Below are 144,179 nucleotides of genomic sequence, written 5' to 3' on the forward strand. Positions count from 1 at the left end.
TAAAGGAGTTGAAAAGAAATCTTGTGAAATATTTAGGAATTGCAGCCATTTTTCTACAATACCTTCTCATTTCAGGGGCTCAAGGACAAATTTATTTTACCATAAATAAAATGTTTATTTTTGTTCAAATCAAAGTTTATTAGAATAGAAGAAGATAATCAAACAATTGCACAGCGCGCAGGCTGAGGGTATATATCCAAGCTAGCTGCTAAAAACACAACAGTTCTTTGACTACACCTGCGCCACTGGCGACCAAAAATAACAAGTACAATTCGTATGTGTTTGAAATAGGAAGAACAAGTTGAAAAAAAAGAGATAAAGAAGAGGAGGTGGAAGAAGAATTTAGAGACAGTAAAGACAACAGAAACGTGGGAAAGTAAGATGAAAGGGGAAGGGTACAAAGAGTTCCCACCCGAGTGGACGCGCCCTCCTACATCAAAACCACATTTTCAAGGCTAACATTCTAGGTACAGAAATAAGAGAATGGAAAATTACCTACATACCTGCCCCCCCGTGAATCCATAGACCCATATCCGGTGAGTCCCTGAACATGATCCACGGGGCCCACGTAGCATCAACTTTGTCCTTGTTGCCGAGTGTCTGACCTATCAAGGTCTCCATCCTGAAGATCTCGTTGCACTCTGCTATGAATTCATCCCGTGATGGGATTCTAGTTTGCTTCCAATATCTTGGAATTAGGTTTCTGGCAGCTGTTAAAAAATGTCTTAATAAACCTTTCCTAAACCCTGAAGCAGAAACATTCCCGAGGGACAGGAGAGCTAACTCTTTTGTGGGCCGGATCTGACTCAAGGAGAGTTTATTGAGTAACTGGAAAATGCTCTCCCAGAATGATCTCACCGGGGGACATGACCACCAGATATGAGTGAGGGTTCCCCTCTCCTTTTGGCATCTCCAGCACACATCAGAGGCTGATGGAAAGGCAGCATGGATACTCACAGGACACCTATACCACCTAGATAGGATCTTGTAGCACCTCTCCTGTGATATCACATTCAGCGAAGTTTTACCAATAAAGAGAAGGATTTTGGTCCGCTCCTCAGCCGAGAATGACCTCCCCCACTCTCTCTCCCATTTCCCAAAGTACCCAGGCAAGCCGTCCCTCGCACCTCTGCATCTGAGAAACAAGTCATACAAGGTCGAAATGGTATGGCCTGGAGGATCCTTCGCTAGGCAAAGGGCCTCAAAGGGTGTGAGTGCCCTATAGATGTCTACCCTCCTAGCCATAGACACTATAAAACTTTTCAGCTGTTCGAAGAAGAACCACATATCTTGAGATTTGGTGATATCTGAAGAGTAATTATCTAGGGGTGTAATACCTGTGTCTGAGATAAAGTCACGAATAATAGGATGGTCACTCTTCCTTTTATGGAGGAATGTTGATCTATGGAAACCCGCCTGAAAATCTGAATTACTATGGACCGGTGTCAATGGGCCTGGAATGGAGGACAAGTCAAGATATTTATTACCTCGGGACATAAAATTCCGCAATTGCTTTGTGATAAAGGGTACTGTGATAGAGCTGGAGTTGGGTGGTGCTCTGGTCCAAATAACTACCTTCGGATCAACATCAGATTGCGCGCTTTCGGCTTCCACCCATCTTTTCGTTTCACCTGAGTTAAATAGATCCAGAACGCACGTCCCTAAAGAGGCGTAGCTATACAAAAGGAGATTAGGGAGTCCAGTTCCTCCCATATCCCTTGATCTACTCAATATTTTGTGGGAAATACGTGGGCGTTTATGTGCCCAGACAAATTTGGTTATGCTAGATTTCAGACGTGAGAAAAAAGAGGCCGGCAATACTAAGGGGATGGTTTGGAAGTAATAAAGCAGCTTCGGTAACAGGTCCATTTTGATCGCATTTATCCTCCCAAACCATGAAAGCTGGAGTTTGTTCCAGTTATTGAGGTCTAATTCTAACTTCCTGGAAATGTGGCGGTGATTTGATTTAAAGAGGTCAAGGGGATCTGCCGTCAGTTTAATTCCTAGGTATGTCAATGAATCCACCTGCCATTTGAAGGGGAGAGAGGCTTTGAGCTGAGTCACCAGCATTGGAGGAAGAGATATATTCAGTATTTCGGATTTATGAGTATTTATTTTAAAATTACTCAGAGATCCGAACCTCCGCAATTCAGCCATTATGTTGGGTAGACTAATGAGTGGAGAGGTAACGTACAGGAGCAGATCATCTGCGAATAAAGCTAATTTATGGTCCTGTGTGAAATGTAACCCCTTTAATTGATATATTGCTCCTCAATGCCACCGCCAGATGTTCCATGGTCAGAATATATAATAATGGGGAAAGGGGGCACCCTTGTCTTGTTCCATTACATATTGTAAAGGAATCTGAGAGGGAGCCATTTATTTTGATTTGTGCTGTGGGCGAAGAGTAGAGTGCTGTAACTCTGTTCATCATGTGCTCTCCCAACCCTATGTTTTTAAGGACCTGAAACATGAAACCCCAGTGCACCCTGTCAAACGCCTTCTCTGCATCTACCGACAGGATGCACATGGGGATCCTGTGACGTCTTGCGCCGTCAATCAGGGAGATGGTCCTCAGGGTGTTGTCCCTGGCTTCTCTTCTGAGCACGAAACCCACCTGGTCTGGATTTACCAGTCTGGGAAGAAGGTCTCGTAACCTATTTGATATCATTTTAGAATAAAGCTTGATATCTAGATTTATGAGCGAGATCGGTCTATAGTTGCAGCAAAGAGATGCGTCCTTCCCTGGTTTTGGTATAACTGTGATGTGGGCCATCAACGCCTGGGGAGGGAACGCACCCCCTGCAGATATATATCTACAGACCGATAGGAACAGAGGATTTAGAAGTTCTGAAAATTGTTTATAGAAACCCGCTGAGAACCCGTCTGGACCTGGGCTTTTCCCTGACTTCAAATCTGAGACTACCGCATTGACCTCCTCCAGGGAGAAGTCCTCTTCCAGCTCCAGTAAGGTATCATTTGAGATGGAAGGGAGATTATGGGATTTCAGGTAAGCTTTAACATCATCTTGAGTCCCATATGTCGCTATGTGTCCCGATTGTCCCCTAATATCATAAAGCGCCTTGTAGTATGTGCGGAAGCCTGCTAAAATGTCCTGGTTGCTATGCAAATGACCATCACTTCCTGGGTCTTTTATGAAAGGGATGTAAGTATTCATGGAGCGGGGATGGAGGGCCCTTGCAAGAAGCTTCCCACTTCTATTTCCCAGTTGATAAAAGCGGCTTTTGAGACGTTCTCTTAAGCCCCTGGATTTCTGGTCTAATACCTCTAGTAATTTATGTCTGGTTGTAGAGAGTTGTGCTTAGGTTGTAGGAGATGAGTCCCGTTTGTGTTTGCTTTCTAGTGAGGCAATCTGGTTAGATAACTGCGTTATTTCAATGGCTCTTTCTTTTTTCAGGCGGGTACCATGTGAGATCAAAATGCCCCTTAATACACATTTCAGTGATTCCCACTGGATTGCAGGAGAAGTGGTATCACATTCATGATCTCTAATAAAGTTATGAATTGACTGGGTAAGGTCCGCTTTGCATAACTGATCCTGTAATAGGTTTTCATTCAGTCGCCAGGTGAAATTTGATTTGACACGAGGCCCTAACTGAATCGATAAGTAAATGGGAGCGTGGTCTGACCATATTATATTACCTATGGTCGCTTCTACTGTCATGTCTAGGAGGGCATGAGAAATGTGGAAGGAGTCAATTCTGCTATAGACAGAATGGACCGAGGAATAGAAGCTGTAATCTTTGGTGTCCGGATGAAGAATCCTCCATATGTCCACCAATCTCAGACCATGCATGTGCTTTTTGACCCTTTGTATGACTGAGGCCGGATAGGACGACTTACCCGAGGACACATCGAGGGCCGGGTTCATTGGTAGATTAAAATCGCCTCCTAATATCACCGGAGAGGAGTCCGCAAAATCTTCCAGAATTTTCCTCCCGTCTGCACAGAATCTGTCCTGCCCCTGGTTAGGAAAGTACATGTTAGCAATAACAAAGATATTGGTTTTCCAAGAAAGCTTTAAGAAAATATATCTTCCCTTGGGGTCGATACAGGAGTCTAACACCTCTGGTATGAAGGACCTATGAAATGCCACGGAAACCCCCTTAGACTTAGCATCAGGATTCGAGCTATGGTGCCAAATCGGGTAGTAAGCCGAGGAACACTTAGGAATTGCATCTGACCTAAAGTGAGTTTCCTGAAGCATCAAGATGGCCACCCGTTGCTTATGACAGGAATATGCTATCTGTTTTCTTTTTTCAGGGACATTCAAACCTTTAACGTTGAAGGAGCAAAACTTGACACTATCCATAATGCAGGTCAGCTGGAAGCATGATGTGGTATCTGGGGGCTGGTCCAGTCAGGTGAGAGGGACGGATAGAGAAGAAAGAAAGACAGAGAAAAGAAAGAGCAAGGTTTAGGTCAAAGGACCTAAAAGGTGGGTAAGGAACCCTAGTATTAAGTGGTGCAAAATTTCCATGGCAATGGATTGCCATTTGCACTAAGGGGGGTTAGAGGAAGCCAAGAACGGCAGCGAGTCCGTTCCTTACCCCCCGCCTCTAATACAATATGATATATCATTATAAAGCGCACTAACTATATGCTCCCGCTAAAACTTTATCATCTAAAGAAAAGTAAACATCATAACAGGCTATTATTCTAGGCATTGACCCCAATCAGCATTCCCGGTAGGTAAGCAAAGTGTTCAGATCAGGGACAAGATTCTAGTAATTGTAAAAAACAAGAAAATCACATGAGTCTCCCGGGCTTATTTCTCAAAAGGCCCAAATCTTCGCCTCTAGACGGTCCAGCCCCACAGGGTCCAGTCAGTAAAGGCTAGGGGAAGACACTCCAAACCAGGTCCACCAGGTGGAGGGTCCAAGTGGATGTATAACACAAACAGTTTACTGCTTCCTCCTATGAGGTTTAAGTAGTACTTGACCCAATGTCAGAACCTCTGATAACACCTGTGAAATAACACAATGCTAGTCTGGAAAGAAGCAATATTAGGTGACAGGAGAAAGACTTTCAACAAATCACAGTAACTTGCAACGATGCCTTTGATGCAGTTTCATGGTAAGGCCCTCCCCTGTGGCTCCAGGGATAATTGGCTATCATGCCGGAAGGGCCCATGAAGGTTATCCCCAGTAGGAAACAGGGGTGCTACACAGGACCGCTACCCTGTCGGATTGCTCTTGTCAGGACCTCTTTGTCTCCCATGGCGACGGACTGGCTGCCATACTGGGGGTTCCACAGGGAGTTGGGGGCCTGAGGGCCAATCCGGCAGTGCTACCATAGGAAGCTCGAAAGTCCCCAAGAACTTAGCCAGATCTCCGAGTTTGCGAAAGATTGCTGATTTCCCATCCTTATGCGCTGTCAGCTGGAAGGGGAAACCCCATCTATATGGAATGTTTCTGTCCTGGAGGTGTTGGAGCAGGGGTTTTAATGCTCTTCGCAGCTGCAGAGTGCGTCTAGCCAGATCCGGTAATATCTGGACCTGGGACCCCTGGTAGTTGATGGATCCTGCCTGCCGCACCGCGGACATGATGGAGTCCTTTACCTTATAAAAGTGGACTCTACATATTATGTCCCTTGGACGTGAATCTGGAGGGGATTTGGGACCCAGGGCCCTATGTATGCGGTCTAACTCAATCGGCCCAGAGCTTTGTTATCCCAGAATTTGAGCAAAGAGCTTCTGTGCCATGGCCTCCAGTTCAGGCGTGCCAATACTTTCAGGGATGCCACGGATACGGACATTATTTCGCCGATTGCGGTTCTCTAAGTCCTCTTGCCCTGAAGTGAGCTCATCAATCTTTGCTGAGTGGCTAAGTAATATTTTCCTTTGTAGGGACAACTCAGCAGTGATGGCTTCCTGGGACTTCTCCACTTCCTCTACCCTGTATGTGAATTCAGATTTCAGTGCCTGCAGCTCTTTCTTATAAGTATTCTTAAGCCTGCTAGCAAATCTGTCCAAATCTTTTTTTGTAGGCAAAGCCTTAATAGATTTACTTATCTCATGTAGATTAGGCAGATCTCCCTCATTGTCCTCCTCGCTGGAGAAGTCCTGCTGTGATTTCCCCAGCTCCTGCTGTGTCTGTGTTTGACTTTCCCGGGGCTGTGAGTTTTCCATGAGGGAGGCAGACGCCATCATTGATCTAGTGTTCCTGACGGCTGCTGAGGTGCTCTGGCTGAGGAAACGATCCATGCTGCTCACTGTCTCCTTTATCTCACCTCGGTGTCTGGTGACTTTCCTGGATCTGCCCATAAGCAGGGAGATGTTAATGTGCTCTAATAGAGGCTAATGGGGGAAGTTCAGGACAGAGCTCCCAGCAAGTGCAGCTCACTCGGCCATCAGCAAGCCACGCCCCCCATTTATTTTTAATACTTTGTAGAGAATCATTTGAAGGCAATGACGGCCTGAAGTCTGGAAACCATGAACGTTACCAGGCTCTAGGTTTCCACCTTTGTGATGTTTGACTAGGACTTTACTGCAGCTGACTCAGTTGTTGCTTGTTTGTGGGTCTTCTTTTTTTTTCATTAAGTTTTGTCTTAAGTATGTGAAATGCATGCTCAATGGGGTTGAGATCTAGTGATTGACTTGCCTAATGTAGAATATTCCATTTCTTTGCTTTAAGAACTGCTGAGTTGCATTCGTACTAGGTTTTGGGTCATTGTCCATCTGTACTGTGAAGCGCAGTAAAATTAATCTTGCTGCATTTGGTTAAATCTGAGCAGAAACTATAGTCATACACTTCAGAATTCATCCGCCTGCTTCTGTCTTCAGTCACATCATCAAACATTAGTGACCCAGTTCCATTGGAAGCCATGCATGCCCATGCCATCACAATGCTTCCACTATGTTTAACAGTGGATATGGTGTGCTTTGGATTATGAGCCATTCCAAGTCTTCCCCATATATTCTTCTTGCTATAATTCTGGTATTGGTTAACCTTAGTTTCATCTGTTCAAACAATGCTTTTCCAGAACTGAGCTTGCTTCTTTAGATGTGTTTTGTAAAAGCTCAATCAGTCTTATTTATAAGGCTGATTATTGGTTTGCATGTTGTGGTGAACCCTCTGTATTTGCTCCCATGAAGTCTTCTCTTTATGGTAGACTTAAGGCAACGTTACACACTACGACTTATCTGACGATATGTCGGCTGGGTCACGGTTTCCGTGCTGCACTTCCGGCATCGTTAGCGATGTTGTTGCGTGTGACACCTACGTGCGGCTCCGAACAATCGCAAATAGGTTCAAAATCGTTGATTGTTAACATGTCGTTCATTTTCAAAATATTGTTCATTGTTTGGATCGCAGCAGACATATTGGTACGTTTGACACCCTGCAAACGACCACCTTGGTCAATCAATATATCGCTGAACGATTTGGCGTCGCTTGTGAGATCGTTACGTGTGACCGCTAATAAACGACCTATGTGCGATCTTGGCAAATCATATCTACGATCTGGGCGTGTCACGTCGCTCATGAGATCGTTAGATAAATCGCAGCGTGTAAAGCGGCCTTTAGATACTGAAACAACAAAGTGTTGATTTGACCACGTCTAACATTTTTGCTATGTGTCTGATAGATTTCATTTTTTTTTCCCAGCCTATTGGTGGTCTGTTTCTCTTCTATTGAGAGCTTCTTTGACTACATGTTTTGGATCCACTGCAATAGCTTCCAAATACAAATGCTACACCTTGAATCAGCTCTAAACTTTTTACCTGCTTTATGATGGATTAATGAGGGAATAGCCATGCAGCCCATTAAAGAGCTTTTGAGACAGTTGTCCAATTACCTAGGCAGCTACATATTATAGTGCTGTAATTGCTAAACCATTACTCCAATTAGAAAGTGTATACCCTCAAAAGAACCAGGGCGCCGCCCCTGGAGTTCTCAGAGAACTCTAGGTAACAATTCGGATCCAGCCACCCAGGTAATTTAAAACGAATAAAGCAAACGCTTTATACTTACCGGTCTCCGTGCAGCTGTATACTGCTTCCGGGGGTACGCTCACTTTACTTCTGGGATTGCGCATTAGCTTCATGGTTATGCACTGCTTTCCCTGCCCACTGGCAGTCCCGGCATCTCTGATTGGTTGGAGTCAGACAGGACTCCCAGCCTGTGTGACAGCGTGTCTAACTGCAACCAATCAGAGATGCGGGGACTGATGGTGGGCGTGGGAAACAGTGCATATGCATGAAGCTAATGAGTGGCCCCAGAAGAAGAGTGAGTGGACCCGGAAATAGCGTTAGAGCCACATGGCGACCGATAAGTATGAATTGCTTGCTCCTATCCCCCAATCCGTTCTACCACCATTCTTAAGCACCTGATTTGGGTCCCCATAGACTTATATGGGGTCCAGTGTCAGGCGTGATATCCGGGATCAATTCTGGGCCCAAAGCAGGGTTGTTGTTTTTTTGTTTTTTTTAAAGCCCGGTTAGAGTCACCGATCCCAAGCATCTGCGGGTCCACCCATCACTAAATCCTTACTAATCCCGATATACAGTCATGGCCAAAAGTTTTGAGAATGCTACAAATATTAATTTTTACAAAGTCTACTGCTTACGTTTTTCTAATGGCAATTTGCATATACTCCAGAATGTCATAAAGAGTGATCAGCTTAACAGCAATTACTTGCAAAGTCAATATTGGCTAAGAAAATGAACTTCAACCCCCAAAACACATTTCAACATCATTGCATTCCTGCCTTAAAAGGAGCAGCTAACATTGTTTTAGTGATTGTTCCATTAACACAGGTGTGGGTGTTGATGAGGACAGTGCTGGCGATCAATCAGTCATGATTAAGAAAGAATGACACCACTGGACACTTTAAAAGGAGGCTGGTGCTTGGTATCATTGTTTCTCTTCAGTTAACCATGGTTATCTCTAAAGAAACACGTGCAGCCATCATTGCTCTGCACAAAAATGGCCTAACAGGGAAGAGTATCGCAGCTACAGAGATTGCACCTCAGTCAACAATCTATTGCATCATCAAGAACTTCAAGGAGAGAGCTGACATTGTTGCCAAAAAGACTCCTGGGCGCCCAAGAAGGGCCAGCAAATGCCAGGATCGTATCTTAAAACTGTTTCAGCTGCGGGATCAGACTACCAGCAGTGCCGAGCTAGCTCAGCAATGGCAGCAGGCTGGTGTGAGTGCTTCTGCACGCACTGTGAGGCGGAGACTCTTTGAGCAAGGCCTGGTTTCAAGGAGGGCAGCAAAGAAGCCACTTCTCTCCAGAAAAAACATCAGGGACCGACTGATATTCTGCAAAAGGTACAGGAATTGGACTGCTGAGGACTGGGGTAAAGTCATTTTCTCAGATGAATCCCCTTTTCGATTGTTTGGGACATCTGGAAAACAGCTTATTAGGAGAAGAAGAGGTGAGCGCTACCACCAGTCTTGTCTCATGCCAACTGTTAAGCATCCTGAAACGATTCATGTGTGGGGTTGCTTCTCAGCCAAGGGAATCGGCTCACTCACAGTCTTGCCTAAAAACATAGACATGAATAAAGAATGGTACCAGAATGTCCTCCAAGAGCAACTTCTCCCAACTGTCCAAGAGCAGTTTGGCGCCCAACAATGCCTTTTCCAGCATGATGGAGCACCTTGCCATAAAGCAAAGGTGATCACTAAATGGCTCATGGAACAAAACATAGAGATTTTGGGTCCATGGCTTAGAAACTCCCCAGATCTTAATCCCATTGAGAACTTGTGGGCAATCATCAAGAGACGGATGGACAAACAAAAACCAACAAATTCTGGCAAAATGCAAGCATTGCTTATGTAAGAATGAACAGCTATCAGTCAGGATTTGGTCCAGAAGTTGATTGAGAGCATGCCAGGGAGAATTGCAGAGGTCCTGAAGAAGAAGGGTCAACACTGCAAATATTGACTTGCTGCATTAACTCATTCTGTCAATATAACCTTTTGGTACTCATAATATGATTGCAATTATATTTCTGTATGTGATGTAAACATCAGACAAACACAATTAAAAACCAGAGGGCAACAGATCATGTGAAAATATAAATTTGGTGTCATTCTCAAAACTTTTGTCCATGACTGTAGTAACCCTCCCTGAATGCGGAGATAGGCACCCTAAATAAAGGAAAATATAACCCCCAGCTTAATGTGGTCTGTCCCTACTTGACCCTAGTGAGGGCACCCCCACAAAAAAATATCAAAATAAGTAAACTCTTACAGAAAATGTACTCCTAAAATTGTTTCCATAATACTATTCCACTATGTCCCACATAATCCTAAATAGTATATGAGGTATACAGTGCAAATATGGTATCAGCAAGGATAGCCATAAATGACTGAAATGCTTATGTCATGATCCCGGTGGGCTATATACTACACTAAATTTTCTAATAATGCAATGTCCCACAGAAAAATGGTATATACAGTGAACTGTGCCCCTATATATAATGATTGGAATGACTGTAAAGCAGGCTTTACACGCTACATTATATCATACGATATGTCGTCGGGGTCACGTCGTAAGTGACGCACATCCGGCATCATTTGACATATCGTAGTGTGTGACAGCTACGAGCGACTGTGAACGAGCAAAAATACTCACCTTATCGTTGCTCGTTGACACGTCGCTCATTTTCAAAATATCGAACGTCCTTCTGCGTGCCGGTTGTTCATCGTTCCAGAGGCAGCACACATCGCTCCGTGTGACACTCCGGAACGACAAACACAGCTTATCTGCATCCTGCCGGCAATGGGGAAGGAAGAAGGTGGGCGGGATGTTTACGAAGCGAGCGAGGTTGTTTGGAAGGTAAGTACGTGTGACGGGGGGTTACAATATTGTGCGACACAGGCAACAAATTGCCGTGCCGCACAAACGATGGGGGCGGGTGCGATCGCAAATGCGATTGCACGAATAATTGCAGCATGTAAAGCAGGCTTTAGAATATCCCACAGTAAGTAGTATACAAGCACAAGGGTAATAATGTTTTGAACTTTTGACTTTCATGCTCCATATCTCATCATCCCCTACAGCTTTGAGTTTGAGGCTACCTTCATTTTATAGACCATCATCTTGGCTATCTCATACATAAATTTGACTTGCAACTATTTAGCATATGATTAGTTGTACATAAACTTGTCAGTTACTGCATTGTTACTGTTTTGCTCCTAAAAATCTAAATTTTATTTTTTTATTATTTTGTACGTATTTTGTAAATCCAGCTTTGGCTTTCAACACTGCCTGAATCCTTCTGGGCATCTCTCTATCAGATTCAAGTATGTCTGTCTAAAGTGAAATATGATCCCAGGTCGCTTCTACACGTTCCTAATATTGGTACATACTGGTCGACACACTTGGGTATGTATACAGCTTTTTATTCAACTCTAACAAGTGTTTGATTGGCCGTTAATAAGAGCAACAAAAACCCACACTTAGTTAAACATATGAAAGTACCATCTCAAGGATTTTGCAAGAAAAATTCATGTCGACTACCATCATTCGCACCATGTGGAGGTGAGACTACTGCATGGGCAACTCACTAACAATTGTGAGAAGAAAAGGGGGAAAAAAAACCCGATCAAACGCCCAATTATGAATATGCAAAATTTATTGTAATTATAGACACAAATAAGGTTGAGAAAAACACAACAAGCATAGATATTAAAATCAAAACTCCACAGAGACCACAGGCACGTAACACAACAAGCATAGATATTAAAATCAAAACCCCAGAGACCACAGGCACGTCCTATACCTCAATAGAGGATGACATGGATTTTATAACATAAGTGATTCTCAAATTCACCACATGGTCTCACCAATCACTTAATAGGATCGATATACGCCTGACCATTCCATGTATGGAATAGATATTCATATAGTGGACACAGGACAAAAGGAAAGGATAAGGTCCCATATACTGTACATACCACCAAAGATAACTTACATGGAGAGGTTGAATGCTGGATATAAATTGAGGAGGCGGGCACCACTGGTCAACCCGATGGCCATTTCGGTAAAAAAGAGATTACCTTCGTCAGGAGGTAATTTGCCCCCTGACAAAGGTAATCTCTTTTTTACCGAAATGGCTGTCGGGTTGACCAGCGGTGCCTGCCTCCTTAACACTAGAAGTCCCAGGAATTTCGAGTTCCATAGGGTTCCAATGGTAGAAATGTTAAATGACCCCCCTCTGGGACTTCTAGTGTTAATTTATATCCAGCATTCAATATAGATACAGAAGTATCAGCCATTTAACTATTCGTCGTTTATCATTAAGAATATTTATTTCCTTATGTACACTGTGAAAACAACTGTGCTTTCACTTATACTGTCGGAAAGAGTAATCAATCAGTAACCAATCAGGGCTCAGATAAAATTTTTTACTTAGCACTAGTAAAATATAACCTGCACTGTGATAGGTTGTTATAAGCAACAGTGAGCTATGATAGGACACAGGGGAAATGTATCTAATCGTATACAGATTTCTTGCACGGATGATTATAGACCTTTATACAGTGTAATAGGGATAGATAAAAATTACATTGATGCCTGTCCATTAATATTATTAATGAAACAAACAAATCATTGATATAACTGTTTCTTTTTGTCAGCTTTGCCCTACAGCGGATTACAGAGTAGTTGGAGGAGCAGCTAATGTTATCTGTACGTGGGGAGAGCAGGGAGTGTGGAGAAGCAGAATGTTGTGGAATATGTAACACAGTGGTCACATGGCTAGCAGTGAAGACCAGCCCACTTCACACTGAGCACAAAGATTATGAAGGAGCTTGCGCCAGAAAACAATATATGGAGTTAGTGAGGCATGGCTTGGTTATAAGGCTACAGGGAGTTTGAAAATAATCTTTTCTAGGATGACTTCTAACAATATAAGTGTGTAAATCCTTTTAATGAGTTTTTTCAAGTAGGACATTTATCATCTCTGCATGGCATAGGAGTTAAGTCACCAACTTTTTGCCACCTCATTTGAGATTAGCACAATGAGTGAAAACTGTGGAAAAAGAAAGCGCAATAGGGTCTTACCCCAATATATATAGGGTGAAGCAAAGAATAATCCTACTCACCAATTCGGGTTGTGACAGTCACAACACCTATAGCAGCATGTAACACCAAGTCCCGGCAGCGGTCCCCATGAGGCAGATAACAGAGAGTAGTAGAGAATGGGTTTCACAGCCGCGCCAAAAGACTACTGGATTCTTCTCAGATTAATGTTTCTTTTATTTCATAACAGGTCAAGTTTGACTTGACCTGTTATAAAATAAAAGAAACATTAATCTGAGAAGAATCCAGTAGTCTTTTGGCACGGCTGTGAAACCCATTCTCTACTACTCTCTGAGATTAGCACAATGTAGGTATGCAACGGAAATATAACTAACTGAGCTGCTTTCTGCAATAATGATTTTTTTAAAAAAAAAAAAAAAAAAAAGCAGTTTATCTGCTGCAGACCTACCTGCCCTCTGAATGCTGAGCTCTGTATAACCCCGCCCACACCACTGATTGACAGATTTATGTGTACACTGCGCATAAGCAGAAAGCAGCCAGTTAGTGGTGGAGATATTCAGATCTGATGAATATGGAGGACCACAGAGCAGCAGATTTAGTTATCCTCTTGTGATAATCTGCTGATAACAATTTATAGCATATGTGACGCCCCAGGGATGATGATCCTGTTCAGGGCCACAGGGCTTGTTCGTTATGGCAAACAGGTAATGTCAGTTTGTATTTTATGTGTCGTGACGCCACTCACAGCTTGCAATCAGAGATGTAAATGACCGCCGCTGCAAGTTTCATGAGTGTCTGGGGCTAATGGGGTCTGCAGCCAGATTATGTAGCCTCCCGTGAGTGAGGCAGGCACCAGGGGCTCGGGTGAGTAGGATGGCGGGTCCCGGAAGAACACAGGCTGAGTCCAAAAGTCTTTCAACTGGTTTTTACTCCCTCAGATGTTGCGGTGAGCTGACCCGGGCGTTGCTGTGATTAACCAGGTAAGACCAGGGTTCCTACGGGCCACTCTGAGGGTAACCTGTTAGTTCGCCTTCCTAGCACTCTGTGTTCGAATAACCCCCTGACGTGAAGTACCATGGGGGTCTATCCAGGGAGTCGCTACTGCCTTTTCTCCCCTGTGTTCGGCCCATTTGCCGGCAGAGTGGACCAAGTGAGATGGCTCCAGGCTCTGTCCCCTTATGGGTCCCTGCGTAGCTGCTGAGGCTCGGACTCTGTAAGGTTGGTGAGGTACTTGTAGTTCCCCTCACCGGCAGGTTTAGCAGGTAGTTAAACTGGAGTCTGCTCTACGGACCTGTACCCTGTACGTGCCAGGTCACCAGGAGCTCCGTACTCTTACTACCAAGTGACCGTTCTCCCCCGTTAGCGGCTACTACCCCGTGCAGGGTCTGACTAGTGCCCGCGCGCGTATCCGCCTCGCGACCGCTGCTCACCACTACCAGACTGGCTCTCCTCCTCCTTTCCTGACAACCTCTGCACTCTAGCTCCCAGCCCCTCCGCTTCACCCCTTGACAAGATTTGAAGGCCAGACCCCTCCGGAGACTGCCCAAGGGTCCCATCTAATGGTGTGGGAGAACTGGTTGCTATGTGTCTGTGCGTACACACCTCGTTCTGGCCTTTAGGATTACCTGGAAGCACTGTCCCAGCATGGGTGCACTACTTAGTGGTGCCTGACGGGGTCAGGGGCGCCACACATACAGCCCAGTAAGTCACACATCTCTGGAACTAAATATTTGCATTACAGGAGACCTAACAATCACTTGGTCAAAGTCCCAATAGTGTCAGACCCAAATAAGACGTTTGATAAAAATATTTGTTGAGCGGGAGCGCTATTGCTTCATCCATTTGTCTGTAAGGCTGATGGACACAGCTGAGCCCTTTACTCGCCTGTCTCCATGAGGCTCATAGATTTTGAACGGACAAGCACAACATTTCCTCACCAACAGCTCTAGTTGAATGCCTGCCAATTGTGGTATAAGGTGCTCAAAACTCCCCACTCCTAGTATTGTAGGGAACCGTAGTCCTTAGCAATCAGACATTTATCAAATATCTTTTTGGTAGGTGATGAGCATTTACCTTGGTATAGCCCTGTCAATGCCCAATACGCAAGGTATCCAATCCCTTCATCAATACTATGTCAGGAAGGTTTTTAACCTCTGAAGTACTGTATGTCACCCAAGTGCACTGCATGGTGTAGATTTTTTTTTTTAATATGACTTTGCATCACAATGGGTAATCTCTTCACTGTACCCTTCCCTTGCTTTCTGATACAATTGAAATAAGTGATCCCAACACCTACAAGTGTCTATTTAGCCTTTCTTAGTTGAAAAGGGGCCCTGTGAATATAAGGGGAAGCTGATAAGGGCTCAATCACATGACCGTTCCGTTTGTCCTTTTCAGTTCCTGTTGTTTTGCAGACCCACGGACAGGACCACCTTTTCAATCTCTTTTGTGTAGGATCGGATGGTACACGGTAGCACTTCCGTGTGCATCCGACCTACAAAAAAGCACATCGGATGCTGTATGACCGTTCCGTTATTATGGAACATGTGTATTCTGTTCCATAATAACGGACCGTGACTCAATACAAGTCAATGGGCCCGCAAAATCCCCGGAAGCACTTCGGGTGCCCCTGCAGGCTGTGTCAGCATATGCCCGCACTGCAATTCGAGCAGCCACGGGGATGATGAGCGCTGCCGTCAGGAGGTTAATAAAGTTTATTACCTGGAGTGATGACATCCTACACTCCTGACGTCAGCGCTCGTCACTGACCGCCGCGTTCTCACATCTCCTCTCGCGGGCGGGCCCGAGACTGTCACTAGCGGTGATGTCATAGACCACTCACTAGGTGATCTGAGAACGTGGCGGTCATTGAACTCAGTCACCAGTGCTGACATCAGGACTGCAGATGCTTCCATTACCGCAGGTAATCTACCTCACTAACTTCTTCCTTTCAAATAAAAATGTTTGTTGTCTATTTTTTTTTAATTTTTTTTTTAATTATGGACTGGGTTACTGATGTCGGGTATCTGATAGATGCCGTGACATCAGTAACCCCAGGGCTTGATGCTAGGTGACATTACACATCTGGTATCAACCCCATATATTATCCCGTTTGCCACCGCTCCATGGCATCGGGATGAGCTGGGGCAAAGCACCAGGATTAGCACATCTAATGGAAGTGCCACTTCTGGGGCAGCTGGGGCCTGCTATTCTTAGGCTTGGGAGGTCCAAGAACTGCGGACCTCCCTAGTCTAAGAATACCAGACCACAACTGTCTGCTTTACCTTGGCTGGTGATCCAATTTGGGGGGGACCCCACGTTTTTTGTGTTAAATTATTTATTTAATTTAAAATAACAGTGTGGGGTGCCCTCTGTTTTGGATTACCAGCCAAGGTGACGCTTCCATCTGTGGTCTGCAGGCTGCAGCCGTCTGCTTTACCTGAGCTGGCTACAAAAAATAGGGGGGATCCCATGATGGTTTTTTTAAATTATTTATTTTTTGGCTAAATACAAGGCTAAGCACCATTTAGTGCCACATGAAAGGCACTAAAGGGTGCAAGATTACAAAATGCTGGGGAGTGGGACATTATATGTCTTTCTCATCTATTATCTATCTGTCCGTCCATCTATCCCTCCATTCATTCAATCATTCCTCTATTTATCCCTCTATCTATCTCTGTCTATCTATCCCTCTGCTCTATGTATCGATCTAGCTGCTTCCGTGTTTTGCAGTCCGCAAAAAAAGGAAGGCACACGGATAACACGCGGCCCGTATACGGAACGGAACGGATGTCACAAAGATGGCACACGGATCCATCTGTGAAAAAACGGACTGTGTTTTGCGGACCGCAAAAATGGAACAGTCATGTGAATGAGCCCTTAGTCTTTGGCTTTATTCAGAAAGAAATGAGATTGGATGATGAAACTTTACATTTATTCCACATACTCTTTACTGATGTCAACACACTTCTTAAAATTGGCATTCCAAGTACTGTAAGCCTAGCAAAAAGAAGGATTTCGGTTGTGCCTCAAACCAGGCATCCGTAGCCATGGCATGAGAAATGGTGTGAAATTTGGTAACCTAGAGGTGTTTCTTCAGGTTTGGAAACATGTGATAGTCGGAGGGAGCTAGATCTGGTGAATAAGGTGGGTGGTCAACCAGCTGGAACTCCAGCTCTGCCAGTTTTGCAGTGGTCGCTTGTGCAGTGTGAACAGAGGCGTTGTCTTGCAGGAACAAGATTCCTTTGGACAGCTTGCCGTGCCTTTTGGCCTTCAGAGCTGCCTTCAATTGGTCCAAAAGTTTAATGTACAGTCGTATGAAAAAGTTTGGGCACCCCTATTAATGTTAATCTTTTTTTCTTTTTAAAGGGGTTGTCCGACATTAGCTTAACAAAAATGTTTGAGTTTATCTGTGCTGTATTGTCATATAAATCACACCTACATTGTTATTTTTTGTTTTCTAACTTTTGTTCCTCTTGAATTATACCTTTATTCTCTGCAGCTTCTTGTTTACATTCAGCTCTAGCAAACTGACCACTTCCTGTGCAAAACCTCCCAGTCACAGCTGTCACCGCCCAGCCTCAGTGTCCAGCCCCTCCCCAGTGTCCAGCCGCACCCTCTGCCCGCCCCCTGCACACATTCCCTGTCAGTATATTCTTCCCCAGCACCTGACCTGGTATCACTACAGCATTGCAAATAACAGCCCCACATCGGACTCTGCACCGTACACGCACACACATGGCTCTGCACCGTACACGCACACACATGGCTCTGCACCGTACACGCACACAGATGGCTCTGCACCGTAAACGCACACACATGGCTCTGCACCGTAAACGCACACACATGGCTCTGCACCGTACACGCACACACATGGCTCTGCACCGTACACGCACACACATGGCTCTGCACCGTAAACGCACACACATGGCTCTGCACCGTACACGCACACACATGGCTCTGCACCGTACACGCACACACATGGCTCTGCACACGCACACATATGGCTCTGTACCTCACACGCACACATATGGCTCTGCACCGTACACGCACACACATGGCTCTGCACCGTACATGCACACACATGGCTCTGCACCGTAAACGCACACACATGGCTCTGCACCGTACACGCACACACATGGCTCTGCACCGTACACGCACACACATGGCTCTGCACCGTACACGCACACACATGGCTCTGCACACGCACACATATGGCTCTGTACCTCAAGCGCACACATATGGCTCTGCACCGTACACGCACACACATGGCTCTGCACCGTACACGCACACACATGGCTCTGTACCTCACACGCACACATATGGCTCTGCACCGTACACGCACACACATGGCTCTGCACCGTACACGCACACACATGGCTCTGCACCGTACACGCACACACATGGCTCTGCACCGTAAACGCACACACATGGCTCTGCACCGTAAACGCACACACATGGCTCTGCACCGTAAACGCACACACATGGCTCTGCACCGTACACGCACACACATGGCTCTGCACCGTACACGCACACACATGGCTCTGCACCGTACACGCACACACATGGCTCTGCACCGTACACGCACACACATGGCTCTGCACACGCACACATATGGCTCTGTACATCACACGCACACACATGGCTCTGCACCGTACATGCACACACATGGCTCTGCACCGTACACGCACACACATGGCTCTGCACCGTACACGCACACACATGGCTCTGCACCGTAAACGCACACACATGGCTCTGCACCGTACACGCACACACATGACTCTGCACCGCACACGCACACACATGGCTCTGCACCGTACACGCACACACATGGCTCTGCACCGTACACGCACACACATGGCTCTGCACCGTAAACGCACACACATGGCTCTGCACCGTACACGCACACACATGGCTCTGCACCGTAAACGCACACACATGGCTCTGCACACACACACATATGGCTCTGCCAGCCCCCCCATCCCCATCCCCATAGGGAACACATGTGGAGTACATACTCACCTGTCCTCGGTCCCCGCCGCTCCTGCACGTTCGTGCGCTGTCTGTGCTCTGTTCAGCACAGTAGTGATGTCACCGCTGTGCTACAGATTGCACAGACAGCCGGAGGGACAGTGATGAGAAGCAGCGCTGCGCTGCTTCTCATCAGCACTTTCAAATGTACCGGCATCGGTGATCTGTGATGCCGGTACATTTGAATGTGCGATCCTGGGCAGGGGGCCCGGTGCTGGAGCTGACACCACGGCAGCTGCCGCCAGGCCCCGCCCCCAGGTCACGGACCCCCACAGCAGTGCAGGGGGAGGTTACTGGAGGTGCGGGGGAATGTGTGGGAGGGTGCAGGGAAGGGGGCGGTGACTCCTCGCACTGTAGACACCCAGCAGGGAGGTGACATGCTGCTCCACATTTGCATGTCAACATGGCCCTGCCCATGTAGACGTGCAAAGACCGGAAGCAGCAAAATCGCGGCAGGAGCGGTCACATGACCGCTCTGAGCCGGGGGAGAGGGGCTGACAGCAGGGCAGGTAAGTGGTCTCTATCTACTTACCTGCCCCAATGTAGCCCAATAGGGAAATAAAAAAAAAGTCAAAGAAGCCGGATAACCCCTTTAACAATTTGGGTTTTTGCAACAGCTATTTCAGTTTCATATATCTAATAAACTGATGGACTCAGTAATATTTCTGGATTGAAATGAGGTTTATTCTACTAACAGAAAATGTGCAATCCACATTTAAACAAAATTTGACCGTTGCAAAAGTATGGGCACCTCAACATAAAAGTGACATTAATATTTTGTAGATCCTCCTTTTGTAAAAATAACAGTCTCTAGTCGCTTCCTGTAGCTTTTAATGAGTTCCTGGATGAAGGTATATTTGACCATGCCTGTTTACAAAACAATTCCAGTTCAGTTAAGTTTGATGGTCACCGAGCATGGACAGCACGCTTCAAATCATCCCACAGATGTTCAATGATATTCAGGTCTGGGGACTGGGATGGCCATTCCAGAACATTGTAATTGTTCCTCTGCATGAATGCCTGAGTAGATTTGGAGCGGTGTTTTGGATCATTGTCTTGCTGAAATATCCATCCCCTGCGTAACTTCAACTTCGTCATTGATTCTTGCACATTATTGTCAAGAATCTGCTGATACTGAGTTGAATCCATGCGACCCTCAACTTTAACAAGATTCCCGATGCCGGCATTGGCCACACAGCCCCAAAGCATGATGAAACCTCCACCAAATTTTACTGTGGGTAGCAAGTGCTTTTCTTGGAATACCGTGTTTTTTTTGCCTCCATGCATAACGCCTTTTTGTATGACCAAACAACTCAATCTTTGTTTCATCAGTCCACAGGACCTTCTTCCAAAATGTAACCTGCTTGTCCAAATGTGCTTTTGCATACCTCAGGCGACATGGTTTGTGGCGTGCTTGCAGAAACGGTTTCTTTCGCATCACTCTCCCATACAGCTTCTTCTTGTGCAAAGTGCGCTGTATTGTTGACCGATGCACATTGACACCATCTGCAGCAAGATGATGCTGCACGTCTGTGTAGGTGGTCTGTGGATTGTCCTGGACTGTTCTCACCATTCTTCTTCTCTGCCTTTCTGATATTTTTCTTGGCCTGCCACTTCTGGGCTTAACAAGAATTGTACCTGTGTTCTTCCATTTCCTTACTATGTTCCTCACAGTGGAAACTGACAGTTTAAATCTCTGAGACAACTTTTTGTATCCTTTCCCTGAACAACTATGTTGAATAATCTTTGTTTTCAGATCATTTGAGAGTTGTTTTGAGGCATCAATGATGCCACTCTTCATAGGAGATTCAAATAGGTGAACAATTTGCAAGTGGTCACCTTAAATACCTTTTCTCATGATAGGCAGGTGTATCCAATGAAGTTCAAAGCTCAATGAGGTTACAAAACCAATTTAGTGATTTAGTAAGTCAGTAAAAAGTAGTTAGGAGTGTTCAAATCATGAAAAATTGATAAGGGTGCCCATACTTTTGCATCGGTCAAATTTTGTTTAAATGCAGATTGCACATTTTCCTGTTAGTAGAATAAACCTCATTTCAATCCAGAAATATTACTCAGTCCATCAGTTATTAGATATCTGAAACTGAAATAGCTGTTGCAAAAACCCAAATTGTTATAAAGAAAAAAAGGTTAACATTAATAGGGATGCCCAAACTTTTTCATATGACTGTATTACCTTGTATTGATGGTGGAACCCTTTTGAGGGTAGTCCACTAGCAGCATGCCCTCCTTATCCCAGAACACAGATGCCATCACATTAGTGGCTGATTTTTGCACCCTGAACTTCTTTGGACGAGGAGAACCACTGCCTCCACTCTTTTGACTGCTTCTTGTTTTCAGGGTCATACAAAGAAATCCAGGTCTCATCCATAGTGACCAGTCAATCCACGAAGTTCTTATCAGTCCGGAAATGCTGACCAAGGGACCGGGAAGTTTTCACTCGCATGCTTCTCTGGGCACCCACTTTGCAGATAGCTTCCTCATGTCCAAATGTTCATGGATAATGTCACAAACATGTTCACGGGAAATTCCCATGATGTCTGCTATTGCTTTTATCTGAAGTTCGTCAATTCTACAGTATGAGATTGTGCACAGCATCGACGATCTCCAGAACAACAACCACTCTCAGTTGTCCAGGACGTCCCTCATGATTTGTGCTGAAGTGGCCAGTTTTAAAATTTGGCAACCCAGTTCCTAATTGTAGAATATGAAAGACATTGATCCCCCAATGTCTGCGACATATCACCATGAATAGCCTTCGTAGACTTTCCTTGCAGAAACAAGAATTTTATCACTCTTCTGCTCTCAGTTGCTGTGAATATCGCATAAGACTCTGCCATTTTGTTTTCCTGTGTGCGTAGAACACTGTTGCCATTAGCAACAAATAACATTTTGAAAACTTATATTAGACACATAAGGCTTTCATGTGATGTAGAAAAATACATTGGACGAAGCTGTGTATGAAACACGTGTTGGGGCACTGGGCTTTGTGGTTCGCCAGTAGTCACATGTACTTTTGGCACCCTGGGTCAGTGTCCTTTGTTAGCAAATTAGTTGATTTGGATTGAACTTCATGCTACTGGTATTTGTATTGCACTTTAACAACCATTCAGTCCTCATCTATGTTAATTTTTCCAGACACCTAACCCTTCACACGAATGAATTAGAATTGTGATATACAGGAATTTTCTATGGTGCAATCATGTTTATTGCTGCTGCAGTCACACTGCCTTGGCTTTATGGATGGGGGTGTATTTTTAATGTATCTTAGCCATTTTCTGTGTGGGGATTTTTCACAGACAATTTTGTTAAATAAAATGATTTGTATGGTCTTTGATTATGGACTAAGTTATTAATGTCTGGTAATCTAATGTATTTTTCTAAGGTCCTTTTCTGGGGATACCAGCAATAACAATGTGTGTGTATGTGTGTGTGTGTATATATATATATATATATATATATATATATATATATATATATATATATATATATATATATACATATATATATATATACTAGAAGGTGGCCCGATTCTACGCATCGGGTATTCTAGAATTTACGTATTGTGTAGTTCATGTATGATTTTTGTTTATATATATATATATATATATATATATATATATATATATATATATAGAGATGTTGTTGTGTGTAGTTACCAAGTGTTTGTGTAGGCGCTGTACATGTTCTGGGTGTTGTCTGGGTGTGACGGGGGGTGAGAGCGGTGTTCTATGTGTGTTGCGTTGTTTGTGGAGCGCTGTGTGTCTGTAGCGTTGTGTGTGTGTTGCGCGGTTTGTGTGTGTGTGGTGTGTTTTGGGGGGAGGTATGTTTTGTGCAATGTGTGTGTTGTGCGGTATGTGCGTATATTTGTGTGTGCCGCGGTGTTTGTGTGTTGGGTGTTGTGTGTGTGCAGCGTTGTCTGTGTGTGTGGGTGTCTGTGTAGGGCAGTTGTTTGTGGTTCCCAGTGTGTGTGTGTGTGGTGTGTTGTGCAGTGCGCGCGCGCGTGTGTATGTGTGTGTGTGTGTGTGTGTGTGTGTATCAGCCTCTCTTCTCTCAGCCTACCTCTCCCAGCCTCCCTCCTCCCAGCCTCCCTCAGCATCAGCCTCCCTCTCCCAGCCTCCCCAAGCATCAGCCTCCACCAGCATCAGCCTCTCTCCTTCCAGCCTCCCCCAGCATCAGCCTCCGCCAGCATCAGCCTCTCTCCTTCCAGCATCCTCCAACATCAGCCTCCCTCTCCCAGCCTTCCCCAGGATCAGCCTCTCTCCTCCCAGCCTCCGTCCTCCCAGCCTTCCCCAGCATCAGCTTTCCCCTCCCAGCCTCCCCCAGCATCAGCCTCTCTCCTCCCAGCCTCAGCCTCTCTCCTTCCAGCCTCCCCCAGCATCAGCCTCTCTCCTTCCAGCCTCCCTCAGCATCAGCCTCCCCTTCCCAGCCTTCCCCAGGATCAGCCTCTCTCCTCCCAGCCTCCTTCCTCCCAGCATCCCTCAGCATCAGCCTTCCGCTCCCAGTCTCCCCCAGCATCAGCCTCCCCAAGCATCAGCCTCCACCAGCATCAGCCTCCACCAGCATCAGCCTCTCTCCTTCCAGCCTCCCTCAGCATCAGCCTCCCGTTCCCAGCCTTCCCCAGGATCAGCCTCTCTCCTCCCAGCCTCCTTCCTCCCAGCCTCCCCCTCCCAGCCTCCCTCAGCATCAGCCTTCCCCTCCCAGTCTCCCCCAGCATCAGCCTCCCCAAGCATCAGCCTCCACCCACATTAGCCTCTCCTTCCAGCCTCCCCCAGCATCAGCCTCCCCAAGCATCAGCCTCCACCAGCATCAGCCTCCCTCGTCCCAGCCTCCCCCAGCATCAGCCTCCCCCTCCCAGCCTCCCCCAGCATCAGCCTCTCTCCTCCCAGCATCAGCCTCTCATCCCAGATCAGCCTCTCTCCTCCCAGCATCAGCCTCTCCTCTCTGTCCCCAGCATCAGCCTCTCTCCTCCCAGCCTTCCCCAGCATCAGCCTCTCTCCTCCCAGCCTCCCCCAGCATCAGCTTCCCCCAGCATCAGCCTCTCTTCTTCCAGCCTCCCCCAGCATCAGCCTCTCTCCTTCCAGCCTCCCCCAGCATCAGCCTCCCTCTCCCAGCCTTCCCCAGGATTAGCCTCTCTCCTCCCAGCCTCCGTCCTCCCAGCCTTCCCCAGCATCAGCCTTCCCCAGCATCAGCCTCTCTCCTTCCAGCCTCCCCCAGCATCAACCTCTCTCCTTCCAGCCTCCCTCAGCATCAGCCTCCCCTTCCCAGCCTTCCCCAGGATCAGCCTCTCTCCTCCCAGCCTCCTTCCTCCCAGCCTCCTTCCTCCCAGCCTCCTTCAGCATCAGCCTTCCCCTCCCAGTCTCCCCCAGCATCAGCCTCCCCCTCCCAGCCTTCCCCATGATCAGCCTCTCTGCTCCCAGCCTCCTCCAGCACGCCGTGCTCCTCTGCCGACACTCACACACCCGATCGCATCCACTCACACACACCCGATCGCATCCACTCACACACACCCGATCGCATCCACTCACACACACCCGATCGCATCCACTCACACACACCCGATCGCATCCACTCACACACACAGACACTGACGATATCGCACATACACGCTCACACTCAGAACATCCGGAGATACCACATGCCTCTGGCCATGTGATCCTCCGGCAGGTCCTGGAAGGTCACAACAGCACAGTATCGAGGCCGAGAAGCAAGCGATATCGCCGGATGCTGTGAGTGTGTGGATGCGATGTGAGGTGTGTGTGAGGTGTGTGTGTGTGAGAGTGAGTGTGATCTGATGTGTGTGTATGTTTGTGTGTGTGCTGTTATGTGTGTGCGTGTGGATCTTCCGCCGCCGCGGGACCTTGATGCGCTTGTAACCATGCGAGCATGGTTACCAACGTATCCACACCACTCCCGTGCGAGCGGGGGCCGGGGGGGGGGGAGTGGGGGTGGGGTGGGAGTACAGTACTCACCTCCGTGACAGCCGTGTCAGTTCGGGGAATGCGCGGGGGGAGGGAGGGGGCGGGGCTAGAGCTAGCGTGCATTGCGTGAGGGGGGCGGGGCGTGGCCGAATTGCCAATGCCTGCAGGGTGCCGGGGCGAGAGGCCAATCCGTGTGGGGGCGCAGCCTGGGCGAGCGACCAATCGGTGTGGGGGGCGGGGCCATGGCGAGCCCAGCGGCCAATCAGCTTTGTGTCACCGTAAGGACACAATTTTGGAGCATGACAGACAGACAGACAGACAGACAGACATAATAAGGCAATTATATATATAGATAGATATAGATATATATATATATATATATATATATATATATATATATATATAATATATAATATACACCTATGAGCATATGTTTTGGTTTAATTTTCATGTGATGTTAATATTTGTTACTATAGAAACAAAATTAAAAAAAATCACAAAACCAAAGACTTATCAGCAGCCCCTCGTACATTTGACATACGCCCTGGGAGTTTTTGTATACACCTATTGTATTGCTAGAAACCCAAGGTACTCATTCACACTTTCAGCAAATAAAATTTCTCAGCAATATTTAGGTCTTTGTGGTATTTTGCATTTTTATACTTGTGATTGTATTTGGACAAGTCTGCTGAGGATGTGGAGCTACTTTAGTAAGTTGGCGATCTGCACATCAAGCTCTCACTGTTTCATTGTCTATCTAGCACGGTGGTGGGTTTTTTCCCTTTCCTGAGGGGAAATACAGCTGTTTAGTGACATATATTCCTCTCGAGAAAACAACAGATTTTATTGCAATGAATGAGAGGAAAGAAAATCACAGGAACAATGAGATATGTTGTACTTCGAAAACCACATGGTGAAAAGAGAACATCTGTTGAAGTAGGATCCGTCCACATGGCTGGGCCCCTTAGTCAGCAATAAGCCGGAGTGTGTAGGAAATGGCTTGTGAACAGCATCTGGAGCCTGTGTCATACCAGTACATGCGACACAAGCCTATCCTTTAAGGCACTGAGTTATGCTGGCCGAAGGGCCTTATATATGGCATAATGATTGTTCCTGATCATTGCACCTATACACATGACCAGCTATAATTACTTTGATTATGGTTGATTGTGTCTTTCAAAATCATTGGCTCCTTAGGCTGCTTTCACACATCCGACTTGAGCCCTGCGGCTCAATCTGGCTGTGCAAGCTATGCAACGGATGCGGTGAAAATACCGCATCCTTTGCATAAGTTTTTCCCTTGCGGCCAGTCCGGTTTTTGCCGCTTGCGGCATGCTACTGAGCATGCGCAGTGGCAAAAACCGCATGCGGCGGCCGGATGCGGTTATTGCCGCATCGCGCCGCATCCGGCCGCCATAGGCATGCATTGAAAAATGCCGAATGCGGCGCGATGCGTTTTTTTTTGCCGCACGAAAAAACGTGCCAGGCAACGTTCCATCCGGCCGCCGCATCGGCTAAACGGATGGAACGCAAGGCCTTGCGGCACAATGCGGCACTAATTAAAGTCTATGCAGAAAAAACGCAACCGGCAGCAAAAAAAAAAACGGCTGCGATTTTCCTGCAAAGTGCTGGATTGTGCCGCATTGCAGAAACCGGAGGTGTGAAAACAGCCTTAACAACACATCCTATGCAGATGTGAACATAGCCTTACCACTATACTAACAGGAATACACACTGCTATAATTAACAGAGCAGAACCTCCAAAAAGTTACTGCAAGGGTATATATCAACCAATTATACCGTCAAGAAAAACAAACTCTCAAAAATCCATAAACTTTATTTCATTAACCATAGAAAAAGTGCACATTAAAAACATATGCATAAACTCATTCACAGAGGGGTCCCTGGGAAAATTCCCTAATCTCCCCCTTCCTAGCTGTGGGGGTAGGCACCCTACTCAGATCACGTCGTGGCGCCCCCACTCAACCATAGACTGGCCCTTACAGACCCTATACGGACCACTTATCAGTGCTGCTCATCTCATGTAGGGCCTTAAAAAATATACCGTGATTCACATGCATATCAGAGTACTGTCAAGGGGATATCACAAATAGAAATTATCCCTCAAAACATGATACATATCTCCTCCATTATCTCATGAGTTCAGGTGTAATCTTATATTCATCCACTGATGAGTTTTTGTTAAAGGGTACAGTCTATTTTTGCTATGCAGTAGACTTCAGTATATTCAGTAGGTAGGGTGACCTGATAGCCACTACTCCACCATATTCTGTGGCTCTCTGCCCATTCAAAAAAATGAACACATAAGGCGGCCTAATAGCCAACACTTCGCCGTATGCTGTGGCTCTCTGTCCAAAATACTCCGCCAAATATTATGGCTCTCTGCCCGACGCGTTTCTCCTCTTGGAACTTTATTGGATCGGAGGTTCATCAGGGGCTATAATTAACAGAGCTCACATTCATGGAGCGCTGGTCTGGATATTTGGTTGTTTCCAGTGACCATATTGGATTTGCTCCAGCGTATAGATTCTAAGATAATAGGGATCTGTATACTAAACCCATAGGAACCGAGGATTATACAGTCCCTCCCATTTCATACAGAGCTGCTCTGGGGCTTTTTTTTCTCTCATGGATTTGAACTTAAGTATCTGTGACATGAACTTACAACAGGTCATTTGCCATATTTTAAGCCGAAGCCACGTCTGCAGAGTCGTGGGCTCTGCTTACAACAGGTCTCACTCTAGATCTAGCATGGGCTTAACCCTTTTCCTTTCCTTCTACAAGCTAGTATCAGGACGACTGTCTCTTTGTGGCGATTTGTCAATTAATGCATTGCTAATATCTTTGTGATAATATTCCGTGAATAAGGCTCAAGCTGAGCAGAAACGTTAACGTTGGAATTTATTGTTAACATATATCCTTAATAACTCGGTCTTTTTTTCACAAATTGTGTGCCGGAGTTTGCTAATTATTTCAGATAGCTCCGTGCCACACAGATGTAAAGCTGTCAACTAACATCTGACACCTGCAAATAGATATTCCAGGCCAAGCTGACTGGACTACATTCCAGTTATGTTGCATGCTTAGGTTTTGTATCAAACACAGCATTTTTGATGATACTTCGTAAATCCTCAATTGGATTGAGATCTGGGGATTGGTCTGGCCACTTCATAACATCAATCGTGTTGGTCTGGAACTAGGCTGTTGCCCGTTTGCTGGTGTGTTTGGGGTCATTGTCCTGCTGAAACACTCATTTCAAGGTAATTTCTTCTTCAGCATAAGGCAACATGACATCTTCCAGAATTTTGGTATGTCCAAACTAGTCAATAGTATCTGGTATGCCAGGGGTGGGGAACCTTTTTTCTGCCAGGGGCTATTTGGAAATTTTTACCAACCTTCGGGGGCCCCACAAAATTATCAACTTGAAAATTACCCTAATATATTTGGTCAAACAATTAACTCACTGTGGCAGCTGGAGCTTGTACTCTTTGGTGCAGCTGTAATATTAGGCGATGTTAATCTTTTTTCTTTTCACAACTGCTTTTCCAGGTTTGAGTTGGCTGGGACTGCTGTATATACATCACAGGGGAGGGTTGGGAGGAATATAGATCACTGGGGAGGCTGGGGGCATAGACATCATTGGGGGGTACATACATCACTGGGGGATACATACATCATTGATGGGGAGCACAAACATAGCTGGGGGGCATAAACATTGCTGGGGAGGGCTGGGAGGAATATACATCACTAGGGAAGCAGCAGGGCATAGACGTCACTGGGGGTACATACATTACTGGGCGGCACAGACTTCACTGGGGGTATATACACATCACTGGGTTACACAGACATAGCTGGGGGGCACAAACATTGCTGGGGTTATATAAATAGCCAGGGGGCAAACAGCCCTGGGGGATGCCGGAGGGACACAGAGAGCCCTGGGGGCACAGAGAATGATGGGAGAGGCTGGAGGCACAGACAAATCAGGGGGATGCTGGGGGCACAGAGAAGAATAGGAGAGGCTGAAGGCACAGACAGAACTGGGAGAGGCTTGGGGCACAGAGATCACTGGGGAGACTGGGGGGGGACAGATCACTGGGGAGATTAGGGGGGCACAGATCATTGGGGAGACGGGGGCACAGATCACTAGGGGTGCATAGATCACTAGGGAGACTGGGGGGGCACAGAACACTGGGGGGGCACAGATCACTGGGGAGACTGGGGGGCACAGGTCACTGGGGAGAGGCACAGAACACATTGGGGGGCACAGATCACTGGGGAGACTGGGGGGGCACAGATCACTGGGGGGCACAGATCACTGGAGAGACTGGGGGGCACAGATCACTGGGGAGACTGGGGGGAGGCACAGAACACATTGGGGGGCACAGATCACTGGGGAGACTGGGGGGCACAGATCACTGGGGAGACGGGGAGGCACAGATCACTGGGGAGACGGGGAGGCACAGATCACTGGGGAGACGGGGAGGCACAGATCACCGGGGAGACACAGATCACTGGGGAGACGGGGAGGCACAGATCACTGGGGAGACGGGGAGGCACAGATCACTGGGGAGACGGGGAGGCACAGAACACTGGGGGGGGGGCACAGAAAACTGGGGGGGCACAGATCACTGGGGAGACTGCGGAGCACAGATCACTGGGGAGACACAGAACACATTGGGGGGGCACAGATCACTGGGGAGACTGGGGGGGCACAGAACACTGGCGGAGGCACAGAGCACTGGAGGTACAGAGCGCTGGGGGCACAGGCAGACCCGGATGAGCTTGGAGGTAGTTAGAGAACTGGGGGAGGCTGGGATCACAGAGCACTGGAGGTGGTTGCGGGCACAGAGAAAAGCAGCTGCCGCCGCCTTCGCCGCCGGACACAGGGAGCCGCCGCCGCAACCGCTGGGCACAGGGAGCCGCCGGGCACAGGGAGCCGCCGCCGTAACCGCCGGGAACAGGGAGCCGCCGCCGCAACCGCTGGGCTCAGGGAGCCACCAGGCACAGAGAGGAGCAGCCGCCGGGCATGGAGCCGCCAGGCACAGGGAGCCACCGCCGGTCACAGGGAGCCGCCGCCGCAACCGCCGGGCACAGGGAGCTGCCGCCGCAACCGCCGGGCACAGGGAGCTGTAACCGGGCACAGGGAGCCGTCGCAACCGCCGGGCACAGGGAGCCACGCCGGGCACAGGGAGGCGCCGCCGCAACCACCGGGCACAGGGAGCTGCCGCCGCAACCGCCGGGCACAGGGAGCCACCGCCGCAACCGCCGGAAACAGGGAGCTGCAACCGGGCACAGGGAGCCGCAACCGCCGAGCACAGGGAGCCACCGCCGCTGGGCACAGAGCGCTGCCGGCACAGTAAGACCTGGGGGATGATTGGCAGTCAATCCTCTCCTTTTGATTTTAGCGCTCCTCACGCCGACCCCACCTACAAAGTACGTCCTCACGTAGGCAGTGCCAGCGTGGGGACGTAGTCTTTAAAGGTATAGGAAATGCGACGTTCAGCATTGAACGCGCTGTGTGGGGTTTTAAAGGGCCAGCAGCCAGTAAGATGCAGCTGCCGCCCCAGCACTACAGTTCCCGGGAATCAGCCCGGCGGCCGCAGAAAAAGTCATCGCGGGCCGCATACGGCCCGCGGGCCGGAGGTTCCCCACCCCTCTGGTATGCGATAAATAGAGCCAACTTTAGAGTATGAGGAACATCCCCAAACAGTTATGCTTGCACCTCTGTTTTACAGTCTTCACAGTGTACTGTGGCTTGAATTCAGAGTTTGTGAGTAGTCTCACAAATGGTCTGCATCTTTTAGACCCAGTAAGAACAATATTGCTCTGATCTGTCCATAGAATGTTGCCCCACTTCTTTTTAGGCCAGTTAATGTGTTCTTTACCAAACTATAACCTTGTCAACACTTTTTTCAGCAGTGTAGTTTGTAAGGTTTTTTTTTGCAAATAGTTTGGCTTCACATAGGAATCTTTTATTGGCTGCATTACTCACAACCAACTGAAGATCTTTCATTTCTTTGGAGCTGATCATTGGATGCTTTTTTAACATTCCATGATCTATGCCGATGGTAATATTTTTGATACTACAGTTTTGAGTTTTGTTTAGTTGCTTAGCTAAAAAAAATTCCAATGCTTCAGACTGGCAATTATTTTCTGGAGCATATACGTTTTCCTCTCTCCAATCTCTTGATCAAATTCTCTTTTGTTCGGCACAATGTCTGGAACAATCCATTTTTCTCAGAGTAATGGCTAAAACCAGCGGATACAGAATTTGCTGCCCTTCTTTAAAGTGCATGTCATGACTGTTAATTCTGTTGGTTGCCCATTACTTGCCTACACCTACTCATGATTTGTTTTCCCATGTTGTATGATAGTTTCTGCCCAAAACCGTCATTAAACACTGATATTAGACTAATATTTTACACATAACTATACTCAGAACACTGTAGCTTTCATAAGAAGTAAAGCAATGACATTTTACAAATACACTCAATGACTAGATAATATCTTGTTGGTATTTAATAATTTGAGAGAATGTCTCTAAGGGCTAAGCCACACGGCGAGAAAAACAGTGCGAGTGGAGTGCGATAAAACATCGCATTCCCCTCGGACTAATTCTAGCCTGTGTGTCAGCACACATGAGCGATTATTTTCTCAGCCCTAATCGGACTGAGAAAACAATCGCAGCATGCTGCGATTGTAATCCGAGACTCTTTCTCTCGCACCCATTCAAGTGAATGGGGCGAGAGAAAAATCGCACTGCACTCGCGCTACACCGGTGTACCGCTAGTGCAGTGCGAGAATGGCAATAGCAGACTACGCAGTAGAGAGGGAGAGAAATCCCTCCCTCCCCTCCCGAGTGCCGGCCCGCCCCCAGCAGCTGAGGTCTGCTCGCACGAACGGACCTCAGTTGCAAGGACACAGGCATGACACTCGGCTCTGCTGTACTGCCAGCACGAGCCGAGTCTCATGCAAGTGGATCGCAGTAGTCCCCGTGTGGCCCCAGCCTTAAGTGCAAAATATTTCAGTGGAAATGCCATTATCTAACCCACCCCTCAAAAGGAGACCACCCTCATGGCCAAACTGTTTCAATGCCTCTATGGATTTATAGCGGCTACAAAACTGGCCTCCTGGTCAACTACTATGTGGAGATGAGGCGCAAATACCATGTTAAGGCCACGTGCATACATTGAGTATTTTGTGAGTTGTTACTTCAGAATTTAGAAGCCAAAACCAAAAGTGAAACAATCAGTATACATGTACCCTTGTACGTTTCCTCTATCAGTGTTACTCCCGGTTTTCTGCTGTGTCAAACACTGCATTAAACAGTACAAGCAAAATGGATGGGATGAATAGAAATCTCATGTACACTCTGCTATGGAAATTTAGCCCTTCCTACCCTTAAAATTTCAGCCCACAGATGCCCCATAAGCAGCACATCTCCAGTCTAAGACATAATTAGTATTGCAGCTAAGCTCCAATCACCTGACTACAAGACATAACTGATAGACAAAAATGGCCCGGCAATGCTAAAATGCTGTGGCCCAAATGAGGCAAGTCCTGCATCGATAACTTCTGCAAGCAATACATGGTGAAGGTGGCATGTCATCTACTGCATGATCCCAGAGTCCACAGATGGCTGCTTCCTCGCAGTCTTTAGAGGGGGTGGTGGTGCCATGCCCCTCATTAACAGCCTAAACCATCACTAAAATCTAATCCTTAATCCTTTAAGCATTGGGCAAATTTTAGTTTTTGCTTTTTGTTTTTTTTTGCCTCCCTTCATTCCAAGAGCCATAACATTTTTATTTTTCAGTCAACAGGATTGAGGGCTTGATATTTGTGGGAAAGACCATTTTTTTTCTCTCTTAACGCCATTCAAATTATGTACTGGAATGCAGGAAAATGTTCAAGTATGGTGAGATAGCAAAAAAAAATAAAAAAATAAACGCATACTTCTATTTACTGCATTTATTTTATGATAAAAATGACAAATCAATATGATTTTATAGGTGAGTGCGGTTATGGCAATACCAAACACGCATAGGTCTGTTTTTATTTCAGTGGTGGGAAAAAAAAAATGCCCTCAGAACTTTGGCACAAAAAAAATAAAAATATATGTCATTGTGTCGTAATTTTTTAGGATTAGAGCTGTGTGACTGCTTGTTTTTTGCGCCCAAAGCTGATTTTTTTTGTTAGTGATATCTTGAAGTAGACGTATTTTGATTGCCTGTTACATTTTTTTTCTATTGTTGCAGCTGAAAAAACACATTTCCCAAAAAGAAAAAGGTTGAATTGAGAAACAATTTGAACACACATTAAAAAAAAAAAAAAAAAAATTATATATACACACCCTTTTATACTGTATTTGTTAGTCCCTTTAAGTGACAAACGTGATTATCCGATCGCTTGTGCTATAGACACCAATACAACAGTATTGCTGTATGTGTAGCAAAAAAAAAAAATAAAAAAAATAAAATCTGTCTGTCTGTCTGTCTGTCTGTCATGCTCCAAAATTGTGTCCTTACGGTGACACAAAGCTGATTGGCCGCTGGGCTCGCCATGGCCCCGCCCCCCCCACACCGATTGGCCGCTCGCCCAGGCTGCGCCCCCACACGGATTGGCCAGCCGCTCGCCCAGGCTCCGCCCCCCCCACAGATTGGCCTCTTGCCCCGGCACCCTGCAGGCATTGGCAATTCGGCCACGCCCCGCCCCGCCCCCTCACGCAATGCACGCTAGCTCTGGCCCCGCCCCCTCCCTCCCCCCGCGCATTCCCCGAACTGACACGGCTGTCACGGAGGTGAGTACTGTACTCCAACACCCCCCCCCCACCCCCCGCTCGCACGGGAGTGGTGTGGATACGTTGGTACAAGCGCATCAAGGTCCTGCTGTGGCGGAAGATCCACACGCACACACATAACAGCACACACACAAACATACACACACATCAGATCACACTCACTCTCACACACACACACACACCTCACACATCAGATCACACTCACTCTCACACACACACACACCTCACACATCAGATCACACTCACTCTCACACACACACACACACACACACACACCTCACACATCAGATCACACTCACTCTCACACACACACCTCACACATCAGATCACACTCACTCTCACACACACACCTCACACATCAGATCACACTCACTCTCACACACACACCTCACACATCAGATCACACTCACTCTCACACACACACCTCACACACACACACACCTCACACACACCTCACACACACACACCTCACATCGCATCCACATGCTCACAGCATCCGGCGATATTGCTTGCTTCTCGGCCTCGATACTGTGCTGTTGTGACCTTCCAGGACCTGACGGAGGATCACATGGCCAGAGGCATGTGGTATCTCCGGATGTTGTGAGTGTGAGCGCGTATGTGCGATATCGTCAGTGTCTGTGTGTGTGAGTGTATGCGATCGGGTGTGTGTGAGTGGATGCGATCGGGTGTGTGTGAGTGGATGCGATCGGGTGTGTGTGAGTGGATGCGATCGGGTGTGTGTGAGTGGATGCGATCGGGTGTGTGTGAGTGGATGCGATCGGGTGTGTGTGAGTGGATGCGATCGGGTGTGTGAGGGTCGGCAGAGGAGCACGGCGTGCTGGAGGAGGCTGGGAGCAGAGAGGCTGATCATGGGGAAGGCTGGGAGGGGGAGGCTGATGCTGGGGGAGACTGGGAGGGGAAGGCTGATGCTGAAGGAGGCTGGGAGAGAGGCTGATCCTGGGGAAGGCTGGGAAGGGGAGGCTGATGCTGGAGGAGGCTGGAAGGAGAGAGGCTGATGCTGGTGGAGGCTGATGCTTGGGGAGGCTGGGAGAGGGAGGCTGATGCTGAGGGAGGCTGGGAGGAGGGAGGCTGGGAGAGGTAGGCTGAGAGAAGAGAGGCTGATGCACCCACACACACACACACACACACACACACACACACACACACACGCGCGCGCACTGCACAACACACCACACACACACACTGGGAACCACAAACAACTGCCCTACACAGACACCCACACACACAGACAGACAACGCCGCACAACACACACAACACCCAACACACAAACACCGCGGCACACACAAATATACGCACATACCGCACAACACACATTGCACAAAACATACCTCCCCCCAAAACACACCACACACACACAAACCACGCAACACACACACACAACGCTACAGACCCACAGCGCTCCACAAACAACGCAACACACGCAACACACATACAACACCGCTCTCACCCCCCGTCACACCCAGAACATGTACAGCGCCTACACAAACAATTGGTAACTACACACAACAACATTATATATATATATATATATTATATATATATATATATATATATAAACAAAAATCATACATGAACTACACAATACGTAAATTCTAGAATACCCGATGCGTAGAATCGGGCCACCTTCTAGTAAATAAATATATTGCTGGGGTTCATAGAAGACCATGAGATATATATATCTATATCTATATCTATCTATCTCATGGTCTTCTATGAACCCCAGCAATAGGCTGGCTTTCACAGGAATACTGTCATGACAGGCACAGGCATCTTCACCAGATCTCTGGCTATCATGGCAACCCATACAATTAAATCTTGGGAGCGCCAATGGGTGCACAGAATGGCCCTCCCCCCACCAGCAGGCTCTAAATGGAGCTGTCAGATTAACGGCAGGTTTTTTTTTTTTATAGGTTCACAGCTGCAAGCAGAGCTCCGCACTACCTGCAGCTGTTAATAGGCAAAGGATGGCTGATTATACTAGTCACCATCTACCAGCAAAGATTTGGGCAGTCTTCGCTTGCAAGCCCGGAATCAAAGACAGGGACCAGGGTATAAAGTACTGGATACGTCATGTCGGTAAGTGGGTTATTCACTTCCACCCACCCCATAAAAATCCTAAACCGGTAGTGCAAATGTATGTGGACACAGAGTCTTATAAATACCAAAGTATTTGGTATAGGAAGATAGTTTAAGAAAAAACATTGAGGATATTTTTTTCCTGAAGTTCTTGATCATATTTCATAGTTTTTGCAGCGGTGTAAAATACGCAGTAGCGACCACTTGAAATACAGGTCACTTTTTCTTCTCTTAAAGAATGAAGCAGTTAATTTAAAAAAAAAAAAAAAAATTACCACACACACAAAACCTGGTTCTGGACCAGACTTCATCCCAAACATCTGCCCGGACACCAATCTCCATATAAGCCTATGGGGAGCAGAATATTGTGCTTTAAAATGGTGGTAAAAGAGGAACCAGGTAAAAACGTGGAGAGATCTGGGGTGCTGTAAAAAAAAAAAAAAAAAAAAAAGAAAAAAGACAGTCCAAACCAGCAAGTAATGAAGTTGGTGGTTTATTTCTGTGTTTTGAAGTGTATCCACTTCATCAGGAAATCCACCGAAAATCTGGATTTTCAATATAAAATTGGAGTTCCTTTTTTCCAACAAAATTTACAAAAAAACATTTTTTTAAAAAGGCACCTCATCACATTTGAAGTGACTTTGTAAGGTCTCAGTAAAATGTAAAAACTTTTTTGTTTTCTTTCAAAAACTGCACCCCTCACACTGCTCAAAACCACATCCAAGAAGTTTTAGTTTATTAACGGATTGCTTTAGTTCCTATGAACCACCCAATGCAGAAGGAAAAACACCACATTTGGCATTCACAAGGGGTAAGAGAAAATGCACCTTAATATTTGTTGTGCAATTTCTCCGTAGTATGCAGATACCTCATATGTGGTGGAAATCTACTGTTTGGGAACATGGCAGGGCTTGGAAAGGAAGGAGCTCCATTTGAATTTTAGAGCGCAAAATTGTCTGGAATTGATAGTGGATGCCATGTCGCATTTGCAGAGCCTCTGATGTGCCTAACTGGTGGAGCTCCCCCACAAAACTCAATTTTGGAAACTAGACCTCAAGGAATTTATCTATAGTGGGGGAAAATATTTGATCCCTTACTGAATTTGTAACTTTGCCCACTGATATGAACAGGGTAGGTTAATTTTACCAGTGAGATAGAATATCCACAATAAAAGTCAGAAAATCACATTGCAAACAATAAATATTTGCATTTTTCAAAGCATATTTAATCACCTATCAACCATTAAAGAGTTCTGGTTCCTAGAGACCAGTTAGACGCTCCTAATCAACTCATTACCTGCATTAAAGACAGTTGTCTTAAATCGTCACCTGTATAAAAAGGCTCCCGTCCACAGACTGAATTAATCAGTCAGACTAACCTCTACAACATGGGCAAGGCTAAAGCTTTCTAAGGATATCAGGGACAAAGATCATAGACCTTCACAAGGCTAGAAAGGGCTACAAAACCATAATTAAGACGCTGGGTGAGAAGGGCCAATAGTAATAATAGCAATAGAAAATGGAAATACAAAGTGAGCGTCAATCAACATCAATCTGGGGCTCCATGCAAAATCTCATCTCGTGGGCTATCCGGGATCATGACAAAAAGGTGAGAAATCAGCCTAAGACTACTAAAAGACTAAGTGAGCTCTTAACCCACTGTGTTTGGAGGAAGAGAAATGCTGCCTATGACACTGTCCCCACTGTCGAGCATGGTGGTGGAAATGTTTTGGGGGCGTTTCTCTGCTAGGGGCACAGGACTATTTCACCACATCAATGGGACAATGGATGGAGCCATATACCGTAAAATCCTGAGTGACAACCCCCTTCCCTCCACCAGGACATTAAAAAAGGGCTGTTGGGTCTTCGAGCATGACAATGTTGCCTTGGCTATATGTTTTGGGTCAAATGAGTGGCTCAAAAAGAAGCACATTAAGGTCATGGAGTGAAAAGAAGAAAAAAAAAAAAAAAAATTGGAGGGAACTTAAGCTCCGAGTTGCCAAGCGACAGCCTCAAAATTATCCTGACATGTGCGCAAACCTCATCAACTACAAAAACCGTGTTGTACTTGCCATCAAGGGTTTTGCCACCAAGTATTAAGTATGGTTTGCCAGAGGGGTCAAATACTTATTTCTCTCTGCAAAATGCAAATAAATTTATACACAGATTTTCTGGATATGCTCTCACTGTTAAAATTAATGTATCCTTAAAATTATAGTTTGTTCATGTCTTTGTCAGTGGGCAAACTTACAAAATCAGAAACACACAAAGTCCAAAAACCTATCAAAATAGCCTTCAAAGAAGCAGTTATATTACAGAAAGTACCCTTAGGTAAACTACCTGGGTATTTTGAAGCAACGCTAAGGAATAATGCAAATATCATAGAATAAATTCAAATAAATATTTTTATTTTATCATTTTTTAATCAAACACAAACCACACCACAAAGGAGATCATGTTACATCCAAAACTGCCTCAGGTTAGAAAAGTTCGGCAATACACGTCGTAGTAAGCAATAACATCAATTTTTTTAATTTTATATTAATTCATACGGTGCAGCGTAATTTTTTTTAAAACAGCTGAATTTCACCTATAAAGCAGTGAATAGGGGTATAGGGTATTAGCATCTATATTAAAGACATGTGTCTAGAAATAAAACCGGACCGCTAAGAAAAGGGTTTCAATACCACATAACTGAATGTTATATTCAAAGCACTTTTCCGGCAAAAAAATCCTACTACCAGCAGACAGACAGTATCTGCGATTTTACCTAAAATAAGGCATATAAAACACACCTCCTACCTGTCAATCGGCTAGTAGATCCGTGAGCAGATCTATCTACGTGCGTGCGAGAGGAGCCCCTCTTGAAAAAGCTGGCGTGGTGTGGTTTGTGTTTGAATAAAAAATGATAAAATAAAAATATTTGAATTTATTCTATGATATTTGTATTATTCCTTAGCGTTGCTTCAAAATACCCAGGTAGTTTACCTAAGGGTACTTTCTGTAAACTTACAAAATCAGCAAGGGATCAAATACTTATTTCCTCCACAGTAGATGTTTAGTGAGCACCTTGAACCCTCATGTGCTTCACAGAATTTTATAGCGTTTTGTCGTGAAAATTACAAAAACACATTCTTTTTAGATTCAACCATCTTTTATTGAAAAGTTCAAGACAATAACATTTGAAATATGACATTGCAGTAGCATATGTATAGTTTATATAGTGTCACGGCATGAGTCAATCAACCTTACAATATTCTCTTCTAATAACCATGCAAAAATGAATAACTTGCAAACTGTTTTCTAGTGGAGAAGAGTTATGAGCTAAAAGTTTGACAGTCATATAGAAATGTATCAAATACGTTGGTGCCATAGAGCCACGGAGTCTTGAACATTCCTGATTCATGAAACATTGTAACGGTCGGAGAACCCCGACCTACTTGAAGAATCTATGGAACTTGAACAAGAATAGCAGACAAGAAAGGGAAAAGGAGGAGAGGAGGAGGGAAAAAAAAAATAGATACTATGATGTCACCCCTATCTGAACCAGATGCTACATATCGGCAGTGCTTAAATTGGCCAGGATAAAAATTAGACAGAGGTCAGGGTGCCCTAAGTACTACATTGACATAGAGACAGCATTTATCGTGTCGCTCGTTAGCTGTGAGTGTAACCAGGGGTCCCAAGTCTTGTGGAATGCTTTGACTGTATCGTTCCTGATGGCCTCTATCTTTTCGTAAAGAGTATTATGTACCTTTTGTAGGACCATGCCGCTCGAGAGGGTGGGTGACTTCCATTAGCTGGCTATATGTATTTTGGTAGCAAGGGTAATAAAAGTAATCAACCTATGACAGCTATTAGAGGCTCCAGCGGGTTTTGCATTGAAAAACAAAACACCTCTGGTGAGTCGATGTTGCGTCCGGTGCTAAAGGATTTAATAACATTTCCCATAGACTTCCATAAATCTGCTACAATCCGGCATTTCCACCAGATATGAGCCATGTCACCTATTTGTCTACACCCTCTAAAGCAGCTGTCCGAGGTTCCAGGATAGGCCGCCTTCAGGAAAGTCGGGACATAGGCCCTGTGGAAGAGCTTAATAGAGGTTTCCGACAGGGAGATTTGAAGACTACCTCTTGTGAGGTTCGTGTAGCACTGGTTCCATTGTTCCACGGTCATTGTGAAGCTCAGGTCACTCTCCCACTGGTCCATCACCTTAAGTTTGAGATCCAAGGGGGAAAAGGGGGGGGTATTCATTGCGTTATATAGGAGAGATATCGTGCCCTTCCCCCATGGGTCAAAAATACATCCTCTTTCAAATGTGGTTGGGTGCAAAGTTCTTTGTTCTCCCATAATGGAGGTTACAAAATGGTAGACTTGCTGAATTCTAAAATGTCCCCCCCCCCCTTGGTAGTTCACATTTCTCTATGAATTCAGATCTGGAAAGTAGGGTCTACAAGGGAGCTAACTGGCGTAATCTAAATATTTTATGGTGTTTTCACCAAGAAAAATCCCTTGAGTCCACCCCCGGTATAAACATTGGATTATTGAACAAGTATAATAGAGAGGATTCGACTGCAATTTGTATTGAAATCTAGCAGTTCTCCATACTCATACTGTGGCATGTGAGAAGGGAGCTGACTCCAAGATTTTAAGGGGTGCCAGTTATCCACATCAGACTGCTCAGAGTATATGGTGCTAGCAAGGAGTCCTCAAGTCTAGCCCATCAGGGTCTCTGATCACCCATCTCAATCGTGGAAATCAGTGCTAACATTGCAGCTTTATAGTACAGGGCGAAGTTGGGTAGGGAGATACCACACCAAGTTCTATGGCGAAATAAAGTGTGCTGGGCTATTCTGGCTCTTTTACCATTCCAAATAAACTTAGAGACTTCTCTTTGGATTTTTTTTAAATACGCTTTGTGGTAGCAATATGGGGAGGGCTCTGAATAAGTACAGGAAGCGGGAGAGGGTGTTCATCTTAACTGCGTGTGTTCGTCCCAGGAAAGAGATGGTTGGTTGGGATCATTTGCTAAAGTCTTGTTGCATTTGTTGTATGAGGAAGGGGGGGGGGGAGAAGATGTTCCATTTAAATAGAGAGGATCTATGGTCAGTGAGTTTCACTCCCAGATAGGAGATGAAGTGATTTATTTTTGGAAATTGAAATTAGAAAGTATATTAGTTTGTGTTGGTTTTGGTGGGTTAATGAAAAGCGCTTCAGTCTTCTCTAGATTTACTTTGAGACCTGAGATTTTTTTCAAATTGGCGCAATAGTGAGAATAGGTTAGGTAAAGAGACATGGGGATTTGTAATAGTTAGCAGCAGGTCATCTGCAAAAAGGCTTAATTTGTATTCTTCAGTTCCAATTTTTTTAACCTTGTATGTCTGGATGTTCTCTGATCGCCTGGGCCAGTGGTTCCATTGCCAACGCAAAGAGAGCAGGTGAGAGGGCATCCCTGCCTAGTGCCGCTTAATTTGGATTTGGTTGTGGGCTTGTTGTGGGGAGTTTAAGGTATGCCATTGGCTTGTCATACAATAGTTGGCTTGTTCGAATAAAGGTATCAGAAAACCCCATTTTAGTCATCACCTTATATAAATAGGGCCAAACCAGGGAGTCAAAGGCTTTCTCTATATCGAGCATTAGCAGGAGTAGAGGTGATTTGGACTTATTTGCCTGATGTATAATGTTTAAATTTTTTCGGATATTGTCCGGGAACTGTCGTGTGGGGATAAAGCCTACCTGCTCTGAGTGTATGAGGGCTTGTAGGCAGAGATTGACCCTACCCACCAGGATGGATGTGAAGATCTTTAGGTCTATATTTAATAGGGATATTGGTCAGTAGTTTTTCATTTGTAGGGAATCTTTTATCGGTTTTGGTATGATCGTTATGTGGGCAAGTAAAAATTCTGGGGGAATGCTCTTGCCATCGATGATATCATTGCAGAGATTTGTTATATGTGGAGTTAGTACATGCGTACATTTTTTATAATAGGCGGCTGTTAAATCTGTCTGGACCAGGTGCGTTGTGGGATTTTAATTTATTAATCGCCTCCTTGACCTCTTCTGTAGTGACGTGGGCCTGCAGGTTTGTCGAAAAGGTCGTGGTAAAAGCCGGAATGGTCACTGTATCTAAGAAATTATCCACTATATTCGTTGGCGCTAGTTGTGGCTGGGTATATAATGTTTGGTAGAATTTGTGGAATAATTGATAGACTATCAGGATGGGAAGTTTGGCCTCCCTGCGCGTCATTGATGGTAAAAACAGTTAATTTTTTCCTGGGTTCGGAGTTTTTAGCTAGGAGTTGTCCATTTTGTTGGATAGTTTGTAATATGTGGCCTGGGTCCATTTCAACGCCCGTTCAGTGGTGTTGGTTAGTAGGGCCTGTAGCTGGAATTTGACCTCTATTCTTTTAGTGACATTGAGGGTTGGGTGGGACTGGTTTGCCATTTCTAATTTTAAGAGGGTGTCCTCTAGGTTTCTCGGTGCAGCCATCATGTCTTTTTTTTTTTTTTATGCTATTCTGATCAGGGTACCCGTGATGTATTTTTTATGTGCTAGCCAGAGGTTGCCATTAGAGGCCCCTGGTGTTTGATTAGTGGCAAAATAGGACTCCAAATCTCTCTTTACCTGGGTCCACACCTCCTGATTTGTAAGCAAAGATTCATTCATTCTCCATCTATATACCCTGGAGGTTTGAAAGTCCAGTTTAAATGTTAAAATGCAGTCATGATCTGACCAGGCAGCCTGTATGTGTCTAGATTATAACATTGAAGACAGGTTCTCAGAGTTGGTTAATAGATAATCAATTCTGGAGTATGCATGGTGTACCCTCGAGAAAAAGGTATATCCTCGTGTGCCGCCATTTGATTCCCTCCATGTATCTGCTAGTGTGTTTTCTCAGAATGGCGTTAAGCGCTCTTCTGTCAGCTTTTGAAATGTCAGCTCTCCTCAAAGATGTACTATCCAGTGATAGGTTCATATCTCCTCCCCAAATCAGCATATCATAGGTGAGGCTGAGAAGGAACCTGGAGATGTCCCTCAAAGCAGTGATCTGTAGTGTGGGGGGTGCGTAGCAGCTAAATCAAATATACCGCTTTGGTGTGCATCGTTCCCCAGAGTATCACAAACCACCCCTCCCCGTCAGCGTATGAGCCCGAAATCTGGAGCGGAAGAGAGTTGCGGATGCAGATCATGACCCCTCTATTTTTCTTGTTGGCTGAAATAAAAAAAATCCGTTATAGTGAGGGTGGAGAAACTTAGGTTGTGAAGAGTTTGAAAAATGCGTCTCTTGTAATAAAAATAGTATGTCGGGTTTATAGCGTGCATAGTCTACATATGCTTTTCTCCTTTTTTGTGGGCTATTGAATCCCTTAACATTGTGTGATAGTACTCTAAACGCCATGGTCAAAAGTGCAGTACTCCATATAAGCTAAGAACACAAATAATGACGGCATTCTGCCTCTACCAATAGCACCAGTATTAGGGGATTTAATTGCGGCACATCTCACGGGTGAATCAGAAAGAAAAGAAGAGGAAGAAAAAATAATAAAAAGAAAGACATCTTAAAGAGCATAACATAATACACAAACATTGTCATGTAATTGTGGTAGATAGATTACAAGTTTGACCACAATGGTAACTACCAAGGGCAGGCAACACACGGTGGCCCCAGACAGGTGGACCATCTATTTGACCTAAAAGGCAGCTAGGTACAGAATTAAGTTAACCAAACATTAACATTTTGCTAGCTCAGAGTCTAAGGGGGGGCAGCCCCATCTCCCTGATTGCGGTTTCTTCTGACCTGTTGCCATTCCCGGATCGGTCCCCTTCGTTGCGGCAGTGGTGCGTACGGAACTTCGGCTATTTCCGCCCTTTTTAGTGCCTCCAGGAATCGTAATCACAAAATTGGAGCCGTTGTGGTTAAACAGCAGGGCAAAAGGGAACCCCCATTTATATTTCACATTAGCCCTAGTGAGTGCCATGGTTATGCCTCTGAGTTTGCGACGTCTCATCAGGGTGGCTGGGCTGATATCAGCATATAGGGACACAGACTCTGGGACTTCTGGTAAAGAAGGGGTGTTTCTAGCAGCATTCAGGATAGGGTCCCTAGCGTCTTCCTGCCTCAATTTGAGTATAATGTCTCTGGGGTTGCCTTCCAGTGACGGGCGATTTAAGGCCCTGTGAATCCTCATAATGTCAAGCTGCATGGGGCAGGAGGACACTGAAGAGGTTAATGGCTGTTGCTTTAAGATTGGTACAAGACTCTGGCATACCTCTTATTCTGATGTTGCCTCCTCTTAAATCGGTTTTCCAGATCTTCACATTTTAATTCCAGGAACTCCAGCCTGCTGTCATGCTCCTGTATGCAGCTCCTGTCTTCCTCCATGGCCTCAGACACATTGTCTACTCTCTGCTCCAGGGCTGCAGCCCTGTGGGCAATCTCCTGGAGATGAGCAGTGAACGCAGCTAAAGCTGCAGCCAGCTCTGCTTTGAACATGTCTTTAATTGCATGCAGCAGCTCCTCTGAAGCTAGGAGTCGTGCTGCTGGCGCTGCAGGGGTGCTGGTTTCCTCTTCCCCACTTGCTCCTGCAGCCGCGCTGGAAGGAGAGGAGGTAACCGACGCCATTTTGGGAGGCCCAGATCCTTGCTGCGCTCCCAGAGGTCAGGAATTGTCCTGGTTTGCGGCATCTGCGCGGCTCCTTTCTTTCCCCTGGGCATCTCTGGGAGTCCAGCTTCCTAGAACACCGAAGCTAAACTCCGGTGCGGTGCTAAATGAGGCCGCTGCAGTGTCTGGGGAGCGGAGCTCACAGGGATGCGACAGTCCTCATCAAGCGCCGCGCATGCACCATACATTTTCTTTTAAACCACAAAAATGTGAGACTTTAATTCTTTAATTTTCACAAGGGTATCAGGAGATGCACTGTACAATTTATTGTACTCAGATACCCCATATCTAGTATAAACTACTTTTAGAGGCACAGCACTAAGTGTAGACGGGAAGGAGCGCCATATTTGAGGTCAGGTTTAGTTGGAACAGTTTGCAGGTGCTGTGTCATATTGGCAGAGTACCTGAGTTGTCAGAACAGCAAAAATCTCCCACAAGTGACCCCATTTTACAAACTCTCTGCCCAGCGATTGGCTGTCAGTATTCTGCCCTGCACAGACCTCTAGGACAGCACAATATGGGCACATATAATGTAGTAATATGCCCATCCTTGTGCTAATCGTATAGTAATGCCCCCAACCTGTAATGTGCTCCATCTTTGCACCCATGCTATAGTACTGTGCCCCATCCTTGTGCCTATCCTGCTCATCCTATAATAATGGCCCCTTTCCTGCTCCTACTCAGTCATGTAGTAGTGTCCTCTATTCTGCCATAATTCACACATGCAAAAGCAAAAAAAAAAAAAAAAAAAACACCAAAAGACAAATCCTTCTCACCTGTCCTCGTTCCCTCTGTGTCCTGCTTCTGACAGCGCTTTATATTAGAGGACAGATTTCTGGGCGCTGTGCAGAATGAGTTCTCTATGCAGCTTCTCCAGTGATATCAGCTGCTGCCTCTGGTTGGCCGGCGGCTGATCATTGCATTAGCTGTATACAGAGCTACCATCTGAGCAGTGCCGGGGAAATCTGTCCTCTGATATAAAGCGCTGTCAGCTGCAACCCCCTTGATGAACGCTGCTGGTGCAGGGGCCACAGCTGACAGAGGACAGATTCCCGGGCGCTGCTCAGACGCGAGCTCTGTATGCAGCTCTCCAGCTTCTTGAGGATGCATCAGCTGCTGCCTCTGATATGTGGGAGGGTGTGGGGAAGGAGCAAGGACTCCACACAGTACCCGCCCAGCAGGGCGGCAACATGCAGTGGCTGTTTTGCATGTCAACATAGTCCTGCCCCTGTTGACATGGAAGCAGCAAAATCACATGACCGCTCTGAGCTGGGGGAAGGGGGCCGACAGCAGGGCAGGTAGGTAGTTACTATCCACTTACCTGCCCCAATGTAGCCCCATAGTGAAATTACAAAAAAAAAAAAAAAAAGCCTAATAACCCCTTTAACTGTGGTTTAGGCGCACATTATGGTGCTCAGAAGGGAGGGAGCATAGAGCACAGATTTAGCTGGACTATTTTTTTTTTTTGAGATGGCAAACCATAGCGTTTTTCCCCAGTGCCTTTTTTGCTACCAGTGACATGGAAGCCCACTTTTATTTCTTTTAACAAATGACGGACCTGAGTGGAGACTTGTGTTTTTCTGAGTTTATTTGAATGCTTTTGTACAGAACATTTTGGATCAGTCCATATTTATCCTGAGCACTTAAATCAGGGTTTCCACCTACATCTCTGAAATACGGGATTCAGGTAACACCCCCACAGATCCATTCACTATAATCAGGCAGTAGAGAGTTACTCCAGAGACTGTTTGGCCTATGTTCATCAGTATACACATTTTCAAAAAGGTGAACAAAACTTAAGTGACCACACTTTTGTGGAAACCTAAAGATGCGTAAAAAGATTGACACTGCTGTACCACAGGCCAGACGTGAGATCAAAGTGACTCCCTCTGTTTCATTACAGTGATTTTGCCTTTGAGAATTGTGATAATTGTAATTATAATTGATAATTGTAATTTTTTTTCAGATTTACAAAATCTCCAGTGTAAGCACTTTGCATAGAGCACAGGACAAATATGAGCCGTGCTGCAGCACGGAGCTTTACACTGGTCTGTGATGTAACGTCTCATACTGGAGGGGTGAGGAGCAGTCACTACTCTTATTTTATTGATTCTCAAGTTATCTTTTAGATCACTTGAAAATAAAATAAGAGTAGTGGCTGCTCCTCACCCCTCCCGTATGATACTAGAACTGCAGTGCCCAGCTCAGCTTCATAGTGTATGAGACGAGGGACAGAACTAAATTCTCTCCCTAGAGTACTGCCTTAAACATTGTGTCTTTCAAAAATAAAAATCAGCAAGGTGAAGGAAGGGGAATGGGTAAGATTTTTTTTAATCTTTATAACGTTATTAGCCATTTTCAGCAATTGTAAGTTAATGAGATCCAAGCTGTTCATTTTTCATCAACCTTCTGTCACAAATTTGACCTAATTTTCAAGGGCAACAAGTAAAAGTTTGGAAGCAGCACAACCATAAATCTACTGCAAACTGCAACAAGCAAACATGTATCTGGAAATAAAGATCACATACTACGCAGGTTGTCCAGGTAAGCAATAATGACCATTTTATTTAAACTTCTAGTAGACAAGATCTACTAGATTTGGAATAAAAAGTACTCTTGGGAAGTACTACAGCTTAACTGTGAATATAAAAGAAAAACAAAAATAGTACAAAAAGTAACATCATAAAAAAAGGGAAAAGAAAAGTCTGCGAGTGAGTAAACCTTGGATATTGAAAACTAATCCAATTTGAACGCTCAGCAAAAAAAGTGTTTGTTCAGGCCATCAGGCACTAGGAGAGGTGCAATGTTTGAGGATTATTTTCCATGTCTCTTAGAAAACAATACTTTCCCCTATATATTAGCAGTCAAAGCCAAGATCTGACACAGCAGTAGTGTTATGATACAGGAAACAGGGCATCTTCAACATCGCAAGTCCCCTCCAGCAGACAGTGAAGCGCAATAGCTGGGAGATTATGAAAAAAAAATGTAGGATACCAAGGCTGGTGCTGCAAAGAGGAAGAACACACACTCCATTCATTTAGCTGAGAGGTATGCAGCAGACTGCATAAAAGAAATTAAAAAATAAAATAAAAAAAGTGATGTGCAGTACATACACAATGGATGTTTAAAAAAAAAAAATAATTAAAAAGCCATCAAAAGCAGTGCTCACATTTTAATATATTGTCCTAGTGAACCTCCTCAAACTGTTAAGGCAAAAGAAAAATTCATCTAGTCCACCCTAACTATTCTTTATTTCTCCTGGCAGGAAGAAGGGAAAGAATCGGTTCATATAAGAACACTGTACAAACAGTAAGGAGCATCTCCTAACATCCCGATGGCAGTCCGGCCTACTCACAAATAAGTAGTGTCAAGAGTTTTTCATGTAAAGCTACTGGGAAAATGGAACCAAATGACATTTTTCACTTTAATATTCCCCCTAAATCTAGAACGCTGCCAGAACGTTTGTCCCAGCTAATACTTTACACTGCATGGTTTTCTGTTACAACACTAGACTGTGAACTCAATCCAAATTACAACAGGGAGGTGGAGGGGGGAGTTAGCTGCTGAGATTTAGCCACATAGTAGGGACCCTCTTCTCCTTGCATGTTAAGAATTGGTCACCAACATCAAGTATTAAGAGGCTCCCAAAGAGACTAAAAAGGGAAGGGGGAAGAAAAAAAAAAAAAATAAAAAAAAAAAAAAAAATTGTATAACAGTTTTTTTTGCCAGTATGCGTCTAACATCCTTCAAGTACATGCACGGCTCCATATCATCCAGAAGTGTCCAGTTCCGATTAGGAGACAGAGGAGATGGGATTATGGGGGGAGCCCATTTGAGTAAGTACTTTATCCAGCCACTGAAGTGGGCCATGCAAGTGAATCTCAATCCAGCAGGGGGTGCTAGTTACATCCTGGCGATGATACTCTGCACCCCAGCCCTGAAAAAGCAAAACCAAAAATAGATTAAAATTAATTCATTAGTGGTTGATGTTGGCACATAGAATGCTGCAGAGTTAAAAAGGGAACCTGTCAGGTGCAATATGCACCCAGACACACGAGCAGTTCTGGTGTATATTGCTAATCCCTGGCCAACAGTCCCAGCATATACAAGATCTTTATAAAAAGTATTTCTAAAGAGCCTTTGATATGCTAACGAGCACAGGGACTAGTCACAAGGGCGTTCATTCCGCCCTCTTAGGCTATGTGCGCACGTTGCGTACTAGCCCTGCAGAAATTTCTGCAGCGATCTTAAGAGCACACGTGCGCTTCAAATCGCTGCAGAAAATGTCCGTAGAGTAAAAAAAAAAAAAAAGCCGATTCCATGCGCTCTGCCTGCAGCTCCTGCCATAGACAGAGCAGGAGCTGCCGGCAAAGCGCAGGAAAGAAGTGACATGTCACTTCTTAGAACGCAGCGCTTCGGGCAGCAGCCGAAGCGCTGCGCTCTAAGACGCCACGTGCGCACGGCCCCTGCACAATCTCCATAGACTGTGCAGGGGACGCAGGACGCATGCAGTTACGCTGCGCTACAAAGCGCAGCGGAACTGCATGTATTTACGCAACGTGCGCACATAGCCTTAGCATGACCCTGTAGACATGCTAACATGCTATTCAATGCCCATTGCCCAGCATCATCAGCGGTCACGCGCGTACCTGTGTCCACTGTCACCGCTTCAGAACGCCGGGTTTAGGGTAGTGCGCATGATCAGAACTCCCAGCTATGCTCCAAAGACCTCTCTGAAGCCGGGACCTGTGCATACGGCTTTATAAAGCACATGACTAAAAGTGAATGACTTCTGATCATGCGCAGTGACCCTAAACCCAGCGTTCTGAAGTGGTGATAACGGACACCGGTACAAGTGTCGACTCTGGGCAATGGGCATTGAATAGCATTGGTAGCACGCCCCTCTGGGTGGACTAATCGGGGGGAAATAATGCCCTTGTGACTAGTCCCTGCGCTTATTAGCATATCAAAACACACTAAAGATCTCTTCATCTATGCTACTATATACTGGGAGAGTTAGGCAGGGATTAGAAATATGCACCAAGAACTGCTCATGGTCCTGGGTGCATATTGCACATGTTCCCTTTAAAAGAAGCAAGCCCAATACTTCAGAAGGCAATATACATTAGGCGTACAGTGTGATATATCTCTATCTCTATATATATATAATCTCCAAATCAGCTGCATGCCGCCACACCACAGGCAGCATGGATCAGCCAGAGTGCATAAGATTGCAGTTGGGTAGGCTTTATTCTGAAATGTCAGTTTCAAAGTAAATCATTTTTTAAAGCTGGCCTAGAGTCTGGTAGGGCCCCCCGGCCTGCTCCTTCCTGCCCACCTCCATTTGATTGACAGGTCTCGCCTATGCACATACATGGAGATAGATCTGCCAGTCACCTGGAGTAGGGTGGAGAGAAGCTGGCGGGGGGGGGGGGGGGGGTCCACATGGGATTAGTCACATCTCTTGCTATAGTCTTCGGCCGGCTGACGCACCGGACCATAAGACGCACCTGGTTTTAGGAGGAGGAGGAGAGTAAAATTTTAAGCAAAAAAAAAAAAAATGGTCATGACAGTTATGGGGCGAGGATCTGCCGCTGACACTGTTATGGGGGTAATGTCCCCAAATTCTCTACTAAGGTACCCCATTCCTGGTAATTATCTTCCTGCCTTTTATACAAGTATGGTGATCATATACATGTCCTCCATCCTGCTATATGGCCCGCATCCTGTGGAACACACACAAAAAACCCCCCAAACGTTTATACTCCCCTTTCCTAACTCCAGCACTTTCACTCATCTCCCAGTCTGTGCCAGCAGCAGCGTCGCTGACCTGTGTGGAGCCGGTCACCGTTCCGTGCAGCATCGCGATGACCTCCTGTCTGCCGGCCCACTGATGTGTGTGGAGAGCGGTGCGTACAGTGATGACGTCATCACTGTGCTCACCGCATTCTACACGCATTAACGGGCAGGCAGGCAGGCAGGAGGACATTGAGATGCTGCAGGGAACGGTGACGGGTAAGTATACCATACTTATTCACTGTGCCCTGCGCTGATGATGCGCGGGGGTGGGGGTGGGGGCAGTGAATATTGCCACACATGATCACTCCAGGCTGTAGTTGTAATGGGTGATCACGCATGCATCCCCTGCCCACCAAGCACCAGCTTTAGCGCTGAGAGATGATGGGCGGGAAGATGCATGCATATGAAATGAGCGGGCCCACGTAGTCTCGGCAGGCGCTGCTACAGTGACCAACTCCACCGTAGCACCCTCATTCCCCACAGTCAAGCCCTACATTCAGACCATAAGACGCACCCCCCACTTTCCCCCCCAAGATTTGAGGGGAGAAAAAATTATATATTATATATTATATATATATGTCTTAGTCTGAAAAATACGGTAACTAGCTGCAGCCGTGCAGTCAGTGTCTGGTTCATGCTTCCCCAAGTTCAGTCAACATAAATCAAATATGCTCGTCCGCATGTATTCCTGATCTCTGACATGTGATGCTTTTTTTTTCTTAATTCTGAGCATTCAAAACCTTTCAGGCACCAGTCACCATTCTACTGTTATCCTGAGGGAGTTGGGTGTTCGCTTTAAAACACGTAGAATAAAGCGCAGATAATTTTAACACTTTGATCCTGGATTCTCCCTTATTACTTAGGAAGCACAATGACTTCCATTTGCTGCCTTTGTTTCCTGATTTTACATATGCTGTCTCACAACATTCCTTTATGGCAAATCCGCAGGATATGCCATGGATCTGATTGTGCCCATCCTGCACTGGCAGTAAAGGTGGTCGCACCTGCGCTGACTCGCTCATTTACTGTATATGAAGCACCCAGGGGAGTGAAATGTGTTACATTTACAGCCCTTAATTGGTCTAGTGAGGGGTTAAAAACAGTGCGCATTACAGACACAAAGTGCACCAATAACCAGGATTTTCCTATATAACCTAAAGCCAGTGCTATACTGGCACTATCAGGATGAGTCCATACATACTTTTAGCGGTCAACTCTGATGCATAGGTTTTGAAACTCAAGCAAGTAAAGTTTGTAAAATGAGCAGCTTTTTGAGTGACAGCAGCTGCCGATCAGCTGATAGATGGGGTGGGTATTCATAGTGATTCCCACCACCCTGCCTGTCAATCCTCCCCCTGTTATTTATGCTAATTCTATTATAGAATCAATTTACTTTGTGACAAGAAGGGGTGGGGCCTCAGCTAACATAGCTGATACCAGGAAGCAACATTTTTATGTTGGCTGAGGCCCGCTCCTTCTAGTCACATGGGTATGACATCAGCACAGGTCCTTCTAGTCACAAAGTAAACTAATTCTATAATAGAAATAGCATAAATAACAGGAAAGGGGATAACTATGGACACCCACCCCAGCTATCAGATGCTGCAGCTGCTGATTTTACAAAGTTTACTTTGTGTTTCAAAACCTATACATCCTAGCTGACAACCAAAGGTATGAATAGAATCCGAATGCTATTGCCAGTATAGCACTGGCTTTAGGTTATATAGGAAAATATTGGTGATTGGTGCGCTTTAATGATGAAGTTCTGTACTCATTACAGAACCATGGGAGTATACACTACAGTGTCTTGGAAAGTTTATCTAGACAGAATTTAGTGGTACAGTACCTTAACAAAACTCATCCGGATAGTGCACATCTTTGTTAGTTCATAGACTGTCTCAAAACCATGGTTCACAGACTGAGCCAAAAGCTGAGCAAACTCCTGGTTGTTGAATATCTTCAGGCTGCAGCCGCTTGGTATTTTACAGACTGTGGTTGGGTGAAAGCCATGGTGATAGTTACAATTCCGGCTCTGGACAAAAATACTGCTGTCACTTAGACACTCAGCGTATACTTCACCTCCAACGTAATACAAGTGAACACCTAGAAAACAAGCACAAAACTCATGTGTTCCATGTAATACATATGTATCATATACATTTGTTTCCCCCACTATCAAAAAAAACAAACACAAACCCCCCCCCCCCCCCCACAGTATTCTCTTCAATAAAGTGTATGAGGGAAATGCAATGTTTTTCCAATATATAACTATTAAAAAGTACTAATAAAGGTCCAAGGGAGCCCTGTTTAAATCATCATTTGGCACCACTACTGACGGATTGGACATACCTTTCCCAATATGTCTCCTGGTGTTCTCAATAGTGGAGTTGCGGTTAACATTTGACAAAAGCCCAAGACAAAATCTGTTCCTGTTGTTTGAAGGATCGGTGAAGCCATCCACCAGCACACTTGTGGAGGAGGCATGAAACGCCTCTCCGACGCGATTGTTCAGCTCATAGTAGACAATAGAACACCAGTGTTTTGGCTCCTCGTAAGCAACAGCTTGAACATCTGCAATACAGACATCACCTAATTATATGGCATGGGCACAAACCACATCCGCACAGACTGTGTACAGAACCACTTGTGCAATATATTGAGGTGTTAAGGCACAACAGACTGACCTGTACTGCAAGGATACACATTACTTTATAAAAACACGGAGCATAGCTGGATCTGCTGCAAAAAAACTAGAGCGGACTTTGTTTTCTGCCATTTAAAAGTTATGAATTCAGCATAGCTTTTATGGATGCATTAACAACCAAATCCAACCAATAGTGTGAATAGAGGCCAAAAATGGATTGAGTGACACATTCAGACCCACTATATTAAAAGGATCACTGGACATTCAATACTTGCGTACTGTCACCTACTCAACAAACTGGCATTATATACAGGCCAAGGTTGCCAATTGCAAAACAAAAAGTTCTGCCATCGTAGAATAAAGTGAAGTTATCAGCAAAACAACAGCTGGTAGCACAGCAGCCATTCCAGTCCTGGAGGACACATTACCTATTTCTCAATTATGTGGCTCCGCTGAACATCCCACGGCAGACATAATTAATATGTGCCCGATTATAAAGAAAGGGATACTTAACTTTCACACATCAAGATACCAGTAACCATCAAGGCTACAGCTTTCTCAACGTTCGTAAGAAACCCTGCCAGCTGGCAATTCTTCTGGGATGAATCATCCCTCTCGCAGAGATTTCTCACACAACTTCCTTACGTTTGCTGTAAGTCATGCAGAGCAGGTGCGATGTGTCTGTTCCCAGCAAAGGCCAACAATGGAAATCACCCAACTCCACTGACAGGATGCAGCTTGTTAAATGGAGCCTCTGCAGACCAACAAATGTCTGGCAGTGTGGGCCGTCCAAGAGCTGGCCAAACACTTCTAGAAGGGCACTCAATAGAACCAATTGGGGGTCCAGATTCCCCAAAGCTAGAACCAACAAGTTTGTGTCAACCATCAAACCAGAGGCCTAAAAACGTAGGTCATCTGAATACAGTAGTCTTCATTCAATCCATTTATTCTACTGATAATTAAGAAGGGGGGGGGGGAATTCTTGAACAACCCCTTCCTAAAAGGGGTGGTCTGAAATCCACAGTAATTTTCTTTTAAATTCCTTTTTAATGCCATAATCTAAAACTATTTTTTTTAATTTTTTTTAACTGCTTCATGACATTGCTTTTGTTTCAATAAATTGGGAGCATATTATGGCCAACAGTAGAAGTGCCTGTACCAGTCCCCCACATCTTCCCCCAAAACTGTCAACGTCTCAACTTGTCATGTGACCTTGAGCATCAATTACAGCTTCACAACAAAAAGTCTGGTGCTGGTCACAAGTGGAGTTATTGTGTGCGGAGGCATGGCATCCCACTCTTGAACGGGCAGTCCTCAGGTCATTGAGGTCCTGAGGTACAGAGTTACGAGCCTCTACAAGACATAAAAGCTGATCCCATAGGTTTTCTATGGGATTCAGGTCTGGAGAAAGTGAAGGCCACTATTTTAGATACCCCAGTCTCTAGCAGCTGTTCCCTAATGATGTGACCTCAACGAGCATTGTCGTCCATGAAGATAAAATTAGGCCTATGTTGTTCATGCAGAGGCACAATGACTGGATTATGATATTCAAGTAGAAGGGGTTTGTCACCATTTTGGTACCATTCACAAAGTCTATGCCACTTCTGTATCAACTACACACCTGCCCACACTAACATGACCACCACTAAATGCTCATCTGGTGACAACAGTGGCTGATGCAAAGCGTTCTCCTTGACATCTCTAACATCATTGATGGCAATCAATTCTGCTCAGAGTGATTGGACTCATTAGTGCACAGCACTCAGGCTTACTGGTCAAACATCCAGCGTAGTCTTGCATGGGTGAGAGCAACATCTGTGCCTACAGGTCATCTAGCATGCAGACCACATCCATGTAAATGGTGTTGAATGGTCTGATGTGACACTTGTGTGCTTCTCACTTGCCTTAAACATGTCTAAAGTTGTGTGGCATTCATCATCTGGTTCTGAAAGGCATGGATCACAATGACTCAGTCATCAGTGTGGGATGTGGCCACTGTCCACTTCTATGCCTTTTTGTGACTCTTCCAGTCTCTGTATCTGTTGCCACCTGATACTAAGCTCAGTGGCCTCTTTAACCTGGTCGAAGCCTTCAAAATGGTGAGGTACTGTTGATCAAATGTTAGGCGTTATCTTGGTCTCACGAGGTCAAAAATGGGAACAGCATGATGAGGGGGGACAGCTTATATACCAATTCTAAATGAACCACGAAATTTATTGGGCGATTCATGGATCAAATACCTATTGTGAATTTCACCATTACGCCCCTTGTTAGAGAGCAGCAAGTTGTGAAGAAAAAAAAAAATAGTACGAAAAAAGAAAACTGAACAAGTTGGACATGAGCAATCAAAAGTTTAGAAGGTCACATTAAGTTCACCTTAGAGCGCACTTTAGGATCGTCCTGGAATTTCACCTGAAAGCCAAATATCTAACTTTTTGTGATTAGTGTACAGTCCTGGCCAAAAGTTTTGAGAATGCTACAAATATTAATTTTTACAAAGTCTACTTCTTAAGTTTTTCTAATGGCAGTTTGCATATATTCCAGAATGTCATAAAGAGTGATCAGCTTAACAGCAATTACTTGCAAAGTCAATATTGGCTAAGAAAATGAACTTTAACCCCCAAAACACATTTCAACATCATTGCATCCTGCCTTAAATGGAGCAGCTAACATTGTTTTAGTGATTGTTCCATTAACACAGGTGTGGGTGTTGATGAGGACAGGGCTGGCGATCAATCAGTTCTGATTAAGAAAGAATGACACCACTGGACACTTTAAAAAGGAGGCTGGTGCTTGGTATCATTGTTTCTCTTCAGTTAACCATGGTTATCTCTAAAGAAACACGTGCAGCCATCATTGCTCTGCACAAAAATGGCCTAACAGGGAAGAGTATCGCAGCTACAAAGATTGCACCTCAGTCAACAATCTATCGCATCATCAAGAACTTCAAGGAGAGAGCTTACATTGTTGCCAAAAAGGCTCCTGGGCGCCCAAGAAGGACCAGCAAACGCCAGGACCGTATCTTAAAACTGTTTCAGCTGCGGGATCGGACTACCAGTAGTGCCGCGCTAGCTCAGCAATGGCAGCAGGCTGGTGTGAGTGCTTCTGCACGCACTGTGAGGCGGAGACTCTTTGAGCAAGGCCTGGTTTCAAGGAGGGCAGCAAAGAAGCCACTTCTCTCCAGAAAAAACATCAGGGACCGACTGATATTCTGCAAAAGGTACAGGGAGTGGACTGCTGAGGACTGGGGTAAAGTCATTTTCTCAGATGAATCCCCTTTGATTGTTTGGCACATCTGGAAACCAGCTTATTAGGAAAAAAGAAGAGGTGAGCGCTACCACCAGTCTTGTCTCATGCCAACTGTTAAGCAACCCCACACATGAATCGTTTGAGGATGCTTCTCAGCCAAGGGAATCGGCTCACTCACAGTCTTGCCTAAAAACACAGCCATGAATAAAGAATGGTACCAGAATGTCCTCCAAGAGCAACTTCTCCCAACTGTCCAAGAGCAGTTTGGCGCCCAACAATGCCTTTTCCAGCATGATGGAACACCTTGCCCTAAAGCAAAGGTGATCACTAAATGGCTCATGGGACAAAACAGAGATTTTGGGTCCATGGCCTGGAAACTCCCCCAGATCTTAATCCCATTGAGAACTTGTGGGCAATCATCAAGAGACGGGTGGACAAACAAAAAAACCCACAAGCATTGCTTATGCAAGAATGGACAGCTATCAGTCAGGATTTGGTCCAGAAGTTGACTGAGAGCATGCCAGGGAGAATTGCAGAGGTCCTGAAGAAGAAGGGTCAACACTGCAAATATTGACTTGCTGCATTAACTCATTCTAACTGTCAATATAACCTTTTGGTACTCATAATATGATTGCAATTATATTTCTGTATGTGATGTAAACATCAGACAAACACAATTAAAAACCAGAGGGCAACAGATCATGTGAAAATATAATTTTGGTGTCACTCTCAAAACTTTTGGCCAGGACTGTGGATCAGAGAATAGTTTAGATTGTGGCACCAAATAGCTCAGGATTTAGGAGGAAAGTTACTTTGGATTTTTTTTTTATTTTACACGGGGCTTTTTTCAAATTAAAGACTGCATCTACTCACCTCCCAGACATATGTGAGACAATGATGTAGATGCTGCAGCCTAAAAATCTATGGTTGCTGAAAATTTCATTTAAGGGAAATGTGGGCTCTTGTCCAAGTAGTGGCCATCCTCTTTAAAACCTTCACACACATAGAATTTTTTCTTCATTCCTTTACATTTGTGGGGTGTAACTTGATTTGGCGGAGTGTGTGGGGGGGGGGGGGGGGGAATTTGCAGTAAAATCCTTTTGACACAATCTGAAACTAATCAATGTGGATCTGGAAAAGTAGGACAGGGTTATATACCAGGATGGTAAACCTATTGCACCGAGGTAATCCTGGCACAGCGTACCTCAGTAGTGCTTTCGCTATCCAGTGATGCCTCTTTAAAAGACTACAATTAACATGAAGTGCTACGATGAGCAAGAATACAAATAATATTGTTGCTTACATGGCACTTATGACTATATTTGCTGTCTTTGCTAAAGAATGAGCTGTGCATTTGTGCGAACGGTTTCAATACTCGTCCTAACAATATGGCCTTACATCTATAAAGGATATATAGTTTATCGCTTCACTATTAGGGATAATGTTTACTGTGCCCTTCTCTACAGTTCCATGTGAACAGGAACAAAACTCATGAGACACAGGGTGTTGAGCCACATGTGGAGGGTAAAAGGGAAGTAGAGCGAGTTCCCACGGGAAGTTCCTAAAACTGGAGAAAAAAAAAAAACAAAACACCAGAGCAAAACTGAAAATAGTGAAGCTTTCTCGGGTTCCACTTTCTGTACGAGGAGATTTTTTTTTTTTGCTTTTCCGCATGTACGTTACTTTTGGAATATTGTAGGGTACTTCCAAAAGTGTGTCTTCACAAAGTGTGTGTGTGTGTGTGTGTGTGTGTGTGTGTGTGTGTGTGTGTGTGTGTAGCTATTCCTAGAGGTTGGGTTGAAGTTTACCCTTGTTTTTCCCCGCTTCAGAATACTGCAGTGGAAGTCACTGGAAAAACTGCATGTCTGAATCCAGCCTCTATCTACAGTGACAGGCTGCCACATATGCACAACTGATTGTCAGTCACCAACCAAAAATGTGCGCACTAAAAGAATGCAGAAGACAAACATCTATGGCTGCTTTCACACTTGCGTTGTTTTGCATCAGTCACAATCTGTCGCCGTGAGGAAATACGGTATCCCGGATAATATTTTGCAGAATTCAGTTTTCCCCCATAGACTTATGGACGACGGATTGCGACTTATGGCCTTGCGTTGCATCCGCCGCATGACGGATCAGTTGTGAAACGACTGATCGTCGGGTGGCAGGAACGCAACATGTAGCGTTTTTTGAACGTCGGTATTTTTTTTTTTTTTTCACTGCACATGCTCAGTTCATGTTTAATAACTGAACACCATGTTACTCTCGGCAGCCGAACGATCAGCTGATCTCCCGGCTGCCGGCTTTTGAGAGCGATCAGCTGACAAAAGCCTGCCACCGGTAAACCAGATTAAAAAAAAACAAAAAAAAAAAAAACACCCGGATCATTTTGCAGCATCAGTGACATCAGTTATGCCACTATCAGCAACGCATCCGTTGCATCACTCACACAACTGATTGTGACGGATGCAAAAAAACAACGCAAATGTGAAAATAGCTTAAGTTGGCATAGCCATGAGAATGTCCAGTAGCTCATCATTTTGTGGTATTTTGGACTGAGCCGCTGCCCTTACACCACATACTAGCTGGCCATTCCACTTTTAGAGATTTTATTTTTTTGCTACGCGTCAGCCTGAAATGCGTAGCACATGACTAGCTTTTCACAACTGCAGCTTTTCAACTAGCACGCTTCCCATTCCTTTATGGGAACAGAAGGGACAATGCGAGTTTTTGAGCTATTTTTTTCCTTGGCTGTTATGTAAACAAGGAAATGGTTGATATGGCAATTACAGCAACGACTGTACAGCTCGCGGAGCATTTTATCAACATATCTAGTGTTTTCCTGTTTAAACAATACTTGCCCAATGACAAGCTGCTGAGACTTCTAGGCCAATACAACGGCTGCTGTCCAGGATTTGCGAGTAGGCACACTTTTTAAAGACAGTAAAACTATCACAGCTCAGTGGTCGGCTTACCTGCTCGATTTATTTCTTGAGAGATGGGAGGCACCATCATGTTTGTGTCCATCGGCTGAGAGTTCTCCTGAGTCATCTGATCTTCAGGAGGCATGTAAGCCGGAGGAGGGGTGTCCGCTGAAAATAAAGAGGCGCAACCATAACACATTTTATTATGCCTTCTTGTGCACTAAACAGACCAGTCGTAAATGGTAAAACATTGCAGGCCACTTAACACCTTCACAACCAGGGACATACCGGTAGGCTGGGGGCGCGTCTGACTGCAACCAATCACAGAAGCCAGGATGGCCGGTGGGCGGGGAAAGCAGTGCATATGAGCAATAATGAGCGGCCCAGGAAGTGAAGGAGAGGCCACGGGGAGCAGTGTACAGCTGCAATGGAGCCTAGACAAGTATGAAGCACTTGCTTCAATTTTTTTTTTTTAAAACCTCCCCAGTGCCGGATCCAGATCAAACACCTGGGTACATTTGAAACTGCGCGGATCCAGACTTTTACAGTCCGGGTCTGCCCATCACTAGTATAGACATAAAAATAAAACCATAAAGTCACGTGTGGTTAATACTTAGTGGTTTATGGTTGTGAGACCCATAATTATCTGGCAAACAACTGCTATCCTCAAAATTCGCTTTTGTCAGTTTTTCGTTTTCCTTCATTTACCCTTTGCCTAGCACTAGAAAGACATTTTCCACAAAGCAATCAACTTTGTGCCTTTGTAGATTATCCTCTGCCCTCATTGCTGGATGGAGTCTCCTTAGAGTGTGCACTGGAGTTAATCCCAAGACTGACAGTGGGGCCTAGATGCCACCCAAGGCCTGCCACAAGCACTACACAGAGAGCTTCTTGCTACTGAGACCTATTTTACTCAAAAATTACCTTTCCACCAAAACATAAATCCCTTTGTGATAAGTAAGAAAATCCCCAAAATATGTAACATTTCCAAATCCAAAGACACACAACAGGTGGAATTTAGAGGCCATGAATGCACATACCTGGGATCTGGAAAGGGCTTCCAGGATCAGAGCTTGCCGGAGAATGAGGGTAAGTACTGCTGCTGCCAGGAGAGTTTGGGTAGCTGCTGTTGGGTGAATGTGGAAACGGGTGGCTGTTTTGCTGTTGGAAAGAATCTGGAAACGTGGCATTGTGTGGCATGTGTGGCTCAGTGGGCTCCATCGTGCGAAACTGAGCCAGGAGACTGTGTTGTGGATTGTACTCGCTGTGTCTTGGAACAAGCACCGGAGGAAGGACTAAGGGAAAGCACAAAAGTATAATGTTAGGGTGTTTAGGGTTTTGGAGCTGATGAGAAAACTGACAAACACACAAAACGCCGTTTCGGTTGTGTGGCCAAAGATCGCTGTATGCCAGTGCTATACTGAAGCACAGAGGGGATGGGCAGTGCACTGCAACCCACGAGAGGTCACCACCAGAAAGCCACATGAAATCCATCTGGATTAGACTGCTGCGATACCTTAGGGTGAAACAGCCCCTATCCCTTACTCACACAATGCTTCAATAGCAGAGGCACTCAGATCTTTGATCACAACAAAATTGGGGTGCCAAACGTAGACAAGTAGCCCCAGGGGTTGTCAAGGTTTATCACAAGTCCCCCCAGACTGGTGAATCTCCACATCGAGTGAAGAGCACACAGAGCTCTCCGCGGCCAAGACAGAGGTCATGTGACTGCAAGTACGGTATGTGCTATGCACACTCCTGGTCACATTCTGCGTAGATGTGTGCGGCCTTGCGCAAGTCACTTGCACTCATTGTCTAGTCGTAATGGTAATATGCATATTGCATACTCAGTCATATATGACCGATCAGTCTCACCGCCGGCACCAGAGAATCCCAACAAGACATTTTCGTGATAAACCTGGACAACCCCATTAAACGTACACAGGCTGGTTTCCATTTCTTTGTGAATTAGATGCATCTTAATGGGTTTCCCTTCTGAATGAAAACACTGACCATTTTATGGCTGTCAAGGAGGCAAATTAAAACCAGACTGGCCAGTTTCACAGACCAAAACAATAAAAACCCAAAACAAAGTCATTTCCATAAGATCAGGAGCGTAAAAAAATAAAAATATATATTATATTATATAATATATATATTAAGAGATTTACTTATGCTCCCCAAGCTCTGCAGATTTCCCAATGTAGACTGAGTAGCAGTGAAGGTACAGCGCTCGATCCAGAGGGGGCAATTAAAGCTTAGTTTAATACATACACTCAACTTGCCATTGTGGGTGGGGTAAAAATAAAAAAAAAAAAAAAAACAAAACATATCTATATATAATTATCTATCATCAGTGGTCTGCACTGGACTTTGGGTCACCTCAACACTGAGGCCTGTAATTGGCTGAAGAGATCTGAGGACTGAGCGTCATTGGACGTTTATGGACAATATAGGGGGTTTCCACATTACTGCTAGCACAAAAGCTCAGGAAGAAAGACATTGCTTCCCCCAAAAGAAATCCAGCCAAATCTACAGGTATGTGTATACTCTGCACAATTACATAATTTCTCCTGTGTGTTTTCTCTCATTAGCCCTTTTGAAAATAAAAACCTTGGGGCTAAAGAAACATGGGGAAAAGAAAATCTAATTTTCACAGCCTGATGTTCTAAAACGATGAAGAACTAGTGAGTTCAAGATGGTGTTTACCACCTATCAAATGTATGCATAGGTGCAGTCTCCAAAATGGGGTCACTTGTGTGGAGAGGGCCTGCTGTTTTGGCAATCACAATTTATTCTTCAAAAGTAATGCAAAGGATGAGGGAGGGGGGGAGGGAAGGGGTCGACTTTAGACACTTGAAAAGGAAGGTGTGCGCAACAGTTTCTAACCACACATGCAGTATTGCAATAACTCGAGGATTTGAAATAAAAAAAAAATAAATTGCATTTAAAGTGTTGTTCCCATCTCCCAGATCCTGATCAAAAGCTTCCAATTAGAAGTGTAGTAAAGTTCTACTGTTATAGCGATGTCTTACCTCATGTGCAGGGCATTGCAGCTAAGGCATCCATGGTTACGACTATACATCTAGTGAGTTAGTTGATTATAACCATGAATACCCAAGTTACAATGCCCTGCACATGAGGCAAGAGACATGGCTATATCAGAACTATACTACATTGCTAATTGCAGGCATTTGCTAATATTACACCCACTACATATTGGTATAGGACCTTTGAGCTGAGAATAACCCTTTAATTGCTTTGAAGCATCTGCTTTTTTTCAATACCTCTAGTGGCGCAGTTATTAAAACTGGGTCTCGTTTGCAGGCTTTTTGCATGGTCATATTTTGTTAGCAGGAAAATAAGAATTTATAGCTCTCAAGAGTGTTTATAACACCCAAAGTGTTTATTGCTATCATTTTAAAGGACAATTGATGAGGTTACCCTTTTAAAAAGGCACTACCACGTCATTTTAAGTCCCATCATGGATGTGACCCCAGATCTTTGAGGGTTCGGGGGATTGATGTTATCCATGGAGGTATTGGAGGTGGGAACTTAACGCCTTGCCCAATGTGAAATGAAGTGGATAGTGACTCCTGACACCTTGGCTCCTAGGGGCCTCAATGAGGCCCTCAGTTTTATCTCTTTTTTTTTTTTTGATTGTTCATGTGTCTTTATTTCACCTCTATTTTCCCTCCTTTTCTGGTGATGTTTAGACTTTAAATATTTATTGCGATTTGTATGGTTATAGACCGGGAAAGCGATTCATCTGACCCGTCATTGGAGATCTTTCATCATTACCATCATCCGGCATATTTATTCAGCTGTCATTTATGTCTAGCAGGTATATTTATGATCATATTGTATTTGATATATATTTTATTGAGAGGTGTTATTATTTGACCTAGGTATATAGGTTTTAATGTAACAGGCAATGGCCATTATTTAAAATGCATTGATTCAATGCTGGCTTTTGATTGTTATGTATTGTATTGCTATGTATTAATGTACTTGGGGGTATTACACCTTTAAGATTGATTTTGTATGTGATTTGACAAAAAAAAAAAAAATGTTTTGTTTCTATATTGGCATTATATTTATGTATACTTTCTTCTGTAACACTATATAGTGGGATATTTTGATTATAATGTATTATTGCCTCACTTCAAATGCTGCTTATTTGTGATCTCCTTTATGTAATCTTATTCTATCACAAGCCCTGACCGCTGTGCGCATGCGCCGTGTACTCTGGTGTCTCAGTCCCCGATGTCTCTAGTGCGGCCTGACTCACAGGAGCCATGGTAACCATCTGCTCCCGTGCCTGCGCTCAGCCGTGCTGACTACCGGGGGCGAAGCGGCTGTTTTGTAGGGACAGAGTCCATGTATGCATGCGCCGGTACAAGCGGTCATGTGATCCACTGACATCCATATTAAAAAGGTCTTTCTGACCACCAGGTCCTTGACTTCCTTTCCCTTGATAAAGCTACAGACATTTCCTTTGCGAAACAAACATTGGGTTCCCCCTCCCACCTGCGCCACCTTGTCAGCTGTAAGAACTGTAGGCCTTCTGTTGGGAATTAGATGGTCTTTCATATTGATTATGTATAATTTACCCCATCCTCCTGTTAATTCCCCTTCTCTTGATACTCATTACATTTCCTGAGATGACCCAATAACATTGCATTTGACGGTGCAGCTGACTGGGGCTCAGTGTTTTTCACTTTCTTTTCCCTCCCCCCTCTCCATTCCCTCTTTTTCATCAATTGCCACCGTATGTTACTGTTTTAATCAGTCTGTATTTATCACATAAAATGTTTTTGCCCCAGAGGTTATTATTGATTGGGTGCTTTTTTTGGAGCCTATTGTTTATTGTTTGTGGATTCATAATTGTATGTCCAATTTTTTTGTACTAAAATTTGTCGTCTATTTTTGAATAACGTGCATTTTTCTCCTTTTTTCCTCTGGTCCAACATTTTAAAGGTAACATTTTTTGAATTGCTGGCACCAGCCCTTGATGTTACTGCTGGAGCTCAGCTATCAGTTAAGCCAAGCGTCTGCAGGGATCCTGCCAGGCTCAGCTCCTGAGCGAGCGAGCACCTCGAAGTACCTATAAGTCCATCTGCAGGGATCTTTGATGCAATCAATTCAGGTTCCATCCTTAAAATGGAATCTGGCAGCAGGTTTTTGGTATGTAATCTGAGGACAGCATTATGTAGGGGGTTAAAAAGGTAAACAAACAAAAAAACGCAACTATGCCCTCTGATCAGGCATTGTGCAATTGTTTACTTAAACTTATGGTTTTATTACCGTGTGATTAACATTACAGAAGTAGAAACTCACATGCATGATAGTCCAACACACCCCCTGCTGTGATTGACACCACACAGTCAATGCACATCTCTGTGGAGACCCCATTGTCGGTGAGGCAGCTCCCTGCGCTCAGATTACTGGGTGCAGTTTTAAGCAATGATGTATGTGATACACCACTTGATTCAGAATCTCCTTGCCTACATCATGTTGCTTGTCAGATCAAGTAACAAATCCCTGCTGATGCAGATTCCCTTTAATAATCTATGCTAAAATGTGAACTTTGAATGGCTAAATGAGACTGAAGGGAGGTCTTTTTCAGTCCTCAACCTCAAAACTCAAGGAGACCTTCAATTTGGAGGTTCACTGTGATATAGCATTTGCCTCCATGCAAGCAGCTCCATGAACGTTCCTCACTTCTGCCACTTAACGGAAAACACTACTGTAAGGCTATGTGCCCACGCTGCGGATTTACCGCGGATTTTCTGAAAATCTGCAGCAGCAGCACTTCCAAGCCATTTCAATGGCATTTTGGAAATGCTGTGTCCATGCTACGGATTTTTCCGCTGCGGATTTGCCGCGGATTTTGATGCGGAAAAATCTGCAGGTACATTCTACCGTGGACACATAGCCTAAGGCTACTTTCACACATCAGTTTTTTGCATTAAGGCACAATCCTTTTTCCTGATCCATAGGATCCGGCAAAAAAAAAAAAATATGTAAAATCGTATCCACCGGATCCGGTTTTTAACGGATCCGTTATGCTGGATGCGTACAAAACCGGATCCGGTGGATACGGTTTGCATCCGTTTTTGCATCCGGTTTGTCCTTTTTTTGAAGGATCAGCTTTAATTAATTTGGTGCATGCGCAGTTTACAAAAACGGATCCGGTAGTCGCATCCATTTTTTGCCGCATTGCGCCGGATCCGGCGTCCATAGGCTTTCATTGTAAAACACGCCGTATTGTGCCGGATCCGGCGCGATGCGGTTTTTTTGCCGGACAAAAAAACGTTGCAAGACACGTTGCCTCCGGCCGCCGCTTTGATAAATTTTGCCGCATCCGGAAAAAAACGGATGCAACGCAAAGCCATCAGGTACAATCCGGTTACAATGCAAGTCTATGGGGATAAACCGGATGCGGTACCGGATCCGATTTACCCGTTTTTTTCCGGATTGTACCTGATGGCAAAAACCTGATGTGTGAAAGTAGCCTAAGGCTGCTTTCACACCAGTTTTTTGGAATCGGGCACGATCCGGCGAAAAAACTGATCAGTTGCATCAGTTTTTCCCATCAGTTCCTTCAGTTTGACAGATCTGTTGTGATACTGAGCATGCTCAGTTCAAAGAACCGGATCTATCGGCAGTATCAGGTTTTTTTTGCCGCATTACGCCAGATCCGGGGTTACATTATAAAACACTGTACGGCGTCGGATCCGGCGCAATACGGTTTTTCGCTGGAGACAAAAACGTTCCCCTCAGCGTGCCATCTGGCCATCGGACATGCAAGGCCATCCGGCACCAATAGAAGTCTATGGGGGGGGGGGGGGGTCATGTGACCGGAGCATGTGACCAGGGAGTTGCAGCGCAGCCACTTTACTGTGTAGACTGTACGGGAGCGCGCCGGATCAGGCAAACGGGAGAAAACCCGGATGTGTGTTTAGCCTTAGTGTTACACTGCCATCCTCCTTTATAAAAATGGAGACAGGGCCTGCATGGTCCAGAAAACACATGTAAATATTGCCAAACAGTTACACTGCCAGGATCCAGGAGGCCATCATTCATTGACCTCCATCTCTTGGCTGCCCCCAGAGATTTGCACACCACTGCATTAATGGTCTCAAGCTATGCCATCTAAAATAAAGTTCTGCAACACTTCATTAATGTACAAACACAACTCAAGGGTATATGTGTATAATAGAAGTCTCCTAACATACACAGCTGAAATCCCACCCCTTACACTAGGCCCCTAACAGCTTTTGGAGACATATTGTGTGTAGTGCTTCCCTGAAAATGTTTATACGATGGCTAGATGTGTAAGTTGGAGAAATTCTTAGAAATGACCAAATCGTGCAAGAGTTTGTAAAACTAGGGCTACACCTATACATAGTATATGAGAAGATAATATTGCCCTTCCTGTCTGCATACAGAAGGTGGATACAGATACCACAGTGGCAACTACCCCCAAATAAACACTGTACTTTGTTTTGCTGGTCATTTTTACACCAAAAAAAGGAACCTACATTTTTTTGTTTTAATAAAATACTAAGCAACATGAAATCTCCACAACACTTTTTTTTTTAACTATATGACAAAAAAAACAAAACAAAAAACACAACAGCCACTGGCCAGCCAGATGATAAGTTAGGTGTTCCCTATCCTGTCTCTGCTGAACACTGGAGCCCGTGACTGATACGTAGGATAGTGCAGATGTGTGATACTGAATAATAAGCAATGCTCCAGCCTGGTATTGCTACATACAGAAGCCGGCCTGCACAGTAACTGGGCTAAATGTGTGACCCGGCTTTAGGAGAAGTGTGATGCAGCTCTCAGCGTTGCACAATACCCGTGCGGTTAGCAGATGTACAGTTCCTCGCTTGTCTAGTTCTGTCTTCAGGCACATGTCCATCTGAGAGAATCCTTTGAAAGGCAGTAACTCTGGATTTAATGTTAACACACAGCTCTAGCAGCCCAGCCGGGCAGCGTGTTTATGTCTGCTTCTACCACAGCCCTAATATCAAGGGAGCGGCCGAGCGGAGCAGCTGGGAGGATGCACAGTTGGTAAGCTCATATCATGGACAGGAGACAATGGAGCAGGAAGGAAAAGCAAGGGAGGCGGCTCAACACCAAAGGAATACAACAAACTACAACAGCATGGAAAAAGGTGGCAACGCGTGCACAGTAATCACAATTGGGGGTTAGCAAAAGTTGAATTTTTGCAGAGCATATAGGAGAAAGCTATAATATAGACTAGCACTTTAGATTATTAGGTTACACAAGCTACCTTTAATTATAGATGTGTGTGGGGCCTCAGCAGCTAGTACCTCTATAAAAAGCTCCCTGGGTGTTGCAGTATATAAAGGGAACCTGTCACCAGGATTTTCCCTTCTAAACTGCAGCCACTAACCAGTAAGCTTATATACAGCATTGTAGATTATATATAAGATCCCAGGCCAGGCTATATAAAAACGTAAAAAACATTTTCATTATACTCCCCTAGGTGATGGTCCGGTCCAACGGGCGTCGCTGCTCTTGGATCCGGCACTTCCTCTCTTCCGTCCATCGCAGTCCTCCTTCCCAGCTCCGGGTAGATGAAGCGTTCTACGTCATCCACACAGAGGCCTCGATGGCGCTCCTGCACACTTTAATCTGCCATGCTGAGGCCCAGCAAAGTACTGTGATGCGCAGGGCTCTGGGAAAGATCAAAGACCACATATGCGTATATGACGAGCCATCCACACGGAGCTGGGAAGGAGGACAGCGATGGATGGAAGAGAAAAGGCGCCGGACAAGAGACGCCGATTGGACCTGACCGCCCCCTTGGCGAGTATAATAAAAGGGGTGTTTTTTACATTATACAGTGCGGATTGGGCACTTAAAAGCTGCGACCACCACGAGTGAGCCCTTATATACAGCATTTTAAGAGAAAATCCTTGTGACTGGTTCCTTTTAAGGCCCCTGTCACATCCATGTCACCCATTACAGTTTGCCAAAAAAATACCAAACAAACAATGACCTGCTGATTTACAGTCACAGAAATCATGTGGAGCTGCTGGCTTCAATCATGTGAGATCTGCCGCTGTCATTCATTTTGTTCTGCTTTGTCATACAAACAGAAACAGAACTAAAAAAATTGCAGATGTGAACCTGGCCCTACCCTTGACTCTCCCTTCAAGAGATACTGTGGGGAAGGAAAAACCAACCAAAAAAAAAAAAAAAAAAAAAAAAAAAAAAAAAAAAAAACAAAACTTGAATATGTGCCGAGTTACTTTAAAAGTACCTGGAATGAAGGGGCAAATTCCTTCTTGTACCTTTTGTCGTTTTCGTCTGGTTCTCATTTGGGTTACTCTTTAATAGTCCATTTCATGTGTTTGCCTATATCTATCCATAACCTTTAAAAGTAAAAATACTCCACCCACAGTTTTTCATTTAAGACGTTTCCACCCAAGTGTAGATTAGTTGCCCCTAGTGTTTTATGCAGTTTGTAAAGTTGCAAAAAAAAAAATTTAAAAAAAATAAAAAGGGGACTTTCATAAAAAACATTTTTTATTTTTTTTAACTAGAAAACAAGAACAAAAAAGATGATAACTTACTTAGTTGGGGGCCCAAGACAACTATTTAGAACAAATGGGACTTTGTGTGCCGTATAGTAACGCATAATGAAACTAACCCACCACATATTTATAGTGCATATAAAACTTTTTTATTGCATACAAATTACAAATGGGTCATTATCATAAATAGATTAAGAAAAACATACATCAGGCTAAAACAAAAAGGAAGAGAACCAGGCAACTAGATTCCCTTATTATTGTAGTCAAGGGCGGACCATGTAAATTTCCACACTAAAATTAATAAAGTGGGAAATAAAGGTAAAAACACTTCATGTGCCGCTATCAATAAGAAATTGCTCAAAACTGAATGAAGCTTTTGCGAAACGCGCAGGGGGGTTTCTTCCGATTACATCTGGCGTGGCGTGTTGAATATGGGCAAGCTTCACTGACCTTATGTGCAGTATATACTTCCTTACCTGTGGACTTTGCGATAACCTGTATGCTATACAAAAAAGGGTTTTTATTGTCTCTGTATAGCCCAATTCCATCCACAGTTTTGAGCAGTTTCTTATTGATATCTGCACATGAAGGGTTTTTACCCTTGTGTCCCACTTTATTAATTCTAGTGTGGAAATTTACATGGTCCGCCCTTGACTACAATAATTAGGGAATTAGTTGCCGGGTTCTTCCTTTCTTAGCTTGATGTGTATGTTTTTCTTATATAATCTATTTATGATGATGACCCATGTGTAATTTGTATGCAATAAAAAAATGTTTTCTATGCACTAAATATGTGGTGGGTTAGTTTCATTATGCGTTACTTGCTATACGGCACACAAAGTCCTGTTTGTTCTAAATATTTGTCTAAAGTTTTGGGGACGTGCCGGTACAGCCATTTCAGAGCTGTGTTAGCAATTCCAGGGTTACGGTTTTGATTATTAAGTTGGGGCCTAATGTCCAAGCCAATAACATGATTGACTAAGCGCTCGCTCACACCAGCATGTAACACGGACAAGTGCTATCCAGTATTTTATCAGCTAGCACTCTATAAACGACGATGCAATCAGGGTCTCCGTCTTTACATTATGCTGCTCTCAGATCGGGAAGCAAAAACCTGGTGACAGATTTCCTTTAAAAAGGGAACTAGTTAGCTTAATAGCATTATGAAGGTGCCTGGCTGCAAGTACTGACAGCGCAGCACCTGGGAGAAAACAAACTTTGCTTCTTCCAGGAGCTGTCAGTCATGCAGTCATCCCTAGAGTGACTAGTCATTGCTCACAGTACAGAGAGTGGCAGCCATAAGCTTGACCTAGCCCTGACTGACAGCGGGCTTAACAGCGCAGAGTTGGCGGTCAGTCATTGCTAGGGTGTGCTGCCTCCGCTCTCAATTAAGAGATCGGTGACTGTAGTTACTTCTCGGCATGCATGAAAGCCAGTAACTGCTTGGAGACAGTAAATTTGCGGTAGGGTGCCGTAGTGTCAGTACTGCGGTCAGGTACTTTCATAATGCCAAATAGGACAACCATGGTGGTTTATGTGATTTAATAAAAGACATTGAACTTTTACTTCCACGTGGCCTCCATAGCGCTCCATTAGACAGTGTTTCTTTCATTCCTAAATAGGACAACCATGTCCCAATCTGTATGTCTCCCCCTTTTAAATAACACCGATGTTACTCCAGTGGTGTCAGCATTGTCTCTCCAGGTATCGCACCACAGGGTTACATCACGCGATGCCTGTGGCCAATCAGCATGCTTACCTCTCCCGGCCTTTGGACAAATAGCTTACATCCAAAGAAAGTGAGAGAACAGCACTCACTTCCTCCAGATGTGTAATACGGTCAAAAGCTGGGAAAGTGAAGTGGCACAGGATTAGCCACCGGGGTCAAGTAACAACACTTATGTGATCCTGGGAGACCGCGTCACATCGCTGGAACGGCTATGGCACTGAAGGCCAGTATAAGGCTGTGCACCCATACGGAGTTATTTTCTTGAAGATTTTAATCAATACTGCAAGGAAACAAACACATCCCAGAAAAGTCTATGAGAATATAAACTTGCTGCAGATTATTTTTTTTTTGCATCAAAAAAAGTCTGCAGCATGCCAATTCTTTCAGCTTTTTGTCCTGCATCTGATTTAATCCACTGCCGTGGATTAGATCTGTCAGTACTGCACTGGCAGTATTGACACTTCGCCTCACACGCCATGCATCTGGCATAGTCTGTGAGGCGATCTGTAGCTCAGTAACCTTGGGTTGTCATAGTGGCGACCCAGGGTTGCCATGGCAGCAATTGGGTCTCTGTGACTGCATTACAGGGACCTAATCGCCAGGGAAAGGTAAGAGATTCCTCTCCCTGCCTCCCGAATGTTGCGATCACGATTAACACCCTACATACTGTGATACTGCTGGGAGCGGTGCAGGCACCGCTCCTGGCAGTGAGCGCCGGGACTCAGTTGTAACATCAGCTGGAGACCCGGCAGCGATCGCAGGGGTACAGCGCACTAACGCCCGCGATTGCCGGGTTTAATTTTTTCAACCAAACCATGCAGTTGTGGGCAGACATTCAGCACACAAATCTGCTACATGGGCAAATACTCAAAGTGTTATCTCAAAAGGGTCAAAAACACATGGCCTGAGAATGGGTTGTTCGAGTAGTGGAGAACCCCATTACCTTACAAATATAGGACCCATCTGCAGTTAATAAGGTTATTGAATATGGCAGGTTCATTTTAATCTAACTTTTTGTGAATGTACTCAAAAGCACAACGCATATTGTGCACTTCGACTCCCCCCACCCCCCCCCCCCATCACCCCCACAATACTAGCAAAATTGGGGCACATACTATGACATTGTGGGCTGCAGGTTATGAACCTGTGTTGTAATCAATCTGGCCCGCAGTGAATAGAACAAACTGTTGGTACTTTTGGGATGTAAATTTATCTACATACCTGGACTCTCCACTCTTTTGTAGTGGTAAGGGTTTATGCAGACTTCTTTCTGTTTGGAGCCAAATGGATACTCGCAGCACTCCAGAGGTTTCAGTTCATGGTGGCTCTGCAGATCAGGCCAGCGCCATACTCGACAATAAATGACATGCGGGAGCCCCTTCCGGTGAGATACTTGTAACCTTCCATCCAGTGAGCGGGGAATGGTGACACAGTTACTGGGCTGTCCAGGACAACTCAGGGCCTTCTCCAACTCTTCCATGGCACCTTTCTTTTTCTTCAATTTTTTAACCAATGCATCTACTGCTTTTTCCGCCCATTTTTCTTCCTCATCTCCTTGCTTCCAGCCAAGCAGCCTCTTCACTGCTGGGCTAGTAAAGGAGAAAAGGCTGGTCACATTCATTGTGACGAGCAGGGCAGGTCACAGATGGATAAGAGTACTGACTGGTCCAACTTTCTAAAAAGAAAAACGTCCTCTTTGCTTCTCAACAAGAAGACAGTTTCCAGCGCAGAAGTAAGCCTGTAATTCCCAGGAGACCAGAAACATCTAGGGAAAAAAAAAAACAAAAAAAAAAAAATTTAGTTAGGAACGGGTGGAAATCCAGATGTGAGATATCATCTGGCGGCATTCAAGAACATGGAGAATATTGGATGCTACGCAGCATACATTTACAGTGAGCACACAACCCCCTGAGAATGTGGTGACCCGTGCTCGAAGAAGGTCAGCCTATTCCCCTCGATCTGTGCTATTCTTAGTTTCACTGACCTCATCATATCAATGGCCAACATACAATTTCAGATGCACAATGACATTCCAAGAATCACTCATGATTCTGCACATACAGCAAGTTTACAAAGCACTAATGTAATAGCACCTCCAAGACCTCCAGAATCAATAGTAAATCCCATTACAAATAATAGGACAAAACATGAAGCCACCAAGAACCAAACTGTGCATGCATGACCAAAGTCACCAAACTTTTCGATGTAATGGGGCTCAATTACTAAAACGGTCTAATTTTTAGGCAGTGGAAACTGATAAATCTTGGGTATTTGAAGACTGTCTAGACTCAGGGAAAAGCTCCTATAGACATCGGCTGAGAATAGGTCAAACATCAGATGTGTATGGGGCCGCCCAACTCTCCAGGAACAAGAAGGTATGGGTCTTTGAAATTTCTACAGCTGAGCATCTTTTAGGAAAGGAGCTATTGACAGAGGTGTGACAGTCACTTTCTTCCTTCTCCCTGTGGAAACACAAGCAATCATCCAAAATATGTGTGTATGTATGTATGTATGTATGTATGTATGTATGTATGTATGTATGTATGTATGTATGTATGTATGTATGTATGTGTGTGTGTGATGGGCAGAGAAAACTCAGCGAGAGCTGTTGGCTAAGGCTGGTTTCACACATCCGGCTTTTTGCCGTATCCGGCGCTCTCCCGTACAGATAATACAGTACAATGACAGCGCTGTAACTTCCGGGTCACATGACAGCATGTGACCGGCGTTTGTTGCGCTGTCATTGTACTGTATTATCTGTACAGGAGAGCGCCGAATCCGGCAAAAAGCCGGATGTGTGAAACCAGCCTTAATGTTTGGCAGCCAACTAATGTGTACACCTAGATTTCACAACACCCCATACTACGCTCATGCAAAACCACACCATTTTTTGTTGAGGAACCCCAGACGTGCATTCTAGTTTATCGTAATCTTTCACTGCCGTGATCAGTAGGTCTCAGCACCCAATTTTTCATCTTCTAGGTGTGACCAGGCATACCATGGATTGCTATTTCCACAGCATGTGCATTTAATGGTGTCTAACCTTTCCATTGCGGTGTACTGTCATTTTGCTTTGGACTTTGCATGTCATGTTATCTCCAAGGTGAGTCAAGACATAAGTATGAAGGATTCATTTAACACGCAGGAACAGACTACATGAAGTGTACATGTGAAATTAAAGCAGGCGGGAAGGAGTGAAAAATCAACTGGCCTCTGTCTGACTCGGGTCCATCCCTGACACCCAGCCTAAATAACGGAGGAAGTTCTTGTTTAAAAAGGGACAAAGAGCAAAAATGTCTCATTCTTCCCAGTGGAGGGGTTCAACAATTAGGCGTGTGGTGTGGGACTGTGTGTTGCTCTGCAAAAGGATACAGCTTGGAAAGATGTTTCCTTTGATGCCTGAGAGCAGTATGGATGCCTTTCCGTTGCAGAGGGGCCTGATTAAATTATGCAATCAGAGCTGAGTAGACAGTTCTATATATAGAGGCTATCCTGCTTTTGTACTCTCCACACACACCCACACAGATGTGCATTTCTTCTTACACAACACCTGTTTTCCAGAGACAGTTCAAGAAGTCAGGCAGGGAGGAGGCAAAACTGTACACCAGGAAAATAAGGGTGGGAGCACTTCAAATACTGCACAAAACACAGTTCTGTTAGTGTTATAAAGGCTGACTAGCCCGTAAAAACCATAGTCCCAGAAAATTGCTGCCTTTATTCCGAGTCCATTATAAAGAAGAGCCCATGATGAAACTGGAGAGGACTTGCCCCAAACGGTCACCACAAAGCTGAATGAGAGCTTCAACTGAAAACTATTTCCAAATACAGAAAGGACAGAGCTAAATCTTTAAAAAGGGACTGTCAGCGGGTTTTTGTTATGCAATTGAGGACAGCGTGCTGTATAGGTTAAAAACATTTCAGAGATGCATCTTATTAAACTGTGTGCTGTTTACGTATGTTTTGAGAGATAGACTATGGGAGTACAAACTTATGATGACCTTTGACACATTCAGAGCAGGAATGAATGTGTCTCATGGATTCATGTCAATTAAGAGATGTGCTCCTCAGACCATCTGGGGGCATCGCAGCCCTGGACCAGACCTCAGAGGTCAATAAAACTCTCACACTGAACTGCAGCAATATTTATGGCCACAACAGTTTGTCCTCCTGCTATAGAGATAGTTCTGCTTCACATAACAGGTTTAATTTACTGCTTCATTCTATGTCCTGTTGTGTATAAATATGTGACTTCAGATTTTGTTATATTGAGCCTGAAGAAGAGACTTGTGTAGTCTCGAAAGCTGCTATTACCATCTTTTCAGCTAGCCATTAAAAAGGTATCAACCACTGAGGACTTCAGTTCTTTTAAACAATTTTTTATATCTCTATTGGCCAACACAGTACAAAGATATATATTTTACCTGCTGTTTTCGTATAACATCTTTTAGCTGCAGGAAAGAATTAGGTCCAGTGCCCATGCAGTGTAGTTTTGACGCGTATTTTCAGAAATCTGCATGTCCATTGTGAAGCCAGCAAAGTTTACGAGAATTCAGAAGTGCTGTGCCCACATTGCTTATTTTTCCCTTTTGTATTTAGTGCAGATTTCTTTTTTCTGCACCAAATACACAAGGGAAAAATACTCAACGTAGGCACAGCACTTCTGAATTCTCAGACTTTGCTGGCTTCACAATGGACATGCAGATTTTGCTGCAGATTTCTGAAAATCTGTATCAAAATACGCAGCGTGGGCACAGGGCCAAATTCTTTCCTGCAGCTAAAACACATTACACGTAGTAATAAATTAGTAACGTACACTAGTCAGACTAGTAAAGCTAGAAATCAGGTAGTGCAGAACACCCCCCTGCCATGATTAGCAGCTTACCGTTTATAGACATTGTATGTAGAGAGCCTCATGTGGGCAAGTGCAACTTTTGGAGCTGTGCTATATACCAAATTTAAAAATTGAAATCAAACTAAGTGATACATTGTTGGATTCAGGGCCACTTTGCCTACTTCATGCTGCTCTCAGAAAAGGTAGCAAAAAATCTGCTGACAGATCCCATTTAAAGGTATTGGAGTTTCAGCTGCACATATGTCCAGTAAACCGTGAAGAAAAAAATAAATTAAATTTAAACGCCGCGGTGTTTCAGCACACCACCTTTGCATGAAATTTTAGTCCTAATAAAAAGTTGAAGTCCACAGCTGGTCAAATATGATTGTTAATCTATGCTATGCATTTATAATTTCACAAAAAAAATTAGTAAAACCTCATTCACAATGCTGCAGTCTATGTGGGTGTACCACAAGGATGTTTAGATTAAAAAGGCCAAAAATTAATACACTCCTCTCCATAAATGGGATTCATTTTATTCTTCAATTCTGTTAAGATTGTAGGGTTTGGATCTACCCAATGAAATGCCAGCTACATGCCTGAAAATGAATCCTTCAGATGATCAAAGCTATTGGAGTCTAAAGGGTACTTTACACGCTGCAACATCGCGAGCGATAGCACCCGCCCCCGGCGTTCGTGCAACATGTGTTAATCGTTGCCGTAGCGAACAATGTCACTACGACAGCGTCACACGCACATACCTGTTCAGCGACATCGTTGTGGCAGCCGAACAATCCCTCCTTCAAAAGGGGAGGAGCGTTCGGCGTCACAGCGGCCTCACTAAATGGCTGCCCAATAGCAGAGGAGGGGAGGAGATGAGCGTCCGGAACATGCAGCCCACCAAAAGCAGAAACTGCTGTGTGAATACTGACATGAAAAATCCAATAGCTATATGCAAGTGAAAATATGGAAAAAATAGAATCTGCATTACTGCCTTGAATATATGAATAAAGAGAAATTTAGCTATTGAATTGATCAATGCAACAGAGCCCCAACACTACGCCAAAGTATTTCTCTACGTTGGGGTCCCTAGCTTGTGTGTGTCCTCTCATGCAGTTAAAAAACTTACCGTGTATGGGAAGCTGACACTCAGGCTATATAGTGTAGATTTTTTTTTTTTTTTTAGGTTTTTGCACCCAGTTCAGACTCAGAATGGTGTTCCAGACGTTATTTCTTGATTTGTAGTCTTTCGTTTGTGAACCCTCCCCAACCACACCTATTGCCAGTCCACATCATACGCATATATAGCCTGGGTCTCAGCTTCCCATACACGGTAAGTTTTTTAACTGCATGAGGGGACACACTAGCTAGGGACCCCAACGTAGAGAAATACTTTGGCGTAGCGTTGGGGCTCTGTTGCATTGATCATTTCAAAAGCTAAATTTCTCTTTATTCATATGTTCATGGCAGTAATGCAGATTCCATTTTTCATACCTTCATTCTTACATATAGCTATTGGATTTTTCATGTCAGTATTCACACAGCTGTTTCTGCTTTTCATATTCCCCTTACATAGTCACTGGTGTGCATACCTTCTCTCCATATAGTGTTAATCTCCATCTGCTGCTGCAGGCGGGGATCCGTGCATATGTAAGCTGATTTGTAAAGCTGACATGTGTGCCTCGCAGGTACGAGTGGAATCGCTATCCACCCACACCTGTTAACCCCTTAAAGGACGCTGTCAAAATGTGACAACACCATATTAACGGCAGTCACGGTAGATCTGTACTCCCAGGCCGCCACTGGATGTCATGTGATGTGATCATGTGGTTCCGATGGTTGTCATGGTAGCACAGGGTCATGTGATGACTCCTGTAGCTCACATGACTAAGGTCCTGTAAGAGGCAGCCGGGTACTGCAGCTTACAGGAGATGCTCCTGGTCTGAGTGGGTGCTGCTCTGATCGGGAGAAAATAATGCGCGATCAGACTGATTATCCTTATAGTCCTACGGGTACAAAAAAAAAAAAAAAATGCAATTGCATGATTATGAATAAAACACCCCAAAAATAGTGTTCATTATACGGTAAAACTGATGTGTCAGTGTGATGCCTCAGATTAGTAGGAGTTCATGTAGTTTTACTAATATCTAAGGGGGTGGGGAAGAGGGGGTGTAAAATATATATAAAAAAAAAAAAAATTCAGTTTGTCCAAAAATAGAATTGTGCTTTTGTTGCCCTGCTCTCAGGTCCATAGCCTTTTCATTTTTCACCATTTCGGCTCAGTGATTGCTTGGCATTTTTAAATCTACCAATTTTGTGCAGATGCTACGTTTTAGTCGCCCGTTCTTGCATTTTAAAAAAACAATTTTTGCAGTGACCAAAAATAAGTTTTGGTGTTAAATTCTCACTACACCATGTACTGATCAGATGAACCAATACTATATTTTGATAGATGTTGGTATTACCATGTTCAGAAATACCCAATTTATGTTTTTGTTTTTTTCTTTATCACGGCACAGTCCGATCGCCTGTGCCTTTGATGATCAGAGCAGCATCGCTCTGATCAGCAGAAATGTAGCGTTCCTATGAGTGCCGGCCTGCTGTTGGCTCACAGAAAGTAAGTCATGGTACCGTCAGAGGTCATCAGCTGACCCCGTGCTACCATGGCAAAACATTTGCACCCCATGTTCGCTGATGGCGGTGGGGAACACGATCCTCGCTGTGGCCATTGAAATCACTGTCAGGGTTTCACAGCACCATCTAAGGGGTTTTTCAGGCACAGGTGGATCAGAGATCACAGGTGGATCCACCTGTGCCTATTAGCCGCACATCTTTGCTGATCAGATGAGATGTGCAGGGAATGCCGCTGGCTCTGGGACAAGAACCAGAGGGAGGCAAATGGCGGTGTGATAGGCAAATAAAGAAAAAAAATGGGGCAAGCCAGGAGGACGCTGGAGGTGGATGAATTAAGTGAGAGGACCCGACCCACAAACACCCGCCCATGTTGCAAACAAAGTGCACACAACTTTGATTACAGATATTATAACAGGTATGCCTGGATTCAGCATCTTAGTGCCTGTATGGCACTGCCTGCACCTCATATAGCAAAATCCTGCTGGTTGGTCCTCCAAGTTACTTGAAAATAAAAAGTCTAAATTCTCATAGTTTTCCCTCAAGTGCACAGAATGCCCTAGAGGCACTGAAATATTCTTGCTGCCATAGTGCACACGCAGCTTTCACTTTTTGGGGATGAATCAGTCTCCACTCGCTCACATTATACTCAATGTTACATTTTTCCTTCTGCCCAGGAACATCACTGCAATACACTAGCGCACCACCTTGAATACAGTATGCAAGGAATGCCTTTTGGAATGCTATTTTTAATGGAAACCTATACAGTGTGTTTGAGAAAAGAAAAAAAAACGCACGTGAAATTATTTTGTTTGCTTTCACCGAGTTCACCTATTGAAAATTATAATATTATATATTATATATATATATATATATATATATATATATATATATATATATATATATATATATATATATATATATATATATATATATATATATATATTTTTTTTTAACTCATGCAATCACTGGTTGAATTAGTAAATCGTACACGTCGCCATAATCCTACAAAGTCCCCAAATTTGCCTTTAAAACAGCAATTAATTCTTCTAGGTGCACAAAGGGTGGTCACCCCAAATATCTAGATTTCGCTTGTTAAATTGATTTAAAAATAACAAAAACCCGTAAACAAAATGCCATCACTTCTATTTTTGTAGAAGTGATTGCATTTTGCTCACTTAGCAGCAATTTTCCCCACACCCCTGGCAAGAACTTTAGCTTGGTAAAGTACATCTCAAAATTAGTACCGTATTTTTCAGACAATAAGATGCACTTTTTTCCACCAAATGTTGGGGGAAAGTGGGGGGTGCATCTTATAGTCTGAATGTAGGGCATAGCTGCGGGAAATGAGGGTGCCGCGGTGGAGCAGGTCATCAGGGGCACAAGCAGGCTATAGCAGCGCCTGCCGTGACCACACGGGCCCACTCATTTCATATGCATGCATCCTCCCGCCCATCATCTCAGCGCTGAAGCCGGCGCTGACAAGTGAATGGGGGGTGCGCGCATAATTAACAGCCGGCCTGCATGATAACCCCTGGCAACTACAGCCTGGAGTGATCATGTGCGGCTATATTTACTGCCCCCCCCCCCCGATCGGCATCAGCGTGGGGGGGGGCAGTGAATAAATATGGTATACTCACTGTTCACTGTAGCATCGCAATGTTCTCCTGTCTCCCGGCCCGCTGATCTGTGATCATAGAGATGACATCACTGTGCGCACGGCTCCACACACATCAGCGGGCCAGCAGACAGGAGGACATTGCGATGCTGCAGGGGGAACGGTAACTAGCTCCACACACAGTTAGCGGTGCTGCTGCCGGCACTGACAGGAGGACGAACGATGCTGCTGGAGTGAGGGAAGGCGAGTATAAACGTTTATTTTTTGTGTGCCTCAGGATGCGGGGAATTTAGCAGGATGGGGGACATATATACAAGGATAGGGATCATATACAAGGCAGGAGGATCATTACAAGGATGGGGTACCTTAGAGAATTTGGGGACTTTATCCCCCGTAACAGTGTCAGCAGCAGATCCTTGTCCCATAACTGTCAACCACACTTTTTGCTTAATTTTATTTTCCTATTTTCCTCCTCTAAAACCAGGGTGCATCTTATGGTCTGATGCGTCTTATAGTTTGAAAAATATGGTCGTCACATGGTTTAATTTCTTTGCAAAACACTGTGGGTGGGAAAGGGGGTCATTTCCCATATGGGGCACGTCTACATATAAAATGATCTGCCATAATGCTCAGGCTTGCAGCTCACAAGTAGCAGAACAACCAACAGCCATTGTGGTTGTGCATTTATTTTAGAATATCAGTCTTTACCAGGCCACTGTGAAATCAAGCCAACTGCTCAATACCAGCTGTGAAACTACAGAGTGTGCCCAGGAAAAACCCTCAGCTAAATAAAGTGACATGTCCCCTACACCGGACAGAAGCAGCAGTGCTGTAAGTGAGGAATCTGGCTATAAAACACACAAAAAAATAAAAACCACACACACACACACACACACACACACACACACACACACGTTATAACCTCATAAAGTGATACTGGTACTACTACGTCATTGGTCATGTCCCCCTTGTTTCCGCAGGCTCCAGTGGCGAGTCGAGTCAGCAGTAATCCCCGCACCTTTGCTGATCTGATCAGCAGACATGTGTGGACAATAGGCACAAGTGGATTGAAGATTTCCCCCGCACCTGTTATTAACCCCTCAGATTGCACCGTCAAACACTGACAGCGTGATTTAACTCCTTCACGACTGGCCGATTTTTTGCTTTCCGCTTTTCCCCCCCACCATTTTTCCAAGAGACGTAGCCTTTTTATTTTTCAGTCAATATGGTCATGTGAGGGGTCATTTTTTTGCGGAAAGAGCTGTACTTTTAAATGAAATCATAAGTTACCATATACACTGTTCCAAATTATGCAAAAAATATAATTTTTTCATATTTTCCTAAATTAACTTTCTGAATTGCAGTCTGTTATTGTCCAGTCATCTACTATTTGATTATAATTGAAATGTTTTTGATCAAACTGCCTATGAAAAAAGTATATATTTTTAAAAATAATAAACATTCAAAACTTAATTCTAGGTGATGTTACATTTGCACACAGGACCCCTTGTTTGAAAGAAGCTTCTGAACTCTCGTCCATTGAATTTGTCAGTTTTTGGATGGTTTGTGCTTCAATTGTTTTGCATGTGGACAGAATATCCTCCTAGAGCTGTTGCTTAGATGTGAACTGCCTCACGCCATCATAGACACTCCTTTTGATGATGCTCCAGAGGTTCTCAATGGGGTTGAGGTCAGGGGAAGATGGTGGCCACACCATAAGTTTGTCCTCTTTTATGCCCATAGCAGCCAGAGATGCAGATGTGTTATTTGCAGCATGAGACTGTGCATTATCATGCATGAAAATGATCTTGCTGCGGAATACACGGTTCATCCTCCTGAACCATGGCAGGAAGTGACGTTTTAGAAACTCCACATAAATTATACAGTTCATCTTAACCCCTTCAGGAATCCTAAAGGAGCCAATAATCTCTCTCCCCATGATTCCAAACCAAAATATTATTCCACCTCCTCCTTGTTGGCACCTTAGCCGTGTTTTCATGAGGTGTCCATCAACCAGCCATCCTCCACTCCATTCATCTGGACCATCGAGCATTGCACGGCCCTCATCGGTGAACAAAACAGTTTGGAAGTCAGTCTTCATGTATCGTTTGGTCCACTGGAGCCATTTCTGCTTGTGTGCAGTGGATAGAGGTGGGCGACAGGATGGCTTACGCACAGCTGCAACCCTCTGAAGGACCCTGCCTCTTGATGTTCGGGGGACGTTGGAGGCACCAGCAGCTTCAAAAACTTGTCTGCTGCTATAACAAGGCATTTTAGCAGCTGCTCTTTTAACCTGACGCAATTGCCTGTTGGAAAGAGTCCTCAATTTTTCCTTATCAGCACGCATACGTGTGTGCTGTGAATCAGCTACATACTTTTTGATTGTGCGATGATCACGATGAAGTGTCTTGGCAATGTTGATTGTAGTCATGCCTTGACCTAAATACTCCACAATTTGTTGCTTCTCAGCAGCAGACACATCCTTTTTCTTTCCCATTTTGGCAAAAAATGTAGGCTGCTTAAGGCTCTGTGCGCACTGGGAAATGAAATTTCCTTGAGAAAATTCCGCATGCTCTCAAAGATTACCGCACCCGCGGTAAAAAAACGCGGGAAACGGCACCCGAAAACCGCATGCGGTTTGCCGCGGTTTTACCGCGGTATTGCCGCGTGCGGGTTGGGATGTGCTTTATTGCATTCAATGCAATAAAGCACATTGAAAAAAAAAAAAAAGTCATTTAATTCTGAGATAGTAGATAGATAAAGAGACAGAAGAATAGATAGAGGGATAGATGATAGATAGAGGACAGATCGCTGCATTTCCCACGGTCGGCGGTGAGTTCACATTACCGGCCGTGGGAAATGACCGGTAATTACCTCTGCTGTCTGCTGCATTCAGCGCTGTGTCTGTGACAGTCGCGGCTGGATGTCAGCAGTGCAGGACGCCGGAGCTGTGGATTATGCCGGAGCTTTGTTTCGGGGGGGTTAATAAAAGGGTGAACGAGGCTTGTTGGTTTTATTTAAAATAAAGGATTTTTCGGTGTCTGTGCTTTATTCACTTTACTTACGGGTTGATCATGTCAGCTGTCACATAGACGCTGCCATGATCAAGCCTGGGGTTAATGGCGGTGGTCCCCCATCACCATTAACCCCTTGTTATATTACCCTGAAAGCCACTGCTACACGGTGGCAGGAAGAGCCGAGGACACTCCCGGTGCTGCCGCATAATGCATGCGACAGTGCCGGGGCAGCTGCGGCTGATATTCTCGGCTGCCGGAGGGGGAGTGAGGCGGGGGACATTACCCCTGCCCCTCTCCCTCCCCAGCCTGAGAATACCGGGCCACCGCTGTGTGCTTACCTCGGCTGGACGGTGAATATGCAGCGGAGCCCACGTTCTTTTTTTTCTATATTTCTGTTTTCTTTCTATGTGTGTTCTATGTGTCTGTGATGTCTGTGTGTGTGTGATCTGTGTGTGTGTTTACTCTCTGCTCCGCTTCCTCTTCCTGTAATGACATCACTTCCCTGCAAACCGCAAGCAAGTGATGTACATTACCGGAGGTAAACCGCAAAATACCGCAGGGAATAACGCAGGAAAACGCAGTGAACCGCACAGAATTTGCTGCCTGCGTTATTCCCTGCGGGATTTCACGATTACATTGGAGTCAATGGAGTGAAATCCCGCAGCGATGTGCGGAAAAGAAGTGACATGCACTTGTTTTTGCTGCGGGATTCCCGCAGCAAAACATGCAGCTGTCAAATTCCGCCCAGTGCGCACAGGATTTTTTTTCTCCATAGGATTTGCTGGTGATTCACTGCAGAGATGTTATGAACATTTTCTGCAGCGAAACATGCAGCAAATCCGCGAAAAATCCGCGGCAAAATCCGGTAAGTGCGCACATAGCCTAATAATGTGGAACAGACTTCTGTAGTCTTGCCTTTATTTGGACACACCTTCCAAATTAATTTTCACAGGTATCTGCAATTGCTTACAGTGATATAAAGAGACATGCATCATCTCTGACATGCATCATCATCAATGATTTTAAATGACAAACAAAAAATGTCTAACCTTATCACTCCTAAACTCTTTTTGCATAATGATTTGGAACAGTGTAGTGTACTGGAAGAAAAAAAAAAAAAAAAGAAAAAAAAAAAAAGGCAAAAAAAAGGCAAAAAAATTCCAAATGCAGAAAAATGGCAAAAAAAAAAAAAAAAAAAAAGTGTGAAGGCACTATTGTTTTTGAGATATCTTAGTGAATCACTGTTCACTATATGGTAAACCTGATGTGTTGGTGTGATACCTGAGGTCAGTGCGAGTTCGTAGACACCAAACATGTATAGGTTTACTTTTACTTTAATATAAAAGGTGTTAAAATCAATCATTAGTTTGTCCGAAAAAAGTGGTGTACGTTTTACGCCATGTTCCGTGACCCGTAGTGTTCTCATTTTTCGGGATCTATGGCTCAGTAACTGCTTGTTTTTTTGCATCTGAGGCTGCCGTTTTTAGCTGTACCATTTTTGGATAGATGCTACGTTTTTATTGCCCGTTATTGCATTTTGCGCAAAATTTGAGGCGACCAAAAAACGGAATTTTGGAGTTTGGAATTTTTTTGTTGCTACGCAGTTTACCAATCAGATTAACTGAATTTATATTTTGATAGATCGGGCATTTCTGAACACGGCAATACCAAATGTGTATATTTTTTTAACCCTTTAATTTTCAATGGGGCGAAACGGGAGGGGGGGGATTTGAACTTTTAAATATTTTTTACATTTTTTTATTTTACTATGCCCCCTAGGGGGCTATATTGATCAACAATCCAATCGCTCTGCCAAATCTGCTGATCACAGCTATACAGGTGTAAACCGCAGATATGCTCATTTTCTGCCTCACTCAGCTCCGAGCTAGGCGAAACCGAAAGTAATTCATGTGAGCTACAGGAGTCATCACATGAGCCTGTGCTACCATGGCAACCACCGGAAGTCACGTGATCATGTCACATGACTTCTGGTATAGACCGGTAAGTAAATGTTTACCGCCAATACCGTTATAATGGCGCTGTCACATATTGACAGCGCCATTTAAGGGGTTAAACAGCACGAGCAGATAACGATCCTGCTCGTGCCTAGCAGGCACACATCTCAGCTGTGAAAGTCAGCTGAGACGTGCGCCGATCGCGGCAAGCTGCCGGAAGCTGACCGCGGGCAGTAACACTGACTTACTAAGTGCTCCGCATAGAGCACTTTACAAGTATGAACTTTGCCTAAAATTGCTTTAATATGAATGGGTGAACAAAACCCTCACATCTTTGATAATGCAGCTCCTGAGCCACATGGTGCTAGTCTACACATAGAAAGTGTGTTTCAGAGAAAAAAAAAAAGTAGCCAAGAAAAAAAAAAAAAAAAATGAAAAACACTGAATTCAATTACCCAAGAACACAGCTGTCTAGCACAAGCAGTGCAATATTACTAGGAAACATGGATGATAGATGAACCGGCAGTGCACAGCAGGCTGGCTCCTAATTGCTAATGTTCTGTATCTGATCACTGGACTGAGGTCAGACTAGGATGCTAAAGTGCCAGATTGGCAACATGTGATAGATAAGATATGCATGCATGTAATACGCCACAAAAATTTAGGGATATTTGGCTTTTGGGTGAAATCTGTGGAAAACAAGTTAACGAAGTATGCAATGGTGATTTACTTATCTCAAACAATTTATTGAAACAAAAGCCAATACCATACCCCCCCCACACCTGGCTTACACCCACAAAAAAATAAAATAAAAAAAAAAAAAGTCAATTCTTAATTTGCCATGTGGTCTTGAGCATCAAGTACAGGTTGACAACGATATCTCAGGCTGGTCACAAGTTCACATGGCATCCCACTCTTTTTGAAGGGCAGCCCTCAGGTCATTAAGGTTCTGGGAAGCAGAGTTATAAGCCTCTATCCGGCAACACAGCTGATCCCATAAGTTTCCTATGGAATCCAGGTCTGGAGAAAGCGTAGAGAATTTTATTGGAGGTATCCCAGTCCCCAGCAGCCATTCCTCGATAATATAACCTTGAGCAGGAGCACTGTTGTCCATCTAGATTAAATTTGGCCTATGTTGATCATGCAGAGGCACAATGACTGAATTAATAATGTTATTCAAGTAGTAGGGGCTTGTCACTGTACCATTCACAAAGTGTAGGGCAGTTCTGTATTGACTAGACAGCTGCCCACACTAACACCACCAAATGCTTGTCTGGTGACAACTGTGGCTGATGCATAGAATTCTCCTTGACGTCTCCAACATAGTTGGCAACCATTTCTGCTCAGCCTGAATAGACTCAACAGTAAGCAGCACTGAGACCCACTGGTACCTCGAACGGCAAAACGATGACACCTGTGCCTGGTGGTGTGGTCAGGTAACCTTGCAGTTTGTCTAGAATGCAGACCACACTGTTGTAAACGGTTTTGTTGGTCTGACATGAAACTTTGTGCCCTCTCACCTGCCTTAAAATGTGCCTGGAGCTGTGTGGCATTCAACATCCAGTTCCATATGCCTCTCTCTGACTCTTGCAGTCTCTCTGCATCTCTGTTGCAACCTGCTAATGACACTCAGCTCAATAGCCACTTCCATCTGAGAACATCCTGCTTGAAGCCTTCCAATGTCAAGGTACTGATTATCAATTGATAGGTGATCCCATGATGTCAAAATGAACAGCGTGATGAAGAGGACTGTTTAAATACCAATTCTAATTGACACCCGATATTTATTGGGGGTTGGGTGGGATGGCGCATGGATCGAATGGCTGTTGTAAATTTTGCCATTAAGCTTTGTATTCAAAAGTTTAGAGAACATCACATTAAGTTCATCTGAAACCAGTTAACGAAAAAAAAAAAAAAAAAACAACTTTCATGGGGGGGGTGAGGTGGGGGGGGGGAGCAAGACCCTCCACTCAGGATGAGATCACCATGGGAAGTTAATGGCAACATAACAGACCTATTAAAAATAGTAGTGATAAAAGATAGAATGGGACCCTCTCAGCGACGGAAACGGATGTGGCTGGCATGCTGCTCATACGGACATCAAGGAATGTTTGGGGAAACAAGTTTCCTGACAGTATGAAGAGAAAAACATACTTTAGAAGAATGCTCATTCCCACCTTACATAGACTGTGACATGTTTAGGAACCTGAACATTTGTACCCATAACCCACCACACACATCTGTTCATCACTTCCTTGCAATGACTGATCTCATTCACTCATACACTTTTGCACAATGACCCTGTTCGCCCTGATAGATCATTTTGCACTAGATCAGTGCTGTAAATCAATCCGAGATCTGTAGCATCTAGAAAAGTCTGGTAATGATGCTTTTTCCCCAGTCCCCAGAGTCCATCCATTAGACATAGCTTACATTATTTATAAGGGCGAGCTGAGACCTCCATTAGCAAGATAAAGCTACAGATGGAGAGACCGCTCCATACAATACTTGGACTTCAGGCAGAAATACTAGAAAAGCGTGGAAACAAAGTATTTATAGGAGAGAAGGAAAAAAAAAAAAACCACTATGCAGTGCAAATGGATGCTGAGGGTTGTGCCAATACAGACACTCTGGGTGTACACAATACAGGCTTTCATCAGTACATGTCAATGTCACCTCTAACAGTGATCGAAAACCACACCACGAAAATCCACGCGCCAATGACACTCTGTCCTGTTAAGATTAATAACAGTCCTATGCCCATGACGACCGACCTGTGGCATCTACGAGCATGATTACACTGAAACAAGGAATTAGGGTTTTTTATGCATATACCATAGATAGGAGTCTTCACCATTTCTCATTTCCATACAAAGGTTTAAATCTATGATCAATATGTTCTACAAGGTGACTTAAGGCCACGTCTCACTAAGCAACATCGCTAGCAACATCGCAGCTGAGGCACGACTTGTGACGTAGCAGCGATGTTGCTAGCGATGTTGCTGTGTGTGACATCCAGCAACAACCTGGCCTCTGCTGTGAGGTCGCTGGTTGTTGCTGAATGTCCTGGACCATTTTTTAGTTGTTGCTCTCCCGCTGTGAAGCACAGATCGCTGTGTGTGACAGTGAGAGAGGAGCAACAACTAAATGTGCAGGGAGCCGGCTTCTGCAGACGCTGGTAACCAAAGTAAATATTGGGTAACAAAAAAGCCCTTTCCTTGGTTACCCGATATTTACCTTAGTTACCAAGCGCAGCATCGCTTCCACGCATCGCTGCTGGCTGGGGGCTGGTCACTGGTGAGATCTGCCTGTGTGACAGCTCACCAGCAACCAGTGTAGCGACGCTCCAGCGATCCCCGCCAGGTCAGGTTGCTTGTGGGATCGCTGGAGCGTCGCTTAGTGTGACGGTACCTTAATACAACCCCCATAAGATACGATAAAAGCTGCCCAAAAAGGCACAATACAGCTATAAGATATTAACCCTGTTAATCCATCTCTGTATTTGCCATTTTAAAAGGCCCGCTGTGAGGTCGCCGATTACTACAAGTTGTTCAGTTACATTCTTTGGTCCTTTGTTTCCCGCTGCGCAGCAGACCCGTTACAAAGACATAGTTAGCAACTCAGCCCATAGGCGTGCTAGCATTCCCTTTCCAGCGAGGTTGTTCTGCAGGTCCATATCGCTGGGGGCGTTGTTTGCCAGATCTGCCTGTTTGACAGCTCACCAGCGACTGTTAGGCTATGTGCACACGTTGCGTATTTGCATGCAGTTACGCTGCGATCGGCACCGCAGCGTAACTGCATGCGTCCTGCGTCCCCAGCATAATCTATAAAGATTATGCAGGAGACATGCACACCTGGCGTCTTAAGAGCGCAGCGCTTCGGCTGCTGCCCGAAGCGCTCGTTCTAAGAAGTGACATGTCACTTCTTTCCTGCGCTCTGCCTGCAGGTCCCGCTCTGTCTATGGGAGGAGCTGCAGTCAGAGCGCATGGAATCGGCTTTTTTTTTATTACGGACTCTTTCTGCAGTGATTTGAAGAGCACGTGTGCGGTTCAAACCGCTGAAGAATTTCTGCAGGGCAGAATGCTACGTGCGCACATAGCCTTAGAGACTTTCCAGCGATCCCGGCCAGGTCGAGATCGCTAGAAAGTCTGTGTGTAAAGGGGCCTTAAGAGCAGAAATAAGTGATCAAATACAGAAACCATTCATTTGAACAGGAATGGAAACATCCTAAAATATTTTCAGTTTGACTGTAATGGGGGAGGGGATTAAAGCTATTTCAAACAAAAAAAAAACAAAAAAAAACAAACACTCTCCTATCTTCCACTGACTCCGGAATGTCTGGTTAACTGTGTGATGTGCAAATGTCTCCCCAGTGATGCTTCTCATAACACAATTAGCACATGACTGCCACCTTGGACACCTGACACCACCTTTCACCATGATCATTCAGAAATCAAATCTAGAAGCAAATGAGCTATAGCCTCAACTGTCCCAGCTGGAGTTCACCTGTGAGCGCAAATCAGGCCGCGACTGAAGTGACCCATAGCTGGAGGACTCACATGAGTGCAGGCACCGCTGATTGTGCGACTCACTTCAGTAGCAGTTTGAACCTCACAGCGGTGAACCCGTGAGGTCACTGCGAGACACATAGCTGTGTGACATCAGGGTTTCACCTCATTTCATTGTGATCGCTGCAGTTGTCTGCACTCACAGCTGGCAGTCATGTTGTATGACGCTCGCTGTGACAGCACAGGGATGTAGCAGAGCTGAATCACCGTGAATAACTTCGGACCTGGAAGGGTGTTTATGGGTTATTAAAGTGGTGAAAGAGGGGGCTTATTTTATTTCAAATAAAGGATTTTTTAGCAGTTTGTGGTTATTTACTTTCACTTACAGAATAGTGACGTGGGGGTGTCTCAGATGCCCGACATCACACAAAAAAAAAAAAATAGAATTGCTTCCATCAGATCCTCCTTCATAAATTACCTCAAATCTGACCTAATAATTTTAAGGCTAGAGAACAACCTCTCTACACTAACTTGGGTTGGAGGCAAAGCCATAACCACATGGGCAACATCTCCAACAATTTCCGGGTATAAAGGAATTGCCTCATTCACAGTCAGTTTTGATGGACGGTTGAATATTTCTATTTCCTTTAGAACAAGTGAAAAATTTTGCTGAAATATTGTTAATCTGCTTGCTATAGGAGACGGAGGGAAATCTTTTTCCTTGAGATAACGCTTTGCCTGCTCCATGTCATCCAAATACTTTTCAAAGTTAAACTCATCTGATGAGGATGACGATCTGGCAGCAGTAGCACTGTCAGGACCCAAGTCCTCTTGCGCCTGGCAGTCCTGTAGCCACTCATCCTAACTGCTACCTCAGTCAGAGCTTCTTTTACTTTAGTAAGCCGTTGATCATCAAGCAGTATACGATGACTTGGGTCCACATAAACAGCTGCCAGAAGAATTTTATTTTCCAATAGCGGTGTCTGTTTTATTGAAGCAGAAATGCCATCTCCAATTAAACTTCCTCTTTGGGACAGGCAAAATAGCAAGTTCTTCCAGTCCCTTATGAAAATGCCAGGAGTTAATCCTCACAAAACAATGCTTCAAACATGATAAGTACAATTAAACTGATGAATGAGAGTAATGACCAACAGCTCGAAGTAAATTTAGGATTCAGTATGTGTGAGATGGAGCCAGGAGTGCAGTTCATGTAACTGAGGAACAAACATATTACAACAGAAGAACAGTAAAATGATACTTTAGAATTAGATCTTGTTGAAGCTGCTTCAAAACAGTTTCATATTCATCACATGCGCTGTGTTGTGCACACGCTGCAGCTGGCAATCAGTCTGCAAGAGGGACATACTGGAAGTCTGATTGGAAAAGTGAAGAAATTGGTTATTGCTGCCAGAACCCCTAAAATTGATTCCATCTTGAAGAGACGCGCTGGGAAAGGGGCAAATGTCGATCAAGCCAGTCGGTGGGGCAGCACTTAAATGATTGAGCGATTGCTTGAACTAAAGCAGTTTCTTATAGATATGGCGAACCCTCAAGGTAAACCTAAATGAAGGTCAATGGACACAGGTGGCAGAATTGAAGGAATTCCTTAAATCACCCATTTACCGTGACTAAAAAAAAAAAAAAAAAAAAATTACAAACTGAGGATTTAACTCCTGGCATTTTCATAAGGGAGTAGAACAACTTGCTATTTTGCCTGTCCCAAAGAGGAGGTTTAATCGCAGATGGCATTTCTGCTTCAATGAAAGAGAGACAGCTATTGGAAAATGAAATTCTTCTGGCAGCTGTTTATGTGGACCCAAGTCATCGTATACTGCTTGATGATCAATGGCTTACTAAAGCAAAAGAAGCTCTGACTGAGGTAGCAGTTAGGATGAGTGGCTACAGGACTGCCAGGCGCAAGAGGACTTGGGTCCTGACAGTGCTACTGCTGCCATATCTTCATCCTCATCAGATTAGGAGTTTAACTTTGACAAGTATTTGGATGACATGGAGCAGGCAAAGCGTTGCTGCAAGGAAAAAGATTTGACTGTCTCCTATAGCAAGCAGATTGACCAGATTTCAGCAAAATTTTTCACTTTCTCTCAAATAGAAAAATTAAACCGTTCATCAAAATTGACTGTGCATGAGGCAATGCCTTTATACCCGGAAATTGTTAGAGATGTTGCCCATGTGGTTAAGGCTTTGACTCCAACCCAAGTTAGTGTAGAGAGGTTGTTCTCAAGCCTTAAAATTATTAGGTCAGATTTGAGGTCATTTATGAAGGAGGATCTGATTGAAGAAATTCTATTTTTTAGAACAAATTCATAGACTGCACAAATGTTTAGTATATTTTTGTTGAAAACTGTTTTTTTGCCACTTACAGTATATAGCTTATATATATAATTTATTCACTATGTAAATATATATATATATATATATATATATATATATATATATATATATATATTACATATTTACAATTTATGGCAGTTTGTGTTCTAAAGTTGTATTCCAATAAATATTTTGTTCGAAATATCTTGATTATTGTATCAGAAAAATTATTAAATGTCTGCTGTTCACATTGTACTGCAATACATTTTTCACTTAAATATAAGCAATATATGTGGGAGTCGGAGTCGTGGAGTTGGTGCAAGGGAAATTGAGGAGTCGCAGGTTTGGCTTAGGCTACTTTCACACTTGCGTTGAACGGCATCCATTGTGCGACGCATGTGACGGATGCCTTGCATATAGTGTGATAACAAATGCAACGGATTCCTGGGAAATAACGCATTGCGTTATAGCCGCACGAGAGAGAGCCCATCACCGCACACGCAGGCACTACAATAATAATAATAATAATAATAATAAATCATCATCATCATCCCCATCCCGGCACTACCGCACCCATCATCACCGTGCACACACAAACATTACCTCAGTGACGTTCCCGCTGACAGCGCAACTCCCTTCAGTTTCTGCGTGGAGCTCACAGCGAGCGGCGGTGTTCTACTGCCACTCCTGTCAGCTTCATGTAGCAGAGCTGGATGCGTCGCAGTACATAGTGTGGATTACGCCAGACCTGGACAGGTATTTGGGGATTTTAAATTAAAGTGGTGAAAGAGGGCTTTTTTTGTCTTATATTCCTATTAAAGTATTTTTTCGGGTGTATGTGTTTATTTACCTTCACTTACAGGTTAATCATGGAATGTGTCTCAGACGCCTGTCATTATTAACCTAGGACTTAATGGCAGCCCATAGCTGCCACTAACTCCTTATTACCTAGATTGCCACCGCACCAGGGCAATTCAGGATGAGCCGGGTAGAGTCCCAGGACTGTCACATCTAATTTATGCGGCAATTCTGGATGGCTGCTGACATTTTTAAGCTGGGGCTCCCCATCCTGAGAATACCAGAATTCAGCTGTGTGGCTTTACCATGGCTGGTATCTAAATTGGAGGGGGGAGGGGGGAGACCGCACGTCTTTTTTTTTTTTTAATTATTTATTGTACTGCACGATATAGACCCGCCCACCGGCGGCTGTGATTGGTTGCAGTGACAGCTATCACTCAGCATGGGGGCGTGTCTGACTGCAACAAATCATAGGCGCCGGTAGGCGGGGAAAGCAGTGAATACGAGATGGAATAATGAGCGGCCTGCATTTTCAAAAGCAGGAGAAGCCGCCAAAGGAGTGCGACAGCTGTGCAGCGCCGTGCCGGTGATTTTTAAATGATTTAAATAGTTCTGCTGGACATTAAAAAATGTCAAATTACAAATTAAAAACAGCTGGCCAAGCTGCTCTGTTATTTTTTTTCTATGTATTACGTTCTCTTTTATTATCTATGTTCTTTCTATCTATCCTATTTGGTTTCTCCTTTAGAAAATGCATTAACAAAAACGCACCTACATTACAAGAGTTTTTGTTTCACATTTCCATGCTCTGACAAGGTGCAATTTTGGTTGCAGTTTGAATGCAGACTAAGGGTATGTGCGCACTAGGCGTTTTGTTTCACGCTGCGTTTTTGTCTTAAAAACGCACCTGCGGCAAAAACGCATGCGTTTTTACCACGTTTTGGTGCGTTTTTGCTCACTGCGTTTTTAATCAGTGAAAAATTAAAGATTGTTGATGAAAAAAAATGAAGAAAATAAAAGGTCTGATGTCATTTCCTTCTTCAATATGTTCTTCATTGTATGCAGGAGAGCAGACAGCAGCTGCAGAACTACAAGGCTCAGCATCCTCCATCCAGGACTGTATGCAGGAGTTTTTTGCAAAAAAAAAAAAAAAAAAAAAAACACACATGGGCTTCGCTATATTTTTGTATGCTAGCCGGGTACAGCAGGAAGGTACAGTCTGCCCCCAACCCCCAGCTGCCTATTTGTACCCGTCTGGCAATCAAAAATATAGGGAAGCCCCTTTTATTTTATTTTTTTTTTTTAAATCTCATGAATTTCAAGAAATAAAAAAAAAAATGACGTGGGCTTCGCCCAATTTTTGAGTCCAACCAGGTACAATTAGGCAGCTGTGGATTGGAATCCACAGTGCAGGGTGCCCATGCTTTCTGGGCACCCCCGCTGCGAATTGCAGTCCGCAGCCACCCCAGAAAATGGCGCTTTCATACAAGCGCCATCTCCCGGCGCTGTACCAAACTCTTCCAGCTGCCCTGATGTCGGGTGGCTCGCTGGGTAATAATGGGGTTAGGGCTAGCTGTATATTGTCAGCTGGCCCCAAGCCCGAAATTCATGGTGTCACGCCAATATTAGACATGGCCACCATGAATTTCTAGTAAATAAAAAACACAATTAGTGACTCCATCTTTATTGAAATAAAGAACCCCCCTCCGCAGTAATCCTGGTTCAAGGGTCCCGCGACGTCCAATCCGGATCCAACATCTGATCGGTTTGCTGGAAGGCAAAGTGATCAGATGATGTGTCAGGATCAAGGATGTGAATCACATGACACATCAGCTGATTGTATAAAAGCCGATTATACAATCAGCTGATGCATCAGTAGGAAAAAAAAAAAAAAAAAAAAAACTGCGTCACGTCCGTGCTGATTACCGGCAGCTCCTGGAGCGATGGGATGAGAGTGTGATCCTGTCTCATCGCTGCAGGAGCTGCCGGTAATCAGCTGATAAAGTCTCCTGACGGCAGGATCAGCTGATAGGCGCTAAAAAGCCGGCGACACCGCGAGAATTACGATCAGGTGACTGCATCAGGTGACTGCATCAGGTGACTGCATCAGGTGACTGCATCAGGTGACCCATCGCCAGGTCCTGCGGGCATCATACGTGCCCGGGGACACTGCACACAGCCGGAGCTGCGGTACTGGGAGAGGAGCTGGGAGCGACATGACACCGGGAGGCTGCAGACAGGTGAGTATGACATTTTTTTTTTCTACTGTTCACTTCTGTTTTCGGCGCTGCCTCCACCTCCCACCCAGACAGGACGCCGCACAGGAGCTGACATGCACAGGACTGGAGGTGGACGCAGCAGTGACGGTAGCGGGAGGATTCATGCTTCTGTGTTTACCAACAGAAGGAATCCTCTTCCTGTACACGTCACTTTAGTAACCACCCCTTGCGTTAATAGCTGCGTTTTTAGTCATAGAAACGCAGCTATATGAGTTTTTCATTGCGTTTTTGAACATCTCATTGAACTCAATGGGTGAAAAAAAGTGAAAAACGCAGAAATAATTGACATGCTGTGTTTGTGGTCACCACAAAAACGCAGCTACAAAAAAAAATAAGAATTATTCTTACCGTTAATTCGATTTCTAGGACCTTCCACGACAGCATAGGAGGTTGTCTCTCCACGCCCTAATTGGGACAGGAAGTTCAAGAGGTTTAAAAGGACCCTCCCACCTCCCACAGCCAGTGTCTTACAAAGAATCCATAGCATATGAGAAGTACAACATATCCATGAATATATGAATATAAAAGGGGAGGGAATTACCTGCTGTCGTGGAAGGTCCTAGAAATCGAATTAACGGTAAGAATAATTCTTATTTCTCTAGTCCCTTCCACGACAGCATAGGAGGAATACCAAAGAATTGATACCTAGGGGGGGACCACAGCCTGCAGGACTATCCTGCCAAAAGCCAAATCCCTGCTGGAATCCAGATCCAGACGATAATGCTTCGTGAAAGTATGGAGGGAAGACCACGTAGCCGCCTGGCAGATCTGCTCAGGGGAAGCCCCTGCCCGTTCAGCCCAGGACAGAGATAGCCCTGGTGGAGTGCGCCGTGAATCCGGAAGGAGGAGAGAGATGCCGAGCGAGGTAGGCATCCCTAATCGCCCGCACAATCCAGTTGGCGACGGTACTCTTAGCCACCTTCCGGCCCTTATTGCGGCCAAGGGCTGGATGAACAGGTTAGAATCAAGGCGCCAAGAAGCAGTAACCTCCAGGTAGTGCAACACTGTCCGACGGACATCCAAAGAATGAAACACTTCCTCACCCGGAGTCCAAGGATACTGACAGAAGGAAGGCAGGACGATGGACTGAGAACGGTGAAAATCCAAAACCACCTTGGGAAGGAAGGAAGGGTCCAGCTGAAAACAATGCTGTCAACTCTTACGGTCAGGTAAGGTTCCCGAATAGACAAAGCCAGAAGTTCTCCAACTCTGCGAGCAGACGTAATAGCCACAAGAAAAGCAGTCGTGTGAGAAAGAGAACGAATGGTACAAGAGCACAGTGGCTCAAATGGTGACTGAGACAGTCCGGAAGGACCACATGGAGATCCCAGCGAGGTGTCAGGAACCTCTGACGTGGACAGAGTCTACTAGCGGACACAAAGAACCGACGGATCCAACGATGATCTGCCAGAGCCCTGTTAAAGACTGCACTGAGGGCTGACACCTGGACTGTCAGGGCGCTAGGCCTAAGGCCTAAGTCCAATCCCCACTGGAGGAAGTCCAGAATCTGTGCAATATAAGGCCGAAGTGGGTCAGAAGGCCGAGAACCACACCAGGAGGAAATCTCTTCTAGATGTTGTTGTAAATACTATCAGTCACTGGTGAACGGTTCTTCTGTAGGGTAGCCACAACTTTGTCAGAAAGCCCTTGGGCCTTCAGTGCCCGGGACTCAGAAGCCAGGCAGCCAAGTTGAGTTTCTGGGGAGCCGGATGGAAAATCGGACCCTGGGACAGTAAGCTGGGGACCGAACCCAAGAGGGCTGGGCCGTCTATTCCTAGAGTCATGACCAGGCTGTACCAACTGCTCCGAGGCCACAGTGGGGCAACCAGTATAGTTGGGACCCCCTCGTCTCTGACCTTCCTCAGGGCCCTTGCGAGAAGAGGAAGAGGGGGGGACGCATAAGCGAGGCAAAGGACCAAGTGTGGCCGAAAGCGTCTACCCCTAACGCCTAGTCCCGCGGGTTCAGGGAGACAAATGTTGCGACCCGAATTTCCTGCTGAAGCAAAGAGGTCTACCTCTGGAGTACCCCACCTTGCTACTAGAGAGCAGAACACCGCTCGGGCCAGACTCCACTCCCCTGGGTGAACATCCTGATGACTCAGGAAGTCTGCTTGAAGGCGTAGGGATCCTTGTAGATGGACTGCAGAAAGGGATAGCAGGGACTGTCCTGCCCAGTGGAAGATCCGGGAGGACACAGACTTCAGGGCGCCGACCTAGTACTGCCCTGATGGCGGAGATGTGCCACTGTGGAGCCATTGTCCCAGTAGACTTGGACGTGAGTGTCCCAGATGGGATCCTGGGCAGCGAGGAGGCTTCTCCGACCACCCCGAGTTCCCGGTAGTTGGATAACTGGGTGCCTAGGGGCTCCAGCCCCCCTGAACTGAGAGTTTTCCACCCTAGCCCCCCAGCCCTTCTGGCTGGCATACGCTGCCAGTGAAACCATGGGGGACCGGGTCCAGGCAACCCCAACCATCAGGTTGTAGGGACACACCAGAGGAGGGACAAGGAGACGGGTGCCGACAGGCGAACCGGTGCTCAGGGAGGAAGGGAGCCCGACCCAATGAACCAGGACACGATCCCATAGACAACGAGAGTGGGCCGGAGCCCACAAGACTGAGGGAATGCAGGACGTCATAAAACCCAGGGCCGATATAGCGCCTCGAAGGGTCGGGCGCGCCTGTCCCCGAACATCGAGAGTCTGTCCAGCAGCGTCAATCTGGGATCCTCTGGGGGAAGGATGCCTGTCAGGTAGAGGCCAACTCCGCAACGGAGGAAGGTGACCACCTCAGCCCTGATCCTTGAAAAGGGTCTTGGAGCCGAGAAGAAGCTGAAGGGAAGTACCTGTAAGTGGAAATGAAGCATGGCCCCTCCGTGCAGAACCGCAATTTTGAGGTACTGCCTGAGACAAGGATGGAAGGGCACCCGGAACTAGGCGCCCCTCAGGGCAATCGAGGCCAACAAGTGGCGGAGACCGAGCAGGGGAACAACAGAGTTCACAGACTCCATTCTGGAAACGTCGGTACCAGACCCGCTGGTTTGAGATGCTTCAGAAAGATGAAAAGCCGGACGTCTCCAGATGGTGTTTTGACAAGGCAGAAACGGAGTAGCGACCTACCCCTACTTCCAGACTCGGGACAGAGAAACGACCCCCGAATGGATTAACACCCGAATCATCGAGCACAGGAGATCCTGAGAACCCTGGGACGACAGGGCCGTGACGCGGAGGCCGGGGGGGGGGGGGGGGGGGGTTGAGTCTACCAACAGACCCTCTGAGATGAGCTTGTAGGACCCCTGGCAAGGTGGAGAAGGCCCGCCACTGGGGAAGAAAAGCAGAGAGCCGTCCCCCCACCCGAGCCGACTCACTGTTCGTCATGCTGAGGACTTTGTGGATGGGAAGGGATGAGAAAGTACTCTCCTCACCCTAAGGGTAGCTCCCACGGTCAGACTCACCTCTCCCCTTGGACTGGGAGGCCCGAGGTATCGAGGGATGAAAGGACCGTTGCCCGGAGGGTGTATCTGGTAGGCCTGACGATCAGTCGCCCTGTCCAGAATATCATCCAGGGTAGGCCCAACCCTTAAGCACCCCTTAACGGACGGGAGCAAGCCGCAATGTGGAAGTAGAGTCCCCACTCCAAGCCTTAGCCTAGAGCTTGTCTGTCCGAGTTAGACAAGACTGAGGTCCTGGCAGCCAGGCGGACCGACTACACAGAGGTACCTGCCAACTAGTAGCCTTCCTAAGTAAGGGAAGGGATTCCAGTAACTCATCCTTAGGCCCCAGGAAATTGAGCCTCCACTGGTCAAGCCTCCAAAGGAGGGACAGGGGGACCTAAGAGGAGGTAGTATGGGCCTGATGGGAGATGACGAAGCCTCCCAGGACTTCTTCATGAGACTTCTGACTACCCAACTATCAGATTCCAAGCTGGTAATCGGCCGCAAGGGGGAGCGCTGTTAGTATAGTGACCTTGGCCACCTGCATGGGAATCTCCCAAAGCAACCCAGAACTCTCCAGGGGAACTGTGTCAGAGGACACTCCAGAAGCTCCTCAAGGAAATCCCATTCTAGAGAGAAGATCCAGGACAGTAGCATGGACAAGGAACCCCCTTGCCCAGTGGTTTTCAGGCCCGCGAACATCTCGCCCTTAACGGAGGGGAGGACTCATCCTCCAACCCTACAGTGCACCCAACTGCTCCATTAAGATCCCCCAAACATCCCCGGGAAAAGAAAAGCCCGGTCAGGCCCGGAGAAAAACCTATATCGGGACCCACCGAGGCGGAATCAGCCTCAGGATCAGACGACTGGAGGTAGCTTTTTTGTGGCAGAAGGGTCAGCAGCAGGGAGGGAGGCCAGCGAGGCCTGAAGCTCCTGTATCAACATGGACCGCAGCTTGGCACAAGGGACGGGCTATACACACGATGCCTGCCCTCTCCACTCAATGGAACAGAGAAGCGTCATCAGACCAGGCAGCCAGCCCATGTCCTGATACAGCAATATCCAGGAGTGTCCCCTGGGATTCAACTCCCAAGCTCACACACCCAAGGACAAAGGCCACCAGTAGCCCATGGAATGGACAGACGTATACTGCTGGCAAGGTTTCCTTAGCCTTGCACACTTGTCTCACCATGTCAGCCTGAAACCAGGCATAAGGGACCGTCCCTCAGCCTCTTCTGAAGCAGGGGGAAACGCTGGGCTCTGCAGAAGCAGAGGAAGACCTGGCAGTGCACACAGAAGAATCCTTACCGTGGGTCTGATGCCTTCAGGGCAGCCTTCCTGTGGAAAGGCCTGCCCCCCCCAGCGACTGGTGATGTTCCCCGCCTCCTGCAGCAGGTCCCGGACAGGCCGTGTCAGCTTCGGCGTGTCCTCCACGCTGCCTCCGCAAACCGGAAGCGCTCAACCGGAAGTCCGCAAGACTGGAAGTCCCGCCCCCGGGAGCACTTCCGGATCGCTCCGGCAGCGTGCATGCAGGAAGCGGCCGGCGGCTCAGGGAGGACGCCGGCCGGGGAGCTCAACAGCCTGCATCACCCCATAGGAGGCTCCGGAAGGCTGGAGCAGCGGTCCCCCACAGCGTGAGGGAACAGCAAGGGAGGAGTGGTGAAGGCCCGACCGATGCTGTCCGGCTTAAGGTAACAGGGGAAAGAGAAAAAAAAAAAAAAAAAAAATTTATACTGTAGTTCGCCGGCCACCACAGCATAGGAGAAAATAAAAAACCTCTCCATGCCCCATGGGGACAGGAAAGACACTGGCTGTGGGAGGTGGGAGGGTCCTTTTAAAACCTCTTGAACTTCCTGTCCCAATTAGGGCGTGGAGAGACAACCTCCTATGCTGTCGTGGAAGGGACTAGAGAAAAACGCTGTGTGCGGACAGCAAAAATGAAAACTCAGACATTGCTGGGGAAGCAATGTCACTGCATTTTCAGCGCAAAAACGCGGTAAAAAAACGCCGCTAAAAACGCCTAGTGCGCACAAGGCCTAAAACTGCAGCATGTGCATGTAGCCTTAGTTTGCAGCATGTCATACTCCTGAAATAGCATTTCAGGAGTATAAAGATATCAATAGGCAATGCAAAAAAAGAAATCAAACAAGCAAAAACTAGCTACTGAAACAAAAATCGCCAATGACATTAAAATAAATCCCAAAATCTTTTAGAAATACATTAATGCCAAAAGGAAAACAAATGATAGTATTGGCCCCTTAAAATATAACAAGTTAGTTATAGAGGACAAACAAAAGACTGAGATATTAAAATAGGCATTTCTCTTCTGTGTTCACCAAGGAACTGACTGTTCCAGGGATCATCGAACAAGTGAAAAATCAAAGTTCACCACCCGATATAATTAATTTAACACAAGAAGAAGTACGCCTACGTCTGAGTAAATTAAACATTGACAAATCCCCAGGGCCAGATGGCATTCATCCACGAATATTGAGGGAATTGAGCTCCGTAATTGACAGACCGCTGTATCTTATCTTTTTAGACTCGCTTGTAACAGGGTTGGTGCCTCAGGATTGGAGGATTGCTGATGTGGTACAGATATTTAAGAAAGGTAAGAGGGTAGATCCAGGCAACTACCGTCCAGTAAGCCTGACATCAGTAGTATGCAAAGGTTTTGAGGGCATTTTAAGGGATGACATGCAAAAATATGTTGCAGAAAATAATATAATAACTGACAGCATGGATTCATGAAAGATAAATCGTGTCTAACCAACCTGTTGGGGTTCTATGAGGGGGTAAGTGTAAACCTGGATATTGGTAATGCAGCTGATGTGATTTATTTGGACTTTGCAAAGGCATTTGATACTGTACCACATAATAGCCTTATACTAAAGCTCCAGAAGCAAGGACTAGGGGAAACTATATGCAACTGGGTAAGGAATTGGCTAAAAGATAGAAAACAAAGAGTAGTCATAAATGGAACATTCTCTAAATGGGCCATAGTCAGCAGTGGGGTGCCGCAGGGATCTGTGCTAGGACCAATTCTTTTTAATCTCTTTATTAATGACCTTGTGGATGGGATTGATAGTAAAGTCTCAATCTTTGCTGATGACACCAAACTATGTAGGATATTAAAAACTGACCTTGATAGTATAATATTACAAAAATATCTGGATAAGATGTCAGAATGGGCAGATACTTGGCAAATGAGATTTAATGTTGATAAATGTAAAGTAATGCACCTAGGACGGAGTAATCCTATAACTGCGTATACATTAAATGGAAGTAAACTCGGGACTACAGAACAGGAGAAGGACTTGGGTATTCTCATTACAAAAGCTGAGCAGCAGCACTCAATGTCAAGCAGTAGCTGCAAAAGCAAACAAGATGCTAGGGTGTATAAAAAGATTAGATCCCGTGATCCCAACGTATTGTTACCCCTCTATAAATCACTTGTAAGGCCACATCTGGAATATGGGATTCAGTTTTGGGCTCCACATTTTAAAAAGGACATTCAGAAGTTAGAGTCAGTTCAAAGGCAGGCAACTACACTACTACAAGGAATGGAAGGCCTCCCATATGACGACAGGTTGAAAAAGTTAGACATGTTTAGCTTAGAAAAAAGACGTCTCAGAGGAGATCTCATTTATATGTATAAATACATGTGTGGTCAATATAAAGGACTGGCACATGACTTATTTCTTCCGAAGACAATACTAAGGACCAGGGGGCATTCACTACGAGTGGAAGAAAAGCGATTCAGACAGCTAAATAGGAAAGGGTTCTTTACAGTTAGAGCAGTCAGACTGTGGAATGCCCTACCACAAGAGGTAGTAATGGCGGATACTATAACAGCTTTCAAAAAAAGGCTGGATGATTTCCTCAGTACACACAACATTGTTGGTTATAAATGACTTTGTGACCAAATGTAGAACTGGTGGAGGAAGGTTGAACTAGATGGACCTAGGTCTTTTTTCAACCTTAGTAACTATGTAACTATGAAACTATGTAATGCTTTCTGTGCTTTTGCAGCATTTCACCCATTCTAAAACAAAAACCCAAACCATTAAAATTGAGTTTTTACTCCAGAGACATATTTAACGATTACCACAGATATTTAAATTTTAAAGTGTGTACATACCCAGTTTCATCCACACCTCAGGGAGATTACAGGGGTTGTCCCAGTTTAGCATGAAAGTCTGCAGTTACTGTATATTTGTGAACCCTCACATCATACAGTCAGGATTCTCCAATGCCAGCCAATTTGTATACTTCTGGCCACATGTCGACAAGATGTGCACAGCCTCACTAAATTCAAGGAAATTTAGTGAGGGAGAGCACGTCTAGTTGGAATGTGGTCAGGAGTATCCATATCACATTGATGCAGTCACGACCTTCCGGGCTCGCCACTGCAGAATCCTGACCGTGCTGTGAAGGTTCACAAGTCTACAGACTGTCACATATGGAAAACCACTGTGATAGTTAGTACAGCAGTAAGGCTAGGTTCGCACACTGCGTCTTTTTGACGCTGCGTTAGTGCGTTTTTGGCCGCCAAAAACGCACTAAAACGCACCTGCGTCGAAAAAACGCATAAAAAACGCATGAGTTTTTGCCGCGATTTGGTGCGTTTTTGATCTCTGCGTTTTGCTGCGTTTTTCCAATGCATTGCATGGGCGGAAAACGCAGGAAAGAACTGACATGTGCATTTTTTTTTTTAACTCAAAGACGCAGGTAAAAGAAAAACAGATGTGTGCGGACAGCAAAAATGAAAACTCAGACTTTGCTGGGGAAGCAAAGTCCCGCAGTTTTGAGACCAAAAACGCCGCGAAAAACGCACTGTGCGCACATAGCCTAAGGCTGCGTGCCCACGATCAGTGTTCGCAGCTTTTTGGATGTAGCATGTTTTCGCTGTGTCTAAAATGCTGCGTTGTACAGTACAAGCATAGGGGGTGGGATTTCTAGAAGTTGCGTGCTAACTGTGCTTGTTTTTTCCGCAGCAAAAACCGACCTTCCATCTTTTCAAGCTGCAGCATGTCAGTTTGCTGCGGATTCACATGCGTCCTCTGTAGGGAGAACACAAGCGAGAGACCGCAGCGCACTGAACCCTGATCATGGGTACGAGCAGCCGCAGTCTTCTGTGGAAGAGACTCGCACTGAGTCCTGATCGTGGGCACATACCCTAAGGATTCCATCCACTACTCACCAACAAGTTAGAGATATTTGGCTTTTGGGTGAAGTTTCAGGAAGATCCTATAATGTACTCTAAAATTTTCAGGTGAACTTAATGTGACCTTCTCTATACTTTTGAATCCACATGGCCAACGTTTCAGTATTTTTTTTGCACAACTTCCTGTTCAACAAGGAGCTTAATGGCAAAATTCACAACAGGTGTTTAATCCATGAATCGCCCAATAAATTTCAGAGTTCAATTACAATTGATAACAGTCCTCCTCAGGGTTCAATTAGAATTGGCAACAATACTAAAAGGTACCGTCACACATAACGAGCTCGCTAGCGAGATCGCAGCAGAGTCACGGTTTCTGTGACGCAGTAGCGATCCACTTAACGATCTTGTTATGTGTGACACCTACCAGCGATCAGGCCCCTGCTGTGAGATCGCTAGTCGTTGCAGAATGGTCCAGGCCATTTTCTTCAAAGGCGACGTCCTGCTGGGCAGGACACATCGCTGTGTTTGACACTGTGTGACAGGGTCACAGTGACTGCTGAGATCGTTATACAGGTCGCTACTGTTCCTGCATCGCTGGTAAGATCTGACTCTGGCATCTCACCTGCGACCTCCCAGCGACCCCTATCAGGTCGCATAGTTTTCGGGATCGCTGGTAAGTCGTTGTGTGTGATTGGGCCTATAGAAGTGAACATCCTTTGGCCACATTCCACACCTTCATAGTGAATAACGCCCTTCAGAAACAAATAATGAATGAATGAAACAACCCCAGGCATATTTAAGAGAGGCGAGGACACCAAGTGTTATGTCAAAATATTCCAAACAGTTTACATCACCGTGGTCTGTGGGCTACATGACCTGCAAAGGTACCTGACCACACCACCAGGCACCATCATCTTGCTGGTCGAGGGACCAGTGGGGCTCAGTGCTGTTCACGAATGAAAGTTGATTCGTGTTGTGCAGAAGTGATAGCCACAAATAATGTTGGCGATGTCAAGGATAGCGCTATGCATCAGCCACAGTTTTCACAAGACGAGCCTTTAGTGATGTTACAGTGTGGGCAGGTGTGTAGTCAATACAGAACTACCCTACACTTTGTGAATGGCACAGTGACAAAGCCTTCTACTTGAATATCATTAATCCAGCCATTGTGCCCCTGCATGAACAACATAGGCCTAATTTCATCTTCAAGGATGACCACGCACCAGCCCATCGAGGTTGTGCCATTAGGGAATGACTGCTGTAGACTTGGGTACTAGGGAGGGTAGGGTAGGATCATCCATGTCGCCATGCAGAGGCTCATAACTGGACCCCAGAACCTCAAGGACTCAAAGGCTCCCTACAAAGATAAGTGGAATGCCATGTCTCAGCAGACAATAACTCCACTTGTGGGGGTGAGGGGGGAGGGGTGGTATATCAAACACTGTTGGATTTTGTTTTAACAAATTGTTTGAGTTGAGGAAATCACCATTGCATGCTTATACTTAAATGACATACATGCATGATAAATCATCACTGGCTTGACCTTTTACATAAAAATTCACTTGGAAGCCAAATATCTAACTTTGTGATTAGTGTATATTGTGATTAGCATACAACTTAACGTGATATGAAAGGTATGATTGTCAAGGGAACATCTTCATACAAGACGTTAGGTCATGCTTTACATTTCAGTTAATGGTTGAAATGGATGGGGAGGGTACGTGTAATGAAACACACTCCCATGCATAGAGACAGGAAGGAGAGCAGTGACCTCTATAGTGACACCAGTTGAGGACCCAAGCCAGTGTCCCTGAGAGCAATAGACGTTTTTACAAGGACTGTTAAGAATGGAACTTTGATTCATCTCCTTTCCAATTTTCTGTGCATTTATGGGTAAAAATAAAAAAAATAAATTTATATAAAATATCACACACACACACACACACACACACACACACACACAATCTTTACGTTCTTAAAGCCCCAAGCTAACAAGGTAAACTATATGTCCCAGTGAAGAGTAAGGCTGCTTTCACACATCCGGTTTTTCCTGTGCGGCACAATCCGGCGCTTTGCAGAAAAACCGCAACAGTTTGGTTTTTTTGCCGCCGGTTGCGTTTTTTTTTCCATAGACTTTCATTAGTGCCGGATTGTGCCGCTTCCGTTCGGTCCAGTTTTTGCCGCATGTGGCAGATTTAGCCAATGCGGCGGCCGGATGGAACGTTGCCTGGCCCCTTTTTTTGTCCGGCAAAAAAAAAAAAAACCCGCATCCAGCCAATGCAGCGCAATTTGTAATCCATGCCTATGGACGCTGCATGCGGCGTCCTGCGGCAAACACCGCATCCGGCCGCCGCATGCGGCTTTTTCTACTGCACATGATCAGTAGCGTGCGGCAAGAGGAAAAAAAAAAACGGACGGGCCACATGTCAAAAACCTATGCAAAGGATGCGGTTTTGTCGCCGCATCCGTTGCATAGGTTTTAGAGCCGTATTGGCCGGCTCTGCTAAAACCGGATGTGTGAAAGAAGCTTAAGGCTAGTTTCACACTTGCGTTGAACGGCATCCGTTGCATTACGTTGTGTGACGGATGCAACGGATGTGTTGCATATAGTGGCACAACAGATGCAACGGATGCTGCAAAACAACGCAATATATTTTGGTTTTTTACTTTATTTTTTTTTACAGTTTTACCGTCGGCAGACTATTGTGAACGATCAGCCGATCGCTCACAGTAGCCGGCCGCCGGGTGATCAGCCGATCGCTCACAGTAGCCGGCCGCCGGGTGATCAGCCGATCGCTCACAGTAGCCGGCCGCCGGGTGATCAGCCGATCGCTCACAGTAGCCGGCCGCCGGGTGATCGATCGGCTGATCAGCTGATCCACATAACCAGGGTTCCTTTGTTACCCGTTGTGTACCCTGGTTACGGGTGGAGGGAGCCAGAGAGAGCATGCGCAGTGAAATCCAAAGGATTCCGCTGCTCAAAAAAACGTTACATGCTGCGTTCCTTCCGCCCGACTCAGCGTCAAAATAACGGCGCTGCGTCGTCCAGCGGATGCAACGCTGACACTTGCGTTACAGTGCGTCATCCATACAAGTCTATGGAGACTAGCGCAGTGCGTTAACAGACTGCGCTATTCTCCATAGTAACGGACTCTGCTGAACGCAAGTGTGAAAGTACCCTAAGAGGTTGGTTGTGTATGTGGCCTGTGAGCAGTGTGTATGGTATTTGGACCTACCAGTAAGTGGAGGCAGTACCAATTGTCTTCGGTGGTTGGACTAGTCGGGGAGGGGGTTACGTGTCAGGTGCAATCTATGTGACGTGGACCCAATATAGGTAGACACATCACGGAGGTGAAGAAGGGGCTGTTTGTGACATCATCCGTTAATGGATCTGAGTTTAAGCATTGCCATTCCCCACAACACTAGTTGTTCAATGACCCTCAGGCTCAAAAATGGATAACAAAAAAAGGTAACAAAAACCAAATACAAATTTTTGCTTCATTACTGGATCAGTTACAAATGGAAGATAACTGGACATGAAAAGAGCACTATACATGTCTGAAAATGCCATGTTCATGTGTCACAACTAGGGATGAGTGAACCCAAAATGGTACAGGTTTGCACCAAACACCAGGAGCACGGGGCTCAAACTCAATTAAAAAAAGAAAAGTCTGTCCGAGTGTTGTTCATTTGCTACTAAAGTCTGTTGAAAGGCTACATGCGGCCAAACAAGCTTTATTGCATGCGGAAGGTGTGTGTGTGTGTGTGTGTGTGTGTACACACACACACACACACACACACACACTTCTGGGCTGCTGTTTGGCAGTGACCCATGAAGCCTCGCTCTGAGAAAGCTCCATAGGAATTGAAAAATTGAAAGGCATTGTGGGACAATACTCCATTGATTATGGCAGAATTTCCAGGATTTTCTTTGAAATTTAAACTATTCCTGCGTGTCAAGGTAGGTTGTTTTTTGGGGTTTTTTTTTGAGGCAAAGGCACTGCATTTTTTGACGTACGAGCCCCCACAAAGCTTCCCCATACAGCCTCATACATACATGCAAAAATTCCATACACATGAAAATTTAAAAAAAAACAAAAAACCTATTTCCCTTACTTTTGTTTCTGATTGATGGAAATGTCAGTCGCAGTCCAACACCAATGTGTTCACCGCTGCCTGCATCCTGACGATGAAAATAGCAGCGACATGGAGCGGAGGGCAGCGGTGGAAAAAGAGCACGATGTGGCCCACTTATAAGCCCTTCAGCTGTCTTGGCCTACGGACTGGAACAGCCAGAGGGCCTGGATGTGGTCCACACTTGCCAAGTCCTGGTCTAGACGGTATAAAAATTTGGATCAGTAATAATACTGACATGAAGTCTTTGTAGATGCATGCTGCAAAATAAATGGGTGTCAAAGGCAGGTGACCCTAGGAGGGCAGGTAAGATTATCAGGCTGAACTGTAACTACAGTAACATCTGATCTTCGTAAAGTCTTGTGGTCAGAGCTACACAAGTCACCATATTACTATTTGGAGCGCTGTCCTGATTTCCCCATAATAGTCATATACTGTAGTAGAAAAGGGGATAGGACCCTGCTTCACCATATAGGTGCTCAGGAGAAAAAACGTTGAATAATAAAAAATAGAGCTCCGGCACACTACCTCAATGTAGTCAGACACAAAAAAGGTTTCTTTTTCATATATATTGTTTTATTTTTGAAAAAAAAAAGAAATTCATGCATAATGATGTTTAAAATTTAACGTTTCAACCATATTATGGTCTTCATCAAAAGGACCATCTAAATACAAATATGGATACAAATAAATACATAGTATCTCTCCCTCTCCTACCCCAACCTACTCTGAACTCTTATATTGACAATGTGATTTTTGTTCATCTGCGGTTTGTTTATGTATTTATTTGTATCCACATTTGTATTTAGATGGTCCTTTTGATGAAGACCATAATATGGTTGAAACGTTAAATTTTGGACATCATTATGCATGAATTTCTTTTTCTTCAAAAATAAAACAATATATATGAAAAAGAAACCTTTTTGTGTCTGACTACATTGAGGTAGTGTGCCGGAGCTCTCTTTTTATTATATACTGTAGTAGGACTATTTTAATCAGCATAAAATTGGGGTTACATGAAGACTTTGGCAGCAATTTCACACGACCAAATATTGCTTTGTGCAGCCGCTAAAACCGTATAACATAGGTCATATTGTAAACTCAAGGGTACTTAAACCAGCAAGACAAAATATTTTAAAAAAAAATATTTAAAAAGTTCTATTTTTCGTTTAACTTTCCGGTAGTAGACATCATTAGATGGGGAGGGGGAGGGGAGCTGTAATGCAACCCCATTTATCTGCATAGAGTAGTTTGTGGGCACGTGACCTGTATGGCTATGTGCGCACATTGCCTTTTTTTGTGACCACAAAGATGCAGTTTGTGCATTTTTGGCGGCTACAAACGCACCCGCGGTAAAATAAAAAAAAAAAAAAAAAAAAACTTAAAAAAAATTGCATAAGTGCGTTTTACTGCATTTTAACGCGTTTTTGTTGCTGCGTTTTTTCCATTGCATGGGTGAAAACCGCTGACAAAAACCGCAGAAATAGTTGACATGTTGCATCTTCGTGGTCACCACAAAAACGCACCTAGAACAAAACTGCACTGTGCGGACAGCAAAAATGAAAACTCAGACTTTGCTGGGGAAGGAAATTCATGCAGTTTTAAGACCAAAAACGCACCCGAAAACGAGCAAAAAAACCCGTGAAAATCACACATAGGCTATCACAGCCAAACATCACCATGTATGTCAATTAGCAATGTAGTATAGTTCTCCTGATTAGCTATGTTGCTTACCTCATGTGAAGGGCATTACCGTAGCTTAGGTATCCATAGTTACGATCACTAGCAACTAACTAGGTCACTATATGCGCATGGTCAACCATGGTTACCTAAGTTACAATAATGCCCTACACCTGAGGTAAGTGACATGGCGAATCAGGAGAACTATACTACATTCCTAATTAGAGGTCTTTGCTAATATTACTACGCTTTGAGATGGGAATACCCAACAACAGGAAAACAATACTGTCCCTGAAGTACCAGCTCAATCATAAACCAAATGGAGCTGCACATAACTGAAGACAGATCTAGTGCAAAAGGGTCAGACAGGAGGACAAGGACAACCTGTGCCCCAGCAGTAACCCCATCCTGTCCTAGAGAGATGCTCATGTGAAGAAATGCCTCAGGATTACCAGCCGAGCTGCTCACATACAGGGAGAGACCTGTGATGAGTCTCTAGTAACAGGAGCTCCAGCAGCCGAATCACTCATTACTCCTGGGAGAGTATGAAGCAGTTTCCTGCCTGATGCAACAGACAACCATTCACATCTGTCTGACAAGGAGACGGCACTCGTTTATGTGGTCATCCTGCCCAAAGAGGGGTCCCATCCCGCCACCAATAGTCACCAGTGAGTACCTCAGCCTAAGGGCACAAAACCCTGCCGTGCCAGCCATCTGACTCCATAAAGTGTTACTTAGCAGAACTGTGAGCAGACAGGAAGCGGCAAACCGAGACACAACACAGAAATATGGAGTCACACTTCAGTGCTAGGACAGCTGCCCTGGAAGTGCCCACACACTGGCATCAATAGCACAGCAATACAGCAGACGTGCTCACCAGCAGTGCTCACAGGTGACTGAATCAACAACACTACGCAAGTTACCACAAAGATTTCCTATACCAGCAGCAGGGGGACTACTAATACCAGAAGTACCTAAAAGATCAAGTTCTCTCTCTTCCAAAGGGGCTATTTGCTGACCCAAAAACTCACTCATCAGCAGGGCTCTATTGGCCGTCTATTGGTTGGAGGCTAGTGTGTGTCAGTAGCCATAGTCTACGGATGGTCTGCCGGCTAGCATTGCTGGCACATGGTGCAGCACGGAGATACTCTTCAGCAACCCCATCAAATACTGAGACTATTTTGGTGAGCGCTAGAGTCGCAGATGGCCTCCCATGTACACCACCTCCACCAGCAAAGGTCGAGGGGCTCACTACCTGCACTACTATGGGGGGAGGTATCCTATGTAAACCACGTTTGGGGGGGGTGTCTCCCAAGTACACCACCTCCACTAGTTTGGTGGGGGAGGTTCCTATGTGAACCATCACCAACAGTAATGGGGGGGGGGTCCCCTATGTAAAATCACCAAAAGTAATAGTGGGGCCTCCCAGGTACACCACCTCTGCCAGAGTTTGGAGGGTTCCCATGTAAACCATCACCAATGGTAATGACAGGAGGGGAGGGGAAGTGGTGTCCTACATGAACCACCCCCAATGGTAAAAGGGGGGGGGTGAATCTCCTATGTATACCACCACCAATGGTAAAGGGGGGGGGGGTAATTATGTAAACCACCACTAATGGTAAAAGGGGGGTAATCTACTATGTAAACCACCACCAATGGTAAAAGGGGGGGGGGGGGGGGAATCTATGTAAACCACCACCAATGGTAAAAGGGGGGGGGGGAATCTATGTAAACCACCACCAATGGTAAAAGGGGGGGGGAATCTATGTAAACCACCACCAATGGTAAAAGGGGGGGGGGAAATCTATGTAAACCACCACCAATGGTAAAAGGGGGGGGGGAATCTATGTAAACCACCACCAATGGTAAAAGGGGGGGGGGAATCTATGTAAACCACCACCAATGGTAAAAGGGGGGGGGGTAATCTATGAAAACCACCACTAATGGTAAAGGGGGGGGGGTAATCTATGTAAACCACCACCAATGGTAAAAGGGGGGGGGGGAATCTATGTAAACCACCACCAATGGTAAAAGGGGGGGGGGGGGGAATCTATGTAAACCACCACCAATGGTAAAAGGGGGGGGGGGAATCTCCTATAAACCACCAAATGGTAAAAGAGGGGGGGGGGTAATCTATGTAAACCACCAATGGTAAAAAGAAGGAGGGGTAATCTCCTATGTAAACCACCACCAATGGTAAAAGGGGGGGGGGGTAATCTATGAAAACCACCACTAATGGTAAAGGGGGGGGGTAATCTACTATGTAAACCACAAATGGTAAAAGGGGGGGGGGTAGTCTATGTAAACCACCACCAATAGTAAAAAGGGGGGGGGTAGGTAATCTATGTAAACCACCAATAGTAAAAAGGGGGGGGGGGGTAATCTATGTAAACCACCACCAATAGTAAAATGGGGGGGGGTATTTCTCTCAAGTGCCCAACCACTATTGAGGGGGAAGGGGTCTCCCATGTACACCACTAGTGAGGGGGAGGGGGTCTTACTTGTGCACACTTGAGCCCCCTCTGTTCTGAGACTTGCGATCCCAGACGACATTTTATTGCCTATTTGCTTGTAACTCCATTTGTAATGCACAATACTGCGGGAATGAGCGCAGAGGAGCCGCCATTGTCCCGCGGACTTGTGGTAAGTTCCCAGTGTGGAGAGGGCAGGACGCAGAGCCGGGGCCGCTCACACAGGCTTCTGTGCCGGCGCCATCATGCCTCCTCCTCCAGGATCCTGAGCACAAGTTCCACTATCCCGGGGCGAGGGCTGCGGAGGCCGCTCTGCCGCCACACACTGCCGGACACGTCCGCCCTGCACAGAAGGCCGGGAATACCGGACACCACAGCCGTCTAGTAACTTTTACGACATCACGGCGCCCCCCACCAGTCGTGTGTCGGCACAACAATAAACTACTTACAAAGTGGCGGCCGGCGGCGGAGCCCGCGAATCCCCCTCCCGGCCGGCGGCCCGAGCCTCCCCTCTCTCCCGGCCGGGGGCCTGCGCCTACCTGCAGCGAGTCCTACACGGTGATCGGCGGGTCACAGCGCAGAGCGGCTCGCATGCCTCCAGTAGCCCGGGATGTGGGCGCCCTCCTCCTCTCTCCCCGGCTGCCTGGATTGATCTGGTCTCACTGGCGTCAGGGAGTCGGAGCCGCCCCACTGCCAATACACAACACACCCCGGCCAGGGAGCGTCTGCAAAGCACAAGCCCCAGCACACGGCGCACAGCTGCCCGCTCACCCGCCCAGGGGCCCGTCTTAAAAGAGACCATAGGGGGAGGGGAGCGACACATCTCCACATAGAGTAGACTGCAGCACACAGAGGCTGTGTATAATCCGCGGACAGCATTAATGTCACAGGACCTGGTGCTGGAAGTCACTTTATGGTGACCATAGATAGTTTTGTGGACTACTTTAAGCTGGCTCACACTAATGTCGGCTATGAGTTCTTGTTTGCGAGAATTATTCCCTTATCCCCCCTCCTTTCCTCTGGTAAATTTGCTCCAAATTTTGCACTTCAGAGTTGTGAATCAAAAATCTGTGAGAAAATGTCACATCTGCCCCCGGAGTAGTGTTCAGGTCAAGAGAACGACGAGTGAAAAGGCTCAAAACGCGTCATAAACGCGACAAACTGTATAAAGTGCAGAAAACAAGCGCCAGTTAGCTACAGGTCCCACAGTGAGGTGTTGACGCTGTGTATTTTTTGTGTCTTAGCGTATGACCACACTTTCCGTTTTCACCTGCGTTTCAGCTGCTTTTTAGGTCCGTTTTGAGCTGCAGCGTTTTCATGCCAAAAGGCATGCGTTTTGCTTTTCCATAATAGTCTATGGAAAATGTAGATTTCCTGTTCGCACTTTGCGTTTCAATACGCTGGGTTTAACCCCTTAACGACCCTTGACGTACTGGGTACATCATGGTGACATGGTGCTAAACGACCCATGACGTACCCAGTACGTCATGGCGAAATCGCGGTCCCGGAACCCCGGGGAGTCCAATTTGTTTAATTAAACAGTAGATTTGGGAAGGAGGGGACCTCTGCCTGACCTCAGGAGGGGTGGTGCCTCCTCCCCGAACCTACAGAGGCTGTGATTGGCTGACGAACGCCGCTCAGCCAATTACAGTCACTGTAATGTTCCAGCCATTGAAAATGGCTGGAACATTGAAATCCAGCCCTGATCAGTGCTGCTGTAGCACTGGCCATTGGCTGGAGCTGGGTGATCGGTGCTTCACCCGCCCCCAGCTCTGATTGGAGAGACCGGTCTTGTGACCGATCTCTCCAATCACCGTGGATCCCTGAAAGCCGAGGAGAGTGGTCTCTGCGGGTGCCCATCAGTAAGTTGCTGCCCCCGCCGCCCGCCCCTGTCCCCGATCGCCCTGCCAGCCCCGCCGCTGTCTCCTATCGCCCCGCCCGCCACCGATCGCCCCGCCCGCCACCGATCACCCCGCCGCTGTCTCCGATCACCCCACCCGCCACCGCCAGCCCCGCCGCTGTCTCCGATCACCCCGCCCGCCAGCGCCAGCCCCGCCGCTGTCTCCGATCGCCCCGCCCGCCAGCCCCGCCGCTGTCTCCGATCGCTCCGCCCGCCACCACCAGCCCCGCCGCGGCTCCGATCGCCAGCCCCGCCGCTGTCTCCGATCGCCCCGCCAGCGCCAGCCCCGCCGCTGTCTCCGATCGCCCCGCCCGCCAGCCCCATCCCCGCTGCGGCTCCGATCGCCACCGCCAGCCCCGCCGCTGTCTCCGATCGCCCCGCCGCTGCTCCCGATCCACCGCTGTCCCCGATCGCCCTGCCCGCCACTGTCCCCGCCGCCACGTTCGCCACTGTCCCCCGCCGCCACGTTCACCACTGTCCCCGCCGCCACGTTCGCCACTGTCCCCGCCGCCACGCTCGCCACTGTCCCCGCCGCCGTCGCACCCACCTTTTTCAGCCGCTGCTGCCCTCGAATCGGCCCCCACTGTTCCCGATCGGCCGCCGACGCCTCCTTCATCGTCTGCCCCTTCTCCGTCGCCACTACACCTCCTCCCCCTCCATGTGCTGCAAGCCACCCTCCCCCCAGATGTGCTGCAAGCCACCCTCCCCCCTCCATGTTCTGGGGGCGCCCCTCCCCCCGGGGCACCCCCTCCTCCATGTGCCATCTCTCTCTCCCATCAGACTCTTCCCCCCTCCCCAATCTGCTGCCTGCTCTCTCCCATCCTCTTCATCTACTGCCCCCTCTCACACTCTTCAATCTGTTGCCTCCTTCATCTGCTGCCTCTTCTTTCTGCTGTGATCCTGCTGCCTAGATCCATCCTGTAAGGTAGGTATCCCCATCTCACCTTCCCCCCATCCTCCGCCGCTCCATCCGCTGCGCCATTTCCCATCATCCATCCGCTGCGCCCTTTCCCATCCTCTGCCGCTCCTCCATCCGCTGCGCCCTTTCCCATCTTCCATCCGCTGCGCCCTTTCTCATCTGCCGCCCCGCCCTCTCGCATCGCATTATCCAGCGCAGTTGCTCGCTTCCAGACTGGAGTGGATGATGCGATGCGAGACTCGTGCATTGCTCTCACGTTTGGCACTGGTCTTAGTGGCAGGCGCTCATATTTTTTTTTTTATTCATTTTTTTTTTTTACTGATGTCTGTATTTTTTATTTCGCCAAACTAATTTTTTTGTATGGGGGAGGGGGTCTAGTTTCCAAAATGGGATCACATGTGGGGGAGCTCCATTGTTTAGGCACCTCAGGGAGTCTCCAAATGCAACATGGCGTCTGCTAATAATTCCAATCAATTTTACTGTGAAATGGCGCTCCTTCTCTTCTGAGCCCCGCCGTACGCCCAAACAATTGATTTCCACCACATATGAGCTACCTGTGTACTGTGCACAATACATTTTATGGTGCATTTATGGTGCATTTTTTCCTGATACCCTTGTGATAAAAAAAGCTACCTGTTTGAAAAAACAATTTTGTGGTAAAAAAAAGAATAAAATATTTTCACGGCTGAACATTACAAACGTTTGTGAAGCTTCCGGGGGTTCAAAGTGCTCACTAAACAGCTAGATAAATTCCATGAGGGGTCTAGTTTCCAAAATGGGGTCAATTGTGGGGGAGCTCCATTGTTTAGGCACTTCAGGGGGGTCTCCAAACGCAACATGGCGTCCGCTAATAATTCCAACCAATTTTGCTGTGAAATGGCGCTCCTTGCATTCCGAGTCCTGCCGTGTGCCCAAACATTTGATTTCTACCACATATGAGGTGTATGTGTACTCAGGAGAAATTGCACAATACATTTTATGGTGCAATTTTTCCTGATACCCTTGTGATAAATAAAGCTACCTGGTTGAAGCAACAGTTTTGTGGTAAAAAAAAAAATGTTTTCTTTTCACGGCTCAACGTTATAAACTTCTGTGAAGGTACCAGGGGTTCAAAGTGCACATCAAACATCTAGAAAAATTATTTAAGAGCTCTAGTTTCCAAAATGGGGTCAATTGTGGGGAAGCTCCATTGTTTAGGCACCTCAGGGGGGTCTCCAAACGCAACATGGCGTCCGCTAATAATTCCAACCAATTTGCTGTGAAATGGCGCTCCTTGCCTTCCGAGTCCTGCTGTGTGCCCAAACATTTGATTTCCACCACATATGAGGTATCTGCGTACTCAGGAGAAAATGCACAATACATTTTATGGTGCATTTTTTCCTGATACCCTTGTGATAACAAAAGCTACCTGGTTGAAGCAACAGTTTTGTGGTAAAAAAGATTTTTATTCTTTTCACGGCCCAACGTTATAAACTTCTGTGAAGCCCCCAGGGGTTCAAAGTGCACATCAAACATCTAGAAAAAATATTTGAGGGCTCTAGTTTCCAAAATGGGGTCACTTATGGGGGAGCTCCATTGTTTAGGCACCTCAGGGAGTCTTCAAACCCGACATGGCGTCCGCTAATGAGTGCAGCTAATTTTGCACTCAAAACTTCAAATGGCGCTCCTTGCCTTCCGAGTCCTGCCGTGTGCCCAAACATTTGATTTCCACCACATATGGGGTATCTGTGTGGAGAAAATGCACGATACATTTTATGATGCATTTTTCCTGATACCCTTGTGAAAATACTAATTTTTATGGCTAAAGTAACATTTTTGTGTTAAAAAAAGTAAAATTTTCATTTTTTCTTCTACATTGCTTTGGTTGCTGTGAAGCTCCTAAAGGGTTAATAAACTTCTTGGATGTGGTTTTGAGCAGAGTGAGGGGTGCAGATTTTAGAATGGGGTCACTTTTGGGTATTTTCTGTCGCCTAGGCTTCTCAAATCACTCCAAATGTGATGTGGTACCTAAAAAAAAATTTTTTTGTAAATTTTGTTGGAAAAATGAGAAATTGCTGATGAACTTTGAACCCTTCTAACGGAAATTTTTTTTTTCAAAAATTGCGCTGGTGTAAAGCAGACAAGTGGGAAATGTTATTTAGTAACTATTTTGTGTGACATATCTCTCAGATTTATGGGCATAAAATTTCAAATTTTGAAAATTGCGAAATTTTCAAAATTTTCGCCAAATTTTCGAAATTTTCACAAATAAACACAAAACATATCGGCCTAACTTTACCACTGACATGAAGTACAATATGTCACGAAAAAACAATGTCAGAATCGCCAGAATCCATTGAAGTGTTCCAGAGTTATAACCTGTCAAAGTGACACTGGTCAAAATTGCAAAAAATGGCCGGGTCTTTAAGGTGAAAACAGGCTGGGGGCTGAAGGGGTTAATTGGCAAAAAACATGCGTTCAAAGAAGCAGCATGTCAATTGTTTTTGCCATTTCTGCAGCGTTTTGCTAACATTGAAGTCAATAAGAAGTAGCAAAAGGCAACAAACATCAAAAATCCAGCATTTTACCTGCTTTTTAGCTGCAGAAACAAGGTGTTTTGGACTACAAAAATGCATGCTTTTCTGACATTAAAATAATGAAATATGTCCATTTACACACACACACACACACACACACATAGTTCGACAATTAAATTAAAGAAAATTATGATTTTTTTTGCTATTTTAGCATTAAATATTATAAAACCGCTATAATTTCAAGAAATATAACTATTTTCTTTATTAATTCGCAAAATATAAATGTATTGGTTTATTTTCTATTTTTTCATTCTGTTTGACTGTGTAAACTTTATTTACCAGTGTCTTGATGTTCAAAACTCATCTGTCAAAACGCAGGTAAAAAAGTATGTAAAAAGCGCTGAAAACACTTCTAAAACGCGGTAAATACGCATGCGTTTTTAGCGCTAAATTCTTGGAAAAGGCAACTTTGGCTAAATCAATTAAGCCCAAAATGTGCGTTTATAACTGCAAGTAGGTGAACGCAAAGTGCGGTCATAGCCTTACAGTCCCAGGAAAGTGGATGGGATTTATTGGACTCTCCTGCCCCTTGCGCTTTTTTTTTATTACACAGTGTAAACTACCTGTGGGGTGTTTCCAATTCACAATGTCAATTTTTCTTGCGGGTAAACTTGAGTTTTATGTGCAGATATTCCCTCTAGACTTTCATTAGATGCGTAAATTCCTAACGGTAAAATCGCACTTGTTTTTAGTGCGTGCCCACTGCAGAAATACATTGAGCTTGCCTGTAATCCACACATAAATATATCATTAAAATATAGTCAACGCCAGAAAGTACCAGCACCAGAAAGTATAAAAAAGCCACTAATTTACTCAATAGGCGCAGAAAATCTGTACATCACATATTCACCAAATAACCATTGTGGAAACAGAGCCATACTCCAAAAATTCCCCCAGTGGAAAATTATCTAAAAACCACTTGAAATGATGAGAGATAGAAAAATAGCAAAAAAATGTAATTTATCGTCTGCTGAATTCTCTTCAGTCCTCTTCTGCATGGAAGCCACCACTATTTTATATATTAAGTAAAAGAAAAAGTGGCGCAGGTAGCAAAGTTGTATCAAAAACAACAGAAAAGACAACAAAGAAAATTCTGTTCCAAAAAATGCTACCATAGAGCCACCAACCAATATACTATTTGGGGGAATTCTTCGTGAACGGAATTAAATTAAATGTTTATGGACCCATTGTCATTATACACTGTGTTCCAAATTATTATGCAAAAAATATTTTTTCATATTTTCCTAAATTAACTTTATGAATTGCAGTCATTGTTATTTTCCAGGCATCTACTATTCGAGTATAATTGAAATGTTTTTGATCAAACTGCCTATGAAAACAGTATATTTTTAAAAATAATAAACACTCAAAGTGCACTCAAAATGCATGTTCCAAATTATTATGCACAGCAGAGTTTTCAACCTTTTTATTTTTATTTTGAAAAACAAAATGGTCAATTGTGAAATTATAAGCATTATCAGCTTATCACAAAATTAAATCAAATAGTTTTCAAGTCAAAACTTAATTCTAGGTGATGTTACATTTGCACATAGGACCCCATGTTTGAAAGAAGCTTCTGAACTCTCTCGTCCATTGAGTTTGTCAGTTTTTGGATGGTTTGTGCTAAAATTATTTTGCATGTGGACAGAATAGCCTCCCAGAGCTGTTGCTTAGATGTGAACTGCCTCCCACCATCATAGACACTCCTTTTGATGATGCTCCAGAGGTTCTCAATGGGGTTGAGGTCAGGAGAAGATGGTGGCCACACCATAAGTTTGTCCTCTTTTATGCCCATAGCAGCCAGAGATACAGATGTGTTATTTGCACCATGAGACGGTGCATTATCATGCATGAAAATGATCTTGCTGCGGAATGCACGGTTCTTCCTCCTGAACCATGGCAAGAAGTGCTGTTTTAGAAACTCCACATAGATTATGGAGTTCATCTTTACCCCTTCAGGGATCCTAAAGGGGCCGACAATCTCTCTCCACATGATTCCAGCCCAAAACATTACTCCATCTCCTCCTTGTTGGTGCCTTAACCGTGTTTTCATGGGGTGTCCATCAACCAGCCATCCTTCACTCCATCCATCTGGACCATTGAGCATTGCACGGCACTCATCGGTGAACAAAACAGTTTGGAAGTCAGTCTTCATGTATCGTTTGGCCCACTGGAGCCGTTTCTGCTTGTGTGCAGTGGATAGAGGTGGTCGACAGGATGGCTTACGCACAGATGCAAAGCTCTGAAGGACCCTGCATCTTGTTGTTCGGGGGACGTTGGAGGCACCAGAAGCTTCAAAAACTTGTCTGCTGCTATAACAAGGCATTTTATCAGCTGCTCTTTTAACCTGACGCAATTGCCTGTTGGAAAGAGTCCTCAATTTTTCCTTATCAGCATGCACACGTGTGTGCTGTGAATCAGCTACATACTTCTTGATTGTGCGATGATCACGATGAAGTGTCTTGGCAATGTTGATTGTAGTCATGCCTTGACCTAAATACTCCACAATTTGTTGCTTCTCAGCAGCCGACACAGCCTTTTTCTTCCCCATTTTGGCAAAAGATGTTGGCTGCTTAATAATGTGGAGCAGCCTTCTTAAGTAGTCTTGCCTTTATTTGGACACACCTTCCAAACTAATTTGCACAGGTATCTGCAATTGCTTTCAGTGATATAAAGAGCCCTGACATGCATCATCATCAATGAGTTTAAATGACAAACAAAAAATGTCTAACCTTATCACTCCTAAACTCTTTTTGCATAATAATTTGGAACACAGTGTATGCACCAAATGTATCAAAGTTAGTGATGGGCTTACCCGGACTGTAAAAGTCCGGATCCTCGCGGTTTCAAACGTACCTGTGTGTCGGGACCAGGATTCCGGGTGTTTGATCCAGATACGGCAATCGAGAAATTAAAAAAAAAATAAAGGAAAAATAAAGAAAATAAGAATGAAGCAAGCGCTTCATAGTTACCGAGGCTCCGATGCGGCTGAACACAGCTCCTGCGGCCTCTCTTTCACTTCCTGGGCCACTCATTAGGCTCATCCATATACGCTGCTTTCCCTGCCCACTGGCCGGCCTTACGTCTGTGATTAGTTGCAGTCAGACACGACCTCAGACTGTGTGACAGTGTCTAACTGCAACTAATCACAGGCGCTGTCTGGGGGTCAGTATCGTGGTATAAAAATAAATAAATAAAATATTTGGCATAGGGTCCCCCGTATTATGATACCCAGCACAGATAAAGCCCATGGCTACAGGCTGCAGCCCCCAGCCGTGCACCTATTTTGGCTGTGTATCAAAATAGGAGGAACCACATGCAGCTTTTTTAAAATTATTTAAATAAATAATTTTAAAAAATGACATGCGGTCCCTACAATTTTGATACCCAACCAAGATAAAGCCTTGCCTGACACCTGGGGGCTGGTATTCTCAGACTGGAGATGCCTATGCTTATTGGACCGCACCCAGCCTAAAAATAGCAGCCTGCAGCCACCCGGGATTGTCGCATCCATTAGATGCGACAATCCCGGCGCTTTACCTGGCTCTTCCTGATTGCCCTAGTGCAGTGGAAACCAGGTAATAGCAGGGGTTAACCCTCTCCTGACCTTGTATGTGGTCTAATCAGGTTTCTTTTGCCTTTCTGCAGTACCTGTGGTACTAGACAACAAGACTGTGAGATCCATATAAAATATAAGGTCTTAATGGTTTCACCATTTACCTAGACTTAATATCTAGTTTTAGTTATACATGCCTTACCCTCTTCTTTTTCCTTGCCCTCCCTTATACCATCACTCCTGAACCTATTTTCCCACAGACATACAAACTTGTTAATATGGGTGCATAAGTTCTCCATCCCATCTTTTATTCCCTTTTTGGTTTGCCTCACTAATCCTTTCCCTTTACTCCTTCCTGTAGTCTGGTGTGCATTGTACGATTTTTGTTTCTTTTACCCTTGTCTGTCTCTTCCCCTTTGTGTCTTTATCCTAGAGTGAAACTAGTGAGCACTAGTCAAAGTTGTTTCCAGGGAAAGACAGGGATAGGATCGTGATCACCGCACGGGGAGAAAGAAACCATTTAGGGACGTCAGGGAGCTCAGGGTTGCTCAGAGTAAGTGTTAGGGATTACCCTTCCCTAGTTTTCCCTAGTGCCAGTTCATCACTCCCTCCTGTCACTCCTTGTGTCGACCAGCCCCCTTAGTGGAGCACATCAACCAGGAGCTGCCCTGGAATAGTACATGGTGCCTATCATCAGCCAAGTCCAACCTCACCATCTAGAGCTGCCACCTCACCAGCCGTATGATTAAAAGGCGGCTATATAACACTTCTGGTCCTGATAGGTAGGCCATAAAAGATTATATTGCAGAGAGCCTTTCTATAGGACATAACAGACTCTCTTCGTTTCTAGTGGCACTAGGGTTTTCCTTTGTTAAGATGAGGTGAAAGACAAGGGATCTTTCACCCATATTTTCTGGGACTGTGAGGTCCTGGCTCCCTCTTGGAGAGAAGTAGAGGAGCTAATCCATAGAGTTCTGGGATATAAGGTTGCCTTGGACCCATTTAACTACCTTCTTAATGTCCCACCCCCAGGGGCCACAAAAGATTCAGCTAGGTTGCTCCTCCACATATGGCTTTCGTCAAAATGCTTGTTAGCCTCCTTTTGGAAATAAAACCTTTCCTCCTACTCTCAAGGAGCTGGATTTGAGGATCCGAGAAGCGAGGCTGATGGAGTACATCAAAATGTGCTTCAATAATTAGCTGGACAAATTTCAACGTATACTGTCACCTTGGGACCTTTTTGTGGACAGTTGATAACTAGTTATCAAAACAAAGAATTTACAGTGCCTTGCGAAAGTAATCGGCCCATTTGAATTTTTAAACCTTTTCCCACATTTCAGGCTTCAAACATAAAGATACAAATTTTAATGTTATGATGAAGAATCAACAACAAGTGGGACACAATTGTGAAGTTGAACGAAATTTATTGCTTATTTTAAACTTTTGTAAAAAAGAATAAACTGAAAATTGGGGCGTGCAATATTATTCGGCCCCTTTACTTTCAGTGCAGCATACTCACTCCAAAAGTTCATTGAGGAACTCTGAATGATCCAATGTTGTCCTAAATGACTGATGATGACAAATATAAGCCATCTGTGTGTAATCAAGTCTCCGTATAAATGCACCTGCTCTGTGATAGTCTCAGTGTTCTGTTTAAAGCACAGAGAGCATCATGAAGACCAAGGAACACAGCAAGCAGGTCTGTGATACTGTTGTGGAGAAGTTTAAAGCCGTATTTGATTACAAAAAGATTTCTACAACTTTAAACATCCCAAGGAGCACTGTGCAAGCGATCATATTGAAATGCAAGGTGTATCATACCACTGGAAAACTACCAAGACCCGGCCGTCCCTCAAAAATGTCATCTCAAATAAAGAGAAGACTGATCAGAGATGTAATCAAGAGGCCCGTGATCACTCTGGATGAACTGCAGAGGTCTACAGCTGAGGTGGGAGAGTCTGTCCATATGACAACAATCAGTCGTACACTGCACAAATCTGACCTTTATGGAAGAGTGGCAATAAGAAAGCCATTTCTCAAAGATATCCATAAAAAGTGCTGTTTAAAGTTTGCCACAAGCCACCTGGGAGACACACCAAACATGTGGAAGAAGGTACTCTGGTCAGTTGAAACCAAAATTGAACTTTTTGGGCACAATGCCAAACAATATGTTTGGTGTAAAAGCAACACAGGTCATCACCCTGAACACACCATCTCCACTGTCAAACATAGTGGTGGCAGCATCATGGTTTGAGCCTGTTTTTCTTCAGCAGGGACAGGGAAGATGGTTAAAATTGATGGGAAGATGGATGGAGCCAAATACAGGACCTTTCTTGAAGAAAAAGTGTTGGAGTCTGCAAAAGACCTGAGACTGGGACAGAGATTTGTCTTCCAACATGACAATGATCCCAAACATAAAGCAAAATCTGCAATGGAATGGTTCACAAATAAACATATCCAGGTGTTAGAATGGCCAAGTCAAAGTCCAGACCTGAATCCAATTGAGAATCTGTGGAAAGAGCTGAAAACTGCTGTTCACAAATGCTCTCCATCCAACCTCACTCAGCTATTTGCTCGAGCTATTTGCAAAGGAAGAATGGGCAAGAATTTCAGTCTCTCGATGTGCAAAACTAATAGAGACATACCCCAAGCGACTAGCAGCTGTAATCGCAGCAAAATGTGTCGCTACAAAGTATTAACTTAAAGGGGCCAAATAATATTGCATGCCCCACGTTTTTCAGCATTTTATTAATGATATCTTCCAACATCTGGCAGGTAGATTTGTGGTGGTTTATCGGAATGACATTTTAATCTATTCACCTGACTTAAGGGGGCTTTACACGCTGCGATATCGCTAATGATTTATCGTCGGGGTCACGCCGTTAGTGATGCACATCCGGCATCCTTAGCAACATCGCAGAGTGTGACATGTACGAGCGATCTTAAACGATCGCAAAACATGCAAAAATCGTTGGTTTTGGAGAGGTCATCCTAAAACCAAATATCGTTGCCTGTTTATTAGCGATGTTGTTCCTCGTTCCTGCGGCATCAAACATCGCTATGTGTGACACCGCAGGAGCGACGAACATCTCCTTACCTGCCTCCACCGGCAATGAGGAAGGAAGGAGGTGGGCGGCATGTTACGGTCGCTCATCTCCGCCCTTCCTCTGCTATTGGACGGCTGCCGTGTGACGTCGCTGTGACGCCGCACGACCCGCCCCCTTAGAAAGGAGGCGGATCGGCGGCCAGAGCGACGTTGCTGACCAGGTATGTGCGTGTGCCGCTGCCGTAGCAATAATGTTCGCTACGGCAGCGATCACACACTATCGCACGTACGACGGGGGTGGGTGCTATCGCGCTCGACATCGCTAGCCGATGCTAGCGATGTCGCAGCGTGTAAAGCCCGCTTTAGAGTCACACCAGGTACATTTGAGGCAGGTTTTACAGGAACTTAGGAAAAATAAATTTTGTCAAGTTGGAAAAATGAACGTTCGCCATTATGAAGATTCAATTTCTGGGATATTTATTATCATACACTGGTTTTCGTATGGATCCCGCAAAAGTCTGTGTGGTTCTGGATTGAGATCCTCCTGAAAATCTGAATACATCGCAGCGGTTTCTCAGTTTTACCATTTATTACTGCAAATTCATCAAGAACTTTTTAGTAGTGGCTAAACCTTTACCATATATAAGTAAAATTTTATTATACCTGGAATCTGCTAAATGACTTAATTCTAGACATTCAAGGTGGTCTCTGTTTTTCACCAGATTCAATTTTTTTGTGACATCTTCTGGGGGTTAAAAACGTTAACCCTGATGAATTGTCTCGTTGTTTTCTTGGGGATATAATGGTGGCAAGTATGTGCACATTTTCCAGAAGTGAGTCGACATTTCTGCAATATGTTTGGACCTTGAGAAGGAGCTCACTGAGGCACAGGGGAATGCCTCAGCCGTTTCTCCTGAAGATAAATTGTTTGTTCCTCTGAACTTACAACTTAGGATATTCTGTGAACATCATGATTCAATCCTTGCTGGACATCTTGCTAGTTAAACTACCACAGAGTTACTGTGTCGTCGTTTTTGGTGGTCAAATTTGCATCAGGATGTTCGGGATTATGTGTCATCTTGCAATACTTGTGCGCATTCGAAAACCACTCATACTCATCCGTCTGGCGTTCTACAACCTTTCATCATTCATTTTGTAAATCTTGGACTCACCTGTTGGTGGATTTTATCACTGATCTATTCGTGTCCGCTGGTAAAGCTGTAATACTGGTAGTTGTTGATAGATTTAGCAAAATGGCTCATTTTATTGTGTTACCTGCACTTCCGAGTGTTAAGACTTTAGCACAAGTTTTTATTAATAAGATTGTGAAACCATGGGATCCACTGAAATATTGTATTAGATCGTAGGAGCTAATTTATATCAAAGTTTTGGAAGGCATTGTGTGCTCGTTTAGGGATTCATCTCCTATTTTCATATTAAAAAGAGAAAAAAAAAAAAGGAAACCAGCACGATCTGAAATTGGCATGCATCATATAAAAAATGAAAATTCACAAATTTATTCCAACTGTACTATAATAAAAAAATGAGATTTTTAGCAAATAATTGATCAATTTTTTGAGCCACCCCTGCCAACGTCACGGCAAATCTCAATAGGGGGGTCCTACTCTACATTCTGTATTTCATGTGCCATGCGGCCTCCTAGATAAAGTTAAAAGCAGAACCATAATGGAGCACACATACCTGCAACCTGTATATAGCCGCTTCCATGTTGCAATAAAGGCACTTGTGGATAGAGACCAGCCCAGGTCCCAGCATGTGGAGCAAGCCCTACACATACCAGGACTATATCAGAACTGATCCTCCTAGTGTCAAACAGCAACCATTGATAAAGGCGGACCAGATCCAAGAATGGTGCTTAATTAGCATTGCCTGTGGAAAGGGGTGAGGTAACTGAGTCTGAACAGCTACCAACAGGAGGAATATAGTGCAAACCAAAATCAGGCGTGCATGGTATGGTGTTGGTCAGACACCAGATTTGTAGCATAACTACGGTCAAAACAGAGAAAAAAAAAGGAAACCAGCACGATCTGAAATTGGCATGCATCATATAAAAAGTGAAAATTCACAAATTTATTCCAACTGTACTATAATAAAAAAATGAGATTTTTAGCAAATAATTGATCAATTTTTTGAGCCACCCCTGCCAACGTCACGGCAAATCTCAATAGGGGGGTCCTACTCTACATTCTGTATTTCATGTGCCATGCGGCCTCCTAGATAAAGTTAAAAGCAGAACCATAATGGAGCACACATACCTGCAACCTGTATATAGCCGCTTCCATGTTGCAATAAAGGCACTTGTGGATAGAGACCAGCCCAGGTCCCAGCATGTGGAGCAAGCCCTACACATACCAGGACTATATCAGAACTGATCCTCCCAGTGTCAAACAGCAACCATTGATAAAGGCGGACCAGATCCAAGAATGGTGCTTAATTAGCATTGCCTGTGGAAAGGGGTGAGGTAACTGAGTCTGAACAGCTACCAACAGGAGGAATATAGTGCAAACCAAAATCAGGCGTGCATGGTATGGTGTTGGTCAGACACCAGATTTGTAGCATAACTACGGTCAAAACAGAGAAAAAAAAAAAGGAAACCAGCACGATCTGAAATTGGCATGCATCATATAAAAAGTGAAAATTCACAAATTTATTCCAACTGTACTATAATAAAAAAATGAGATTTTTAGCAAATAATTGATCAATTTTTTGAGCCACCCCTGCCAACGTCACGGCAAATCTCAATAGGGGGGTCCTAGTCTACATTCTGTATTTCATGTGCCATGCGGCCTCCTAGATAAAGTTAAAAGCAGAACCATAATGGAGCACACATACCTGCAACCTGTATATAGCCGCTTCCATGTTGCAATAAAGGCACTTGTGGATAGAGACCAGCCCAGGTCCCAGCATGTGGAGCAAGCCCTACACATACCAGGACTATATCAGAACTGATCCTCCCAGTGTCAAACAGCAACCATTGATAAAGGCGGACCAGATCCAAGAATGGTGCTTAATTAGCATTGCCTGTGGAAAGGGGTGAGGTAACTGAGTCTGAACAGCTACCAACAGGAGGAATATAGTGCAAACCAAAATCAGGCGTGCATGGTATGGTGTTGGTCAGACACCAGATTTGTAGCATAACTACGGTCAAAACAGAGAAAAAAAAAAAAGGAAACCAGCACGATCTGAAATTGGCATGCATCATATAAAAAGTGAAAATTCACAAATTTATTCCAACTGTACTATAATAAAAAAATGAGATTTTTAGCAAATAATTGATCAATTTTTTGAGCCACCCCTGCCAACGTCACGGCAAATCTCAATAGGGGGGTCCTACTCTACATTCTGTATTTCATGTGCCATGCGGCCTCCTAGATAAAGTTAAAAGCAGAACCATAATGGAGCACACATACCTGCAACCTGTATATAGCCGCTTCCATGTTGCAATAAAGGCACTTGTGGATAGAGACCAGCCCAGGTCCCAGCATGTGGAGCAAGCCCTACACATACCAGGACTATATCAGAACTGATCCTCCCAGTGTCAAACAGCAACCATTGATAAAGGCGGACCAGATCCAAGAATGGTGCTTAATTAGCATTGCCTGTGGAAAGGGGTGAGGTAACTGAGTCTGAACAGCTACCAACAGGAGGAATATAGTGCAAACCAAAATCAGGCGTGCATGGTATGGTGTTGGTCAGACACCAGATTTGTAGCATAACTACGGTCAAAACAGAGAAAAAAAAAAAAGGAAACCAGCACGATCTGAAATTGGCATGCATCATATAAAAAGTGAAAATTCACAAATTTATTCCAACTGTACTATAATAAAAAAATGAGATTTTTAGCAAATAATTGATCAATTTTTTGAGCCACCCCTGCCAACGTCACGGCAAATCTCAATAGGGGGGTCCTACTCTACATTCTGTATTTCATGTGCCATGCGGCCTCCTAGATAAAGTTAAAAGCAGAACCATAATGGAGCACACATACCTGCAACCTGTATATAGCCGCTTCCATGTTGCAATAAAGGCACTTGTGGATAGAGACCAGCCCAGGTCCCAGCATGTGGAGCAAGCCCTACACATACCAGGACTATATCAGAACTGATCCTCCCAGTGTCAAACAGCAACCATTGATAAAGGCGGACCAGATCCAAGAATGGTGCTTAATTAGCATTGCCTGTGGAAAGGGGTGAGGTAACTGAGTCTGAACAGCTACCAACAGGAGGAATATAGTGCAAACCAAAATCAGGCGTGCATGGTATGGTGTTGGTCAGACACCAGATTTGTAGCATAACTACGGTCAAAACAGAGAAAAAAAAAAGGAAACCAGCACGATCTGAAATTGGCATGCATCATATAAAAAGTGAAAATTCACAAATTTATTCCAACTGTACTATAATAAAAAAATGAGATTTTTAGCAAATAATTGATCAATTTTTTGAGCCACCCCTGCCAACGTCACGGCAAATCTCAATAGGGGGGTCCTACTCTACATTCTGTATTTCATGTGCCATGCGGCCTCCTAGATAAAGTTAAAAGCAGAACCATAATGGAGCACACATACCTGCAACCTGTATATAGCCGCTTCCATGTTGCAATAAAGGCACTTGTGGATAGAGACCAGCCCAGGTCCCAGCATGTGGAGCAAGCCCTACACATACCAGGACTATATCAGAACTGATCCTCCCAGTGTCAAACAGCAACCATTGATAAAGGCGGACCAGATCCAAGAATGGTGCTTAATTAGCATTGCCTGTGGAAAGGGGTGAGGTAACTGAGTCTGAACAGCTACCAACAGGAGGAATATAGTGCAAACCAAAATCAGGCGTGCATGGTATGGTGTTGGTCAGACACCAGATTTGTAGCCTTTTTTGCAACATAGAAGCGGTTATATACAGGTTACAGGTATGTGTGCTCTATTATGGTTCTGCTTTTAACTTTATCTAGGAGGCCGCATGGCACATGAAATACAGAATGTAGAGTAGGACCCCCCTATTGAGATTTGCCGTGACGTTGGCAGGGGTGGCTCAAAAAATTGATCAATTATTTGCTAAAAATCTCATTTTTTTTATTGTAGTACAGTTGGAATAAATCTGTGAATTTTCACTTTTTATATGATGCATGCCAATTTCAGATCGTGCTGGCTCCCCTCTCTCTCCTATTTTCATATGCCTTTCACCCACAGTCTAATGGGAAAACCGAATGGGTGAATCAGAATCTTGAGACATATCTGAGGTGTTTTGTTTCCAAAAATCACCAGGATTGGGATTCTTATTTCCCTTTAGCAGAGTTTGTAGTGAATAACCATTGTCATGGATCTACAGGCAAGTCCCCGTTATTCGGGGCATATGGTTTTCATCCTCAATTTTGCACCTTTAACACTGCTGTTCTGTTCGGTCAAAAATGACCGAAATTTGAAATTTGATTTTGTTTTATATATTCATGATGCAGTTGAAACTTGTGGTTAATTGACTTTTCCTCATTTGAGGGGTTCTTACTATGGGTTGGTATTTTATTTTTTTTTACTTTTTCTCAAAAATAACCGAAACATAAGTGTATAATAAACCCGAACAGAACAGCAGGGTTTGTGGAAATCATTCATTCCTGGGGGTGAGTGATTTCCTTCATCCTTTTCCTCTGTGTGGCTTGCGGTTCCTAATAATTTGAGGGTAATGGGTTCCAAGATATCTTGACGTTCCCTCGTAGATTGAAATCATACTTCATCCATACATCATGTAAATATACTGTAGATGAAGTGTCAGTAAAAGGAGAGGACAAAAATAAAATCAATTACATATGTAAACCCACATAGTTGTGAATTAATTATAAAATATTAAGAATGGCCCAAAGAATTGGGGATGGTGGAAGATGTATACAGGAATGGAGCGAAACACAAGGTTTTGTTTTAGGCCATCAAGAGCCATGGTGACGATCCACTTTGCCTCCTATTGTGCCTAATGCCACAGTGTATTGAATCAATATCTCACTTTTTTAGAGTTTCTGAATTACACTTAGGCTACAACTTACAATGGCGTGGTAATGTCTTCATTGTGGTGATGTCTTCCACTGTTCTTGCTGCTCCAATGTCTCTCACATGCTCCTTAAACCTTATTCGCAGTTTTCATTGAGGTAAGACCTACATACATCTTGGAGCACCCACATGTGGCTTAATATATCACATTGAAACTACTGCACAAGATATCTGATTTATATTTCATTGGCGTTTTCTGTCCACTGATCCAAAAGTAGTACTACGAGAGACATTGGCACATGCAAGTCAGTGGCTACATGGAAAGCAACCTCACAATGGACCTTTTGAGCCCAACGAATTAGATATCTGTTGGACATAATGACTACGGACTAATAAATCTTTAAGATTTTTCTAGCATCTAGATGTCATCAGTGGAATGTCTGACAAATACGCTGTTAGGGAAGGATCAGTTTTTAAAATTGACCAATGTTTAGTTAGCACAGACGTGAACAAAAAAGGTGGGAAGATAGATACCACTAATAATATTGTAGAAGGTTCTGTGCAAGCACAAAAATATATATGACACACAACAAAAGGGAGATAGTGCTAAATAAAGCATTGGAATCTAATTTATGTATAAGACCAAAACAACCTGTATATAAGCAAAGTGACAAATTATTTATTAAAGTGACATACGCATGTATAGAAACATTCCAAATATGGAAAAAGACATAGAGTCAATAGTATAAATAGGTCATAAAGGTCCTATGACCTATTTATATTATTGAAATTAGGGATTGTAAATTTCAGCTAATGGGGGGATTGTGTGAGGGGAATCCTTCCGTTTGTTTTTTAGAGTTTATTCCCATATTTTTAATGTTTTTATATATGGGCACATCTTTTTAATAAATACTTTGGCACTTTCATTATATACAGGTTGTTTTGCTTTTATACATATATTACGGTGGGTTACTGTGCTTTACTCAGCACTATCTCCCTTTTGTTTTGTGTCATAGTTAGCACAGACCTCATTATGTTCCATTCATGGTTAAAAGTAGAAATAAACCTAATCTCCCTATCCACATTGTCTCTTTTAATTGAAGCTTGCAATAGTCAACTGCGTGGGATTATTATATCCTTTCTTCATACATTTGCAGCTATATCCCCTTTGCATGAACCAGGATCAAAGATCTTCAGTTTGTTTTTCAAAATTGGCCTCCATGGAGCAGATCCTCTTTATCCTGAGGAACTGACCAACCAGAACAGCCCTAATCTTAGAAGTATTATGTGCCGACGAGGCATGCAATACAGAACTTACCAATGTCATTTTTCTAAACATAACGGTCTGTAACAAGGCATTTTTATCAACCTCCATACTGCTATCAAGGAAATCAATTTTCCTGGAACCTTTTCTAAAAGTGAGTTTAATATTCAAGGAATTGTTTAAAGAATCTATGAATATTTTAAGTTGCTCCACCGTGCCCTTCCAAAAAAATTAACAAGTCATCTATTTACCTTATTCAACTTTGCACATGGTCTACGTCCCTCCTCCAATACCCCAGAAAGGGGTTCACGTACAAAGGTGCACAGGCCATGCCATTGCAGTGCTGTGTCTCTGTAAATAAAAACAATTGTTGAAAACAAAAGAATTGTGAGTTAGGATAAAGTGGAGAAACTCTAATATCAATTCTCATATATGACTATTCTGGTTGCTGTTCCCCAGGAAAAATCGGACTGACTCCAGGCCTGTGTCATGATCAATAGAAGTTTATAGAGATTCTACATCGGCAGTTACGATGATCATATTGGTTTTCATAAAGATCTCATCTATACAATTAAACAAGTGGTGTCAAATAATAGTCAATAAACCTATAGACATACAATTTTTTTATGTATTTTGGAAGTAGAAAAAAGGGGGATATTTTAGGGAAAATAGCTGTAAAGCCTTCCAACATTTGTTTACTGATAATCCCCTCTTCAAAAGCCTTGATGTCATGCTGCTCTAGTTGGGACACTGAGATATATTGTTAGGGCCAGGTGGACGGGCAGACCCAGGAGATGGATACACTGGGCCGAACACCTTAATGAAGGCAAGGGTTCCGGTAGCCGGAGCACTACGGGTAGCAGGACAGTCTGTGCAAAAGAGTGAAATGGAGAAGTCCCTGGGACCACGGAGTCACTGATGGTAGTCCGGGTGACGGAGCTCAGGTTAGGAGGCCGAGATGTTGTCAGGCAGAGTCCGGAACCGATGGAGCGAGAGGACGGGTCACCACAGGGATCAGAGATGGTACGGACTGACGGGATGGCAGATAGTCAGCGTTCGGGGTTCGGGAATCGGCAGGACCGGATGGCGAGGCAGGAGTGGCTCTAGAAGAGAGATAGGTAAGTATATCACAGAGACACAAGGAGACCTGACTCCTAGCTTAGGAAACACGAAGAACAGGCCCCGCCCACTTGGACATTAAACCCCTTTATACCCTGTACCTGTGTGTTCAATTTCCTGTCAGTGGACGCTGGCCCTTTAAGAGAGGGTCAATGACCACGCGCGCGCCCTAATGCGCATGCGCGAGGCCCGGGTGCCAGAAGCCAGGGCAGCGAGCGGTGTATAGGAAGCAGGGGAGCCGGCCTGGAGCAGGGCTGCCGACGGGCGCCGGGAGCGGGGACCGGGCCGCCTGGGGACCGCAGGTAATGGAGGCTGGAGACCGTGGAGCGGGGGACGCCTGACAGAGGAGCCGGGGAGCGAAGCAGGGAAGCCAGGGAGCGTCGCAGGTGAGCCGGGGAGCAGAGCAGGGGACCCGGAGAGCGTGACATATATTGGGGAAACAGTAAATGGATTTAGTTAGCAGACAAACCACAAGAGGGCGCAAACACAACAGAATAGTCAACAGGCCAAGTCAGTACCAGGATGTCAGTGAGAAACCAGGGGGATGAGGCAAAACGTGGTCAGTTGCTAGCCGAAGGTTGAGAACCAGGAAGTCACACCAAAGTCAAGAGGAAAAAGTGGAGCCAAAGTCCAATACAAACAAAGCAAGGTCAGAGGCTGGGAAATCAGCGCAACACACAGGGATGGCACCGGGAGGTCAAGAGAGACTGGCAAACACATGGTACAGGGAGATGCAGGAACAGGAGAGACACAGGACGGGAGAGTCACGGGACGGGACCAGAAAGTCAAGGGGGGTAAAAGATAAACAGGCGATGTGGGAAGGATACAGGCCAGAATGGTAGCTGGGAGGAAGGACGGATCAGGGAGCACTCACCAGACTCACGTGCTGCAGAGCAGAAACTATTCCTGGCGGAGTTCCAGTAACGGCAGCACAGAGATATAGCGTCCTGCCCACAGAAATGAGGCAGGTAGGAAAAATCCTCTCCCATGGCCATAATCCGGGGGTGAGATACATGTCATGGCTAAGTGGTGTCTGAGCCTGACACAGGTCATGACAATCCAGATTAGAAGAAGACCAGCATCCGCAGATAGTATATTAAAACCATTGCTTTATTCTTTGAAACGTTAAGACATAGACAACATCTGGTCGGCGCATTTCAAACAAAAAATGTTCTTAATCATGATTAGTTACAGCAAGATGGAATTGCAGCTGTATATTGCTCAGGCCAAAAGACTACTACTACTCCAGCAGGATACAGCTAAACCCCCACTAGGTGGAGGCAACACAGGTGCAGGTGGAGCCATTCACACTCACTTCCAAATATGGAGGAGGTGATGGCTGGATGGTAAAACTGCACACTGGTGGCTTGCATAGAGCACTGTTCACACTAGCAGACGCACAGTCACAAACCCGCAGCCTATTAGGTGACGCCCATACTATTAGATCAGGCGGGCTGCCAAGCCGTACCCCCACTGCGCGCTACGTAGGGACAGAAACTCTGTCTATATTATATATAGTGTAGGGACCTACAAGCATGAGGTTCCCGTGACGAGGGTTGTAGGCTTACGTCTTATGGCCATAACGTTAACAAAAAACCTCAAAAACTTTTTTGTACAGGATACAGCCAGGCCCCTTTTTGTTAGGCCTTGCTATCAGAGTTTCTGTCCCTACGTAGCGCGCAGTGGGGGTACGGCTTGGCAGCCCGCCTGATCTAATAGTATGGGCGTCACCTAATAGGCTGCGGGTTTGTGACTGTGCGTCTGCTAGTGTGAACAGTGCTCTATGCAAGCCACCAGTGTGCAGTTTTACCATCCAGCCATCACCTCCTCCATATTTGGAAGTGAGTGTGAATGGCTCCACCTGCACCTGTGTTGCCTCCACCTAGTGGGGGTTTAGCTGTATCCTGCTGGAGTAGTAGTAGTCTTTTGGCCTGAGCAATATACAGCTGCAATTCCATCTTGCTGTAAGTAATCATATTTTCTTTTTTGCTTTTTTATATTAATCATGATTAGGAACATTTTTTGTTCGAAATGCGTAGACCAGATAGTATCTATGTTTTAACGTTTTGAAGAATAAAGCAAAGGTTTTAATATACTATCTGCGGATGCTGGTCTTTTTCTAATCTGGATTGCTTCAGTTCAGCGACCGGCCTGATATTTATCCGTGCATCGCACCTTCTGAGATATCCTATCTACTCTGGTGAGCTGAACTGGTCTCTTGTTTCTGTGACAAATCACGACACTTGATCAATATTTCCTGAAGTTGTTCTGAAAATAAGGTTAATGGACTAGAATCCATTTTAGAGTAGGTATTTTTGTCCCTCAATTGCCAGAACATTTCCACGCACTGCTCATGTCACTTTCATTGGTTAACATTCCGGTCACTTGACCAGTCACCAGGGAGATTTAAGGTCCTGTCGGAAAAAAGGGGGAGGCTATCCATATGAATAAGTATATTATGCAAGGGTCCCTTGGGGTTCTTATTTTTTGCTAGCTCTAAACTTGGTATAATTTACTATATTTTGTACATGCCCACTATATCTGTACTTTAAGTATGACCATTGTGTCAATTTTATGTACCTTTCTGTCGTAGCTTTGTGGGCATTTTTTTCCACTATATACCTATTATGCTTGTCTTAGGGCTGCATTGTACTGATACACTCATCCTTTCATTACTCTTTGTATTGTTAATGTTTTAAATTTATACAATACCCCAGAAAGGGGTTCACGTACAAAGGTGCACAGGCCATGCCATTGCAGTGCTGTGTCTCTGTAAATAAAAACAATTGTTGAAAACAAAAGAATTGTGAGTTAGGATAAAGTGGAGAAACTCTAATATCAATTCTCATATATGACTATTCTGGTTGCTGTTCCCCAGGAAAAATCGGACTGACTCCAGGCCTGTGTCATGACCAATAGAAGTTTATAGAGATTCTACATCGGCAGTTACGATGATCATATTGGTTTTCATAAAGATCTCATCTATACAATTAAACAAATGATTTCAAATAATAGTCAATAAACCTATAGACATACAAACCATCAATGCCAGACACAATCGGACGGCCCGGGTGGTTAACAGGGTTTTTATGTATTTTGGAAGTAGAAAAAAGGGGGATATTTTAGGGAAAATAAAATTAAAAAATATTTTTAGTCTGAAAACTTGACATTTTCTCCTTTTGTATAAGATGTATGCTTTTTTGGAGCGGCTCTCGCTCTGGTCATAATTGGTGAACCTTCATTCCCCCATGGCTTTGTTTCCAGAATAGATATGTACCAGATGGATTTTATTGGTTTACTTAAACTATTTAGAACTTCATTTCCGACCATCACAGAGACTCTACCTATCTCTTTATTAAATGGGAAGCCCTTTAGAATGTCTTGCAACGCGTCCCCATATCACATGGAACAGGTCTCAAGAAAGAACGTGCTATGGAAATAGCTCTTCTACCCAGATTACCAAGCCTGAGACCCAACATAAACGTAATCCATCTCCCTCTATCTATGCATATCTTTCCACAACCTGACACAAACAACTATCTAAGACTAGAAATCTGTAAGGATAGTCCTGGCAGTGGACCCACTGGACCATGCACCGGACTCCCCTGCGACGACGCCTCGAGCGAAAGCCTATACAGGGATTGTCGGGCGTTACCGCAGAGGGCCTAGATGCACGGAAGCCAGGATCAGCAAGAGTCACTGGATAGAGTCTTATAATTACAGGATCCGATCTTAACCAGATACAGGTTAACGGGATCCGGCAGAAGTCCAGAACTGAAGACTGGTGCAGGTCACAGGGATTAGGATGAGGTCCAGGAGCGGAGACTGGTGCAGGTTAATGGGATCAGGCTGAGATGCAGGAGCGGAGACTGGTGCAGGTTAACGGGATCAGGCTGAAGTGTGTGCTCAGGACAGTACTTAGGATCTCCAAGCAGAGACAGAGTTACACAAAGCACAGGCATAGAGGGACCTGAACAACTGGTACAAGAGACAAGCTACAGGGACGCGTTGAACAAGCAGTGGCCATGGGTAATAGGAAATCTTAAATACCCAAGGTTAATTAGTAGTCAAATCCTGGACAGCTGTGCTGGCCCTTTAAGTCTAGGTGAGTGAACAAGCGCCCTCTAGTGTGCATGTGTGAGGACCGCAACCCGGAAGTCAGAGCTGAGACCACAGGAAGAGAGGCAGGACGCTAGAGTGCAGGTGGCTGTAGTGAGTGTGCGGCACGGAGGCGGGACCGATGGGGAAAAGGTATGGAACAGGAGAGCGGGCTTGGCGGGGAGCGGGAACCCGAGGAGTTGGAGCGACGGGTGGTGGGCAGTGCAGTCGGACCAGGAGCGTAACAAAATCCCGCTGTCTAAGAGAACATTTTAGAAGTTGTTTCTATCAATTGGGCAATAAAGCTGCAAATTATTATTGAGAGCATTGAACGCACAAATTTTAAACACTTACATCCTTTTTATAAATAATACAGAAGGGAAAAAGGTGCATAACACTTGAGGCCGCTGTACACACGGCGACATCGTTAGCGATGTCGCTAGCGATCGCACCCGCCCCCATCGTTTGTGCGTCACGGGCAAATCGCTGCCTGTGGTGAACGATATCACAGGTACGCATCACACGAACTTACCTTCCTAACAACGTCGCTGTGGCCGGCGAACAACCTCTTTTTTAAGGGGGCGGTTTGTGCGGCGTCACAGTGACGTCACACAGCAGGCCACCAATAGAAGCGGAGTTGTGGAGAGTAGCCGCATGAACGTCACTCCCACCTCATTGCCGGAGGACGCAGGAACGCTGTTGTTCGTCATTCCCGGGGTGTCACACGTAGCGATGTGTGCTGCCTCAGGAACGACAAACAACCTGCGTCCCAAACAAGCAACGATATCTTGAAAATGAACGACGTGTCAACAATCAACGATTTGGTGAGTATTTGGGATTGTTAGCGGTCGCTCGTAAGTGTCACACGCAACGACGTTGCTAAAAAGGCCGGATGTGCGTCACGAATTCTGTGACCCCAGCGACATCTCGTTAGCGATGTCGTTGTGTGTAACGGGGCCTTTGGTTACATAGGTTGGAAGGTTGGAAGAAGACCTAGGTCCATCTAGTTCAACCTCCCTCCACCAATTCTACATTTTGTCACTAAGTCACTTATAACCAACAATGTTTTGTGTACTGAGGAAATCATCCAGCCCTTTTTTAAAAGCTGTTGTAGTATCTGACATTAATACCTCTTGTGGTAGGGCATTCCACAGTCTGACTGCTCTAACTGTAAAGAACCCTTTCCTATTTAGCTGCTGGAATCGCTTTTCTTCCACTCGCAGTGTATGCCCCCTGGTCCTAAGTATTGTCTTTGGAAGGAATAAGTCATGTGCCAGTCCTTTATATTGACCACATATGTATTTATACATATAAATGAGATCTCCTATGAGATGTCTTTTTTCTAAGCTAAACATATGTAACTTTTTAAACCTGGGAGGCTGTGCCATTCCTTGTAGTAGTTTAGTTAGCTGCCTTTGAACTGACTCTAACTTCTAAATGTTCTTTTTGAAATGTTGAGCCCAAAACTGGATTCCATATTCTAGATGTGGCCTTACAAGTGATTTATAGAGGGGTAACAATACGTTGGGATCACAGGATCTAATCTCTCTTTTTATACTTCCTAAAATCTTGTTTGCTTTAGCAGCTGCTGCTTGACATTGAGTACTCTGCTCAGCTTATTTATTATGAGAATACTCAAGTCCTTCTCCTGTTCTGTAGTCCTGAGTTTACTGCCATTTAATGTATACGCAGCTATAGGATTACTGCATCCTAGGTGCATTACTTTACATTTATTAACATTAAATCTCATTTGCCAAGTATCTGCCCATTCCGACATCTTATTCAGTTTTTTTGTAATATTGTACTATCAAGGTCAGTTTTTAATATCCTACATAGTTTGGTGTCATCAGTAAAGACTGACACTTTACTATCAATCCCATCCACAAGGCCATTAATAAAGAGATTAAAAAGAATCGGTCCTAGCATAGATCCCTGCAGCACCCCACGGCTAACTATAGCCCCTCCAATCTATCCTAAACTCTGCGGCCCGCTTTATCCACCTCTCCCCTCACTACTCCCCAGCCTCACCACTCTGTCAATCCCTTCACTGGCTTCCCATCGCCCAACGACTCCAGTTCAAAACATTAGCCATGACATACAAAGCCATGCACAACCTGTCTCCTCCCTACATCTGTGACCTAGTCTCCCGGTACCTACCTGCACGCAACCTCAGATCCTCACAAGATCTCCTTCTCTGCTCCTCTCTTATCTCCTCTTCCCACAATCGCGTACAAGATTTCTCCCGTGCATCCCCCATATTCTGGAATGCTCAGACTCTCCACTACCGTGGAAAGCTTCAAGAGGAACCTCAAGACCCACCTCTTCCAACAAGCCTACAATAGCCCTCAGTCCAGTAGACCACTGCGCAACCAGCTCTGTCCTCACCTATTGTACCATCACCCATTCCCTGTAGACTGTGAGCCCTCGCGGGCAGGGTCCTCTCTCCTCCTATACCAGTCTGTCTTGTACAGTTAATGATTGTTGTACGTATACCCTATTTCACTTGTAAAGCGCCATGGAATAAATACAAGCGTGTCTAAAAAGATGAGATACAGCGGTCTGTCGATTACGGAGCTCAATTCCCTCAATATTCATGGATGAATTCCATCTGGCCCGGAGGATTTGTCAATGTTTAATTTACTCAGACGCAGGCGTACTTATTCTTGTGTTAAATTAATTATATGGGGTGGTGAACTTTGATTTTTCATTTGTTCAATGATTCCTGGAACAATCAGTTCCTTGGTGAACACAGATGAAAAGTGCCTGTTTAATATCTCAGTCTTTTGTTTGTCCTCTATAACTAACTTGTTATTATATTTTAAGGGGCCAATACTATCCTTTGTTTTCCTCTTGGCATTAATGTATTTATAAATGATTTTTGGATTTATTTCAATGTCCTTGGCAATTTTTGTTTCAGTAGCTAATTTTGCTTTCTTGATTTCTTTTTTTACATTTCCTATTGATATCTTTATACTTCTGAAATGCTATTCCTGTATTCTCATTCTTCAAGATTTTAAACGCCCTTTGTTTTTGTTTTATTATACTTTGTACAGTCTTATTTATCCATAGTGCTTTCTTTATATTCCTGGACATTTTATTACCAGAGGGTATAGGTTTTTTACAGGGCTCTAGTAGTCTATCCTTAAACTTACCCAATTTATGTTTGGTATCCCTAGTTACCATAACATTGTCCCAATCTACACAATTAAGCTGTTCCCTTAATTTGTGGAAATCAGCTTTCCTAAAATTCCAGGTTTTGGCATTTCCCCTTTTAAATGTTCTATTGAATATTACTTTGAAGCTTACCCTATTATGATTGCTATTGCCCAAGTGCTCCTGAACCTGTAGATCTGAAATTGTATCTGGTCTGTTTGACAGGACTAGATCTAGCAAATTATCTCCCCTCGTCAGATCATCTACCATGTGAGAGAGGAAATTGTCTTGAATAGTAGATAAGAACTTACAGCTTTTAGCACAACCAGAAGATTCTACTGTATGTGTCACTGAATGTCTGGATAATTGAAATCCCCCATAATAAGAACCCAATTATTATTATTATTATTAGCTGCCTTTTCAATTTGTTTCAGCATTTAACCCTCTACCTGTTCAGGTATGTGAGGAGGCTTATAGCAAACTCCAATTAGCATTTTTCCATTGTTCCCCTCCCCATGTACATTTACCCATTTTGACTCTACATTGTTGCAGTTTCCCCCAATGTCATCATTCAACACAGGTTTTAGGATAGATTTGATAAATATACACACACCACAACCTTTTTTGTCTTTCCTGTCCTTCCTGAATATAGTATAACCCTCTACATTTGTCACCCAGTCATGGCTTTCATCCAGCCAGGTTTCTGTAATGCCCACCACATCATAATCCATGGTTGACATAACAGTCTCCAATTCATTCGTTTTGTTTGCAAGACTTCTTGCATTTGCCAGAAGACATTTAATACTATTAACGCATTCCTTACTCCTAGCCTCCCTACGTTCCTTGCGTGTCCTAGCCCCCCCTAATCCTTCATTGACCCATACTGTCTCACTGTCTCTATCTGCTCTTTTTATCCCCTTGTTTGCTCCACTACCCTCCCTCCCCCAGATCCTAGTTTAAAAGCTCCTCCATCCGTCTGATCATTTTCTCCCCCAGCATAGCAGCACCCTCCCCATTGAGGTGCAGCCCGTCCCTAGCGTAGATCCTGTAGACGACTGAAAATTCGGCCCAGTTCTCCATTAACACGAACCTTTCCTTCCTGCACCAATTTCTAAGCCACGTATTTATCTCCTTAAGCTCCCGCTGTCTTTCTAGTGACGCTCATGGCACCGGTAGTATTTCTGAAAACACCACCTTGGAGGTCCTGGACTTCAGCTTGTCTCCTAGTTCCCTATAATCATTTTTAAGGACCTTACACCTGCCTCTAACTTTGTCATTAGTACCAATGTACACCATGACTGCTGGGTTTTCCCCATCCCCACCCAGTAATCTGTCTATCCGATCCGCAAAATGCCGAACCCGAGCACCCAGCAGATAACACACTGTCCGTCATTCACGGTCTCGGCAACAGATTACCCTGTCTGTCCGCCTAATTATAGAGTCCCCCACCACCAACATCTGTCTGTCTGTCCTTTGCTGCACTCCTATTTCCCTCCTCCCTACAGAAGTCGTTTTACTGGTTGCTATGAGCAACATCCTGCTGTAGTGATCCTAGTCCTGGCCCTTCATTCCTAATATCAGCCAAACAGGCATATTTACTAGATTGTGCCAGATCAGGACTAGGCTCCCTGACACTTTTCCCCCTACCTCTTCTTCTAACTGTTACCCAGGTACCTACCTCTGGGTCCTGACCTTCCACACCTCCACCCTCCTCCATAGCACTAGCCCAAGCTAGAGAAAGCTCAGTGAGCTCTAAACTCCTTTCCAGGTTTGCAATGCTCCTGAGTGTTGCAAGCTGCATATTTAGATCAGTTACCTAGGCTTCCAAATATGTAACATGCTTGCATCAAGTGCAGACATATTCACCCTCGAATGGCTGTTCAAGGCATGCATACATCTCACAAGATACACACCTGTTTGCATTGTCCATGGAGCAACTATTAAATAGGGATAAACAGTACAGATAAAACTAGAAAAACAAAGAAAAAACAATGGAAAACGTATAAGGATAACTTCAAACTATGTTCTTGTGTCAAACTATGATATGTGCTTAAATTATGCACTTACCTGCAAACCTGCACTTCAGTGCAACCCTCGCTATGTAGTTTCAGAAAAATCTAGAAACAGGTGTGGCTACCCAAATATTCTTGCAACCCTCGCTATGTAGTTTCAGAAAAATCTAGAAACAGGTGTGGCTACCCAAATATTCTTTTGGGTTTTCGTAACTATCACAAATCCCTTTATAATATTTGGGGTTACTACAGAGACCTTCCCACACCTCAACTCCAGGAAAAATTTTGATCTTATCTGTTGAGGATAAGAATTGAGTAACCAAAAATACTTAATTCAGTCATTTCATAGACTCAGGTATATAGTTTTGTAGATGTAAACTAACACACATATTTATGAATGCTTTTGTTTCTTACTAACAAGTATATATGTATATTGCATATTTAGTGATTTTCCGTAACACAGTATATATCAGCACATGTAATTTGAAGATGGCTGCTACATCCTGTCTACACCCAAGATGATGAACAAAGGAGAATTCCTAAGGTTTAGAGTGACCAATCCAACAGAAATTATGCAAATTCCTATACGTCTTGAAGCCCCGACCTGCGATACTTGATTGGACTATACTTTGTCTACACCCCTTACTTCTCTAAAGCTATAAAAAGTTTCAAACAATAAAAGGGGCCAGAAGCTTAGGTGTCTGTCATGGAGATAGTTATAACTGACTTGTAGTTCGTTATTTTAGTCTCGTGTGCACTCATGACATTATAATTTGGAACAGCAGTCAGATCCCGAGAGAACGCTTGTGTCTCATCATCATCATCATCATCTCAACATATCTACATACGCATAAGCATCCCCCTTTACTGGCTGAGGTTCTGCTAGAAGAAGACTTTACTGTAGAGGAGGTGACTGCTGCTATAAGTGAGATGAAATCTGGAAAAAGCCCGGTTCCAGATGGAAACACAGCCGGTTTCTTAAAATTGTTCTCAGACTTATTAAGCCCTGTGCTTCTGTCAATGTGTAATTATATATCCTCAGGGGGCTTGTTTCCACTTCAGGCCCTCATTGCTCACATCACTGTACTTCCTAAGCCTGGGAAGGATACTTCCCTTTGTAGCAGCTACTGTCTGATATCTCTAATTAACACAAACATTAAACTGCATAATAAGCTGATCTCAAATAGGGTGCAGTCCCTTTTAGCCATGGTGATAGATCAAGACTAGGTGGGATATGTACCTTGCCGAAAGGGCAAACTTAATACCATTCGGACTCTTTCTTTGATGGATAGGTCTAGGAGAGTAAGTGTTTCCATGTGTATCTGTTGTGATGTGACTGCACCTATTGCGACAGGTCCGTGAGAATCCCCAGCGAGCGGCATAACACAGAAGGAACACCAGGGTAACAATACAATGGAAGGCCCTGGCGCTAGGGTGAGAGGAGCGGGGCCACCTCCTAACACTCACCTGACTCTGATCACTACAATCCCTAACGTCCCTAAATGGGTCTTTTTCCCCCATATGTCGATAACATGCCTAGGCCCTTGCTGGCCCTTAACTCACTCTGACTAGTGAAGGCCAGCGAGAATCTTATCTTGCCACTGCAATAAGACAACACGAGGTAGGAAAGACAAACAGGTGGGGATAGACAAAACAAATAACATTCCAGCAGGAACTTTTGAAACGACACTTCAGTTTTTACCAGAGACTGGTTTCTACTAAATGAACAGCATAGGTATGAGCTATAGCCAGCATAGGAGGGAGTGAGGAGTGGATACTTATAGCAGAGGGGAGTGGCTGCTGCAGCTGAGATTACAATTACCTGTTAGATAACTTCAGGATAGAATTGGACCATATACCATATAGACCAGTACTGGAATGAATTAAATACTGCACTAAAGCGGATCAGCAATCAACATCTCTCTACTTCTGATCCCATATCCTCCCAAGATCACATCAGATTGTGACACACTCGTGACAGTACCCCCCCTTTTATGAGGTGCCTCCAGACCCTCAGTACCAGGTTTGTCTGGATGAGACGCTTGGAAGGAATGCACCAACCCATTCGCATTAACTTCCTATACTGGTACCCACATGCTTTTTTCCAGACCATAACCCTTCTAATGTTCCAGATATTGAAGAGAACGGTGAACAAAACGAGAATCCACTATTCTTGCCACCTATTATGGGTGATCGTTCCAAAGACGCAATATATTTCTTGAGTAAAGACCTGTGAAAAACATTATGAGGTTTAAGTGCTTGAGGTAGCTCAAGACGAAAGGCCACAGGATTAATAACGGCGATCACTTTGTGCGGATCAATGAACTTAGGACCTCATTCACTTCTTGGGCCACTCATACTTACTTTCATTGAATGTGCACTGCTTCCCCCGTGCACCAGTGTCTGTGATTGGTTGAAATCAGACTAGCCCTCACCCTGAGTGACAGCGTGTCTGGCTGCAACAAATCACAGGCGCCGGTGAGTGGGCCTATATCATACAGTAAAATAAATAAATTTAAAAAATTGGCATAGGATCTCCCATATTATGATATCCAGCACACATAAAGCCTGACAGCTGAGACCTGGTATTCTCAGGCTGGGGATATCCATGGTTATTGGGCGCCCCCCTCAGCCTAAAAATATCAGCCACCAACCGCCAGGAATTGCCGCATGCATTAGATGTGACAGTCTCAGCACTTTACTAGGCTCTTCCCAATTGTCCTGATACAGTGGCAATCGGGGTAATAAGGAGTTAATAGCCCACAGCTGCCACTAAGTCCTAGATTAGTGATAGGAGGGTCTATGAGACCCCCCATCACTAATCTATAAGTGAAAAGAAATAAACACAGACACCAAAAGAATGCTTTATTTGGAATAAAGGCCAAAATGCCACCCTCTTTCACCACTTTATTAATCCCAAAAACACCCCTGCAGGTCCGACGTAATCCATACGAGGTTCCATAATATTTCCAGCACTGCTATATCTGAAGCTCACAGTGCACACCATAGAACATGACTGCCCGCTGTGAGCTCCATGCAGAGATTGAAGTGAGCTGCGGGATCAGCGGTGACGACACTCAGGTTAGCCGCAGCCACAGCTGGAGTCCTCCACCTATGACCTCAAATCACTAGAGTGACATCATTACTGATAGCACGGCTCATCTCAGTCACTTGGGTGATTTGCGGTCTCAAGGGGAGGGG

General features: G+C 44.9%; 1 protein-coding gene across 2 annotated transcripts; it reads right to left on the reverse strand.

The window, feature by feature from the left end:
• Positions 1 to 47,107: 47,107 nt before the first annotated feature.
• On the reverse strand, positions 47,108 to 112,048 carry SMAD1 (SMAD family member 1). 2 transcript variants are annotated; one of them, XM_075348069.1, is made up of 7 exons: positions 111,883 to 112,048; positions 71,716 to 72,259; positions 60,228 to 60,482; positions 59,239 to 59,355; positions 52,720 to 52,941; positions 52,217 to 52,473; positions 47,108 to 48,508 (listed from the first exon to the last, which is right to left on the reverse strand). In XM_075348069.1, the coding sequence occupies exons 2-7, from the start codon at positions 72,113 to 72,115 to the stop codon at positions 48,365 to 48,367; spliced, it is 1,395 nt and encodes a 464-aa protein (XP_075204184.1). In that variant the 5' UTR covers positions 72,116 to 72,259; positions 111,883 to 112,048; the 3' UTR covers positions 47,108 to 48,364. The 2 variants fall into 2 exon arrangements, with proteins under 2 accessions (XP_075204184.1, XP_075204191.1); XM_075348076.1 differs by lacking the exon at positions 111,883 to 112,048 and adding an exon at positions 111,793 to 111,867.
• Between the last annotated feature and the right edge of the window lie 32,131 nt (positions 112,049 to 144,179).

This window comes from Anomaloglossus baeobatrachus, chromosome 1 (genome assembly GCF_048569485.1).
Source record: "Anomaloglossus baeobatrachus isolate aAnoBae1 chromosome 1, aAnoBae1.hap1, whole genome shotgun sequence".
NCBI lineage: Eukaryota > Metazoa > Chordata > Amphibia > Anura > Aromobatidae > Anomaloglossus > Anomaloglossus baeobatrachus.

Excerpts from the sequence above, each read along its gene's own strand:
- SMAD1 (XM_075348069.1), bottom strand. The coding sequence starts at position 72,115 with ATGAATGTGACCAGCCTTTTCTCCTTTACTAGCCCAGCAGTGAAGAGG. Across the intron at positions 59,356-60,227 it reads AAGCCCTTTCCAGATCCCAG|CGGACACCCCTCCTCCGGCT; the intron begins GTATGTGCATTC and ends CTTTATTTTCAG. Across the intron at positions 48,509-52,216 it reads TCCGGATGAGTTTTGTTAAG|GGCTGGGGTGCAGAGTATCA; the intron begins GTACTGTACCAC and ends TTGCTTTTTCAG.